The following is a 132289-nucleotide window of genomic DNA, read 5'->3' on the forward strand; positions in this document are numbered from 1 at the left end:
CTGTCTTCAGATTACGTGGAGGTTTTAGTCCGATGGGAAGCAGATTTTAAGCGACACCGAAGATAAACCAAAAATGTGGTGGAGCTGCAAACCGTGTAGTGTTGCTGGGACAGAACAGGAGCTATAACCGTTGGAAAATACATCACAGACAATGCAACAAACGTGGAGACAGAACAATCACTTCTGTGATAAATGCCCACTTATTAATAAACTTCTAACAACCATGGGAAACCTCCTCTCTACATATAAAGTGATATCCAAGCATGGGAAACAAAAGACAGCATTTACCTGTTTGCATCCAGCTAGCCAAGCCTTTCTTGTGTACCAGCTACTTGTGAAGCCTCGTGTATAAATGTTGTCTTTTTCACGAGATTGCTGCGATATATTCAAATCGGGTTGGTCCGGTGCAAGGTCTTTAAGCAACAATTTATCTGCCAAACTTCTCCTTTCGAAAGGATTGGAGATTAGCTCTTGAACAGAATTAGCCGGGGACCGAGGTCCGGAGACTCCACCTGCACACGAAGCCATCCTCATCAACTACTGCGTCAACCGGATACGAGTCACTGTCCAAACTACTCACAGACTGCACTGGGCGCTGACATTGGCGCCCGGTGACCGTCATCTTTGACGACGCTGATTGGCTGAAATTATATTTTCGCGGCATAGTTTACACGTTACAGATAGCAACAGTCAGCTGCTGGTGGCTGCTGCTGCACTGGTTGAAGGCTCCTCTCTTAGCGCCCAGACGAGAGAAGGTGCATGGGCAAGGCCAGGCAGGAAACATGTGACTTATCAGTAACTTTAGACATCGTAACACAATTTTAAACGAGATTTTATTGTAGATTATACATTTTACTGATACCAATTATATAATATTTACCTTGTTCATTAAAAATAAAAATAAAAACATATATATTTTTTTAAACATATATATTTTTTTTAATTTTAATTTTAATTATTATTTATTTTTATTTTTTTCAATATGGGAAGAGGTGGGGCGGCGCCCCTAGCGCCCCTATGGACCGGCCGTTAATCTGTATTTTATTTCATCAACATTTTACATTTGACAGATTTCACTGCCGCTCTTTTCCAGCAAGCATCGCAGTTGTGGAAGGTGTTGTGCTTGGCTCTACTAAAACAGTGATTGGCTACATCTTTACCTCTGATGAGTGAGAACCAGCGACGTGCAGTCAGTGGAGGCAGGGGAGGCAGAGCCTCACCTGTCATACTCCAATGTAACGGAAAAACAATTAAAGAAAAACTAAATAATAATAATAATAAAATGTCTCCACTGATCTTGTGTAAATGTGATTTCTGTATGATTCCAATCGCATTTTATAGTCAAAATCAGCAAATTTGCCGAGCTCCGCTACGGGAGCGATAAGAAGTGAGGCAAGCACGAGCACTGCCTCACGTAAGCCCACAGTAATTTGCTGGAGCGCGGGCACTAATTTAGCGGGGCCACTTATTTTGTGAGCGCGCTCAAGCCATTTACTGTGGGGTGACGCATTCTGAGGGGAGGCACAGATGAGCTCTGCCTCAATTCAGAATGTGTCACCCATGGATGTATAATAAGAACTGGATACAGCGTGAGAGGCGGGGCCTCATTCATTCCTATGAGAGTTGCTCATTCGCGCATGATGATAAAATGGCCCAACTTTTGAGAGAGCGAAACGTCACAGATTACCCGGCATGCCTGAGAAGTACCCGTATGTGCGCTCATAGCGCATGCGCAACTTTAACCATGCCCCCCAAAATGCTCGTTCACATCAAGCACGTCAATTTGCGTACACGTAACAGCACCGCACGTTCATGACAGCATGGTAATGTTTGTTATGATAGATTTGATATTAACGAGGCTGCAGTTAGCAGCTAGCGGTTAGCTAGTAATTATGCTAATTTACACATCAATCGTTATGTACTTTTATATTACGCTGTAACAGGATCTAGTGATATCCAAGCAACAGAGCTTCATTTAGCATGAAATAATTATTGCACTGTATATATATATATATACACACATACACACACAGTGCAATAAGCTTCTTAGTGCAATAAGAAGCTACAGGGACGTTAATCTACGTCGGTAATATTAACTTTATTTAATACAACATTTACGGTACAAGATTTAATTATACAGCCCATGTAGTATAATATTTTACAAATGATGAATTACAGCAAACATGTGCAATATATCCATTATTACAGCTCCGTGGGCTGGCAGTAAGGCGATATGGGTCCGTTCTTATTGTGCATCCATGGGTAAAGATAAACGCATGTAGTGCTGAACACGTAACATGAACGTGCCGGGCGGCGCGGTCCCGTGGGTTAGATGCGCGTTCATAATGCAGAGGGAAATAACTCTCAGAATAACGTTATTAGCACATTTTACAACTTGAGGAACGAATGTTTTTAATAAGGGCTATACAAGTGTTCATACTGGGTAGTTTATTTAGTTTAAAAAAAATTATCCAACGATTTACAGACCACTCTTTCCCCATGTAAGTCAATGGGAAAAAGTGTTTCCGGGCCTGGCAACCAAAAGGAAGTGTAGTACCGCCGTTTGGCCAGCACGAATATTTTCATCAGAGTCCGGCGCACTTCCTGGGGGCTTGGTGTCACCCCACAGAAACTGGCTGGAAAGCGGGCCCTAAGCGCATGCCTGTTCCCATCTCACTGTAGGTCACCAATGTGATGTTTGTAGATCCCTTTATTACATTTATCCTCGCCATCCATAGTCTCTAAATAACTTATTTCACGTATATATCATATTTAGGCTCGCTGGTCTTATCATACAACGGCAATGAAACAATTACATGGGGAGGCAGCCATAACCTCTGCCGCACTGAAGGGGGCGCACGTGAGCCCACAGGTTCTTGTTGCTACTGTTATTCTACCGCAAACAACAAACAAAACTTTTGAAACTACAGGAAGATACGGAGGACTTTTACAAAACAGTAATAGAGATTGTTGTCCAGAAGGATAGCATGGACTTATATTCATCTTCAAGTCAAGGTAAGACCACAACTGTAATTAAAATGGGATCTTACTTAGAAAGAACAATCCAATATTTAGATTTTGGGTATCCTTTTGTTGATCGGTCTGTTTAAAATTAATCATAGCATCAGACTAAAAAAGCTTTTGAAAATAACAGAATATTTCGATTAAGGTCAAAATAGGCTATACTATTTGTAAATCTGACTGAAAGAGTCAGTGCCTCACCAGCCATGAACCTCACCGCACGTCACTGGTGAGAACTGCACTCACTATTCAATAACTGTAAAACTACGATTTTTATACTGCTATTGCTACATACAAATATTGAACAAGAAAAATAGATGTTAATTATAAAACCTTTTTTCAGGAAGATCATAGGTCTGGTTTCGCACTTGATAAATGCTTACTGTTTCCTTCAGTTCTTTGATGGTATTGTGGTGAGTCGACCATTTTTTGTTAGTTACTGTAAGCATACATAGTATATTACCAGATTATATTTGCATTGTGCGAGCATAACCAGGCAAATATAATTTATTTTAGCTATCCCGAAAATACAATATGTCGGCCAATGGAGAGACTGCTTAATGATTTGAGATATTTTTATTTACATCCTAGTGTGTGTGCACAGGCATCTTCTTGGGAACAGGCAAACAGAAGATTCCTGCTGTGGCCAACTTCCTTGGATACTACGGCATAGCACTTCCAATCGGCGTTACTTTGACCTTTGTTGCAAAAATGGGAATAATTGGTAATTACATGAAGTGACCTTTTACTTACTAAAAAAACATTCACTTGAAACCTTCTCTTCCCATAAAAGACACATTTTTCTTTGCAGGTTTTTGGCTGGGACTACTCATTTGTGTCATTGTATTATCCACCTTCTACACCATTGTCATCTTCAAGCTCAACTGGAAGACAATTACAGAGGAGGCACGTTCAGCAGCATCTCATGATTTGGACTTACTTACAGATTTTGCATTTAAAACCTATTGTAAGATTTTGAGAAATGTAAAGTTGTTGTTTGTATTTGTTTGCAGGCTGTGGAGCGAGCACAGAAAAACACTCCCATGACTTTATTAAGCACAGATGCCCTGTCAGACACTGCGGGTGACAACACTGATTACCAGAGAGCGAGTAATGGGAATGTAAGTGGCCAAACCCAACAATTAATCTATATTTATTTTCAAAGCCTGCTTCCTCTTGTTATCAATTGACATATTTGCTATCTTTGGCTAGTTTGACACTGCTCGCCATCTATATGACTCAACCAAGTAAAATAACGGGCAATGTCTTTCTCCAAAGTCAGTGGACGGCTACATGTCTGTGAGCTCCGGTTGCCATAACGGGAACACAGAGACAGAGAGGGGACATGTGGTCCAGCAGCTGAAGGGAGGCCGTCTCTCCACTACACAGCTGATCCTCAGACGAGGCCCCGTTATGTTTGCGGCAGTTTCACTTCTGGCTGTGGGAGCAAGCGTGCACTTCCTGGTGCCTTTGCCAGAGATGCTGCATTCAGAGGCCAACTTTACTTTGGACTGGATCAATACGACATATACCCCTGATGAAACGTTCTCCACTGCACTGGTCCCAATAGAAGGATAACCATAAGATCATTAATCACTAAATCATTGTTCCCACTCAATGTCATAAAATATTATGAATTATTGGCAATGGATGAAATAATATTTTCCATTACGCAATTAATTTATTAATGGATAATTACATATTTATGTTACATCTGCACTTGTGTTTCCAAAAGTCCAAATAAAATGTTGATTCCAAGAATAACACAAAACTTTATTTATTAAATACAAATGTTTTGGCAATGTCTGTAGTTTGACTTAATTTCTTTGACAGAATGTGTTTGTGAGAGGATTCACTAATGACCGTAGCAGATGCAAAGGGTCATCTAGTAAAATAATGACTCAAGAGTTATGTATTGCTTAAGGAGATTAATTCATTACTTTCTGCCCGCCTGCACCTGTGACTGTCTTCTGCATGTCCTTCTTTGGCATCGTGCGATACAGTACAAACATCCGCATCAGACGGTGCAGCAGTGCCTTAGGGGTTACCTCGAATACTTCGAGTTGCTGAATAGAATTGACCTTGCTCACAATCATGTAACCAAGTTATTGATCAGCAGGTTAATAATGATTCCAGCAGCCAGGATGAATAGCATGACAGCCAGAACCAGGCCTCTGCGCAGAAGCAGACTTCTGAGAGACAGCTCCTCCTCCCCCGGACTCACTGCGGGCCCCCCCGCCTCGCGGTCCTCCAGCTCCACGGTGTCTGTTCCTGCACTGTCCTGTGAGTCTGAGTAGAAAAATATTTCATCTGACATTTTTGTAAAGTGTTTTACGTTCAACTCTTCCTATTTTGCGTTAACATTTGATGCACGATTCTAGTTTTTATTGATTCCTAACTTAGTTTAATACGTTACAGCAGGGGTGTCCAAACTGCGGAGCGGGGGCCAAATGCAACTTGCGGACCATTTTGAATCGGCCCTCAGCAAATTAAAAAAGTATAATGAAATATGGCCCACAAATTAAACTTGTGCTTGTCTTATATTGTACTTCTGAAATATAAATGTAAAAATAAATTACACAGTAGTATTCATGTGTTCATAAGACCACTTTTTAAATACATTCAGTCAATTAAAGTTGGAAACATGTTCTAACATATCTTAGTTGATAAGAAAAAAGCCCAGTGACTTATTTACATAACAAGCTTGAAATACACCCTTCCTATTTCTCCTTATTATAATCACTCTGAGGCTTCTGTTTTAAGGGATGAGCTGCCAATCCTCACAAGCATCATTTACCTACATTTGATTGATTTTGCTAACTTATAACTGAACTTATAAGGCAATATAGTCGAGTGAGTGGCCCAGCCCTTCGTATATTTTTCTGTTTGTGGCCCTCGTGAAAAAAGTTTGGACACCCCTGCGTTACAGTAACTTCTATTGAGATGACAGCAGCATGTTTAATAAATGAGATTCTTCTTTTCACAGCTAATTGCTGAACATTAATGATCTATATAGGGCTGACTCTATTTAACAATTGTTAAATAGTTAAAGTCATATATGAAGCATTGATAAATGACCGAAACTATATAAATACTATGTATATAGGTATATTGTTGAAGATGTCCCCTGCACCTGTCACTTTAAGCATGTTTCAACATTTTTCTCAAGCCATTTCAAGAACAGTAGACAGGCAGACTCAAGCAGTGTTTTGTGGAGTCTTACTTGTGTCTGTAGAGCTCCCAACCACTCCTGCTCTGATTTGAGCCTGCAAGAAAACAATGTATGAATGTTTATTCATAAAGACCTTTTACAATGCGAAGATTTATTAGACTCTGAATGTGAAGACTCTTAATTCCTTACCTCTGTTGTAGTTTTATTCCAGTTCATTCTTAACAAATAAGAAGATAGGAATATGACCTGCAGAAACACACCGGTAACAAGGCCTATCCATAGTCCTGAGGGAATAAAGCATTTCTCATACTTAAAAGACACCGGTTTAAAAACTTTAAAATAACCAGTTAGCATCATTGTGGCAACAAAAAGCTGAAGGCTCAAAAACATGCTGTACATCTTACCAATGATTCCCAATTTGGCTGCAAACATCAGTGGCACACCAATGGGAAAACCGACACCATAAAATCCCAAAATGTTACAAATGGCTCCAATCTTCTGTTTACCTGCTCCTCTTAAAATGCCTCCCAAGGAAGCCTAGCCACGCACACAGAATGAAGAGATGGTGAGACAGGAAAGAAAGCACCTGGTATTTTGCAAAGGCAATCTATAGGTTTATCATAAGATATTGTTTGCATGACATTTCCGTAATACTTACTGATAGTGCATCTAGGATCATGAATGGAGCATATATAGACAAAACATCAGTAACCCTTTGCCGGATTTGTCTGAAAGAAGTGAGACTCAAATGTTCAGTGTGTGGGAGGTAAAAATGACATCATGAGATTGGATTCAATCCACTGGGGAAGTTGAATATATTTTAGATACAATTTGAACCCTTATTCTAATGTAGTATTTTGCCAAATGTATAACATTTCCTTAAAATCAGTTTCCTCAAAATGTTTTTTTTCTAGAATCTGAGCCATAAATCTCTACTTCAGTAGCTGTACATACAACAAGCTTTCCAGCTTCATTTGTACTTATATTCTGAAGATTTTTAAAGAGGGGTTTCTACATATATAATGAATAGCCTGATTTAACATTTTATTCTTAAAGATGGTGAATAATGATTTTTTTAAACTGGCTTTCATAAGAGATATCCAAAAATGTTCTCTGTAAAGAGACATAGTTAATATGCAGTGGTGGAAATAGTTCTCAGTTCCTTTACTTACTGTCGTCTTAAAATACTCAAGTAAAAATCCTGAAATTAAGTATGGAAGTACAAGTATTAAAATGTACTTTGTGTTTTAAAGGTAAAAGTATTCAGTACACAGAATGGCTCTCTTTTACAGTGTTGTAGAATAATATTATTCTTATAAATGTCAAATCATATTAATAATGTAGTTTGGCAAAGTGGAGCCAATTTTAGACACCTTTTTTAAAAATTAAAAATACACATGTATCATGTGTTTTCATTTGTGCAAAGTAGCTAGGAGAGTTTAATACATCTAGTAATGTAGTGTAAAAAGTACAATATTTGCCTCTGAAATGTAGTAGATTAAAAGCATAAGGAGCATTACATGCAAATACTCAAGCAAAGTACAATTTAAAGTACGATAACATAAAAAGAACTATTTTAAACCTTTCAATTCAGTTGTGGTGTCACAGTCACAATGATAATGAGCAAAACATTTACTTCAAGTTAATATTTAAAGGAATATCTAGGCAAAGTTCACTGTAATAGTGAAAGGTCATTTAGGAGACCGATTATCTCCCTCAGACAAAAGTTTACTCTGTGTTTGTTAACACAACAGCCCCTGTGTTATTTTTTAAACAAAAGTAAAGAATATGGTTGTGGTTGCAAAGGGTTTTTTTTTTTTTACTCACTCATCATCTGAAAAGACATATGACATCTGGCCCTTCAGGCTGCCAAGGAGAATTGACCAACATATAGACATGGACCCTGTGTTAAAGAGTAACAGACCTTATTTTCCACAGGTTTCATTATTTTAAAGAAAGTTTATTTTCTGTAAATATACTGAGAATCTTGTGACAATAATTAGCTCTGCTAGCCATTTGAAAACGTTTTGGCTCAAGGCATGCTATTCCAGGTCAAAGACAACCTTGTAGTATTTCTTTAGTGAAATAACAGTTCGAAATATAAATTATTCTAGAATTATCTTGACTTAAAATACATTTGTATAAGATATTATAAACCACATTAATAGTTTTGAAGAGCATACTGACCTGCACAGAATATTGTCAGTTTAGCAGACAGCTTAGCCTGCTCTGTGTCTCCGCCTCCCAGCGCTTGTCCAACTCTTACATTGCCAGCTATACTGAAACCCAAAGGGAACTAATAACAAAAATACTACGTTAAAATGCTGTGACACTGCGTGTAGAAATTGGTCATTCATTTGACACCATAACCGTTTATGCAGATTCAGTCATTTTTAGAGGACAGATTACCATATATGCAATATTTGCCAGTTGGTACACAATTGATTGAGCCCCAAGCTCCACCTCACTTATTAGACCTGTTAATGACAAACAGCCGTTAGATTTCTTACTAACTTTAGTTCACACAAATGCTTTAAACCACAAAGTGGCCTGTAGCATTACCTGCCAAAAGGCTTCCAATCTCATACGACCACCACTCAACACACGTCATGACCATGCTGGGGATGGCCAAGTACATGTATGAGCCCCAGTCCTGCAGGCACTCTTTGGTCCAGCCTGTTTGGAAGAATAACAAATAAATAAATAATTCATTCTCTCAATCATTTCATCTTCAATCTGATCAACTACGATATAAATTATCTTAACTTCCGATAAAAAATGTAAAAGCAAATAAATAATTAGGAAAAAACAGCAATGCACAGTAAAGGGTTCCTTTGCAGTATGCATAAAGGCTGAAATATTAAATAAAACAGAGAGAAGTCTGAATGCACTTTATATTGCTTTGTAGAACAAAATATGGGGAAATTGATACTTTTCTTCATAAATTAAAGAACGTAACCACACTATCCTTCACTTTATTGACGTTCTTTTATTTTACAATATATCAATAACTGTCACAAGATGTTTCTGAAACAACATATTGCACATACAGCCTTGAATCTGTCTCTTAATATAGTAGGTCGTGTTATGTTGTCTTGGAGGACTTCTAACATAATTCGATTTTTGCTTTCCATATATTGTAACAGTCAAATAAGAAATGCAATAATCATTATTATTTCCAAACTATGTTTAATCTAAACACTTTGTTTCTTCAGAGCTACAATCCTACCGCTTTGAGATTTCTTCAACCCTGGAATGATTCATTAGCACCTGCTAATGATATGCTGGGCCTATTATATGTCCTGATCGGTTTATTTTCTGTTTTATTTTTGAGTAGTCAGTCTGTCAGTTTCCTGTTTTACTTTGAAAGGTGTTCTCCTCCTCTCTCATGTCTGTATTTGCTTCCTGTCTCTGTGTTTTCCCTCCTGTTTGATTGTCTGATTGTGTTCACCTGTTGCCTCTGATGCGGCTTTCACACCAGCGCTTTTCCCTTTCTAGCTCCTAGCGAGAGCTTTTCTGGTTCAGCTCCCGTTTCCCTTTTCAGCTCCCGCTCTGTTCACACTGCCCAGAGCTGCCGAGAGATTTTCTCCCACAACAACGGGGGGGGGGACTGCGTCGGGTCGACGATCGTGTTGCTTTTAATCATACGAAGCCAGATTAAATTAAATAACGACTTCTCCAACCGTATACTTTTCTCCAGAGTGCCGTGGTTCATTGTTTATTAATGTGTTTCAGCATTTACCGACCGCTGCAGTGCTGGCTGCTCTTCAACGGGAGTGTATTCTCCCGTTAGCTCCGGGTTAGCTCACACGGCTCTAAAGTATTCACTGTCTGACTGTCACACAAGCAGCTGATACATATCCCCAGTTCCCCTTAAGTGAATGTGTGTCAGTCTGAATTGACACTGTTTGGCATCACAACGCTGTTATGAAAGTTTCTCTGGTATAACATGGGTGATGTTAGCATAGCAACCGAAGCTAAACGGACTACTTGCTAAGCCGTTTTCTCCAGGCACTTTTTACCGGCGTATTTTTCATTATGATTCTACTTGTGATAGTCGGACATGACAACCTGTACAGCCCATGTATTAATTCCATCCGATAGCTGCTATAATAACAAACCAAACGTCTGCCTGCTCTCCACAATGATCAATAACAGCGAACGGATGGTCAAAGTAAGGTTTCCTGCACGCCTCGACGTAAGAGACGTAAGCGACGCCGCGTCATAGCTCCAAAGCTCTTGCCTCTGGACCGACAACTTTTTGGAGCTGGAAGTGAACCGCATTCCGGAGCTATGACGCGCCGCCGCTGCGGTGTGAACAGGAAAAACCGGCGCTTTTCAGGCTCTAGCTCCCAGCAGGAGCTGGAAAAGCGCCGGTGTGAAAGGGGCATTAGTTTCACTTCCCCTCTCCAGCTGTGTCTTGTCTTGTGTATTTAGTAGGGCTGTCAAGTTAACGCGTTAATAACGCGTTAACGCAAAAAAAAATTAACGCCACTAATTATTTTAACGCGATTAACGCATGTGTATTTTTTGTCCTCGCCGCCCCGTAGTTTCAGAGCGCATCGAGTTTAAAACACCATCTACAAGCTGATGCTGACAGCCCCGCTCCTGCCGCCCGCTTGTGGCAGACCACACTTCCACGCTCACCGGCAGGCCCGGACTGGCCATCGGGAGGACCGGGAGAGAGTGTGTATGTGTGGCGCGACTCGCGCGAGCGAGGCACACCTTACGTGTTGTTGTTGTTAGCATCTGGTGCTAGCTAGCTGCGCTAACGGATATAAGGAGCTGTTTCAATGACATTTCGCCGACAACTGCGCCGAGCACTTGACTTTATGCAGGTAGCCAGACAGTGGGACATTGTACGAAAAGTCAGCGCACTCAGCACGGATAGTACGCGCTATTGCAGCACACGTTCGAGCATATATGCCTTGAGCGGCACATAGCTCCAACGATCCATCACAGTGTCTCCACACACACACACACACACACACACACACACACACACACACACACACACACACACACACACACACACACACACACACACACACACACACACACACACACACACACACACACACACACACACACACACACACAGTATTATTGTATGAGAGAGGTTCTAGGTTGAATTGAGGCGAATATTTGTAATGTTCAGAGGATGTTGTGTTTAATATTCATGAGAATATTTGTCATTGTTCAAATGATAATAAACAAACATATAAAGCATATGTGTCCACTCATATGTTGATAAGAGTATTAAAAACTTGAAAAATATCCCTCTAAGGTACATTTAGAACAGATAAAAAATGTGCGATTAATTTGCGATTAATCGCGATTAACTATGGACAATCATGCGATTAATCGCGATTAAATATTTTAATCGACTGACAGCCCTAGTATTTAGTCTTGCTTTCCCTTGTGTTCCTTGTCAGTTCGTCGTCGTTTTTCGTGTGGTTTGGTTCTGATTTTCTGGATTTCCCTGGTCTGCCCTCCCGTGTCTCCTGAGTGTTCCTGTTTAGTTCTTTGTTTCTTTTCTTTTTGTTCCACCTCGCCTGCTCCTGCCATTTTTTTGTAAGTACAGCTTTCATTTTAATAAACGTAGCTTTTTGTTCCTGTCCTTACAGTATATCTGCCTCCCCTGTTTGTTCTGCATTTAGGTCCGCACTCTTGCCAAACCCTGTCAGTCTATGTGTTACTCACCTCCCCAGGTGGGCTTATGAAGACCTTTCCAAATGATATAAGCAAACAGAGTTGTAGCCATGCAGTATTGGGATATGGCGTTGGCAGCAGCAGAACCACTGTAAAGAGTATTTCATTGCAAAATATTGGTTTTGTGGGGGAAAAAAGCAATAATGGCGTTACTGAACAAGTCAATAGGCAATACTCACGCTATTCCCAGATGTAATACAAAGATGAAGATATACTGGATGACAGCATTGAGAATGTTGACTATAAGGCCTGTGATTACCGGCGGCCATATGATGCTCTGAGAGAAGAGCCACATATAATATAAATGACATATATTCTTGTTAGACATTGGCAAAGTGAGAACACAAAGATTACTACAGGAGATTGTTAAGGGTTTTCCTACACTGAGTCATCATCCCATCACAGAAGTATGATTAACAAATGATACCTTGTACCTGATAAAGAGCATTTGTAACTTTTAAATGTAAAGGGACCATTCTATAGCGTTGTTGAGTCCTTGAGATGCAGAATGTACAGGTTTTGAACTCAGTACCTGGACAGGAAAGATGTGAATTTGATTTACCAAAGTCAATAAATGCAAAACAAAACCTTGGTCCAAATCTAAATTTTATACACATTCATATGCCCTGAGCTCATTTTCATCATCATTCGGACGCTGACCTCTAATATCACATCAACTTGCAACCTGGTGCAACTCTGTATTACTGCAATAGAAGTCTGACGAATAGCATTTCAGCTAATATCCTTTTTGGATACATTTTGGCTTTATGACTTCTCTTTCATGTAATCAACCTGTCCTGTTCTTAATTCATCTCATCAGATAGTTATCTAATGGACTTACCTGGTTTTGCAGATAACTTGTTTGTAATGCATACATGAATGTAGCCTACAACAAAGAAGGAAATCTCTCAATTATATATTTGGACACACACACACACACACACACACACACACACACACACACACACACACACACACACACACGTATATGTATATGTATATATATATATATATATATATATGTATGTATGTATGTATATATGTATGTATATGTATATATATATATATATATATATGTATGTATATATATATATGTATATGTATGTATGTATATATGTATATATGTATATATATATATATATATATATATATATATATACATATGTATGTATATATATATATATGTATGTATATATATATATATATATATATATATATGTATGTATATGTTTGTATATGTATATATGTGTATATATATATATATGTATATCCCGAGAGACGCTTTTTATCTGGGAATACATATAGCTTACAGTATAAGGATTAAAATGAGAATGAAAATAAAAAATGAAAATGAATAAAATCAATCCTTGAAAACAAGTGCCATTTATTCCCAAAATGTTAGCTTATAACACATAAATATAAATATAAATATATATATATATATATATATATATATATATATATATATTAGGGCTGTCAAGTTAACGCGTTAATAACGCGTTAACGCAAAAAAAAATTAACGCCACTAATTATTTTAACGCGATTAACGCATGTGTATTTTTTGTCCTCGGCCGCCGTAGTTTCAGAGCGCATCGAGTTTAAAATACCATCGACAAGCTGATGCTGACAGCCCCGCTCCTGCCGCCCGCTTGTGGCAGACCACACTTCCACGCTCACCGGCAGGCCCGGACTGGCCATCGGGAGGACCGGGAGGGAGTGTGTATGTGTGGCGCGACTCGCGCGAGCGAGGCACACCTTACGTGTTGTTGTTGTTAGCATCTGGTGCTAGCTAGCTGCGCTAACGGATATAAGGAGCTGTTTCAATGACATTTCGCCGACAACTGCGCCGAGCACTTGACTTTATGCAGGTAGCCAGACAGTGGGACATTGTACGAAAAGTCAGCACACTCAGCACGGATAGTACGCGCAACATGATTGCAGCGTCCAGGCAGCTCCCATTCGAGCATATATGCCTTGAGCTGCACATAGCTCCAACGATCCATCACAGTGTCTCCACACACACACACACACACACACACACACACACACACACACACACACACACACACACACACACACACACACACACACACACACACACACACACACACACACACACACACACACACACACACACACACACACACACACAGTATTATTGTATGAGAGGTTCCAGGTTGAATTGAGGCGAATATTTGTAATGTTCAGAGGTTGTTGTGTTTAATATTCATGAGAATATTTGTCATTGTTCAAATGATAATAAACAAACATATAAAGCATATTTGTCCGCTCATATGTTGATAAGAGTATTAAAAACGTGAAAGATATCCCTCTAAGGTACATTTAGAACAGATAAAAAATGTGCGATTAATTTGCGATTAATCGCGATTAACTATGGACAATCATGCGATTAATCGCGATTAAATATTTTAATCGACTGACAGCCCTAATATATATATATAAATAGAAAAATGTTATTTTTGAATGCAGATAGGATAGGTTTATACCAAGAGGTTAGAAATACTCACAGGAAGAGCTGGCAAAAAGATATTCACATACAACTGGGACACCCTAGAAAAAAATCTTACTTCAATATCAACATTAAATATACTTTGAAATATACAGTGGAGGAAATAAGTATTTGATCGCTTGCTGATTTTGTAAGTTCACCCACTTACAAAGAAATGAACAGTCTATAATTGTAATGGTAGGTTTATTTTACTAATGAGAGAGAGAGAGAATATCAAAAAGAAAATCCAGAAATTGACATTATATAAAAGATGCAAATGTATTTGTATTTAACTGTGGGAAGTAAGTATTTGATCCCCTTGCAACAAACAAGAATTCTGGCTCCCACAGACCGGTTACATAAGTCCTGTTCCTTTAAAAATGTGCTAATATCAAATTGTTGTATAAAAGACACCTGTCCACAGAATCAATCAATCAGATTCCAACCTCTCCACCATGGGCAAGACTAAAGAGCTGTCTAAGGACCTCAGGGACAAGATTGACCCTGAGGTCCGCACCCTCTGATGACTGCACAAGGCTGAAATGGGCTACAAGACCTTCAGAAAGCAGCTTGGTGAGAAGGAGACAACTGTTGGTGCGATTATTCGGAAATGGAAGAAAGACAAAATGAGCATCAATCGCCCTCGGTCTGGGGCTCCACACAATATATCGCCCCATGGGGTATCAATGATCATGAGAAAGGTGAGGGATCAGCCAAGAACTACACAGGAGGAACTTGTTAATGATCTCAAAGCAGCTGGGACCACATTCACCAAGAAAACTATTGGTAACACACTACACCATAATGGATAAAATCCTGCAGCGCCTGCAAGGCGGAAGAGAGATGTGATAGTGGTGGTCTAATGGATAGTGAGGTGGGCTGAAGATCGGAAGGTTGTGAGTTCAAATCCCGCCAGGAACACCACCACTAGTGTGCCCTTGAGTAAGGCACTTAGCCCTTAGTTACTCCAGGGAGAATGTCCCTGTAATTGGTAATTGTAAGTCGCTTTGGATAAAAGTGTCAGCTAAATGAAATGTAATGTAAAAAAATGTAATGCTGACTATAACCTCCAGAAGACTACCCCCACTGTCAAGCATGGAGGTGGAAACATTATGCTTTGGGGAGGTTTCTCTGCTAAGGGGACAGGACGACTTCACTGCATCGAGGAGAGGATGTACGGGGCCGTGTACTGGGAAAATATTGGCTGATAGCCTCTTTCCGTCAGCCAGGACACTGAAAATGGGTCATGAATTGGTCTTCCAGCAGGACAATAAACCTGAACATACGGCCAAGGCTAACACAGGAGTGGCTAAAGAAGAAGCACATTTAGGTGATGGAGGGGCCTAGCCAGTCTCCGGACCTTAATCCCATAGAAAATCTGTGGAGGGAGCTGAAGCTTCGAGAGGATCTTCAGAGAGGAGTGGACCAAAATCCTTCCTGAGATGTGCACAAACCTGGAGACCAACTACAAGAAGCATCTGACCTCTGTGCTGCCCAACAAGGGTTTCTACACCAAGTACTAATGCCCCTTTCACACCGGCGCTTTTTCAGCTCCGGCTCGGAGCTGGAGCTGAAAAGTACCGTTTTTTCCTGTTCACACCGCAGCGGCGCCGCCTCATAGCTCCGGAATGCGGTTCACTTCCAGCTCCAAAAAATTGTCGGTCTAGAGGCAAGAGCTTCGGAGCTAGAGGCGGTGTCGCTTACGTCTCTCTTACGTCGAGGCATGCAGGAAACTAAACCCACCTCCCCTGAACATGGGTCGACTGAAGAGTCTCGTCATGTCTGCCTACAAGCAGTAGCGCTGAGCAAAGTGACTAGAAGGCAACCACACACTTATAAAAAAAAAAACACACTTTATAAAGTCAGGCAACACTAACCAGGCTTCGTGTGATTCTGTTTATTTGTACCTTACTTTGACCATCCGTTCGCTGTTATTGATCATTGTGGAGAGCAGGCAGACGTTTGTTTGTTATTATAGCAGCTATCGGATGGAATCAATACATGGGCTGCACAGGTTGTCATGTCCGACTATCACAAGTAGAATCATAATGAAAAATACGCCGGTAAAATGTGCCTGTAGAAAACGGCTTAGCAAGTAGTCAGTTTAGCTTCGGTTGCTAGATAGATAGATAGATAGATCGTACTTTATTGATCCCAAATTGGGAAATTGTTTTTGTTACAGCAGCATAAAAGGCATTTTACAATAAAACAAAATATACAAGAATAGAAATAAAATAAAATAAAATATAAAATAAAATATAAAATATACATGTCAAAATACAAAATAGAAAATATACATACAGATATTATATATATATATATATATATACAAATATATATATATTCAAAATATATGGAATTATGGAGTATTAAATATGAAACAGATTATGTGTGAGTAAAATGTACAAGGTGGTTTTATTTCTAGAGAAACTATGGAGCAGAGAGTTCTCTTCCAGCCAGAGGTAATTTATTGTACAGTGTTATTGCAGTGGGCAGGAATGTTTTCCAGTATCTGTCCTTGTGACAGGGGAGCTGCAGCATTCTGTTGGAGAAGGAGCTCCGTTGACTGTCCAGCTGCAGGTGGAGAGGATGGGTGGGGTTATCCATGATGGACAACAGCCTGTTCAGTGTCCTCCTCTCCACCACAGCTTCAAAGGGTTCCAGCTTGATGCCGATGACTGACCCAGCTTTCCTGATCAGTTTATTGATCCTGCTGGTGTCACCGACTCTGATGCTGCCCCCCCAGCAGACCGCAGCAAAGAAGAGTGCACTAGCCACAACAGACTGATAGAAGATCTCCAGCATCTTACTGCATACGTTGAAGGATCTCAGCTTCCTCAGAAAATAGAGTCTGCTCATCCCCTTCTTGTACACAGCGTCAGTGTTGATCCTCCAGTTCAGCCCATTGTCTAAGTGCACTCCCAGGTACTTGTAGACCTCCACAACTGCCACATCCTCTCCCAGAATGCACAGGGGCAGAGGAGGAGATGTCCTCTTCCTCCTGAAATCAATGACCATCTCTCTGGTCTTGGCCACATTCAAAAGCAGATGATTTCTTCCAGTCCACTCAACAAAATCACCCACCAGCGCTCTGTACTCCTCCTCCCGTCCATCCCTTATACACCCTACCACTGCAGAGTCATCCGAAAACTTCTGCAGGTGGCATGACTCTGAGTTGTATAGAAAGTCAGAGGTGTATAAGGTGAACAGGAAAGGAGACAGCACAGTCCCCTGTGGGGCTCCAATACTACCAACCACCACATCAGACAGCACACTGCCCAGCCGGACGTACTGTGGTCTGTCCGTGAGGTAGTTGGTAATCCAGGAGATGGTGGACGAGTTTACCCTCATAGCCTGCAGCTTGTCACTCAGTAGCCGAGGCTGGATCGTGTTGAATGCACTGGAGAAATCAAAAAAGGTGATTCTCACAGTGCAACCCGATCCATTCAGGTATGAGTGAGCACGCTGCAGCAGGTAAATAATGGCATCGTCCACCCCCAGGTGAGGCTGGTAGGCAAATTGCAGAGGGTCAAGGAATGATCTCACCTGCGGTCTGAGATGGGCCAAGACCAGTCTCTCAAGCACCTTCATCACATGAGATGTGAGTGCTACAGGGCGATAGTCATTGAGCCCAGAAGGAGTTGTCTTTTTAGGGACCGGAACAACGCATGATGTCTTCCACAGCACCGGGATGGTCTCCAAGTGCAGGCTCAGGTTGAATATATACTGGAGAACAGGAGCCAGCTGGCGTGCACAGGTCCTCAGGACCCTGGGGCTGATACCATCAGGGCCAGCAGCCTTGCCTTGGTGGAGTTTTTCCATCTGACTCTGGACCTGTCCTGTGCTCACAGTGAAGCGGGGGGGGGGGGGCTTGATGGCAGGGGGGATAGAGGGGGGGGGGTCTGAGGCAAGATGAGCAGAGGGGGGGGGGGGGGGGTCAGCGGCAATGTGAGCAGAGGGGGGGTGCAGAAGCCAGGCTGGGTGGTGGAGGAGAGGTGTGAAGTGTAGGTGGTGAGCAGAGGGGGGATGTTGACGCCAGGCTGAGAGGAGGAGGTGAGGTGAGAAGAGGAAGTGGAGGAGACAGCAGCGGGCGGAGAGCTAAACCTATTGAAGAAGGTGTTCAGCTCGTTGGCCCTCTCCAGGGTGCCCACAGTCAGTCTGTCTCTCCCTTTGAAGCCAGTGATAGCCTTCATCCCAGCCCAGACATCCCTGCTATTGTTCTGCTGGAGCTTATGCCGCGTTTCCACTACACAGCCTCGCTCGGCCCCGCTCGGCCTCCTTTGGCCGCGCCCGGCCTCGTTAGGACCAGCTCACTTTGTGGCGCGTTTCCATTACAGTTTAGGAACCGGGTCAGTATCTATAGTAACAGTGTAGGCGGAGCGACGCTGCTTAAAACTGCCGTGACGTCATCTTCAATGCGACACAACAATGGAGATGTGAAAGCGATCGTTTGCTTGTTTTTTGCTGTGTGGTTTATTATCACAAGAAATAGACAAGAGTTGTTTCGAAAGAGGCGACGTATAGCAAGACGAGGTATAGAAGAAGCTGACGCGAGAGTTCGGGCAGTCCTCCTACGCCGCAGAGACTACAGGACGACTCGAATCACTACTAACTACAATGCTACTTGGTAAGCTAACGTTCGCTAACTAGCAATGTGTTTAGGCTCACTCTCCCTATACGACCAAAGTATTTCAAGTATTTAATTAATTGTAGCTACCACTTTTACGTATTAAAATATGTATGCTTTTGTTTGTGTATTTCAGAAGTTACCGACCGAGCTACCGAGTGGTGGAATGTGATTGTTCCATCTTTCACACACTCAGTGGGTGGAGAACTTCAGGATGCCTGAGGAAAACCTACGTGTAATACCTAAATATTCATTGTATTGTATTGAACATAAATACATCTTTTCTTTTTCACATACATGTGTTTGTCAAATTATTTAAACCAAAAAAATGTTATCAGAATTGACTATTTAGTAAATATTTGAATTTCAAGCACAAGTACTGCCCCCATAATAATAATCTAATAAATTAAGCAAATATCAAAGCAAACTATAAACATAAATACAAAAGTGTAAAACACAACAGAACTATATTCATAAATGCAAGTGTAAAAAATTGTTAACATGGATGGAGGCTAAAGTATCCACAGCATAAAATAATATGATTATGATGGTTTGTCTGAAAGACACAGCCTCAAGGTTCAAGGTTTTTTATTTTGTCATACGAACATAGCTAGTGTAGTTATGACAATGAACATCTTAGGTCACAGGCTCCTCCAACAGTGCAACACAATAACCCAGATCAACAGAAATATAGTGCAAGTAAATATTAAGCGCTGTGCACCGCTCTCTTTGTATAGGTGTTTTCTTTTGTTCTCTTCTCTTTGAAATATATAAGCAATGTGTTTGAGTCTAGCACAACGAGGGTATTACAATTGAGTAATTTTTCTACATGTATTTATCATGTATTCTTAATACCATTATGTAATGTTATGTTTTAGAGGAGGACCTCAAGCTAGCAAACTCAATTTCAAACAGTATGCAGAGTTGTCCTGCTAAAGAGTTAAAATGTATTATTTAACCAAGTATTTATTCTCTTATTTGCTTTAATTGCAACAGATGATAAAGGTTTCACTGTGATAAGTATTCTCTTAAATCCATAAACCCCTGTACAGTGCTTTGTGGACGATGGTGTTTATGATATTTCTGACTGCAGAGGGACGCCTAGATGATGCCATCTTTCTGTGCGATCGCTGGTGGGTGCAATTATTTATCAACAAGCAATAAGATAAGACATGGCATTGATTCTGCTGGGCCAGTTGCCGTTCCTGCAGGGCCAGATCCTCTCCTCCTCGGTTTGTGCTGTTGATGCAGAGGACGTTGTGTCCTCCTCGCTGTTCCTCCTCGCTAGTCCCAATGTAATCATCTAGAACAGAAACATGACTTGTAAATTCCACAAACTACTGCAGCACAATACTATAAATAGCAACAACAACTATAGAAAAGACAAACTGAACGTAAACAATGGCACATATGGTGTTAGCAAACAATAGCTCTCGCTAATGCTATCTGCCTAGCTAGCCTTCGGGGCTCCATCGGGGTTGTCGAACATAAATGTAAGGATAAAATAGACTTATTTGTTAGAAGTGAGCTTTAAAACAGATAGGGACACAAAGCAGGGACACAAAGCAGGGACACAAAGCTTTCAAGCAAATAACACAGCGTTAGCAAAAACGTACCATGCAGACTCCAGTAACGCCGTTGGAGAGTCCAGTGTCTGTGTAGAGACCTCCTGAAAGACTTTGATATTGCGAGTTGTCCCGTCGAGCACCCGCTGGACCTTATCATCTGCAATATAATGGACGTCGTCACTTCCTCGACCGACCATGGTGTGCTTTTCTTTGCCATTGTTGTAGCTCCTCCGTTAACAAAAATGCTGTTTGTAAAAATGGATTATCTCGCGCGCAGATTGTGACGATTCTCTCCGACCAATCAGCAGCCGAGAGCGTTGACGTCACAAACACAGCCCGGTTGCCTCTGGCCCTGGCCCCACGATTTTATGAGGCCAGAAAAACTGAGAATTAGGACCAGCCGGCCGGTACTAGGCCAAGTGGAAACGCAACCACAAACGGGCCGCTGACGTCACAGCCCTCTTAAACCGGGCTGCGCGCTGTAGTGGAAACGCGGCATTAGTCTCCAGCTTCTTCCTGTACGAATCTCTGCCCCTCCTCAAATTGTCTCTCAGTTGATGCTGGATACTCTTCAGCATTGATTTGTCCCCAGACTTAAAAGCTTCCTTTTTCTTATTTAAAAGAGTTTTCAGGTCACTAGTAATCCAGGGTTTATTATTGGGGAAACAGTTGACAGTTTTAGCCGGTAATATTGTTTGTTCACAGAAGTTGATGTATTCTGTGATGCAGTCAGTCATATTATTGATGTCCTCTCCATGTGGCACACAAAGCACGTCCCAGTCAGTGGTCTCGAAGCAGTCCTGTAGAGCCTCATTAGCCCCTGGAGTCCATTTCCTCACAGTCCTGGTGGATACAGGCTGCCTCTGCACCAGAGGGACATATTTAGGAGCCAAAAAGACGAGGTTGTGGTCAGATCTGCCCAGGGGGGGGAGGGCAGTGGCACAATATGCATTCTTGGTATTTGCATATAGAAGATCCAGAGTATTATTTCCCCTGGTGGGGCATTTCACATACTGAGTGAATGTAGGCAGAGATTTGTCCAGTTTTGCACGGTTAAAATCCCCAGTTATTGTTATGAATGCATTTGGGTGAAGAGTTTGGAGTTTGGCCACAGAGGAGTGAATGACGTCACCAGCCACCTCCGCGTCCGCGTTCGGTGGAATATAGACAGCAACTACGATGACAGAATAAAGTTCTCTAGGTAGATAAAATGGACGTAATCCCACAGCTAGCAGTTCAATGTCCGGGCTACAGAAACGCTCCTTCACAGTAACATGTCCAGGATTACACCATCGTTCGTTCACATACAGTGCAATCCCTCCTCCTTTCTTTTTACCGCTCAGAATAACGTCCCTGTCCGCCCGAACACTCGTGAAGCCGGGGAGAGCCGTGTTATTATCCGGGATGAGCGAGTGCAACCAAGTCTCGGTAAAACACATGATGCTACACTCACGGTATTCCCACTGCGTCTTCGTCAGCACGCGGAGCTCGTCCATCTTATTCCCCAAAGACCTCACGTTCCCCATTATGATGGCCGGTACACAGGGTTTGTACCTCATCTTCTTCTTCATCCTCAGCTTGGCCCCAGCTCTGCAGCCCCGCTTGAGCCTCCGAAGCTCCTCCGGGATGTCATGCCTGGCTCCGGGCAGCAGCACGGGTCGGCACAGCGCAATCAGCTGCTCACGCGTGTAAACAATGCCATCACTCCTCTGAGCATGGCTCTCCGACACAAAAAGTGAAAAAAGTAGCAGAAGAATGACCAGAAAACGTTCGAAGTAAAACGTGGCCATAGTTCGCTGCAAAACAAAATAAATATCCAAAGAAAAAAGTACAACTAAGAGAATAAAAGTAAACAAAAAGACAAAGATCAATAAAACACCGGGAGCTGCATGCATGCTATGCTAACATCACCCATGTTATACCAGAGAAACTTTCATAACAGCGTTGTGATGCCAAACAGCGTCAATTCAGACTGACACACATTCACTTAAGGGGAACTGGGGATATGTATCAGCTGCTTGTGTGACAGTCAGACAGTGAATACTTTAGAGCCGTGTGAGCTAACCCGGAGCTAACGGGAGAATAAACTCCCGTGGAAGAGCAGCCAGCACTGCAGCGGTCGGTAAATGCCGCTGAAACACATTAATAAACAATGAACCACGGCACTCTGGAGAAAAGTATAAGGTTGGAGAAGTCGTTATTTAATTTAATCTGGCTTCGTATGATTAAAAGCAACACGATCATCGACCCGACGCAGTCCCCCCCCGTTGTTGTTGTTGTGAGCTCCGTTGGGGAGAAAATCAGCGATGTAAACGGTGACGTCATGACGCAGCAGCGGCAGCTCTGGGCGGTGTGAACAGAGCCGGAGCAGAAAAGGGAAACCGGAGCTGAACCAGAAAAGCTCTAGCTAGGAGCTAGAAAGGGAAAAGCGTTGGTGTGAAAGCCGCATAAAGGCCCTGACACACCAGGCAGTCACCAGAGAACTCGCCGACACTGACACCGACAGTTCCATCGACGAGTTCTCCTGCGTCTTGGCCATGTGTTGCACTGGAACACACCGCAAAGACTTCAGCCGAGCACGTACGAACTGCGCATGCGTGAGTGTCCGTATTTTGGCCGATTCAACATGTTGAATCGGCCGGGTGTCGACCGTGGAAGGCCAAATAAGGCGTGTCGCGGCCGAGGGTTCGGGACACACCAAATTGACTTTGGGCGACAAGGAACGCATTGTCGCCAGACAACCGAAGACGGCCGAATACGGCCTGGTGTGTTAGGGCCTTAAGACATGTTTTGCATGGGGATCAAATACTTATTTCTCACAGTTAAATGCAAATCAATTTTTATCTTTTATATAATGTAAATTTCTGGATTTTCTTTTTTATATTCTCTCTCTCATTAGTAAAATAAAACTATAAAATTATAGACTGTTAAGATCTTTGTAAGTGGGCAACCTAACAAAATCTGCAGGGGATCAAAAACGTATTTCCTCCACTGTATACTCTTTTCTTACAATACATAAATAAATAAAGCAAAACAAACTAAAGCAGTTCACAGCTTACCTGGCTACCTCTGGCTCTTGTTTGACAGCCAAAAGAATTGCCTCTGTGTTGATGAGAATTGCCCAACATGGGAAACAAGCCAGTAACAAAATGAGGATTGCCCTCTGAAGAATGACCCCAATCCTCAGAAGGTTTTGGCTCCCATAGGTCTAAAAACAGAAAGATTTTTATTTTTCAGTCGATACTTATCACACCTGATGAAAAATATTATATGTCAGGCTAAAGCTCATACCTGAGAAATCAAAGTATCACATGCTGAAGCCAAACCGCTTCCAACAGATATACCTATAACATTAATAACCTGAGGATTTAACCAAAACATTAGTGGATGATTTCTGTTTTATTTATTGGTTCACCTTTCACTGGAAGAACATTACTGTACTGTACTTACTGATGTAGCCAAAGACACCCCTGCCAGCTCCACCGTACCCAGATGGCCACAGAAAATAGCACTTACAAAACTCAATGTATAAGCCAAAAGATGGGACAAGACCTGTTGAGAAAAATAAAAATGAATCAAAAGTAACTAAGACAACAAACACATACTCAGTGTAGTAGTTTACACTGTTGGGGAGTATTTCAGCTACCTTCAACTTTGAGTAAGTTAAATTACCTATTTGCCTGCAAACTATTTTGGGCCTTTTTAAAGACATTTTTTATTACATTTTACCATCGAGCCTATTATTTAGTCCACGGGTCTTCAACAGGTGGACTGTGACTATAGGGCATCCTCAGAGTTAGCTACTGTAAAGAAGCGAACTCTTTTTAAATCTTATTCCCTGTGTTGTGGTACGTGTGAGCAGTGTTATATGTGGTGTTTGCTGGTATCCTCAAAAGATGTCAGACTTGCTGTTGAAGACATCACATTTCCATTTCGTATAGTGAAACTTTACGACTTGGGACTACTTTCAGTTTGTATGTGTGCATTTGTAATATATTGACAGATTGAATTTCCCTTTGTGGCATTAATAAAGTATTTGTTCTTCTGTCTACTTCTTAACTGTCAGTTAGTGCTGCCGGCTCAAAGTGTGCTAGGCCCTCCATCTGAAGTTGTGTCACTCGTGTGCCTTGGGCTGCATCTACACACAAGTAACATTGAAGGCTTGGTGTTACAGTTTTAGTATACATTTAATTTGTCCATCAAATAGGTAGCATTTTTTGCTGTAGTAAGGCTTTTTTGTGTTACCTTTTATTATACTTTATATAATATATGTACATTTTCAATTTGAACATTATTTAAGAAAGCAGTTTGACCTACTGTAGTTAACCACACAGTATAATAATAAGATGAGCCTATTTGTTCAATGTTAACATGGCCTGTCTCAGGGGCGGACTGGGACTAGAATTCAGCCCTGGAAACTGACCCAGTCCGGCCACATGAAATGTCAACGGGGGGGCATCAGAAAAAGAAAATACAGTACTATTAGTTATTAGAAATCAGCTGTTTATTAGGCTGCAGTTATTCATGCAGTTCAAGGGATAATTGTCACCCACTTCTTGCTCTTGCCCTGCACTTGTATGTGCCAGTTGAGCTGGTTCTTCCACCAGCTCAACTCTCTGTCCCTCATCATGAACGCAGGAGGCTGGCTGTATATCTGAACTCGCGCCCTCATCATTCTCTTCATCATCTTGCACTTGTGCTGCTGATGATAGTGCTTGTAGCAGCACTGCTGCCAAAAAGGTCTGTACATTTGCGACATTTATATGCTTCACCTGCGAGTGACTTCACCTTTTTTTCTCTTGCCTTCTCAGCCCCACCTTTTTCTTTTTTCGTTTTCTTTGATTTTTATCCATGTTTTTTCATTCTCCCTGTCTGCTGCGGCGTCGACCAACTTAGCTGGTCAAGCTGGTCAACCAGCCTGACCAACTGAGTTGACCAGACTGGCTGGTTTAGAGGGGTTTTGGACACTTTAGCTGGCCAGGATGGCTGGTTTAGCTGGTTTAGCTGGTGCACCAGCTAAACCAGCTAAACCAGCTAAACCAGCCATCCTGGCCAGCTAAAAAAAACAGCATCCATCTATCACCAGTTTATGTTTAATAAATAATAGTATTAAACAGCGACGTGCAGTCAGTGGAGGCAGGGGAGGCAGAGCCTCACCTGTCATACTCCAATGTAACGGAAAAACAACTAAAGAAAAACGAAATAGTAATAATAATAAAATGTCTCCACTGATCTGTGTTGTAAGTGTGATTTATGTATGATTCTAATCGCTTTTTATAGTCAAAATCAGCAAATTTGCCGAGCTCCGCTACGGGAGCGATGACAAGTGAGGCAGGCACGTGCTCTGCCTCTCGTAAGCCCACAGTAACTTGCTGGAGCACGGGCACTAATTTAGCGCGGGCACTTATTTTGTGAGCGCGCTCAAGCCAGTTACTGTGGGGTGAGGTGAGGCACAGATGAGATCTGCCTCACCTCAGAATGCGTCACCCCACAGAAACTGGCTGGAAAGCGGGCCCTAAGCACATGCCTGTTACCATCTCACTGTAGGTCACCAATGTAATGTATGTAGATCCCTTTATTACATTTATCCTCGCCATCCATAGTCTCTAAATAACTTATTTCACGTATATATGATATTTAGGCTCGCTGGTCTCAACGGCAATGAAAATGCACCAGGGGAGGCAGCCATAACCTCTGCCGCACTGAAGGGGGCGCACGTGAGCCCACAGGTTCTTGTTGCTACTGTAATTCTACGCAGAGACGGTAGACGTAACAACAAACTAGACTTTTGAAACTACAGGAAGATAAGGAGGACTTTTACAAAAAAGTAATAGAGATTGTTGTCCAGAAGGATAGCATGGACTTCATCTTCAAGTCAAGGTAAGACCACATTTGTAATGAAAATGGGATCTTACTAAGAAAGAACAATCCAATATTTAGATTTTGGGTATCCTTTTGTTGAACGGTCTGTTTAAAATGAATCGAAGCATCAGACTAAAAAAGCTTTTGAAAATAACAGAATATTTCGATTAAGGTCAAAATATAATATTTATAAATCTGACTCAGTGAGTCAGTGCCTCACCAGCCATGAACCTCACCGCACGTCACTGGTATTAAATATACCATGCTGGAAGCTTACCAGGATTCCAGAGCCATGTACTACGAAGCCGGATTTTCCTAACCTGGATATGTTTGAGTTAGCCGGTTGGCCCAATCCAAAACATACGCGCTCTCGCTAAACTGTACTACGACGCTGGTTATCAAGTGGATCGCTCAAGCCAGCCGTGTCCTATCTAGTTAGGTGCGCGTTCACATGAAAGGGGTGGTATTTGGAGCATTCGACCAATCTCAAACATGGACAAGCGTACTGACAGCGCAGCGTCATACTTCCTGAATGAAAAGTGAACTTTAATATTAGTCAAATATGAAGAAGTTAAACTTTAAACATCCATGACTACACTTTATGCAGGATAAAAGCCACATAGCTGCACCTGCAAGGTGAATACAGCTGGTAAAAGAAAAAGTGTTTGAATGTGTACATTAACAGGTTTATGATATCACTTCCCCGTCCAAGACACGAGTGGATCTGACTTTAATTACATTTGACTCGAGTGTTTCGTCAACTTAATGTGTTGCTTAAAATAATACTTCTGCATACAGTATGTGACACTGTGAGTGTTGCACGGCCAGATACGGCTCAAGAAGCTGACTCAAATAAGGAAATATATGATATATTATGATGTGATATGATATGAATGATAATGGGACACATCGACGTCTGCACTCACAGTGCCGCGGACTGTACTTAATGTTACTCTGATCCGGTTACTTATGGCAGATATTTAAGTAAGCTTTCTTAACGCTAATGTTATAATAGTCAGATTGCTCTGAAGATGGGAGGGGATATTCTATTAATTTTCACGTTCACACAGTCAGTTGATTTTTGCCGGCCGTCTTTCCTGCAACGGCAGTTTTTCTGTATTTCCTCTATCCTGTAATATGACTTGATAGCTTTAAACTCCGCACACGGAGCTCTGATTGGTCAGCAGGCGGTGCTTTCACTGAGTTGATCTCTTAGCATGCAACCTAACCTTCTCCCGAGGAGGTTAGCCGCTCAGCATAAGTTAACATGGAGATCTAGCCCGCTAAAAAGAGAACCAGCGTCGTAGGACCGGAAAGCCCGAGTTTTCCCTGAAGTCAGCCGGCTAAGCGAAAATCCGGCTTCGTAGTATAGGCCTCAGGTGACCAGCATACATTGTTTAAATACTGGTATGATTATTTAAACTAGAGAACATAAATATATTACAAAGATTCATTGTGTCATGTATTCTGGTATCTACAAAAATAAAGACATTGTATGTATAGTGTTCATAACATTATTTTATAAATAGCAATAAATAGCTAGTTAATATAATAAAATACACAGTAACAATACAAATAACAACCAACCTGCAAATCAACATATTATCTAAAACAGGTGGATTTGATTTAAAATAAAAGTAATAAATATAATTCAATATTTAAATGGTAACGAAAACAGTAACACTATGAGAAAAAGGCCGTCAGCGCAACTTAAATGATGACGTTAAACCATTTTTTTTAAACGGCCGGCCTTGTGGACCGGCCGTTCTGTGGTTCTCCAGATTCTACAGATGGCCAGTCCGCCCTGTCTACACAACACACATTTAATTAATAATAGTCAAATTAAACTAATGTTACTTTTGATTGTTTTATTTAGTACATTATTTAGATCCTCATGGACATTGACAGTACATCTATATACAGGCTACTCACCACTGGTCCGGCCAGCGTGCACAACTTTTTTATTTCTGTCTTGAAACCAACAGGGGCCAACATGCGGATCCGCTTTAATACAAAGCAGTCCCTCCATGAAGACAGAGGAGATATCTGAGTGTTGCTCTCCATGATTCAGTATTGCTAGCTCCGTCTATACTCAGTGTGATGCTGTCAGGGCCCCTCGGCTCAGTCAAAGAGAGTGTGTCTGTGGCCGTGTCTCAATTCAGGGGCTGCACCCTTCGGAGTACGCAGCCTACGCGGTCCACGGAGGACCCAGCCCACGTAGACCGGGTAGGCTGGACCGAGCGGCCTACGAAATGAGACTGTCTAGCCTACGGAGGGCTTCGTATTTACGTCACGTGATACGCGCTGTTCGGTTGCGTTGCTCCAGCAGCCTGCTAGCAAATTAGCTTACAAGCTAACTCAGCTGAAAAGGATCCAGAAACTTTACTTTTACATTTTTTGGAGATCACCGTCGGCGATGAATTAAAGAGGACCATGGCCAAGTAAATAAGATGAAGCTGTTCCTTTAGCCCCCAGTAATGTTACATTAGTAAGTTAACAAGTAAATTATATATAGCTGATGTAATTTAATCATATTATTTCATATTTAAAATAAGTCTTAATTGTTCTGTACTAATAAAACAATATGTTTTTTAAATGAACAAAAGCATGTTGTATAGATTGATTCTTAACAATATTAGTGTTCTAATCTTAATAGCTGTGATCATAACAGTTTATATTCTCCTTCTTCCCCTAAAGCTGCCCAGATGATGTCCCACTGACCCCAGGTCAGCACCTCCAGGTCCAGCAGCACCGTGACCCCCCGCTCTGCTGAAATACACAATTAAACATTTTCTATGACCTATTTTTTGTATTAATAAAATTAAACTGAAGACAGTTGAATGACCTAGAGATATCCTATTATTCCACTGCTTATGTACACATGTTGGAAATAATGGTTAAAACCTCAGTAAATGAAATAAACAATGTGTTTAATAATTACAATGTAATATAGTATTTTCATCTTATCACAAAGTAGAGGTAAGAATATATCCACCCTCTCTCTGCAGCTTCATGTCTTCTATTATTATAACTTTCATCATTGAGACAGGAAATCAATCATATTATTTAACATCATCAGCAGTAAAACAAATATCAGCAAAAGTGTGTTTATGGAGTTGTTTATTTGTATTATATGTGCAGCGAGTAAATAGAAGCAGCTGTTTGGGGAATCAGACAGACTCGAGCTATAATCGTTACATATCTATTAAAAGAAAGGACACATACAAAATCTAATTCTGAAACTAAGACACAAGTCTGTAGGACGGCAGTGAGCAGAGGTCTGGGTGGAGGAGGGTCCTGATCGCCGGTTTGCTTTCTCCAGCACCTCGGGGTCCAGGTGGATGGCAGCTCTGTCCTGATGATCCGCTGTGCACTTTTCAGATTAGCAGCGACGTGCAGTCAGTGGAGGCAGGGGAGGCAGAGCCTCACCTGTCATACTCCAATGTAATGGAAAAACAATTAAAGAAAAACTAAATAATAATAATAATAAAATGTCTCCACTGATCTTGTGTAAATGTGATTTCTGTATGATTCCAATCGCATTTTATAGTCAAAATCAGCAAATTTGCCGAGCTCCGCTACGGGAGCGATAAGAAGTGAGGCAAGCACGAGCACTGCCTCACGTAAGCCCACAGTAACTTGCTGGAGCGCGGGCACTAATTTAGCGGGGCCACTTATTTTGTGAGCGCGCTCAAGCCATTTACTGTGGGGTGACGCATTCTGAGGGGAGGCACAGATGAGCTCTGCCTCAATTCAGAATGTGTCACCCCACAGAAACTGGCTGGAAAGCGGGCCCTAAGCGCATGCCTGTTCCAATCTCACTGTAGGTCACCAATGTGATGTTTGTAGATCCCTTTATTACATTTATCCTCGCCATCCATAGTCTCTAAATAACTTATTTCACGTATATATCATATTTAGGCTCGCTGGTCTTATCATACAACGGCAATGAAACAATTACATGGGGAGGCAGCCATAACCTCTGCCGCACTGAAGGGGGCGCACGTGAGCCCACAGGTTCTTGTTGCTACTGTTATTCTACCGCAAACAACAAACAAAACTTTTGAAACTACAGGAAGATACGGAGGACTTTTACAAAACAGTAATAGAGATTGTTGTCCAGAAGGATAGCATGGACTTATATTCATCTTCAAGTCAAGGTAAGACCACAACTGTAATTAAAATGGGATCTTACTTAGAAAGAACAATCCAATATTTAGATTTTGGGTATCCTTTTGTTGATCGGTCTGTTTAAAATTAATCATAGCATCAGACTAAAAAAGCTTTTGAAAATAACAGAATATTTCGATTAAGGTCAAAATAGGCTATAATATTTGTAAATCTGACTGAAAGAGTCAGTGCCTCACCAGCCATGAACCTCACCGCACGTCACTGCAGATTAGGGGTCCTTCTCCAGCAGATCCATTTCTCCAGAATTGTCCTAATTACAGAGAAAAACAAGAGAAAAAGAAAAAAGTGAATTAATCATATTGAACACAGGGTTGCAGAAGTATTATTGCAAAATTTAACTCTAAGCATTTCAGACAAACAATCCCTAAAGGATCATTCAAAATGATGTACTGTTCTGGTTTTTAAAAAACTAAAGAGATGAAGACAGTCACACGTGCACGGCACAAACTAACAACAAGCAAAAGGCTGCTGTCTATTTGTGATTGTCTTATTATTATGGGATTATGATACATTAAATAAACTTTAACCTAAATAAAAGATGATCAAATCTGGTGGAAATATTTAAAATAGGCTTTTCTTTTAGCCCTACCTCAAAGCAGCATGAGCTGAACACAAAGGTTGTAATGTTGTCCCAAAGTTTAATAAACAGTAAAACATTGCAACATGTCAGAGAAATAAATAAAGCTAACAGCAGCTACACGTCAGGGAAGCATTTTATAAATCCCACCGTACTGTAGGCTATACCGGTCTAAATGTTTTCACTTTGGTCTATTTATGTAATATACATTATAACTTATCTATAACAGAGCCTCTGTATGACTTTAGTAAACTTCTGAATTGAATTAAAAATAAGTGTAAACAACAGTGCAGTACGTCCAGCTAGCTAGTTAGCGTCACATATTTATCCGTATTATTTAACGAAAATGTACGTTTTAATGCCCCTTGGGTTTGACGTGTGTGACGTTAGTTAATTTAAAGTAAGTTAAAACCCAATACTCACATTTATTAGTGATTCCTCCGCTTGCTGCTGCTTTTAAATCCACTCTGCTGGGGAGACCGGAAGCCATTTCATTTGAAAACAACTCTGTGGGTGTTTCTCAATCGCGAGTACGCTTGCTTGGTAGCACATGTCTGCCGAGCATCTTGCTTCAGAAGCGAGTCAAGAATACTTCCTGACATTCGGAAAACAAAGAGTGGAACACGCTAGCAAGTGTGCAGGTGTGCGTCATATGAGAGGCCCCGCCTTACATCTTCCGCCACAGATTTGGGGAAATTGGTCCGTGCGCAAAGCATTGTGGGGATTTTAAGACCGCGAAGTCTACTCATGTGCACACTTGATATTTCTCCAAACGGAGTACGCCGGGCTCGGTAGATTTCCAAGTATACTGGAGATTGGAACAGTACTTCGGCGGCACTCGATGACGTAGTATGCTTGAAATAGTGGCTCTGAAGCAGCTTTACTCGCGATTGAGAAACACCCACTCTTCCCTGCGCGCATTGCACCCTGGGATATGGTAGACCGCGGAGTGTACATCAGATGTATCCTTCAAATTGGGGAAAAGTAGGCTGCATTCGTGGGCCGCATTCGGAGGAGTCTCGTCTTTTTTTAAAATTGGGACAGCCTTCTTTCGGCGGAAGTGACGTATGCGGTCTACGAATGCACCCTTCGAAGGATGAAACCCCTGAATTGAGACACGGCCAGTGTGTGTTGTAAATTCCCCTTGTTTTCCTTGATCTGCGTTATATCGTTCGTGTTTTAGTCAGGCACATTTAGGGACAGCTAAAGTACTGCAGCTACGGGTCCTCGAGCTGGTTACACATGTGCGTTCATGACAGGACATTATTGCGGTCGCATCGTCACATGCATAGTTACCATCGTCACAGAGAAAATGCGTTCGTGAAGAATGTGAGCATATATGCAGATCTTTAGTGTTGGTAATGTTATACGATTGTATGCATAGTGTCCTGCTGAGTCAGTGTGTTAATGAGTCTCTTGATGTCCCGTTTTTAGTTGCTATGTTGTTCAGGAATTGAGCTAATGCTAGCTAGTTAGCTAAGTTAAGCTATTCAGTGATAGTGTGCGGATGAGATGCTAATTTAGCTTTTATTAGCCATGTGTGTGTTTGCAACGTGTCTAATGTGTTTTAGCAACAATTAGTATTGCTGTTGCTTATTATTAATAACCATAGTCTGGTTAGTTATTGTAATTTGAACCTTATTTCTATTTCTGTGTATTTTGCAGAAACCACATTCATTCATTCTCTACTCTACGTTATCATTAACATCAACCCATTCAACATCCTGTATGTGATTCCACATCAAGCATGATGTATTCTGTGTTGATGATCAGAACCAAGCTAATATAAAGTCCAACGACTGTACTTCCTGTCTCCGTGTCAACTCTCTAACCGGAGTGCTGTTTTGGATAAAGCGGCTCCAGCACAAACATCACAAAACACATAAGATTCCCCAATAGTGTGTGTACTGTATTATGAACGCTGCAATAAACAATCACGTGAAAGTCATTATGCCCCTTTCACACCGGCGCTTTTTCAGCTCCGGCTCGGAGCTGGAGCCTGAAAAGTACCGGTTTTTCCTGTTCACACCGCAGCGGCGCCGCCTCATAGCTCCGGAATGCGGTTGACTTCCAGCTCCAAAAAATTGTCGGTCTAGAGGCAAGAGCTTCGGAGCTAGAGGCGGCGTCGCTTACGTCTCTCTTACGTCGAGGCGTGCAGGAAACTAAACCCACCTCCCCTGAACATGGGTCGACTGAAGAGTCTCGTCATGCCTGCCTACAAGCAGTAGCGCTGAGCAAAGTGACTAGAAGGCAACCACACACTTATAAAAAAAAACACACTTTATAAAGTCAGGCAACACTAACCAGGCTTCATGTGATTCTGTTTATTTGTACCTTACTTTGACCATCCGTTCGCTGTTATTGATCATTGTGGAGAGCAGGCAGACGTTTTGTATGTTATTATAGCAGCTATCGGATGGAATCAATACATGGGCTGCACAGGTTGTCATGTCCAACTATCACAAGTAGAATCATAATGAAAAATACGCCGGTAAAATGTGCCTGTAGAAAACGGCTTAGCAAGTAGTCAGTTTAGCTTCGGTTGCTATGCTAACATCACTCATGTTATACCAGAGCAACTTTCATAACAGCGTTGTGATGCCAAACAGCGTCAATTCAGACTGACACACATTCACTTAAGGGGAACTGGGGATATGTATCAGCTGCTTGTGTGACAGTCAGACAGTGAATACTTTAGAGCCGTGTGAGCTAACCCGGAGCTAACGGGAGAATACACTCGTGGAAGAGCAGCCAGCACTGCAGCGGTCGGTAAATGCCGCTGAAACACATTAATAAACAATGAACCACGGCACTCTGGAGAAAAGTATAAGGTTGGAGAAGTCGCGACCCGACGCAGTCCCCCCCTGTTGTTGTTGTGAGCTCCGTTGGGGAGAAAATCAGCTATGTAAACGGTGACGTCATGACGCAGCAGCGGCAGCTCTGGGCGGTGTGAACAGAGCGGGAGCTGAAAAGGGAAACCGGAGCTGAACCAGAAAAGCTCTAGCTAGGAGCTAGAAAGGGAAAAGCGCTGGTGTGAAAGCCGCATTTCAGGTAACACAACTAATATATATTAGTTAGACATTTGATTTTATGAAACTAGATTAAATTCTTAAATCGTGATTCTTGTCTCTGATAATCAGGAATGCTGGGTGAAGACCAGCTGGCAGCCCAACATGCTGTGATAATGGTGGCTTTCATCACCTACATGGTAGCTACTAACCACAACTCAGAGCATTATATTCTTACTTTTAAACTTTCTGTAAACATATTTGATCTCAAGGAATGTTCAATTTGAGTCAGCGTACTTCCAAAGACTCTAAAGACCCGACTCTTTTTAATACTTTTTCTTTAAAAAAAAAAAATCCATAGTTCCCTCTAGGTATTCAAGCTGCAGCATGCGCCCGAGTGGGAAATGCCCTCGGTGCGGGAGACACTGCCAGGGCCCTCCTCACCAGCAAGATCTCTTTCGCTCTTGCAGGTCAGTTATAAAAATGTTGTTAATCTGTAATTTCATTTCTTCAACATTTTACATTTGACAGATTTCACTGCCGCTCTTTTCCAGCAAGCATCGCAGTTGTGGAAGGTGTTGTGCTCGGCTCTACTAAAACAGTGATTGGCTACATCTTTACCTCTGATGAGTGAGAACTGCACTCACTATTCAATAACTGTAAAACTACGATTTTTATACTGCTATTGCTACATACAAATATTGAACAAGAAAAATAGATGTTAATTATAAAACCTTTTTTCAGGAAGATCATAGGTCTGGTTTCGCACTTGATAAATGCTTACTGTTTCCTTCAGTTCTTTGATGGTATTGTGGTGAGTCGACCATTTTTTGTTAGTTACTGTAAGCATACATAGTATATTACCAGATTATATTTGCATTGTGCGAGCATAACCAGGCAAATATAATTTATTTTAGCTATCCCGAAAATACAATATATCGGCCAATGGAGAGACTGCTTAATGATTTGAGATATGTATTTACATCCTAGTGTGTGTGCACAGGCATCTTCTTGGGAACAGGCAAACAGAAGATTCCTGCTGTGGCCAACTTCCTTGGATACTACGGCATAGCACTTCCAATCGGCGTTACTTTGACCTTTGTTGCAAAAATGGGAATAATTGGTAATTACATGAAGTGACCTTTTACTTACTAAAAAAACATTCACTTGAAACCTTCTCTTCCCATAAAAGACACATTTTTCTTTGCAGGTTTTTGGCTGGGACTACTCATGTGTGTCATTGTATTATCCACCTTCTACACCATTGTCATCTTCAAGCTCAACTGGAAGACAATTACAGAGGAGGCACGTTCAGCAGCGTCTCATGATTTGGACTTATACTTACACATTTTGCATTTAAAACCTATTGTAAGATTTTGAGAAATGTAAAGTTGTTGTTTGTATTTGTTTGCAGGCTGTGGAGCGAGCACAGAAAAACACTCCCATGACTTTATTAAGCACAGATGCCCTGTCAGACACTGCGGGTGACAACACTGATTACCAGAGAGCGAGTAATGGGAATGTAAGTGGCCAAACCCAACAATTAATCTATATTTATTTTCAAAGCCTGCTTCCTCTTGTTATCAATTGACATATTTGCTATCTTTGGCTAGTTTGACACTGCTCGCCATCTATATGACTCAACCAAGTAAAATAACGGGCAATGTCTTTCTCCAAAGTCAGTGGACGGCTACATGTCTGTGAGCTCCGGTTGCCATAACGGGAACACAGAGACAGAGAGGGGACATGTGGTCCAGCAGCTGAAGGGAGGCCGTCTCTCCACTACACAGCTGATCCTCAGACGAGGCCCCGTTATGTTTGCGGCAGTTTCACTTCTGGCTGTGGGAGCAAGCGTGCACTTCCTGGTGCCTTTGCCAGAGATGCTGCATTCAGAGGCCAACTTTACTTTGGACTGGACCAATACGACATATACCCCTGATGAAACGTTCTCCACTGCACTGGTCCCAATAGAAGGATAACCATAAGATCATTAATCACTAAATCATTGTTCCCACTCAATGTCATAAAATATTATGAATTATTGGCAATGGATGAAATAATATTTTCCTTTACGCAATTAATTTATTAATGGATAATTACATATTTATGTTACATCTGCACTTGTGTTTCCAAAAGTCCAAATAAAATGTTGATTCCAAGAATACCACAACACTTTATTTATTAAATACAAATGTTTTGGCAATGTCTGTAGTTTGACTTAATTTCTTTGACAGAATGTGTTTGTGAGAGGATTCACTAATGACCGTAGCAGATGCAAAGGGTCATCTAGTAAAATAATGACTCAAGAGTTATGTATTGCTTAAGGAGATTAATTCATTACTTTCTGCCCGCCTGCACCTGTGACTGTCTTCTGCATGTCCTTCTTTGGCATCGTGCGATACAGTACAAACATCCGCATCAGACGGTGCAGCAGTGCCTTAGGGGTTACCTCGAATACTTCGAGTTCCTGAATAGAATTGACTTTGCTCACAATCATGTAACCAAGTTATTGATCAGCAGGTTAATAATGATTCCAGCAGCCAGGATGAATAGCATGACAGCCAGAACCAGGCCTCTGCGCAGAAGCAGACTTCTGAGAGACAGCTCCTCCTCCCCCGGACTCACTGCGGGCCCCCCCGCCTCGCGGTCCACCAGCTCCACGGTGTCTGTTCCTGCACTGTCCTGTGAGTCCCCTGGATCCTCTGGTTGTGGACCTGGACATACAACATATAAACATATATAAACTTTCTAACTTAGAAAAATATTTCATCTGACATTTTTGTAAATATGTGTTTTACGTTCAACTCTTCCTATTTTGCGTTAACATTTGATGCACGATTCTAGTTTTTATTGATTCCTAACTTAGTTTAATACGTTACAGCAGGGGTGTCCAAACTACGGAGCGGGGGCCAAATGCGGCCTGCGGACCATTTTGAATCGGCCCTCAGCAAATTAAAAAAGTATAATGAAATATGGCCCACAAATGAAACTTGTGCTTGTCTTATATTGTACTTCTTAAATATAAATGTAAAAATAAATTACACAGTAGTATTCATGTGTTCATAAGACCACTTTTTAAATACATTCAGTCAATTAAAGATGGAAATATTTTCTAACATCTTAGTTGATAAGAAAAAAGCCCAGTGTGTTATGTTTATGCATGGGTTTTGTTGTTGTTGTGTTATTTCCTGTTTTGCTCCTTTTACCCCTCACTACTCTGTCTCTCCTTCTCTGCAGGGCTGGTGTGTGACAGGTATTCTCCTGGCTGCAGATGAGGCACACCTGTTCCCACTCAGATAATCACCTGCTCTTTAAGAGCCTGGCCCTCACCTCACTTCTCTGCCAGAGAATTGAATGCTGTTCAACGATCCAGAGTGCCTTTCTGCAGCCTTGAGTTTTGTTTTGTTTCTTTGCAGTTTTTGAGCTACTTTTCGAGTATAGCCTGGGACGTTTCCCTCTGCTTTGTTTTTGTACCTTTCTGCAGCCAGCCAGCTCCCTGTTTTCAGTACCTGCCTTGGCCTATTATTTATTAAACACCTTGAGCTTAACTTGTGTCTGTCTCTGCTTTGGGGTCCAAGAATCCATACGTCACAGAATTCTCTGGCCAAATGGACCCCGCAGAGAATGAGAGACTCAGGGAAGTGCTTGCTGCCCAAGGTGTAATTATAGGGCATCATGACAGAGCCCTGCAGAAGGTAATGGAAGCGATTCAGGAATTAACCTCCGGTGTGACCAACCTCGGAGGCCGTATGGATCAGGTCGCAGCACATCTCTCCACGCGCCCGCTGACTGCCAATGCTCAAGCTCCAGATCCTGCTCCTCCACCTCAAGCTGATCCGGAACGACAGCCCTGCAATCCTCGTGAGCCCTTTATCCCCACTGCCGTCAGGTATTCAGGAGATTTAGGGTCTTGTAGTCAGTTCTTGCACCAATGTAGTCTTGTGCAACAACCATTCACTTATTCCACTGATAGATCTAGGGTTGCTTTTTATTATGAGCCTACTGAGTGATAAAGCAGCAGCATGGGCCCTTGCCATATCTAACAGCAACTCGCCTATCAGTCAGTCTCTGCCGTCTTTTACTGCAGAGATGCGTAAGGTTTTTGATCATCCAGTGAGGGGAAAGGAGGCTGGTAAAAGACTCCTTTCACTCCACCAGGGTTCAGGCTCTGTTGCTAATTTTGCTATAGATTTCCGCATTCTTGCAGCTGAGAGCGGTTGGGATGACATGGCCTTGCTGGGAATTTTTTGTAAGGGGCTAAATGATGATTTAAAGGATGAACTAGCTGCCAGGGATGAAACTTCCTCCTTAGAGGAGTTGATTTCTTTAGCGACACGATTAGATAACCGCCTCCGCGAGAGGCGTAGGGAGAGATCAGGAAAGCATAGCTCCACCTCCCTTACCCCTCAGTCCAAGTTTCCTAGACAGCCTGCGTTCCCTGGACCTTCTCTTCATCCTCCAGACTCCTGGCCTTCCAGTGCTTCGCCTGCTACCAAGGCCTCTCCCTTCCTCATGGAGGAGCCCATGCAGCTGGGAAGGATGACGCTTACCCAATCAGAACGTCAACGCCGTCTTCATCAGAGACTCTGCTTCTACTGTGGCCAGGCTGGTCACTTCCGCGCCGGTTGTCCTACTCAGCCAAAAGACCTGGCTCATCAGCAACAGGGGGAGTACTGATGAGCCATACCTCTATCAACTCAGCCTCCTCCAACCGCATCCCAGTCAAAGGTACTATTTCTTGGTCTCAGGCCTCTTTTCCGCTTCAGGTCTTGATAGATTCTGGTGCGGATGACAATTTCATTGACTCTGACTTTGTGATGCAGTCTAAGCTCCCCTTTGAGCCTCTTCCTGAACCTAAAGATGTGTTTGCCTTAGACGGGAGACTCCTAGCCCAAGTCACCCACCGTACTGCTCCAGTTTCCCTCAAGCTCTCTGGTAACCATCACGAGATTATCTCCCTGTACCTTATCCCCTCACCCATGTCGCCACTCGTTTTAGGTTTTCCGTGGTTAAAGCTCCATAACCCTCACATAGATTGGGCCAACTCGTCTATCGTTAACTGGAGTATATTCTGTCACTCACATTGCTTACACTCTGCTGTACCCCCCACAGTTACTAGGGCACCAGATTCCCCCAAACCCATTGATCTCACCTCTGTACCCCCTGAATATCACAACGTCAAGGAGGTTTTCAGCAAGGACCACACACTATCCTTGCCACCTCACCGGCCCTACGACTGTGCCATAGATTTGCTCCCTGGCACCCCCTTTCCATCTAGTAAACTGTACAATCTCTCCAGGCCAGAAAGGGAGGCCATGGAGAGTTACATCTCTGACTCACTCGCTGCTGGGCTCATTCGCCCCTCTTCATCTCCTATGGGCGCAGGTTTCTTTTTTGTGGACAAGAAGGATAAGACCCTACGCCCTTGCATAGACTACAGAGGTCTAAATGGGATCACAGTCAAGAACAAGTACCCCCTTCCACTCATTGACTCTGCTTTTGTCCCCCTCCATGAAGCCACAATCTTCACTAAGTTGGATCTTCGCAATGCATACCACTTGGTGAGAATAAAGGAGGGGGATGAGTGGAAGACTGCATTCAATACTCCTCTGGGACATTTTGAGTATTTGGTAATGCCTTTTGGGTTAACGAATGCACCAGGTGTTTTCCAAGCTATGATTAATGATGTCTTGCGTGACATGTTAAACAGGTTTGTTTTTGTGTACCTTGATGACATCCTGATCTTCTCTCGCACTCCTCAGGAGCATGTCCAGCATGTAAGGCTGGTACTACAGAGACTTCTTGAGAACAGACTGTATGTTAAGGTTGAGAAGTGAGAGTTTCATGCCTCTTCTGTGAGTTTCCTGGGTTTTATCGTCGACAAAGGACAATTAAGGACTGACCCCGCCAAGGTCCAAGCAGTGACCGAGTGGCCCACTCCCTCTAACAGGAAGCAGTTGCAAAGGTTTCTGGGCTTTGCCAACTTTTATAGAAGGTTTATTCGGGACTATAGTAGGGTAGCAGTACCTCTGACTAAACTAACCTCTGTCAAGTTGCCTTTTGTGTAGTCTCCTGCAGCTGAGGCAGCTTTCGTAAAACTGAAATGTATGTTTTCCACTGCTCCTGTTCTCTCTCATTCTGATCCAGGGGTCCAGTTTGTGGTGGAGGTGGATGCCTCTGATTCTGGAGTGGGGGCAGTATTATCCCAGCGTTCCCCCTCAGACCAGAAGCTCCACCCTTGTGCGTTCTTCTCTCGCCGGCTGACCCCTGCTGAGAGGAACTACGACGTTGGTAATCGGGAGTTGCTGGCAGTGGTTCTGGCCCTTCAAGAATGGAGGCACTGGCTGGAGGGAGCCACCCATCCTTTTGTAGTATGGACTGACCATAAGAATTTGTCTTACCTTCGCTCTGCACGCAGGCTCAACTCGCGCCAGGCTCGGTGGGCTCTCTTCCTGGGACGGTTCAACTTTACCTTGACCTACCGGCCTGGCTCCAGGAATGTGAAGGCCGACGCCTTGTCCCGGCAGTTCGCCCCCCCAGTGGAGGATTCATCAGATTAAACAATTTTGCCATCTTCCTGTGTCGTGGGAGCTGCTAGATGGGAGATTGAAAGGGTGGTCCAGGAGGCCCAGGAGGACCATCCAGCGGCTCAGGATTGTCCACCAGACCGGCTGTTTGTTCCCCCCGATGTTAGATCTCCAGTGCTCCTGTGGGGACACGCGTCCAAAGTAGCCTGCCATCCAGGTTTTCTTCGGACCCTGGCCCTACTTCAACAACGCTTCTGGTGGCCCACTATGTCCGCAGACACAAAGGAGTATGTCTCAGCCTGTTCCGTCTGTGCCCGCAGCAAAGCTTCACATCAGGCCCCCGCTGGTCTTCTTCGCCCCCTTCCCATTCCCCACCGGCCCTGGTCCCACATTGCGGTGGATTTTGTGACTGGTCTCCCACCATCAGACGGTAACGACACTATTCTGACCATCGTTGACCGTTTTTCTAAGGCTGTGCACTTTGTCCCCCTGCCTAAACTACCTTCTGCCCTTGAGACTGCCACTCTTCTCACCCAGCATGTTTTTAGGCTGCATGGTATCCCTCAGGATATTTTATCAGACAGGGGTCCGCAGTTTTCCTCCCAAGTATGGAGGGCTTTTTGCCAGGCATTGGGGGCGTCGTCCAGCTTGTCCTCTGGGTACCATCCCCAGACCAATGGCCAGACGGAGCGGGCAAATCAGGACCTGGGAGCGGCTCTTCGTTGTGTTGCCTCTCGAAACCCGGCCTCATGGTCTTTTCATCTACCGTGGGTTGAGTACGCCCACAACTCCTTGGTATGCTCTGCCACAGGTATGTCACCTTTTATGGCTTCTAACGGCTTCCAACCCCCCCTTTTTCCGGTTCAAGAGAGAGAGGTGGCGGTTCCTTCGGTGCAGGGGCATCTCCGGCGAGCCCGCAGAGTCTGGCGTGAAGCCCGGGCAGCTCTCACCCGCACCTCCGCCCGGAACCAGAGGCTGGCGGACCGTCACCGCCGACCAGCTCCTGATTACCAACCGGGCCAGAAGGCTTGGCTTTCCTCCCGTGACCTCCCTCTACAAACTGAGTCTCGGAAACTCACTCCCAGGTACATTGGACCTTATGAGATTGAACGTGTCATCAATCCTAGTGTGGTTAGGCTCAAGTTGCCTCTTGCCTTGAAGGTGCACCCAACTTTTCATGTGTCACTCCTCAAAAGAGTTTCCTGCAGTCCTCTTTGCCCTCCGACCGAACCCCCTCCACCCCCCCGGCTCATCGACAACCACCCGGCCTTCACTGTACGGCGGTTGCTGAACGTTCGAAGGCGGGGCCGTGGCTACCAGTACCTAGTGGATTGGGAGGGGTATGGGCCAGAGGAGCGACAATGGGTTTCTCGCTCGCTCATTTTGGACCCTGATCTCTTGAGAGACTTTTATGCCCGGTACCCGGATAAGCCTGGTAGGCCGCCAGGAGGCGTCCTTTGAGGGAGGGGTACTGTTATGTTTATGCATGGGTTTTGTTGTGTTATTTCCTGTTTTGCTCCTTTTACCCCTCACTACTCTGTCTCTCCTTCTCTGCAGGGCTGGTGTGTGACAGGGGGCGTGGCTGGTATTCTCCTGGCTGCAGATGAGGCACACCTGTTCCCACTCAGATAATCACCTGCTCTTTAAGAGCCTGGCCCTCACCTCACTTCTCTGCCAGAGAATGAAATGCTGTTCAACGATCCAGAGTGCCTTTCTGCAGCCTTGAGTTTTGTTTTGTTTCTTTGCAGTTTGAGCTACTTTTCGAGTATAGCCTGGGACGTTTCCCTCTGCTTTGTTTTTGGACCTTTCTGCAGCCAGCCAGCTCCCTGTTTTCAGTGCCTGCCTTGGCCTATTATTTATTAAACACCTTGAGCTTAACTTGTGTCTGTCTCTGCTTTGGGGTCCAAGAATCCATACGTCACACAGTGACTTATTTACATAACAAGCTTGAAATACACCCTTCCTATTTCTCCTTATTATAATCACTCTGAGGCTTCTGTTTTAAGGGATGAGCTGCCAACACTCACAAGCATCATTTACCTACATTTGATTGATTTTGCTAACTTATAACTGAACTTATAAGGCAATATAGTCTCGTGAGTGGCCCAGCCCTTCGTATATTTTTCTGTATGTGGCCCTCGGTGAAAAAAGTTTGGACACCCCTGCGTTACAGTAACTTCTATTGAGATGACAGCAGCATGTTTAATAAATGGGATTCTTCTTTTCACAGCTAATTGCTGAACATTAATGATCTATATAGGGCTGACTCTATTTAACAATTGTTAAATAATTAGTCATATATGAAGCATTGATAAATGACCTAAACTATATAAATACTATGTGTATATAGGTATATTGTTGAAGATGTCCCCTGCACCTGTCACTTTAAGCATGTTTCAACATTTTTCTCAAGCCATTTCAAGAACAGTAGACAGGGAGACTCTAGCAGTGTTTTGTGGAGTCTTACTTGTGTCTGTAGAGCTCCCAACCACTCCTGCTCTGATTTGAGCCTGCAAGAAAACAATGTATGAATGTTTATTCATAAAGACCTTTTACAATGTGAAGATTTATTAGACTCTGAATGTGAAGACTCTTAATTCCTTACCTCTGTTGTAGCTTTATTCCAGTTCATTCTTAACAAATAAGAAGATAGGAATATGACCTGCAGAAACACACCGGTAACTAGGCCTATCCATAGTCCTGAGGGAATAAAGCATTTCTCATACTTAAAAAAAGACACCGGTTTAAAAACTTTAAAATAACCAGTTAGCATCATTGTGGCAACAAAAAGCTGAAGGCTCAAAAACATGCTGTACATCTTACCAATGATTCCCAATTTGGCTGCAAACATCAGTGGCACACCAATGGGAAAACCGACACCATAAAATCCCAAAATGTTACAAATGGCTCCAATCTTCTGTTTACCTGCTCCTCTTATAATGCCTCCCAAGGAAGCCTAGCCACGCACACAGAATGAAGAGATGGTGAGACAGGAAAGAAAGCACCTGGTATTTTGCAAAGGCAATCTATAGGTTTATCATAAGATATTGTTTGCATGACATTTCCGTAATACTTACTGATAGTGCATCTAGGATCATGAATGGAGCATATATAGACAAAACATCAGTAACCCTTTGCCGGATTTGTCTGAAAGAAGTGAGACTCAAATGTTCAGTGTGTGGGAGGTAAAAATGACATGAGATTGGATTCAATCCACTGGGGAAGTTGAATATATTTTAGATACAATTTGAACCCTTATTCTAATGTAGTATTTTGCCAAATGTATGACATTTCCTTAAAATCAGTTTCCTCAAAATGTTTTTTTTCTAGAATCTGAGCCATAAATCTCTACTTCAGTAGCTGTACATACAACAAGCTTTCCAGCTTCATTTGTACTTATATTCTGAAGATTTTTAAAGAGGGGTTTCTACATATATAATGAATAGCCTGATTTAACATTTTATTCTTAAAGATGGTGAATAATGATTTTTTTAAACTGGCTTTCATAAGAAGAGATATCCAAAAATGTTCTCTGTAAAGAGACATAGTTAATATGCAGTGGTGGAAATAGTTCTCAGTTCTTTTACTTACTGTCGTCATAAAATACTCAAGTAAAAATCCTGAAATTAAGTATGGAAGTATTAGTATTAAAATGTACTTTCTGTTTTAAAGGTAAAAGTATTCAGTACACAGAATGGCTCTCTTTTACAGTGTTGTAGAATAATATTATTCTTATAAATGTCAAATCATATTAACAATGTAGTTTGGCAAAGTGGAGCCAATTTTAGACACCTTTTTAAAAAATTAAAAATACACATGTATCATGTGTTTTCATTTGTGCAAAGTAGCTAGGAGAGTTTAATACATCTAGTAATGTAGTGTAAAAAGTACAATATTTGCCTCTGAAATGTAGTAGATTAAAAGCATAAGGAGCATTACATGCAAATACTCAAGCAAAGTACAATTTAAAGTATGATAACATAAAAATAACTATTTTAAACCTTTCAATTCAGTTGTGGTGTCACAGTCACAATGATAATGAGCAAAACATTTACTTCAAGTTAATATTTAAAGGAATATCTAGGCAAAGTTCACTGTAATAGTGAAAGGTCATTTAGGAGACCGATTATCTCCCTCAGACAAAAGTTTACTTTGTGTTTGTTAACACAACAGCCCCTGTGTTATTTTTTAAACAAAAGTAAAGAATATGGTTGTGGTTGCAAAGGTTTTTTTTTTTTTACTCACTCATCATCTGAAAAGACATATGACATCTGGCCCTTCAGGCTGCCAAGGAGAATTGACCAACATATAGACATGGACCCTGTGTTAAAGAGTAACAGACCTTATTTTCCACAGGTTTCATCATTTTAAAGAAAGTTTATTTTCTGTAAATATACTGAGAATCTTGTGACAATAATTAGCTCTGCTAGCCATTTGAAAACGTTTTGGCTCAAGGCATGCTATTCCAGGTCAAAGACAACCTTGTAGTATTTCTTTAGTGAAATAACAGTTCTAAATATAAATTATTCTAGAATTATCTTGACTTAAAATACATTTGTATAAGATATTATAAACCACATTTTGAAGAGCATACTGACCTGCACAGAATATTGTCAGTTTAGCAGACAGCTTAGCCTGCTCTGTGTCTCCGCCTCCCAGCGCTTGTCCAACTCTTACATTGCCAGCTATACTGAAACCCAAAGGGAACTAATAACACAAATACTACGTTAAAATGCTGTGACACTGCGTGTAGAAATTGGTCATTCATTTGACACCATAACCGTTTATGCAGATTCAGTCATTTTTAGAGGACAGATTACCATAAATGCAATATTTGCCAGTTGGTACACAATTGATTGAGCCCCAAGCTCCACCTCACTTATTAGACCTGTTAATGACAAACAGCCGTTAGATTTCTTACTAACTTTAGTTCACACAAATGCTTTAAACCACAAAGTGGCCTGTAGCATTACCTGCCAAAAGGCTTCCAATCTCATACGACCACCACTCAACACACATCATGACCATGCTGGGGATGGCCAAGTACATGTATGAGCCCCAGTCCTGCAGGCACTCTTTGGTCCAGCCTGTTTGGAAGAATAACAAATAAATAAATAATTCATTCTCTCAATCATTTCATCTTTGAGTCGGTCTGATCAACTACGATATAAATTATCTTAACTTCCGATAAAAAATGTAAAAGCAAATAAATAATTAGGAAAAAACAGCAATGCACAGTAAAAGGTTCCTTTGCAGTATGCATAAAGGCTGAAATATTAAATAAAACAGAGAGAAGTCTGAATGCACTTTATATTGCTTTGTAGAACAAAATATGGGGAAATTGATACTTTTCTTCATAAATTAAAGAACGTAACCACACTATCCTTCACTTTATTGACGTTCTTTTATTTTTACAATATATCAATAACTGTCACAAGATGTTTCTGAAACAACATATTGCACATACAGCCTTGAATCTGTCTCTTAATATAGTAGGTCGTGTTATGTTGTCTTGGAGGACTTCTAACATAATTCGATTTTTGCTTTCCATATATTGTAAGTCAAATAAGAAATGCAATAATCATTATTATTTCCAAACTATGTTTAATCTAAACACTTTGTTTCTTCAGAGCTACAATCCTACCGCTTTGAGATTTCTTCAACCCTGGAATGATTCATTAGCACCTGCTAATGATATGCTGGGCCTATTATATGTCCTGATCGGTTTATTTTCTGTTTTATTTTTGAGTAGTCAGTCTGTCAGTTTCCTGTTTTACTTTGAAAGGTGTTCCCCTCCTCTCTCATGTCTGTATTTGCTTCCTGTCTCTGGCTGCGTTTCACTTCTCTTATTTTTCATTTCCTCGCTCCTCGGTCTCGGTCTCACCGGAAGTTGATTTGTCTGTGCCATCTTGAGTAGCGTCCCAATGGCCTTCTTTTTGCCGGAGGACCGAGGATCGAGGAGCGAGGAGCGATAATGGAGGAGCTATAATCGAGGAACCACCAGACCATCCTTCGATGAAATCCTCAGACACTCGCCCCGCCCCCTTACTGTGTATCGCTCACTGATTGGACGATGCAGTGCATGCAATGATCTGATGCTTCTTGACATGAGAGCAGAGTTTCCCAGCGGAGTGAAGAAAACACATGAACCTCACGGGACTCACTCCTCAGTTCATACTGTGTTTTGTTTCAATGAATGCATCATTCAGTTACAAATAAGTGATATATCTGAACAACAAGGTGGACAAAAATCATTTCATTCATTTATTGGAAACATTTTCGTGATCGCTTTTTTCGTTTTACATTTTCATTTATTGTCATTTCCATTCAGTCAGTCATTAAGTGCTATTTAACATGTTAATTTGCTACATATCCACACAAACAAACAAAGTGTGCAATCCAATGAATGTTAATCTAACTGGGTTTTGATAGATAACATATCTCTTTTTCTTCTCTCAATTCTTTTATTTATATTGTGCACTCTAATCAATATTAATCAAACTAATATTCGTTTATACATTTTAAGAATGGCGTTTATCTTTTTTGAGAATTAGTTCTTATTTGATTTGATTTATTTGGGTCTACAACAGATGATACAAATGTTTGTGTCAGTAAATGTGTACTAACAGAGGCGGGGGTGTTTGTGAAAATAACGGGGACAGAGCTGCTGTCAGACGATCAGCTGTGCGGCGTCATCACAAACGGACGTCGCTTCACGTGGCTCTCCGGAGGAAAGGACGTCCCATTGCTCTTAAAACTCATTTCCCTGCTTCTCGTGGTTTCCTTGCGTCTCTCCATGCTTCCCTGGTGGGAGGGACTGGTCGCAGGGAAACGACGCAAGTGAGGGACGCAAGGAATCCATTTAACCGAAGTGAAACGCAGCCTCTGTGTTTTCCCTCCTGTTTGATTGTCTGATTGTGATCACCTTTTGCCCCTGAGTTTCACTTGCCCTCTCCAGCTGTGTCTTGTCTTGTGTATTTAGTCTTGCTTTCCCTTGTGTTCCTTGTCAGTTCGTCGTCGTTTTTCGTGTGGTTTGGTTCTGATGTCATTTTCTGGATTTCCCTGGTCTGCCCTCCCGTGTCTCCTGAGTGTTCCCGTTTAGTTCTTTCTTTCTTTGTTTCTTTTCTTTTTGTTCCACCTCGCCTGCTCCTGCCATTTTTTTGTAAGTACAGCTTTCATTTTAATAAACGTAGCTTTTTGTTCCTGTCCTTACAGTATATCTGCCTCCCTTGTTTGTTCTGCATTTAGGTCCGCACTCTTGCCAAACCCTGTCAGTCTATGTGTTACTCACCTCCCCAGGTGGGCTTATGAAGACCTTTCCAAATGATATAAGCAAACAGAGTTGTAGCCATGCAGTATTGGGATATGGCGTTGGCAGCAGCAGAACCACTGTAAAGAGTATTTAATTGCAAAATATTGGTTTTGTGGGGGAAAAAAGCAATAATGGCGTTACTAAACAAGTCAATAGGCAATACTCACGCTATTCCCAGATGTAATACAAAGATGAAGATATACTGGATGACAGCATTGAGAATGTTGACTATAAGGCCTGTGATTACCGGCGGCCATATGATGCTCTGAGAGAAGAGCCACATATAATATAAATGACATATATTCTTGTTAGACATTGGCAAAGTGAGAACACAAAGATTACTACAGGAGATTGTTAAGGGTTTTCCTACACTGAGTCATCATCCCATCACAGAAGTATGATTAACAAATGATACCTTGTACCTGATAAAGAGCATTTGTAACTTTTAAATGTAAAGGGACCATTCTATAGCGTTGTTGAGTCCTTGAGATGCAGAATGTACAGGTTTTGAACTCAGCACCTGGACAGGAAAGATGTGAATTTGATTTACCAAAGTTAATAATTGCAAAACAAAACCTTGGTCCAAATCTAAATTTTATACACATTCATATGCCCTGACCTCATTTTCATCATCATTCGGACGCTGACCTCTAATATCAACTTGCAACCTGGTGCAACTCTGTATTACTGCAATAGAAGTCAGACGAATAGCATTTCAGCTAATATCCTTTTTGGATACATTTTGGCTTTATGACTTCTCTTTCATGTAATCAACCTGTCCTGTTCTTAATTCATCTCATCAGATAGTTATCTAATGGACTTACCTGGTTTTGCAGATAACTTGTTTGTAATGCATACATGAATGTAGCCTACAACAAAGAAGGAAATCTCTCAATTATATATTTGGACACACACACACACACACACATATATATATATATATATATATATATATATATATATTAGGGTGGTCATTCGTGAGAGGTACATTTTCGAATTCATTTATTTTAAGCTCCAACCACCGGAATTTGTTATCATAGTCAAGAAAACTCTCCTGGTGAATTGTATTCAAATTCCAACAGCAATTACCCTTCCCTCATCAACCTTGAAGTTTAGTAGCTGTGTGGCAGCCCAGCAGGAGCACTAAGTCGGACTATGTATTTGAGGTAGAAAGACATTTTGCTTAAGATTTTTGTTATAGTTTAATACATTTAATTGTGTAATGAGGTAACCATTTATACAACTCCATTGCACTGATTTGTCTACTCCATTGCACTGATTTGTCTACTCCATTGCACTGATTTGTCCACTCATTGCACTGATTTGTCCACTCCATTCACTGTTTTGTCTTGTCTGCACTTGTGAAAAAATTATTTACACTGTCGCACTTTTAATGCCACACTAAGTTCCTATTTGTATTCATTGCAAAGATGGCATTCAAGGGTATCTGAATCTGAATAAAGCACTGTATGTTGTTGTGTGTTATAAGCTAACATTTTGGGAATAAATGGCACTTGTTTTCAAGGATTGATTTTATTAATTTTCATTTTTTATTTTCATTCTCATTTTAATCCTTATAAGCTATATTTATTCCCAGATAAAAAGCGTCTCTCGGGGATCCTCAGGGTGAAACTTCAAGGTCGATGAGGGAGGGGTAAATGTTGTCAGATTGAGGAAGAAATTCACCAGGAGAGTTTTCTCGACTAATAGAATGAATTCTGGGGTTTGGAGCTTAGACTTTCCGACTTTCAATTTTAAGGACCACCCTTATATATTTATATATATATATATATATATATATATATATATATATATATATATATATATATATATATATATATATATATATATATATATATATATATATATATATATATATATATATATATATATATATATATATATATCTATCTATATATATATATATATATATATATATATATATAATTTTTTTATTTTTGAATGCAGATAGGATAGGTTTATACTAAGAGGTTAGAAATACTCACAGGAAGAGCTGGCAAAAAGATCTTCACATACAACTGGGACACCCTAGAAAAAAATCTTACTTCAATATCAACATTAAATATACTTTGAAATATACAGTGGAGGAAATAAGTATTTGATCGCTTGCTGATTTTGTAAGTTTACCCACTTACAAATAAATGAACAGTCTATAATTGTAATGGTAGGTTTATTTTACTAATGAGAGAGAATATCAAAAAGAAAATCCAGAAATTTACATTATATAAAAGATGCAAATGTATTAGTATTTAACTGTGGGAAGTAAGTATTTGATCCCCTTGCAACAAACAAGAATTCTGGCTCCCACAGACCGGTTACATAAGTCCTGTTCCTTTAAAAATGTGCTAATATCAAATTGTTGTATAAAAGACACCTGTCCACAGAATCAATCAATCAGATTCCAACCTCTCCACCATGGGCAAGACTAAAGAGCTGTCTAAGGACCTCAGGGACAAGATTGACCCTGAGGTCTGCACCCTCTGATGACTGCACAAGGCTGGAATGGGCTACAAGACCTTCAGAAAGCAGCTTGGTGAGAAGGAGACAACTGTTTGTGCGATTATTCGGAAATGGAAGAAAGACAACATGAGCATCAATCGCCCTCGGTCTGGGGCTCCACACAATATATCGCCCCATGGGGTATCAATGATCATGAGAAAGGTGAGGGATCAGCCAAGAACTACACAGGAGGAACTTGTTAATGATCTCAAGGCAGCTGGGACCACAGTCACCAAGAAAACTATTGGTAACACACTACACCATAATAGATAAAATCCTGCAGCGCCTGCAAGGCGGAAGAGAGATGCTGACTATAACCTCCAGAACACCACCCCCACTGTCAAGCATGGAGGTGGAAACATGCGTACAGAGAGGAGGTCGAAAACCTGACATCTTGGTGCCAGGAGAACAACCTCCATCTCAACATCAGCAAAACAAAGGAGCTGATTGTGGACTACAGGAAGCAGCAGGGAGAGGGACACGCCCCCATCGCCATCAATGGGACTACGGTGGAGAGAGTCAAAAGCTTCAGGTTCCTTGGGGTCCACATCACTGAGGACCTGACATGGTCTCTTCACACCACCACCATCACCAAGAAAGCTCGACAGCGGCTCTTCTTCCTCCGCAGGTTGAGGAGGTTCAAAATGGATTCCAGGATACTCTGCAACTTCTACAGGTGCACGATAGAGAGTATCCTCACTGGCAGCATGACGGCCTGGTACGGCAGCTGCACCGACCTCGATCGTAAGGCTTTACAGAGGGTGGTGAAAACTGCACAGCACATCACCAGGACGGAGCTGCCATCCATGGAGGACCTTTACTCCCAGCGGCTCAGGAAGAAATCACTACGGATTATCAAAGACCCCCATCACCCCAGCCACAAACTGTTCTTTCTGTTGCCGTCTGGCAGACGTTACCGCAGCATCCTGGCAAGGACAAGAAGATTCGGAGACAGTTTCTTCCCGCGGGCAGTGAGACTGTTAAAAAATTGAACTGTTGAAACAACTTCAAACATTCAACTGCTACTCAGTAGTATGTATCTAATACCTAATATATATATATATATCATTCCAATAACTTGTATATAGACTCATACTGCACTATTCCACATCATAACTTTATTTCATTTTTATAACTATTATTATTTTTGTATTGCTCATGCTCTTATTGTTATTATGTTATGTTATTATGTTGCATTGTTGGAGAAGCCTGTGACATAAGATTTTCAACTGCATAATTACTCTGTAGCTATGTCAGATTGACAATAAAGAACCTTGAACCTTGATTATGCTTTGGGGAGGTTTCTCTGATAAGGGGACAGGACGACTTCACTGCATCGAGGAGAGGATGTACGGGCCCGTGTACCGGGAAAATATTGGCTGATAGCCTCTTTCCGTCAGCCAGGACACTGAAAATGGGTCATGAATGGGTCTTCCAGTAGGACAATAAACCTGAACATACGGCCAAGGCTAACACAGGAGTGGCTAAAGAAGAAGCACATTTAGGTGATGGAGGGGCCTAGCCAGTCTCCGGACCTTAATCCCATAGAAAATCTGTGGAGGGAGCTGAAGCTTCGAGAGGATCTTCAGAGAGGAGTGGACCAAAATCCTTCCTGAGATGTGCACAAACCTGGAGACCAACTACAAGAAGCGTCTGACCTCTGTGCTGCCCAACAAGGGTTTCTACACCAAGTACTAAGACATGTTTTGCATGGGGATCAAATACTTATTTCTCACAGTTAAAGGTGGGGTAGGTAATTTTGGAGAAACCAGCTCGAGTGCGCTAGAATTTGAAAATACACAACTGGAAAAAATCTGCCACTTCCTTACAGAGCCCCTCCTCCAACACACACGAACGCGCACATGACCAATGAGGGCACGAGATAAGTTTGTGCACAGATGGAAGGCTGACAGGCAGGTAGGCCATCCAGTTATTTTAGCCGGGCCGGCTAAAATGATTGGTCGTGCTTTTTACAGTACTACGGCTTCCACAGATGACATTTTGTTATGGATTTTTTGTCAAAGCACTTAAGATATTCATTGCTATCGGGATATTAAGAGCATTCCATGGAATATAACAAAAAGTGTATCTCGAGCCGGTTTCTCAAACTTACCTACCCCAACTTTAAATGCAAATCAATTTTTATCTTTTATATAATGTCAATTTCTGGATTTTCTTTTTTATATTCTCTCTCTCATTAGTAAAATAAAACTATAAAATGATAGACTGTTAATGTCTTTGTAAGTGGGCAAACTAACAAAATCTGCAGGGGATCAAAAACGTATTTCCTCCACTGTATACTCTTTTCTTACAATACATAAATAAATAAAGAACAAGAAGAATAAAACAACAAACTAAAGCAGTTCACAGCTTACCTGGCTACCTCTGGCTCTTGTTTGACAGCCAAAAGAATTGCCTCTGTGTTGATGAGAATTGCCCAACATGGGAAACAAGCCAGTAACAAAATGAGGATTGCCCTCTGAAGAATGACCCCAATCCTCAGAAGGTTTTGGCTCCCATAGGTCTAAAAACAGAAAGATTTTTATTTTTCAGTCGATACTTATCACACCTGATGAAAAATATTATATGTCAGGCTAAAGCTCATACCTGAGAAATCAAAGTATCACATGCTGAAGCCAAACCGCTTCCAACAGATATACCTATAACATTAATAACCTGAGGATTTAACCAAAACATTAGTGGATGATTTCTGTTTTATTTATTGGTTCACCTTTCACTGGAAGAACATTACTGTGCTGTACTTACTGATGTAGCCAAAGACACCCCTGCCAGCTCCACCGTACCCAGATGGCCACAGAAAATAGCACTTACAAAACTCAATGTATAAGCCATAAGATGGGACAAGACCTGTTGAGAAAAATAAAAATGAATCAAAAGTAACTAAGACAACAAACACATACTCAGTGTAGTAGTTTACACTGTTGGGGAGTATTTCAGCTACCTTCAACTTTGAGTAAGTTAAATTACCTATTTGCCTGCAAACTATTTTGGGCCTTTTTAAAGACATTTTTTATTACATTTTACCATCGAGCCTATTATTTAGTCCACGGGTCTTCAACAGGTGGACTGTGACTATAGGGCATCCTCAGAGTTAGCTACTGTAAAGAAGCAAACTCTTTTTAAATCGTATTCCCTGTGTTGTGGTACGTGTGAGCAGTGTTATATGTGGTGTTTGCTGGTATCCTCAAAAGATGTCAGACTTGCTGTTAAAGACATCACATTTCCATTTCGTATAGTGAAACTTTACGACTTGGGACTACTTTCAGTTTGTATGTGTGCATTTGTAATATATTGACAGATTGAATTTCCCTTTGTGGCATTAATAAAGTATTTGTTCTTCTGTCTACTTCTTAACTGTCAGTTAGTGCTGCCGGCTCAAAGTGTGCTATAGGCCCTCCATCTGAAGCTGTGTCACTCGTGTGCCTTGGGCTGCATCTACACACAAGTAACATTGAAGGCTTGGTGCAGTGTTAATTTCGTCAACGAAAACTATGACGAAAAATGTTCGTCAACGACCTTTTTTACATGACTAAGACGAGACGATGACGAGCTAAAAATAGATTCTTGATAACGAAAACTATGACGAAATGTATATTTAGTTTTCGTTGACGAGACGAGACGGGACTAAGGTGTTAATGGTGGACTATCGGACATTCAAAATGCAGCATATTTTCCCCCAAGTGTCCACCTTGTCTGTCAAAATGCATCTTACGTTTCTAACTTGCAATATCATTATTTCCGCTCTCTTCACTCCAGAAGAGCGATCTCCCTCTCTCTCTGTGTGTGCGGGGGCGGGGCCTAACAGACACGCTGCAGCGGACACAGAGATCTGCCGGGGACGGAGCGTTCAGAGAGTATAGAGACACTCTACAAGACTCGATGTGGAAAAAGCTTGTTTGCCATTAGTGTTATGGCGTAAGCGCGTTGAGTAGAGTAGTCTGTCCAAACAGCCGGCCAAAAGGCGTCATATTAAATTGGAGAAATGCACAATTTTCGACTTCTTTAACTAGTAGCTCTGTTGCGCCAATTACGAGTAACGTTATCACATCAGGTGCGCAGAGGTGGGAGAAGTACTCAGATCTTGTAGTTAAGTAAAAATACCATAGTGTATGAATACTCTGTTACAGTAAAAGTCCTGCATTCAAAATGTTCCTCAAGTAAAAGTATAAAAGTAGCGACAGTAAAAGTAGTCATTGTGCAGATTGGTCCATTTCAGAATAATATATTTGATATGTTTTATAATGATTGATCATTAAAGTGTTCTCTAAGCTGGTAAAGGTGCAGCTAGTTTGAATGACTTTGTAAACTGCAGGGTAGCTTGTGAATTTACTCCAGGTGGAAATAAAGTCTGATTTAAGACTTGTTTATATTTCACATCATTCATCCACATCTGTGAAGTAACTAAAGGTATTAAATACATGTAGTGGAGTAAAATTACATAATTTACCTCTGAAATGTAGTGGAGTAGAAGTACTAAGTAGCAAAACATTTAAATGTAAAGTACAAGTACCTCAACATTTTACTCAAGTACAGTACAATATAATAACATAATTATACATATTTTATTTATTTATTTCACATGTAAATAAAGCAATGTTAATTCGGTTAACAATTTGTTTAGTTTTTCCCTTTAAAAAATAACAAAAAGTAAATACAAGAATACCGTTAAAGTACCGGATCGATAAGCAGTTTTGATAAGAGTAGCCTAGTAGTACCGTTAAAAACCTTAGCGATACCCATCCCTATATATTACACAAGTAAAGTGTTAAGAGAATGAAATGTTGCTTTACGAATTTCAACACTTGATGCTGTCACCTTGATTACAATGTCAGAAACCTGTATTTGCCTAACTGAATTAGTTTAAAGAGAGAAAAGATGTTGACTAAAATGTAATTTTTCATCGACTAAAAGTTGACTAAAAAGTTTTGAGTTTTCGTCGACTAAAACTAGACTAAAACTACGAAGGATAGGAATGACTAAAATGTGACTAAAACTAATAACCATTTTCGTCTAAAGACTAAGACTAAGACTAAATCAAAAACAGCTGCCAAAATTAACACTGGGGTGTTACAGTTTTAGTATACATTCAATTTGTCCATCAAATAGGTAGCATTTTTTGCTGTAGTAAGGCTTTTTTGTGTTACCTTTTATTATACTTTATATAATATATGTACATTGTCAATTTGAACATTATTTAAGAAAGCAGTTTGACCTACTGTAGTTAACCACACAGTATAATAATAATAAGATATGAGCCTATTTGTTCAATGTTAACATGGCCTGTCTACACAACACACATTTAATTAATAATAGTCAAATTAAACTAATGTTACTTTTGATTGTTTTATTTAGATCATCATGGATATTGACAGTACATCTATATGCAGGCTACTCACCACTGGTCCGGCCAGCGTGCACAACTTTTTTATTTCTGTCTTGAAACCAACAGGGGCCAACATGCGGATCCGCTTTAATACAAAGCAGTCCCTCCATGAAGACAGAGGGGATCTCTGAGTGTTGCTCTCCATGATTCAGTATTGCTAGCTCCGTCTATACTCAGTGTGATGCTGTCAGGGCCCCTCGGCTCAGTCAAAGAGAGTGTGTCAGTGTGTGTACTGTATTATGAACACTGCAATAAACAATCACGTGAAAGTCAGTTAGTCACTTCCTGGCGGTGAAAAGGTCACATTTCAATGGGATATGCCGCCTCACCGATATCCCCATGACAGCAAATATATTAGGTTTCAGTTCAGGGGAGGGACTTCGCCACAAGAATGAAGAAAAGCGGACCGGAAGGTAAAGAACATATTTTCAAAATAAAAGACACGAGGATTATAATGGCAATGCTGTAAAAATTCAATCTGGGAAAATGTAAATCTAACAGAGAACGGTGAAATCAAGCTACTGACTAAATACATCCATCCATGCTCAAACTTTAGAAATGCTATTGCTTTATTTATGCTTTAATAAAAAATAAAACAGTAGCCAATATCAATATTTAATTTTCAGAGCCTGAAATTCAGCTTCAGTTATTACTATAGTTTAAATACTTTGAGCAGGTTGTAGCATGACTTGACTTCGTTGGACGCAAATATAATGACACTAAATTTAAATAGCGTGTCTGCAAAACTAATTAGGAGTAATATTATTTTATTTTTCTTACATTATTTTCGAAACAGGAGACCTAAATTATATCTTACATTTTTACATTTTAACTTGAAATGATACCATAGTAGAGCTACTTGTATAACATTGCATATATCAACTCTGATAGACAATTGATCCCACAGAGCGATGGAAACTAGATTATTTGGCATTAAATATACTCAATAAACCAGAGACGTTGATGTTGGTGCTGTTATGTACCAACAGATGGAGCCATTTCCCAACAACACAGTCAATCTGACCATACCGTAGTTCTTCAAGTTCAAGTGTCTCAGTGCTTTCCAAAGTCTTTATAAACATATCACATCACAGATAAAATAAATTATTCATCACCAAACCTCTTAACTGAATAGATATAATCCTGTGCAGAAAGCCACAGTAATCCTGGACTGAAAGGCCACTCCTAATGTCTGTATTCAAGAGCTCTGTGTCATTGTCTTCTTGGCGAGACGTTGACTTATTCAATCATGTAATAGGCCTATTTCCAAATCGCCTTTTTCTTTTAAATTATTATTATTGAATTTTTTTTTTCTCTTGTCAAACTACTTAGTCCTAATACGTCATTTTAGCTCTACATGTTGTTGAAGACTTGTTAGATTCGGCGTTACAAATAACTTAACTTTTGTTAATGATTTACAGGGTAACTAATGAGTCACTGGCCTTATTAGACTCATTTAGAATAAGGTCGATTAAATAACTCCTAAATTAATACCTGAAAGTTAGTAAAATTAACAAATGTGAGTACAAAATATATATTTTTTTCTATTAAAGGATGCTACATTTTTCAGAAATCATGACAATCATACCCTTAAATTAAGATATAACGGGTTATTAGATAAGTTAATTGAGTTTGTGCCTCCCTAAATTGTTATATTAGAGGTCTGACAAAAGTTATTGTTGTGGGTGGCCTCAAAAAGTATCCAATGGATTTTATTCTCTTTGCCATTAAAACCCCAATTATCAAATTCCAGGACGGTTTGATTAATTATAAGGATAATTAAAGGCATATTAATGTCACTATAGAGTAAGCATCTTACAAAAAATGTATCTAATTCAAATATTTAAAAGAAAATGTAATGATGTGTTTTTTTTAAATGTCCTAACAGGACATGTACGAGTCAGTATGTTCATACACAATCTTAATGACCGAGTAAGGTTAAAAATACACCCTGACATCAAGTGCAGCCATGATTGTCATTTATTCTGGCTAGGAGATTGAAAACAATCTTAAAAATATATTTCACAATAAGCTTTAAGAGGAAAATGGCTCTGTTTGTTTGTTACATCAAATAATTCCAACAGCAGGTGATCCTTTACTGTGGTTCGGAATTATGGGATAAAGACACACGCTCTATGGCAGGGGTCGGCAACCTTTTTGATATGAAGTGCCATTCTAAAAAAAAAAATTATCAGCGTGCCGACGATCGTGAATTATCAAAGGGGGGGGGGTTGAAGAGCTCGACGAAAACACTCGTGAAAAGTGATGTTTAACTCAGTTAATGGGGCTCATTCACTGGCGCTTCCACAAACAACAACCAACATAATTGTTACATACAAATGAAGTACATTATTCAAGTTTACATTAACTTTGGAGAATAACACGGGAGAAATGAGCGGAAGCGCTCTCTTTTCCTCTCTCCCCCTCTCTCTCTCCTGACAGCCTGTCAGTATCTCATGCAGCTCACTGATCCAGTAATGAGTGACAGTGAAGAATAAATATATTTATAACTAGTTCCAGAGGTAGATAAAATAGCTAAGTGTGTTAGGTCTAACTCTTGTGTGTTTTGCTCCGCTCACCGGTCCGTCACAGCGGGTGGAGCTGCAGGATTTCTGCTTCACACACACATTGCATACCGCTATTTTACTGTCATTTTCGGACACCTTAAAATACTGCCAGACTGGTGAAGCGATTTTGGCGAGCTTGTTTTGCCGCACACAGAGAAAAGTGTCATGTATGTTACGTCTCGCGATCGGCCTTTTTAGAGAGCACCGATCGATCGGCAGAGTGAGTATCGGCCGATATCGATCGCCACGCAAAAACTGCGGCATTTTTACAGCTCCTTATGGGTAATGCAATTTGTGAAGTGCTTTCCTCTGTGGTGAAACGATCAGCCCTGCACCACGGAGGAAAGCGGCAGAAAGTCGCCTGGAGTTAAAGAGAGCGCGGCTGCGTTGCGTGCATGGCTTCCTTCTGCAGGTAACGGGGAGACGCGCTCTGGCGGCGGTCTCGTTCAGGATCCGAAAATAAAATAAATATTTTCTACACTTATTCCACTTATTCCTAGTGTGCCACTGGTTACGCTGCCGCGTGCCATTGGTGGCACGCGTGCCAGGGGTTGCCGACCCCTGCTCTATGGTCACCAAAATGTGCTTTTTTGACATACAAGAGAAAAACAGGCAAGCATCTTTGAATCAGCTGACTGTTAAAGTCAATTTGAGGCTTAATTAAGCAGGCATTCACATGAAAACAGTCTATTGACAACTTCAAAGAGGAACACAATAGCAGGGTTGCATTTCTGTAGCCTCTTATTACGTATCAAAATGTCCTTTTTAGGGAGTGAATGGTTGTGAAGAACACATGATCTGTGGTCAAACAGCTCGACGAGTCATCCCTCACCCTGTTTTTGAGCGTGTGTAACATGCAAAACATGTGTCCGAAAGGAGAATGTGCTCTATAAGGTGAAGTTTTATGAGTGCATATCCTGGCATGAATACCATGGAGAAAACAGTAAACATGAAATGACTCTGACAGAAAATGTATTGGGTGCAGTCTTTAGATGACAGTGATACCTGACTGCTCACTGAATCAGGAATGTTTGGATATGCTTGACCTGGATTAACCTGCTAAAAGAGTCATGGAAAATGATATGTTGAAGGTGTTGTAAAGTATTTGGCTAAAAATAAATTGTTTTGGATTATGCATTGTTTAAACACAATATAACCCGAAATAATGAAAACTCCACTAAAGGCCACTATTTAGCGTGGTCAGTATGAATGTGCCTTGACCTGAAGAGTGTAAAGAAAGGCCCTCTGTCCTCTTCTTTTGGCCTGGCTCTTGTCCGCAGTTTAATTGGATACATTGCTAACTGAAACCATACCTACACACAAGACTTTAAGTACAAGGAAGAACTGATTGTATCAAACAGGCTGCGTATTGTCCTTGTGTGTAACTGATACAGAAAAGGTGGAAGGGCTTCAAAAAGCCTTTCCGTCCACAAAATGCTCTCAAAAGGTAGAGGAGTCACAACAGAGTTAAAACATACCTTATAAAGTTAATAAAACATTGTTGTGTTTTTGCTTTTTCGAGGGGATGGGTTACCAGAGGTGTTCTGTGCATGAAACCCCAGCCAAGAGAACAACGTGCAGGTTCACTTTCCCTACTGCAGCCTTACATGTATATATAGCCAATAATGGAGGCTATGATGCGTGAGGATGTGTTTTAATTGGATAATGAGTGGGTGGCTGAGAGGAGTATAACGGAGAGGAAAGCACTGTAATTACATAAGCATTTTTCCAAGAGTGGGACTCAAGATCATAGTGATCTGTACTCTTCTATGCACCCAACCACTTGTTAACCACTTTCAAACCGCTGAACATTTAAATTGTCTAACAGAACTGAGTCCACAACATTGATGGGATCATTTCATTTATTTCTCACCTTTGCTGCTGTGAAACATGTCTTCGTATCATATCTACGGTGGCTGAGAGGTGCAATCGACAATTACAAAGTGTGAAACACTTTAACAAAGCTTGAAACAAATTTACATTTTATAAAACAAAATTACATTAGCAAAACACTTTTACCACAGAAAGAACGATTTAACATTAACAAAAACAAACACTTTTACCAAGCTAGGGACACATTTACAAGTGTTGAAACACTTTAACATTTCCCGAAACACTTTAACATTTCCCGAAACACTTTAACATTTCCCGAAACACTTTAACATTTTTCGAAACACTTTAACATTTGCCGAAACACTTTAACAAACTAGAGAATCAAACCGGAAAGAGAATGCCCATCATACCAGAAGTGACGTGCAAGTGATTGACACAAACTTAAGTTTGTTTTGGCGGATAGACCGCCGGTACCTATGGACGGTACGAGTGTGTTTATGGTCGTTAAACATGTTTTGTCCGTTCTGTGGAAACCACCTGGGCCAAGTGACATGGTTTTGCTCATCACGATATACTTTCTCGTGCGCAAGAGATACATTCTCGTGCTCACAAGAAAGTTACAGGTTCGCCAAGTAGGAAGTGGAGCTGTGCCTTTTACACACAGCCTACGCTGTGTTTACCTTCATTAGACAGCTAAAGAGCGACTGCAGGCTGCTTCGTTATAGCCACACACACCTCTACACACACACACACACACACCTCTACACACATCGAACTGCCCGATTATTCCCCCTATTACTCGTTTTATGAAGGAGATGTCCGGTCCACAAGGCGCATGACGTGTGTGTTTGTGCTGTGCTCAGTTCCGCTCTGTGTGTGTGTTCGGTGTGTTTGTGTATGTCCGACACCGGCATTTGTTTTCAAATGACCATGAACAGTAATTTACAAACATCTAGCCAACTCCATATGTGTGTGTTCCCAAATGAAATAAATGTGTTTAATCTTAATCTCGATGTAGTGCTCAGTGCTGTCGGAGTGCAGTGGAACACTGCAGTCAACTCAGCCGTCTCTCGCGTTTGCTTGGTCAAATCAGCAGCTCTTCATTTGTGAGTGCGCAATTAATGGCGCCTTTTCATTTCATTTCATTTCATTTCATTTCAAACCTTTATTTAACCAGATTGGTCCCTTGAGATCATAGATCTCTTTTTCAAGGGAGACCTGTACTTTTTGAGTAATACTTGGTTAAACTCCTGTCCTGAGTACAATAATTCATAGTTCATATACAATACAGGAATTATTGTACTCAGGACGGGAGTTAGACCGAGTATTAATCAAAAAGTACACAGTAAAAGTAGTTGATTGTACTTGTGCTAGTAGTCCAAGTAGTACTTAGTACTGACTGAGTCCAACAGTATCAATTTCATGGAGAACCTTTTGCAAAAAATCATTTTATCCCTCAGCAGAATACATGAATTATTGTACTCAGCACGGGAGTTTGACAGAGTATTACTCAAAAAGTACACAGTAAAAGTACCTCATTGTATTTGTGGTAGTAGTCTAACTAGGTCAAACAGTGTCAGTTTTATTAAGAACTTATGGTACAAATTATTTGTATCGCAAATAAAGCAGAAAAAACATGCATTATTTTACTCTTGTAGCCTACTACTAGCGTCAGTGCCGCTTACCGTAAAGGCCCGATTAATTGCGCACTCAAAAATGAAGAGCTGCTGATTTGACCAAGTAAACGCGAGAGACGGCTGAGTTGACCGCAGTACCGGTGTTGTGTCAAATGATGCACCCCCATCATGAAATGCCCCCCTTGTCACGGGAACGCGCATTTCTAAATGACACGTTTACACCTTAAAACGATGTTTAAAACGAAAAGTAAACGTTCAGGGTTTTTATTAATGGTAATTTTCAGACTGTGAGTTGTTTAGTGGTAGCTCATATAGTCTTGATTCTTGTGGTTAAACTTTTCGCTCCGTATTTGATGGTAGTGGTGTCGAAATTCATTCGTCACTTCCTTTTCAGTTTTTGTTTTTTTACGGACGACAGTATCTTAAAGGTAGGGTAGGTAAGTTTGAGAAACCGGCTCGAGATACACTTTTTGTTATATTCCATGGAATGCTCTTAACATCCCGATAGCAATGAATATCTTAAGTGCTTTGACAAAAAATCCATAAAAAAATGTCATCTGTGGAAGCCGTAGTACTGTAAAAAGTACGACCAATCATTTTAGCCGGCCCGGCTAAAATGATTGGATGGTCTACCTGCCTGTCAGCCTTCCATCTGTACACAAACTTATCTCGTGCCCTCATTGGTCATGTGCGCATTCGTGTGTGTTGGAGGAGGGGCTCTGTAAGGAAGTGGCAGATTTTCTCCGGTTGTGTATTTTCAAATTCTAGTGATCTCGAGCCGGTTTCTCAAACTTACCTACCCTACCTTTAATATCTTCTGAAAACAAATGCCAGTGTCACACACACACACCCTGGTGACCGGACATTACCTTCATAAATAGAATAATAAGGCGTAATAATCGGGCAGTTTGATGTGTGTAGAGGTGTGTGTGTGTGTAGAGGTGTGTGTGTGTGTGTGTGTGTGTGTGTGTGTGTGTGTGTGTGTGTGTGTGTAGAGGTGTGTGTGTGTCGAGGTGTGTGTGGCTATAACGATGCAGCCTGCAGTCCCTCTTTATCTGTCTAATGAAGGTAAACACAGCGTAGGCTGTGTGTAAAAGGCACAGCTCCACTTCCTACTTGACGAACCTGTAACTTTCTTGTGAGCACGAGAACGTATCTCTTGCGCAAGAGAAAGTATATCGTGATGAGCAAAACCATGTCACTTGGCCCAGGTGGTTTCCACAGAACGGACAAAACATGTTTATCCGCCAAAACAAACTTAAGTTTGTGTCAATCACTTGCACGTCCCTTCTGGTATGATGGGCATTCCCTTTCCGGTTTGATTGTCTAGTTTGTTTTCGGCAAATGTTAAAGTGTTTCGGGAAATGTTAAAGTGTTTCGGGAAATGTTAAAGTGTTTCGGCAAATGTTAAAGTGTTTCGGGAAATGTTAAAGTGTTTCGGCAAATGTTAAAGTGTTTCGACACTTGTAAATTTGTCTCTAGCTTTGTTAAAGTGTTTCACACTTTGTAATTGTCGATTGCACCTCTCAGCCACCGTACATATCACATTATAACACCAACATAAGTTTGTCCTGCCATATATGTACAGTCAAATGATTGTTAACTTTTTGTCTTGCTGTAAAACATAATTTTCCTCATGGTGATATATACCCATTGGGATGGGGTTGTATTAGATTACTCTAAGAAATGGAGACATGTGAAATGTCTTCTTTGAGTTCATCATTTTGATGACGCAAAATGCTGGACAATATGACTACCTTGACCCTTGGCTCATGCAACGTCTCGCCAAGAAGACAATGACACAGAGCTCTTGAATACAGACATTAGGAGTGGCCTTTCAGTCCAGGATTACTGTGGCTTTCTGCACTGTGTTCACAGGATTATATCTGCTTTATGCACGAGACAAGAGGTTACTAAGCAAAGTGGCAAAGAAACACGTATGCACTAAAACACAGGTTAAACTCATGTGAAGTTGAGAAATATCGCACTGGTGTTGAAAGTGGGATCATATTGTTTTGGATGACACTGACTGATGACAATGCTGTTTTTTAACGGCTAAGACTGGGTTTTATTTCCATCTGCTTTATTTAAGCCTCTTACTTGTTGAAAGCTTATACCTGGGCTTTTGTGGAAAATATAAAGATCTTGCTGTGAAATCAGGAGCTTAGATTTAAAGGTGTTTTTGGAAAATTGTTGTGTTCATGACTCTAACAACAGACTGCGTAATGCTTTGTTTGTTTGAATGATACTGTAAATGGAAAATACTAATGGAAATAGTTACGAAATATTTTTTTCTACCAGTGTTATGTATGAAGGCAATGATACAACATCATTCAAACTCACAATATATTAACTCCTGTCTTTTATTTTGTCACAGAACAATGATATACATGTGTCTATTTCAGCCCATTGGCGTTTTAGGCATAAAAGGTACTCAAATCGTCATCTGTCAGGTACAAAAGAAATAGAACTTGAAATAGAACTGAAAAATACATTGGTTCTTTATTGGCAATTCAGTCAGAATTCATTATTGCAGGCAGACTTTCTCAAATGTATTGATCAAAAGATAGAACATCTGTTTAAAGTACAATAAGGCAGTGTGACTGTAAAAGGCAAATATTGGTTTCTTGCATTCGATGACACATTTCAAAGTTCAACAGATGCTGGAACAAGCCTTTAACAAACAAACATACATCTGTCATATACAGAAGATCAATACAGGGACATGTTAACTTAGTGTCATGTTTCAGCCTATTACCTGTAAATAACAAAAGGGCAAACCTCAGAAACAACAGTTTGTTACTCTAAATATATTTGATGAGATGTGTTTTTAATGAGATTTAAAAATTCAGTGCTTGAAAGCAGTGCGGGAGGAATCCATTAAGGGTTCTTACTAAGTAAACTAGTACTAATAGATGCTGCAATATAAAACAATGTAAAAATAGTCAATCACGAGTCTGGTCCATATTTGGCAGCAGAGACCGGTGAGCTATTTGGGCAGACATTTACAGTTTCAACACGTTAAGAGGAATTTCAATGATGTGTCTTGTTTAGATTGTGCTTTATGTATATTAATCTATGATAATAGTTTATATTTTCTTAATATGAAAAGTTACTAGTTACTACAGCTGTCGGATACATTTAATAAAAAAAAAAAAGAAAGTCCCTTTGAAATACAAGGTGAAAGCAAAAGCGCCATCAAATGTTAATCTTTATATCTCAAAAATGTATGTGTAAGTGCAGTACTTGAGTTAATGTGCAAAGTAACGATCTTATATTATGATGAATGGCTTTTTTAGATGTGGTTACCTTTCTATGTAAAACATTTCAATTAACTTTGACCTTATTAACAGCCCATTTGTTGGCTGTTAAATTTTGAATACACAGACCCTATATGTTTTATTTTTATACTGGTACATGAATGTAATGCATTTTTCTTTTAAGTGTAAATTCATTATAATAAAATATAAAACATTGTTTTAAATGTCAGTCATTCCCAACCATTTTCATAGCCACTTTCTTTTACAAGCAAGACTCAGGTGTCAATGAGAACAAGCCTCGAGGGCGTTGTACTCTAACAGCGATTGGACGCTTGCGGTCCACCATGTGCTCCTGTGCTATGGCTCTGACCAGAGGTCTTGGTCTGGCGCCGGTGTAGGGAGAGCAGGCTGTGCATGGATCTTCTTCTCTGGCAGAACCAAGCTCACACCCTGGTGACGTTGGCCCAGGCGGGGAAGGTGTCCAGGTCAAACATGGCCTTGGCCCAGGTGTTAATGGCCAGTGTTATACAAAGGATGCCAATTATGTTCATGACTATTCCTGTCTTAGCCTGATTGACAAGAAGAGAACATTGAAATGTTAAAGCAATATCTAGGCATTTTGGGAAATTATAATCTTTCTTGCTCTTCTTGAGAGTTAGTTCAGCTGATTGATACTCTCATATATCATGTAAGAAGCTCTGTAAGATTAGCTTAGTATACAGACTAAAAGCAGGGGAAACAGCAAGACTTGCTAAAGGTAGAAGGATTCGGTTACCTCCATATCTAAACCTCAATACTTACTTTGTCATAAATCTGTATACACATATTAAAAACAGAAACTTCAAGTTGCAGTCTTTTATGAGGACATTTTCTTATTCTCGCAAAGACATTTAAAGTAAGTTAATCGCACCTGTTGCAACTTCATATTAACCTTAAAAGCATAAGTGTGATTTTACAGAAAGTGAAGAGGTTGAATGCAATGTAAACAGAAGTGCCTAATTAAACATCACAATATGTTAAAACGTGTTTGTGCAATTTAAATATTCGAAGTTGGAACAAATCTGAGCTCATAAAATTGCTTTTGAATCTGCGTCACATAATGTGCAGAGATGAGAAGAAAAATGAGGGAGGCAAAGATAGCTTAGTAAGTAACATGTTAAATACTTGAACATTTGCTGTTTGGGATACAGTCATGAAGACTATGCAAATAAGTGCATTTCCCTAGATGTTGAGATATTCCTTTAATTGTTTTGAGGTTACATCTGCCAGTGAACGTATGAGTGCAGCTGTCCTTGCTGTGTAACAATGGCACTAGAGTACAAACTTTGCATGTTCAATATATAATTGAATGTACAAACACAAGAAGCCGCTGCCATACTTACCATGTCAGAAACCTTGAGGTATCCATAAGAGAAGACTATAGCGTTTGGAGGCGTGGCAACAGGCAGCATGAAAGCAAAAGAGGCACTCAGCGTACAAGGCACCATGACGTACAGTGGATTGATTCCAATGGACTGAGACTGCAATAATCACACAGAAATGATCACAGTCAGCGACAGGGATGAACCAAGCCTACATCACAAATACCTCCATCTGACTATTTTTCTGTAACTGTAATCACTGACTCATAACTCAACAGTAAAATGTGTGCAATTCAGTGCGTATGGAGAACTCTTATTAGGTAGGTGTAATTAAGATGTAATTCCTGTAAGCTAGCTGAGTCATGATATCTAAAATAGAAGCGCCCCACAGATGTAGCGATAATGGCAGACTACAAAAATGCAGAAAACATTACTCTGTGGAATTTGCTACAGAATTACATATGCCGCAGCACAGTAACTTACAAGTGCACAGTAATTTCTGGTACTCAAAATAAACAAAGGGAAAGTTTATAGTTAGTCTTCTTTAAACTATGGGCTGTATATCAGGTCACCACGATGACAACGTTTTGTCTTGTCTGATCAAATAATAAAGATTCACTTGACAGGATGACACATGAAGTGACATACCACAAGCCATGACTGCCACAAAGTGTCACCTCCTCTCTTGTAACTGATCAGATCATTTTTTTCTCTGTCTTTTCTCTATATCTCTATTTTCACATGAGGGTTCGACACCCTTGTGCACTCAAATAAATACATATCTATGTGAATGACCCAGCTTGGCACAGCCTGCGGCATCTCTCAAGTGCTCGACTGGCGGGCACAGTAACGTCATTCTTCAGCAGAGGGGGTGGGGGGGGGGCTAGGCAGCATAACAAGGGACTGGGCTGAATTGGTGTGTTTGGCAGGATATTAATGGAAGGAGGGGCCCGGGGAAGGGGACCAAACACATTCAGCCTGAATGACCAACTACATGGGTAACCAAACAAGTGAAAATAGGCCGGCTACCACTGGGAGTAGTCTCAATGCTGCACTCCAATTGGGGAAACCAGTTCAAGAAATTACGCTAAGTGGCACTTCACCTTACTAACACTGCTAACTAACACGATCATCTACCTGCTGCTTCTTTAGTTTCTGCCTCTGTTTTTTTAACTTTCACTCTAAGAACTTACCATTGAGGCTAAGACAGGTAGGAAGAGCGTCGCAGTGGCAACATTACTGGTGCACTCTGTGAAGGTAGCAATCAGCAGGCATAAGATGATAGCTATTGCCCAGGGAGGGATGTGTTGCAGGGGAGTCATTTGATCTCCCATCCACTTTGAGAGTCCAGATACCTTTATATATAAACATATACAGAGTCAGATTCTTTTCAGGAATAAAAAACAGTATTTAACTATACAACCAACATTTGTTTTGTGTATTTATACTCTCATTCAGATGTGTGATCATATAAAGGATCCTTTAAAGCAACATGTTCAGGGAACATTTGAGAAAGCAACAGTAGAAAATGTTCGGTTGGCATAGATTAAAATAGCTCTGATAAGTTATTGGGAGAGTTCATAATTAGGCTGATTTATATTAAACAGTTTCAGTGTATTACATGCTGATCCATCATATCCTATGAATCCATTGTGCAAAGCCGTTTGATTTGAGTGGGGGATTGGCCTCCATAAATATAAAAACTATACAGAAAGGTAATTACAGATTGTAAATACATTTCTATTCTAAGACTCCCCTTCCAGTTAGTCTTGCCATATTGTGTGTAAGACTTTTGCCCAATTCCCCATGAACAGTTTGACTGTCAATGCCACTTACTTCACTGCCCTTGGCAAGAGCAAAACCTCCACCAAGAAGAAGCACAATGCCCCACGGTAACTTTTTTTGAACAACTTTCCAGGTGAGCAGAGGAGGAGTCGGCCCGGTATTTTGATGGGGTGCTACAGATCCAATACATTAAATGTCAGTATTGTATCATTGTACAGTCTTTCAGCTCTTTTCATGCATATAACTGAATGACTGATACTGTACATTTTCCAAAACCATGGCTTACCTGTGTCAAAACGTTTAGTCCTCCACGAACAGAAACTTGGGGGTTTTGAGGGTAAAACAAAAAGAAGGATGGCAATGAAGATTGACACTGTGGCATCTGTCACATACCTGAGAAGTGAAGTGAGAATAGAATTAACAAACTGAGATAAATCAACCTCCTTTACTAGATTAACCCTCCTGTTGTGTTCGGGTCAAATCTGACCGATTTACTTCTTTCATCATAACTTTTTAGTTTTACATTTGATTACATTAAGGCTTTATGATATCCTTCACAGTAGACATTTGAACATATAAAATTGCTGATCACCACTTTCATTGTATTTTGGATGATTTAGTCAACTTTGTAACCCATGGTGTTCCCGGTCAAACACCCACCCACACACACACACACACACACACACACACCCACCCACACCCACACACACACATACACATACACATACACATACACATACACATACACATACACATACACATACACACACACACACACACACACATACACATACACATACACACACACACACACACATACACACTAGATGTGTTTTCCCCCCATGTGAATCTCACCTGGCACACACACACACACACACACACACACACACACACATACACACACACACACACACACACACACACACACACACACAGAACAATTTGACACATGTCCCACTCTTATGTGCCCATCCCCCCACATGGATCACACCTGGCACACGCAATACATGTTCAGTGTCTATTCTTTGTATATTTACTGCAGTTTTTCATGTATACCAGTAGTCTGATACAATATTTACAGTTTGAAATGGTGTTAAATTACATTTGGTGATGATTAATGGTTTGTGTGTTAATGTAATAGCAGTTAAAACAGGATCGGTCAAATTTGATCGCGAACACCAAAGTAAGGGGGGGAAACGAACACAATAGGAGGGTTAATGTGTTAGTGAAAATGTGCTGTATTTTTGTTTACACACTCTGCTTTGGAGTTGAAGATATTTGTCGCCCAGCCGTTGACAAAGCCTGGCTCTCTTGTGAACCACAGCACCACCAGCAGTGTGAAGAGACCCAGGACACTTATCTCTCCAAAGGACATGGGCCCCAGCCGACGGTGCTCCTCACGGATCACATTATAAGCAGCGATGTCCTTTTCTGTCTTCACAGCCCCACAACCCCACGTCTTCTTAAAGCTGGAGTGATCACATGGGGAAAAACCTTTGTGTCACTTTTACACTAAATCACACATCTGATGCGGTAAAAGTTTTTTGATGTTGAGTCAAGTCTCTGTCACTGTAATTAGGCTTTAACCATCATCAAACTCACTTAAATCCCATAAAGACAAACTGCAGCCAAAGCCAGGCCAGCGTGAGCATGATGATCATGTTAGGGAAGGCAAAGCCAAACCAGGAGGCAAAGTTAATCACATCTCCATTTTCAGGGAAGAGTCTAGGGAAAACAAAAAGAAGTGAGTGTATAATTTAATTGAAAAAAACATTAAAAGTAATGGAGCATGACTAAACACAGCTTTGAGTAAACACTCACTGGTTCATCTGGCCTTTGAGCACCAGATTGGGACCGGTTCCTGTCAGCGTGGCAGTGCCTCCAATGCTGGCAGCGTAACAAACACACAAGGTCATCCCTTTACACATTTTCATCTTTTCCTCTGCATCCTTACGCATGGCATCCTCTACTGCGGCATCCAATAAAGTCACCACCACGGGTCCTTCAAGGAGAGAGCAGCGAAAGAAAAGACTGCTAGAAACATAGTTGTATACGCATAAGAAGCTTGTGAGACTATACATTTTCCTCTTCCAAACAAAAAAAGGTAACAAATGGCTCACCTTGTCCCTCACTCTGCTTTTCTGCCTGTGGAGCCTGTTTGCTGTCAGTCTCTGATGTCTGCTCCGGCTCTTCTGAGCTGAGGATCTGAGGTATCTCGTCCTCACTGTTGTTGAGCTGCTGCAGCACTGCTTGCACAATAGGCACCATCATGGCTGTGGTAGCTGTGTTACTGATCCACATGGACAAGAAGGCTGTGACACCCATGAAGCCCAACATCAAACTGCCAGAAAGATAACCAAAAAATCATGTAAGTGGCCTTGGATTGGACAGAAAGGCCCTGTGTGTTTTACAAGACATAAAGAGGGACAAAGAGAGACTTTTATGGTGGCAATAAACAACTTGAAACATGTTACCGTAACTATATCAGCTGTTTGAAAAGATCGTTGGATAAACTATGGATTTGTAGATGTTAAATATAAAAAGCCAAACAGAATCTCCTGTGTAAGCTACTCACAGCGCTGGACGCACACCAACAAAGAGCAGCACCCTCAGGGCGATGCGCTTGTGCAGATTCCAGTGCTCCACGGCAACAGCAACCATCAGCCCCCCCACAAACAACAGGTTTGTGTCCTTCAGGTACTGCATACACACCTGGATCACACAGAGTCAGGTGTGTGTGAACATAAATGCATCCTTCCTGGGTAAATTCCACACACTTTTGCAGTTATCTTACTTACATCTTTGGATTGCATGATGCCAAACAAAGGGAAAAGGATGGCTGGGAGAAGAGCAGTGACTGCCAGTGGTAGGACCTCTGTGCACCAGTAAACTGCCATCATGATTATCACAAAGGCACATTCTGCTTCCTGCAAAAGAAACACATAAAAACATACTGGTTAATGAGCAAGCACGTTACAGTATAAGGTGTAAAGGCAGCTTATGGGATCAATTACTATTACATCATTTTTTCTGGGACATTATGGTGGTTCAAAGGGTAGAGATAAGCATGCGCGTTGTTCTATTGTTTTTTCTGGTCACCTTGTACATTTGCCAAGATCAAACTTCTGAGCTCTGTGGGATATTCATTTGTTATGTTTTATTGCGCTGCAGCAGAAAAATAAATATATACTGTATATATAAAGATTTTTTTTTAAAGGAGAGTACATTGGTTGCTTTTGTTGACTCTTATAAAACATAATTTGTCTTCAGCATTTTAAAGCAAGCAAAGATTCCCAAACTGTGTCTTTTATCGCTTAGAGACCTCATACTCTGTACCTTCCTTCACACTATGCCATTGTTCATGACTGCTTATTGAAGTCTATCACAACATGCTTACAGTCTTTGTGCATGCCTCTATGTGACATGAAGCAGTAGCAATGGGGACTGAGCCCTTTGACTCTGTGTTCCCACGCTGGACATGACCCTTCATGTTAACAACAACGAGTTAAAATAACAAAACTTCAGAGCAATGCAGCCTCAGGCAACACTGGACAGCTCTCATGCAATCTACTCCAAGTGCGCATGTTGTGCGCATCAAACAGGTGCAAGAGGGCACCATGCACATCAGATTCATTTTTTTTAAAGGGCATTTTTTAGGGAAAGCTACTTCTATGACGCGCTGAATTTAGTTCATTCATGTTTTAAAAATGAATGTAAAAATTTCCCAAATTCAACTTTTAAATCATGCATAATTAAATAAATGATGTGCTATATTTAGCAAAATAGCAACAATGTGATCCAACATTTCAATATATTGAAATGTAATCTTAAAATTGCTCCACTTTTATCAGTGTCAAAGTTAAATTGTAATTTATCGATCGTTTAAAAAAAGCCTTTACATACCGATGTCCCGATCACTAAAGGCAGTGGAAGAAGAAGTAATGGAGTTGAGAAAAGGATAATCTCATTCTTAACAGAGCGAAGATATTTGAAGAATGCCATCCTGAAGAAAAACGGAGAAAAGGAGGCTTTCGTATCATAGATCGAGCTTTTGAGGAGCTGAGTAGAGGAGGGGGAGTCTCACCGTATATAAAAGAGAGAGAGAGAGGGAGAGGCGAATCACAATGAAGAGACCGAGAGAGAGGGAGAGAGAGAGAGAGGGAGAGAGAGAGAGGGGGAGAGGGGGAGAGGGAGAGAGAGAAACAACCGAGTTCACTGACAACCAATGTTCTAAATTATAAGCAAACGTCACAAATTGCAACAAGTGGCTACTTCTGCAAACAAGAGTACACTTGATAACATGTTTTTTGTGGTAAAAGATGTTACTTCAGCTACACTAATCATATGGACAGGTTCAAAGGGAAATCAGAGGAATCCTTGTGGCCCTGTCGTCCGAACTGTGTCTCACTCACAATATTAACAATAATAATTAATCATACTCTACAGTGGATGTCATTTGAATCACTTTTTTACTTGGATGGACCAGCAATGGGGTTGTGAATTTAAGTAATATAATGTCTAATTACATTTCATTTGCAGATTTTACATTAATTTACAGTTGTAAATCGTTTTCAAAAAGGCTTGTGAAATGTTATTATTGTTTTAAAAAATATTTAAAAAATAGAAATGCTGCTGGGAGATAAGCTAACAATGTGTCTTCTTTGAGCAGCAGCATGTCGTTGCCTGAGAGACAAGAGCACCCACATTACAAATGTGTTGCAACTAAGTAGCTGCCATTTCAAAATGCTTGTATTTCTGTGTACTAAATGAAGTCATTACACTTCCTTCTGTGCGTTTCTGCTGACCTGAATACTTCAGCCTATCTACCTTTCACTAAAACAAACAACACCTCTCAGTATGTGTCTCCCAGAACACTGTGAATGTGTTAGTTTCAGATTTAAGATGGTCATTAAACTGCAAAAGTGAGTGTCCCAATAATAATAAATGGGACATTGGGGGAACTGTTTTGGTCTGCATAATAACCAACACTTCCCTAAATGATCAGTGTTTTAGCAGACTAGATTACATTAATTTATCATCTAATGTATGTAGTAATTTGTTTGCATTATGGTTTTAGAAAGATTTAAGTAACCCATAATGTGCAAGTATGCCCATTCTATAACAAATGAACAAACAATGACGTGAGAGTTGTGTGTTTGTTTGGTAACAGTTTGTTAACGACCATTGTATTTCCTCTCATGCCAGCGAAAAGCCTGGCTCCCTCAAATGTATTACAGTAATTTCTTTATAAAAACATTTAAATATATATATTTTTGTGGATTTCTGCATTGTGTTACTGACACAACTAACCCTTCTTAAAATGAAACTATAGTGTTTGTGTTGCTTTGTTTTCCTTTCATGACAAACGTTATACTTTTCTCTTTGATTCAAATGACTGTATGCATTATAATTACAGTAATAGACTTTGAATCCTTGAATTCATAGTGGCTTATGGGTGAGATGATTCACAACTTAAAAAAAGAATAGGGGGGACAGGAAATCCGTGTTGTAGTAAACTGATGGCTGGAAGTCATACTATTAAAAATAGAAAAAAACATTCTTGCAACTTGTGCCATCTTAGTTTTCCTTTTCGTTTATAAAACAAACTCTCAACCAATGAGATTTTGCTGGCAATAACTTGGCAACTATTTACAGGAAAAATTGTTTAGGGTTATCTTAAAGGTCCCATGTCATGGCCATTTCTACTGATCATAATTCCATTGTTGAGGTATACTAGAATCGATTTATATTGTGCAATTTTCCAAACTCACATTGGTTTCTCATACAGCATCTCTGTATGTGTATTCACTCTCTGTCGTAAACGGCCTGTTGGAGCTCCTGCACCCCCCCCCCCCCCCCCCCCCCTCCCTGTGAACCCACTGTGCTCTGATTGGTCAGCTCGCCCACTCTGTTCTGATGAGTCTACCACTATGGTCTACCACCGTTACAGCGGAACCAACCAGAAAATGACACCAGTAAAGACAAACAGATGAGAATGCTGCGTGGGGTCTGGGTGCCGTGTTGGCGGGACGTTGCGAGGCTAGCTGCTGCGAGGAGCGGACAGTGTGAGCTGGGTTCATTTCCTGCTTGCTGCGTGGGGTCTGCGAGACAGCGAGACATCGCGAATGGACGCGGGAAGGGGGGGATGCTGAGGGGGCTGCAGCACCCCCATCTGCGAGCTTCATAAAACCTTCATAACACACAAGGGGACGGGTAATAACCGGAAAAGCATGACATGGGACCTTTAAAGTGGTTAATAAAATTACCATGAGGAAGGAGGAAAAGCTAGTTGTGTTATGACGAGGGATAGCATGGTGTGCTGAAAATGGCTGCCTGATACCTGATTGCACTCTTCAAACCAAAAAGTAACTGAATCTGCTTTTGTAGACATCCAACAAATTAATAAGTCCAATTGACTGTATAGAAAATGCAACCTTGTTGGCAGAAGAAACACCATTTTAACACTTTAATTTAAATGTGATGAGTTGGGGGTAGGCCTATACAGTAAGTGACAAATATTTTCATTAAAAAAAAACACAAATATCTGTCATTTATAAGTTATAACTTGAGCTCCACATATGTTTGAGTTTTAAAGGTCATCAAAGGTCACTTCAGGTCATTTTCTCAGCCTACGGAGAATCATGTTTTCCTTCTTGTGAATTTATAAGATGGCAGTCAAATTATTTTGAATAATGTGTACAATACAATGGTACGTGTGAAATGTATTGCAGGGGTAATGAAATGCACTGACATATTTTGAAATACAATGCGGAGTACGATTAATTGTGTCCACTTTCTGTGCATGTAAGTCTATGCCATTTAAGGGAATTCTTCAAACCAAAACCAAAGCTGTGCTTGGGACGTTAAACTTGGCTGGCAGTACTATACAACTACTGAATGCAGACCTCAGAGAATAACTAAAATGCTGAGCAAAGGAATGTCATGTTCTTTGGCTGTATCTTTTCTGTAAAAGTGCTGACAGTAATTATGCTACATTGGCAGTATGCTCAGATAAGTGAAGCTTTTAATTTGTGTCCCTGTAATTGAGAGTTTAGTTTGGGTTTTCAACATTCATGCCTCGACACAAGTGTTACCCATTGTGAAGACATCCAAAATGTGTTATCCAGAAAGTCCATGTTGGCCTTTCACTATAGTAGATCATTGCAAACTGAGAGGCATACGTAGGTTGACATTCTTATGTTCATATTCATTAAGTTAACTGCAACATTAAACATAATATAATTAATATCTTAAAATCTAGAGGAAAAATACCAATAATAAATTGTATGAATAGAATGTATTTGCATTATACTGTGTAATACATATCATACTCTTTTCTGAAGAAAAAGAAACACAGAAACAAATCCATTTTATTCATTATCTGTCAAACACAGTTGGCCAACTGCCATAACTTATGTCATGTTGTGTCAAAAGATAACAGTAGGGGCAGTGGTTTTTAGGGAAATTGAAAAAGATTGAGTCAAATTTGAGGGATTCAAACAAAAGAAAGAAGATGAGATGAAAGAAAATGAACATAGGATATATTTCTGAACAAGACTGCTGAGCTTTTTGTCTGTGAAATGACAGACATAACGCCATCTTGTGGAGATGACTTCCACTACATCCCAGTTAAGCATACATTACATTACATTGCATTTAGCTGACGCTTTTATCCAAAGCGACTTACAATAAGTGCATTCGACCAAGAAGATACAAACTTGAAGAAAACAGAATCATATAAATACATCAGGTTTCATAGAGCCAAAACATTTCAAGTGCTACTCAACTGGCTTTAGATAAGCCAGTCCTTTATTAGTATATAAGTACTTTGTTAGTAATTCTATCGCTCGAAGTGGAGTCGAAAGAGATGAGTTTTCAGTCCGCGCCGGAAGATGTGTAGGCTTTCTGCTGTCCTGATTTCAATGGGGATTTCAATGGGGAGCTCATTCCACCATTTTAGATAGATAGATAGATCGTACTTTATTGATCCCAAATTGGGAAATTGTTTTTGTTACAGCAGCATAAAAGGCATTTTTTACAATAAAACAAAATATACAAGAATAGAAATAAAATAAAATAAAATATAAAATATAAAATATACATGTCGAAATAGAAAATATACATGCAGATATTATATATATATATACAAATATATATATATATATATTCAAAATATATGGAATATGGAGTATTAAATATGAAACAGATTATGTATGAGTAAAATGTACAACGTGGTTTTATTTCTAGAGAAACTATGGAGCAGAGAGTTCTCTTCCAGCCAGAGGTGATTTGTTGTACAGTGTTATTGCAGTGGGCAGGAATGTTTTCCAGTATCTGTCCTTGTGACTGGGGAGCTGCAGCAGTCTGTTGGAGAAGGAGCTCCGTTGACTGTCCAGCTGCAGGTGGAGAGGATGGGTGGGGTTATCCATGATGGACAACAGCCTGTTCAGTGTCCTCCTCTCCACCACAGCTTCAAAGGGTTCCAGCTTGATGCCGATGACTGACCCAGCTTTCCTGATCAGTTTATTGATCCTGCTGGTGTCACCGGCTCTTATGCTGCCCCCCCAGCAGACCGCAGCAAAGAAGAGTGCACTAGCCACCACAGACTGATAGAAGATCTCCAGCATCTTGCTGCATACGTTGAAGGATCTCAGCTTCCTCAGAAAATAGAGTCTGCTCATCCCCTTCTTGTACACAGCGTCAGTGTTGATCCTCCAGTTCAGCCCATTGTCTAAGTGCACTCCCAGGTACTTGTAGACCTCCACAACTGCCACATCCTCTCCTAGAATGCACAGGGGCAGAGGAGGAGATGTCCTCTTCCTCCTGAAATCAATGACCATCTCTCTGGTCTTGGCCACATTCAGAAGCAGATGATTTCTTCCAGTCCACTCAACAAAATCACCCACCAGCGCTCTGTACTCCTCCTCCCGTCCATCCCTTATACACCCTACCACTGCAGAGTCATCCGAAAACTTCTGCAGGTGGCATGACTCTGAGTTGTATAGAAAGTCAGAGGTGTATAAGGTGAACAGGAAAGGAGACAGCACAGTCCCCTGAGGGGCTCCAATACTACCAACCACCGCATTAGACAGCACACTGTCCAGCCGGACGTACTGTGGTCTGTCCGTGAGGTAGTTGGTAATTCAGGAGATGGTGGACGAGTTTACCCTCATAGCCTGCAGCTTGTCACTCAGTAGCCGAGGCTGGATCGTGTTGAATGCACTGGAGAAATCAAAAAAGGTGATTCTCACAGTGCAACCCGATCCATTCAGGTATGAGTGAGCACGCTGCAGCAGGTAAATAATGGCATCGTCCACCCCCAGGTGAGGCTGGTAGGCAAATTGCAGAGGGTCAAGGAATGATCTCACCTGCGGTCTGAGATGGGCCAAGACCAGTCTCTCAAGCACCTTCATCACATGAGATGTGAGTGCTACAGGGCGATAGTCATTGAGCCCAGAAGGAGTTGTCTTTTTAGGGACCGGAACAACGCAGGATGTCTTCCACAGCACCGGGATGGTCTCCAGGTGCAGGCTCAGGTTGAAGAGATATTGGAGAACAGGAGCCAGCTGGCGTGCACAGGTCCTCAGGACCCTGGGGCTGATACCATCAGGGCCAGCAGCCTTGCCTTGGTGGAGTTTTTCCATCTGACTCTGGACCTGTCCTGAGCTCACAGTGAAGCGGGGGGGGGGGGGGGGCTTGATGGCAGGGGGGATAGAGGGGGGGGGTCTGAGGCAAGATGAGCAGAGGGGGGGGGGGGGGGGGGGGGTCAGCGGCAATGTGAGCAGAGGGGGGGGTGCAGAAGCCAGGCTGGGTGGTGGAGGAGAGGTGTGAAGTGTAGGTGGTGAGCAGAGGGGGGATGCTGACGCCAGGCTGAGAGGAGGAGGTAAGGTGAGAAGTGGAGGTGGAGGAGACAGCAGCGGGCGGAGAGCTAAACCTATTGAAGAAGGTGTTCAGCTCGTTGGCCCTCTCCAGGGTGCCCACAGTCAGTCTGTCTCTCCCTTTGAAGCCAGTGATAGCCTTCATCCCAGCCCAGACATACAATGCTACTGTATGATGTCCTAATGCTACTGTATGATGTCCTTTTGTTGTTCTGTTTATGTTTTTAATGTTTCATGTGGAACCTACTTGAGCAGGTCTCCCTTGAAAAAGAGGTCAATGATCTCAATGGGATACAACCTGAATAAATAAAGGTTTGAAATGAAATGAAATGAACATCCCTGCTATTGTTCTGCTGGAGCTTCCAGCTTCTTCCTGTAAGAATCTCTGCCCCTCCTCAAATTGTCTCTCAGCTCATGCTGGATACTCTTCAGCATTGATTTGTCCCCAGACTTAAAAGCTTCCTTTTTCTTATTTAAAAGAGTTTTCAGGTCACTAGTAATCCAGGGTTTATTGTTGGGGAAACAGTTGACAGTTTTAGCCGGTAATATTGTTTGTTTACAGAAGTTGATGTATTCTGTGATGCAGTCAGTCATATTATTGATGTCCTCTCCATGTGGCACACAAAGCACGTCCCAGTCAGTGGTCTCGAAGCAGTCCTGTAGAGCCTCATTAGCCCCTGGAGTCCATTTCCTCACAGTCCTGGTGGATACAGGCTGCCTCTGCACCAGAGGGACATATTTGGAGCATAAGCAAAATATATTATACATTTGAGACTTGGTCAAATGTGGATAGCCTATAGTCTAGTGGTCTATGTTACTATTATTATATAACAAAAGGAAAGGAAATCACCCAAAAATATCTGACTTTTTCCACTGTTGGCTGGTTGTCAACAACCAACATCAGGCTTAGCATAGGTACATTATCTACTCTGCTTTATCAAGTAAACCCAAAGAATATGTCTGGTGTTTATCAAATGTTTATTCTGGTCATTGAACTAGAGGGGAGATAAGGGGTGGACGTTTAATTCATTCAATTAAAGTGGGTATTGACAGAAACATGAGAGGAAATAAAGGCTATACTGTAATGACAATCTTCACATTATGCAGAAGATTCCAACCCGTCCTTGTGCATTGACAGGTTATAGTACCAACACAGTATAAAACAGGTGCTACTTAGTAGGAAACAAATATCAGATAGAATGAAATGAAATGATTGGGAGCAGAATATGTTTTGCCAGGAGAACAGGGTTGATGGAAAACATCAGATAAATCCAACACTACAGGAGTCAACTCACTCCAGGAGATGGCAGTAATGCACCATAGAGCCAGGATCCAAGCTGCCTTTCTACCCAAAGGAAGAAGAAACTTCAGCAACAGTGATCACATGAGATGGGGCTGGTGTTGTGTCACGTGAGGTGTCTCTTCTTAAACATGGCTCCAACTAGCACTGAACAAAAACATAATCGGCTGACTGACTGTCGTCTTTCCGCTGTCACGCTTCAGTAGACATCAGAACAATGAAGGAACTAAATGACGCCCTGCTGTATGTCCTCGTTTTATAAAGTTACTGTTGCACAAACTCAACATGCATGAAACTGGAGGTGCACCGTTAGCTTAACGCTAGCTAGCTGTCAACTGATCCAAGTGGTGAGAGGTGAGCTAAATATTAAACAGTGAGTGTCGTTCTTCCGAAATGACCGTGTAGTAACATTTAACTATTATAGCTGCTCTTGTTTAGCTTTGTGTCAATTATGTTTCTAACTATTTAAGAGTTGTTTTGCTTGTTTGAATGAGGTATTGTTCGTTAGCCCCTTCCTTAAGCTAACTGTTAGCGCTACGTTGACGTAAGTTCCTCAATAGTGTTTCTAAAACGTATTAAAGCTGCAATCTCTCTCATATAATAAACAACGCGACCGAGGCTGTCATTAGCTTAAAATATAACCGTGTGTGGTTTGAGGCTTACAATATTTAGAGTTTCGCTTTAAATTGGGCAATATCTATTGTTGATGTTATCTCTGTCAGACAGCTAGCAGCGTAGCTACATTAACGTTATACTACATCCATTCAAACTTCTGGTAACCTATTACCGTTTTGGACATTTTTTGTAGGTAAAAGGACATTTAGCAACATTCAATAAGCCCACGGGTAATAGTTTATTTGTGGTAAATGTACAATTTAAATCATATTAGACTTGTGATGATTTGGCGGTAGCAGGAAGTAGTCATGTGAGCAGTGCTGAGCTGAAACTTCAGGAACTTTGAAAAGGACAAGTTATTCATATGCATTCACTCAAACATATCTCCTTCATTGCGCCACCCTTATTTTCTCCTCTGTCGAAAACAACATTTCTCATCACAAGCTTGCAGTGCAATAAAACTGTTAAAGTACTTCAAAAAATAAGCTTTATAACCTTATCTAGTTTTCCATTTGTGGTTTTTAATCATTTCTGCAGGTGGAAGAGTAGATTAAGTCTGCCCTTGGTGATTTTGATTTCTTCCTCCATGAATGTCTGAAGTGGTCCTTGTGGGAGACAGCTAAGCATACGCAGCAGGATATTCCGTGACTCTTAACAAGCACTCACCATGGATTGGCTGATGCGTGCAGTTGAAAAGGACCTGGGGATTGACCGGAGGCAGCAAGGCCCTGGTCCCCGTCCCAGGGAGCTCATAGCCCTTGTGCCTACGCGCTGGGTGATGGGCCTGAGGGAGAGGAGGATCATGCGATGTGCTCGCTTTGACTGCATCAGTGAGCCTGAAATTTGCACTTATCTTCAGTGTTCCCAAGCGAAGTTGCCAACTGGCTGGACCCGAGTGTGCATTCAGGGTCTGAGGAAAAGCAAGCTTAGCTACAGATTGGCCAGAGACCCGTGCCATCAACAAATGGAATTCATGTCACAGGATTCCTATGTCAAAACCATGCAGTGTGTGTCACAGCAAAATGTCAGGTTGGTGATGCAAACTCTGATATTCTGTTATTCTATCCTTTAAAATGTAAATGTAAATCTGCAAAAAAAAAAAAAAACAGGTTACTTGGTAAACTAATGTATCTAGCAAAATGCTGCTTGATGCTTTTGTCCATAAACCATTCATTTAAAAGCTATCAGTTTACACTCTGTTTTACTGTATTATATACATTTAGTTTTAACGTATTATATACATTTAGTTTTAACAAGTGTGAAAACATAAAGGTGTGAAAAATAATACAGATAAAGAACCTTGAACCTTGATAACAATGATTTTCCTTTTGTCTTTTTCCCTTTCACAGGAATCTGTGGCGTGATGCTCATTACAAACGTGTGCAAGCATATGCCGGAGCCAGTGAACAGATGCATGTTGCAGCTGTAGATTCAGTGCGTCATGCTCTGCAAAGGCTCTTCAATTCCACATTCATCTCATCTGACAGAGTGTCCCCATCACTTTCTCCAGCCAGAGAGAAAGAGAAAGAAAACTGTCTGCCATCCAGTTCATCTTGCTTCTCCAAGTCCCAGACAGACCATATGTGTCCTAATGTTCTGCCTGCTGAGTGTCTGCTCGAGACGGCTGAGATGCTCTATGTAATCCTACCTTATACTCAGTATTCACTCCATGACATTGTCTCCTTCAGCCCAGCCAAGCTCGCTAACAGCCATGCCAAAGTGTTGTTCATTCTCTATCAGTTACTGACAGCCCTGCAGGGATGTCATGCAGCAGGTCTCTCTTGTGGAGAACTCTCCCTGCAGGACATTGCTGTAGATGAGCAGCTCTGCAGTCGTCTCAAACTCAACTTGGCCCATTATGAGGAACTGGGGACTGAATGGGATGCAAACAGCGCAACTGGCAGACAAATGCCAAAAAGTGCCCTGCCAAGGAACAATGTATGTGTGAGCCAAGAGAATAAAACAATTTGCGAAGACTGCTTTGATGAGCTTAAGAAGTTGGTTTTGGACTGGGTCCATGGTCGAGTCAGTAACTTCCGCTACTTGATGGATCTCAGCAGGTTAGCAGGAAGACGAGAAGGAGACCCCAACTATCACCCAGTGCTGCCTTGGGTGGTTGATTTCACTGTGCCATTTGGAAAATTCCGAGACCTCAGGAGGTCAAAGTTCAGGCTCAACAAAGGAGATAAGCAGCTGGACTTCACGTATGAGATGACCAAAGAGGCTTTGGCTGCTGCATCGGGTGGTGGGATTGGTGGAAGCGGAGTTGGCGGAGACCTTGGTGGCTCTATAGGTGCTGGGGGTGCTGGACCGTCTGACCATCTCCATGTACCTCATCACATATCTGATGTGCTCTCAGACATTACGTACTATGTCTACAAAGCCAGACAGACACCCAAGTCAGTGTTGTGCAGCCATGTTAGATCGCAGTGGGAGCCCAATGAATACCCAGCCAGTATGGAGCGCATGCAGAGCTGGACCCCAGATGAGTGCATTCCAGAGTTCTACACAGATCCCTCCATTTTCCGCTCAATCCACCCCGACATGCCAGATTTGGATGTGCCTTCCTGGTGCAAGTCATGCGAGGAGTTTATAGAGATCCATCGGCGCCTTCTGGAGAGCAAAGAGGTGTCCCAGTATTTGCATCACTGGATAGATCTCACATTTGGCTATAAGCTGTCTGGTAAAGAAGCTGTCAAAGCCAAGAATGTGTGCCTGCACCTGGTTGACCACCACACCAATCTGACTACCTATGGTGTGGTTCAGCTGTTTGACCAGCCCCACCCGCCGCGCTTATCTCCCTCCCTGTACGCCTCAGCAGAACCTCCTCTCCTTGGCCTTGCTGCTCTTAACGTGCCTTCTCTACACATCCCTCAAGTCAAGACAGCGGCTGATACTGTGAATGGAATGGTGCCAGAGTCCACAGGGTGTGAGTCCAGTAGCTGGACCATGGTAGACAGAGATGAGGAGCTCGAACAAGGTATGGAAGCTCTGGACTCATTAGCGTCTGCCGGCTCATCCAGCTCTGTGTCCAGCGCTGTGCCAATGCCAAGCGTCAGTACGGCAGGAGGAAAGATGGTTGGAGAGCACGCAGCACTTATTGTTTCTCAGTCCCCAAGTTCATTCCCTGGTGATTTCACAGGGGGCTTAGGCCCTGGTTTACGAAGTGCCATGTTACAAAGAGCTGGGTCAACAAACAAAAAACATGGAGAGGGGAGTTTGACTGCCACCAATGTAGAGGAAATCAAGATTGTCCTCCCTGAAGGCTTTAACCCATTGCAGCCTTTGGAAGAGCTGGAGAAGCTGAACAATTTCCTGGTGAAGAGTCTGCATGCTGAAGTATGGCATCCTGCAGGATCTACTGACTGCATGAGAGACGGTGTCATACTTGAATCTCTACTCTCTCACACACAGCTCTACCAAAGAGACATGCAGGCCCTTGGTGTTCTCATCGCGGAGATATTCTACGCCTCTAAACTCAGAGGACTGAATGCAGGCACTCCCCTGAGACAGCGTTTCCAAGCTGTTATGAAGCTCTGCTCTGCCAGCCTCCGTGAAGTGCCACTGTCTTTGCACCACGCTCTTGAGACGCTGCTTCTAATAGAGAAGCACTCTGGTATGGCAAATAGAAATGTACCAGATTGCCCAAGTCCACTCCTTTTCAAATATGAACCCATCTGCGATGGTCTCCCTCCCCCAAGCCCCTGCCAGTTTCTGAACCCAATCATCACCCCCTTTCCTTTCCCTTCCTATTTTGAAGCACTTCATGGCTTTATCTTTTCCTACCACTCCAAGATGGAGACTACTTGTAGTCTTCAAGGAAGAGATCTTGTCTTTCACCTGTGGCAGCAGCTTGAAACACTGTTGCGGGGAAACATCACAGGGGAGGGTCTTGAGATTCTCTTGCCCTTCATTCTGGCCCTCATGCTTGAGGAGTCCACTGCTGTCTATGCAGCTTGGTACCTCTTCGAGCCCATCTCTGGAGTACTGGGTCCAAGAAATGCAAACAAGTACTTACTGAAGCCACTGATCAACGTTTATGAAAACCCTCACTGCCTCAGAGGGCGTTTCTATCTCTACACTGACTGTTTTATTCTACAGCTGATAGTGAGGCTCGGTCTGCAGGCCTTTCTGTCCGGCCTTCTTCCCCATGTGCTGCAGGTCATCACTGGCTTTGAAAGCTCCATCTCAGGCTCTGGCGAGGAATCTTGCAAAGGGTTGAGGGGTGTTCAATGTAATCTAGGAGAGGAAGAAGAAGAGGACTTTCAGTGTGGAGAAGTGCGGCCACCATCTGGGACTGTTAGCGGCAATATGGGAGGTGGCAGTGGTGCCAGTGGAGGAGTAGGGGTGGGGGGAGAGACGGGGATGGTTGATTACTCCTCTGGCATTAGTCTGAATGACCAAGTGTTTCTCTCAGAGGCAGAGGACTTTCAGAATGGGTTCTATGTAAACAGTGGAGCAGCTGCCGGGAAACAGCAGAGCCAGAACTCTGCAGCCAAGGATCAAGACCAGGAGTCTCTAAGTGTGGGGAAGCTAAGTGACAAAAGCAGCACAAGTGAGCTCTCCCTGGGTGATGGAGACTCAATGCGGGATAGAGCCAGTCTCAAATCAGCTGACAGCAGCCAGGACTTGAAACAAGCTAGCGAGGGAGAGGAGGGTGGCGAGCTGGAGGAGGAGGAGGTGACTCAGACAAATGAGGGTAGAGAGGGGACAGAAGACTCTAATGGTGCCAACATGGAGCTCACCCTTTCTGGTTTCACCGAGGCTTCGGGAGCTACAGTTGCCACTCTGGAGGCTGAGTTTGTGAATGGAATGGAGCTGGATGACACTGAGCAAGGCATTGTGGGAGACCAAGAGGAGGATGACCATGATCAATCAGATGAGTCTGGGGAGAAAGAGCAAAAGATTCTTCTTGGTGAGTGAATAGTTTTTAGTTTATGTAAGGGATTTGTTTATGAATAGATGATGTATAATGGTTTTATTCATGTCTTCACACACAGATACTGTCTGCAAAACGGTCCGGTGGCTGTCGGCAAAGCTTGGACCCACAGTGACGTCGCGATATGTAGCCAGAAATTTGCTGCGGTTGCTCACAAATTGTTACATTGGTACTTAAAAGCATAATATAAAGTTGATTTGCCTTATTGCATAATTGATACGTCCACGTCTTGTACAGTATATATCATATTCTATTTACGTGTATATAGACTTCTTGCACAATTTTTTATTTGTATTTTTGTGTTTTATTATATATGTTGCATCGTTGGAGGAGCTCGGGTCATACGATTTTCATTGCCATTTCTACACTGTAGCTTATGTGCATATGACATTAAAACCTTTGAATCTTAAATCATGCTGTTTTGAATTTTTACCTAGTATCATGTGCTGCTGCTTCACCATGTTGTTCTCATGTGCCCTGCCTGTAGGGATTGAAAAACATCAGTTTGTGGCGGTTGCATCTGAGGAGAGCAGTGTGGAGGGTGTAGGAATGGGCAGTGTTTATGAGAAGAAACCTGTTGTTGGTGACCAGACAGCAGTGCCGGTGTTGGACTGCCTCATCTACATAGCTCAACTCTATGGAGAGCCTGTACTCACTTACCAGTACCTGCCTTATATAGGATATCTGGTAAGGCGTGACAAAAAAGCATACAAAATAAGAATGTCAATCACAGCTAAATAAGATTATTGTGGGAAAATGACTAACAATTTTTCCAAAAACATTAACAACATTTTCTTTGATTTCACAAATGTTTCCAGGTTTCTCCACCTTCTTCGCAGCGTCTTAACACGCGTAAGGAGGCAAGTCTGCTTGGAGCTGTTGCACTTACACAGAAGATCATCGTCTTTCTCTCTGATACAACTCTAATGGACATGCTTATGAAGATCAACGTGGATGTGCTCCTGCCCCTACTGGACTTGCTCACCACCCCCCGCATGGGGTAAGTAACACACATACAACCACGCACATACTTTAGATCTAAGTTATGATAGTGATTAATTATGCAAACACAGCATGACAAATAGTATAATCTTTCTGGAATGTTGATTATATTTTAATTGAACAAATATTTTTGAACTCAATGTCATTTTCATGTTTATGTTTCTATGGAGTATAATCAAAAAAACAATACAAAGAAATATACAATACATCTGTCATCCATCCTCTGCTTGGTTTGATCCATTCTGCTGTACCCAGGTTCCCCAGCGGGGTGCAGACACGCACTGCTGTCTGTCTCAAGACACTCAGCCTGATGGCTCTCATCTGTCTCCGCATCGGGAGGGAGATGGTGCAGCAGCATATGGCTGACACCCTGCGACGTTTTTTTGCCGTTTTCTCTCTGCTGCATTATCTGCAGCCCCAGGTATACACACACACACACACACACACACACACACACACACACACACACACACACACACACACACACACACACACACACACACACACACACACACACAGGCTGAGAAATGATGTCAAGTTTATTTCTAGAATGCTTTCAAATCAAGCAGATTTGTCACAAAGAGCTTTACAAAACCATAAGACAGAAGATAATATGGATCAAAATAAACAAGACAGAAATTTGGAATACAAACAGTCAGACAGAGGGAGAGAAAAGCGTTTATGTATTTTTAAACACGGCAGGATTCATTAGTCTTTTTGCAATAGATAATTTAGTAGATTCTTCATGTTGTTTTACCCATGCCTTTTGAAAATTGAATTGTAAAACAGAGATGTGTTAATGTAGCTGGACAGCGCCCCTCGCAGAGTTGTGGGAGAAGTCGTGGTTGTTGACGTCTGCACACCAGAAGAGTCGAATGTGACATATGAGTTGGGGGTGTTGGAGGAGCTACAGTCTGTGTTCAACCCTGAGATGGCCCACGCCTCTTACATCCCTTTCTACTGCCTCATAGGTAGGAGGAACGCAGTACATTTTTACTGAAATCTATAAAATGTTCACAATTCAGTGGTATACATCAGTGATGCATTGTTATTTCTGTAGGTGACATGGCAATTCGGAGACTGGTTCCCAACCACGAGCTGGTCTGGCAGTTGGCCCAGTCCTACCTTCAAAGTTTGCGTCAGGGGAGTGCAGAGACGTACCCAACAGCAGGGTCGAGGTCAGAGCTGCCTTCCTCCTCCATGGGTGTCTCCTCTGGTCTTGGCGGACGTGTGGGCGGCAGCCCGTTCCCTGCCCCTTCTAACAGCTCCACCTTAATGGGAGACTCCCTCCCTGAGTCAGGCACTTTCGGGAGTCACCTGGTAGGGAACCGGATCCAAGTGTCCCGGGAAAGTAGTTATGATGCTACTTCGAGCCTGGGTTTAGCCAACTCTTGGGGACGCTCCAGCCATACCACCCCCATCACCGCCGCATCCACATTTACCACGTCATCTGTCGGCACAGCGTCCTTCTCCTCTTCCTGGGTGACTGGACCCACCCCAGAGGACAGTGCCCTGAAGCAGGAGCTCCCTCGCAGCGGCCGCTCTCTGCAGGGCAACTGGCTGGCCTACTGGCAGTACGAGATCGGCCTCAACCAGCAGGATCCACATTTTCACTTTCACCAGATCCGACTGCAAAGCTTCCTGGGTCACTCCGGCCCCATAAAGTGTTTGGCACCGCTGGCAGGGGAGGACTACTTCCTCTCTGGTAGCAAAGACAAGACTGTGAAGCTTTGGCCTCTCTATAACCACGGTGATGGAACACAGGAGGTGGAACCCAGGCACACATATAACGACCATCGAAAGTCAATCTTTTATGTTGGACAGCTAGAGGCTTCACAGGAGATCGTCAGCTGCGACGGGACCGTGCACCTGTGGGATCAGTACACAGGTAAGAGAGATATGGCGTTAGTTATAGGAGATGAGACTAAAATGGGGGAATTAAATATCTGTGCTGTTCTTTGTAAATAGACTCCCTCTGTTTTCCTTAGGCAAGCAGATTCGCTCGTATGAAGCCATGGATGGGAAGAATCCCATTACAGCTGTCACCACCATGCCAGCACCACACTGCAGTGTTGTGTTTGGCAGCGCAGATTCGATTCTCCGCTTCATCGATCCTCGCAAACCTGGATTTCAGGTATCCATTTCAGTTTGCAAGCTCATTCTGCCATACAACATAAACCAATTAGCATGCCATTAATCTTTTTTACAATTCTGCACTATAGAGTTATTTCAGAGTTGACCGTGACAAATCTTCCCCTGTGTCCCCAGCATGAATTTCGTCTGGCGTACAACAATGTGGGCGCTGGGCTCATCCGCTACCTGGCAGTGAGCCCCTCAGGGCGCACTGTGGCTGCAGGTTTCTCATCTGGATTCATTGTTCTGCTGGATGCACGCACTGGACTTATTCTGAAGGGCTGGCCAGCTCATGAGGGAGATATCCTCCAAATGAAGGTATACTTAAATCATGTGTGTGTTTCTGTGTGTGTGTGTGTTTGTTTTCTTTACCTTACTTCTGGATAACTGAGTAGGGCTTTGTTTTTGATTTAAATAGCAGACAGTAGAGTCAACAATAATTAGTCAAAGAGAGGAGAGATGACAAGTAACCAAAGGTACCTGGTAACACTTGGACTGGAAGCGATGCAACCACAGGGACTAACCTGTAGGGAGCAGGGCTCAAGTGTATTCCAAGATTAAACCTTTTATTTAAGGATAAAGGATTCATTTGGTTATTTCAAATATTGTTGGTAACATAAGGTACATAGAGTCATAAGGTAAAAACACTTCAATGACCAGCATTCGACAGAGGAAGAAATATGTCCGTCTATTTGGGTTTGATGAACTTTATATAGTAAATATAAGGAAGATCATATAATTGTGATAATGTGTTGTTTATTTCAGAGAAAAACACCTATAGCAACCACAATTTAAATCAGAACTCAAGGGTGTTTATATTGTCTCCATTTAGCAGATTTCTAGGTTTTGGTGCAACCACCAGAACCTGAGAGTAGTATTTCCCAATCAGGCTTCTGGATGGCAACCACTGTGAACATCACAGCCCACGCAGTGCACGTAGTCCAGTTTATCACCTGTCACTTGTTTTGACCCTTTTTCTTTGAGTTACCCACATCCAATGTCTGTCCTCGACCTGCTAGTGGGGTAAAGATTTTAGGATCATTTTGAGTTGAGAGCTTGGTGTAAGAAGTGTATTACTGATGGTTTGCAGAGCCCCACATTGCCTTACCCTTAAACAAATGAAGTACAAATATTTTATCAAATGCAATTGGTTCGCAATTTTCAGAAAAAGGACTCTGTACATTCAGCCTGTATTGAAATAGGTGCAATAGAATGTGTCATAATTTAGTACCATATAGTCTGTAAAAACCTGAGCTGATGCCTGATATCAGTACTGCCCCAAAAGATTGCCAGAAAATAGGTGTCAGATTCTGTTCCCGTATTTGACCACATGACATTCTCAAGCCCAAAGGTGGGGCTCTACTGTTGGATGATAAATATTCAAGAAGGTCAGCGAAGTGACTTCTATTTTGACATTACCCAAAAGTAGTGGTGTAGCGATATTAAGTGGTGCAGGGATGGTGAAAGTTGTACCCGGCAGGTCTGCTGTCAACAGTGAGCAGGTTTGAACAAACTTTATTTAACCCCACATTAGGTCAAGGATTGTATCTCTAGTTTTAAAAGCACAAGTTTAGGCAAATATGGACACAGGTTACTCATTAGAAAGACCACAGTGGTTCTCATTGGCGCATTTATATTACTCAGACTTCCCTCTCACTTCGTATCATCTCAGTGGCTATCTTTCTGGGAAATTATTAACAAATAGACTTTGTTGTATTGATTTAATTTGAAGTCTAAAATCATTTGCATAGTAGTGTTCCTGTACCCTAAACCTTAGCATGTGATTGATAATCTTTAAATGTAAGCTTTAGAGTGGCAGTCAGTCGAAGAAGTTGATATATGTATGCTGTCGTCTGCCACAAGTTTCTGTTTCAAGCTTTTTCAATTGAAAAGGTATCCTATTTTGTTCATATATCTTTTAATTTAATGAAAACATATTTTTTAAAAGGGATGCTGGAAAACTGCCAATGTTTCCTGTGATATGGCATGGACAGTTGGTTACTTCCTGTCTTGTGTTTTACTTTTCAGGCTTCAGATGGAAACTTGGTCATCAGCTCCTCCACCGACCACACACTCGCTGTGTGGAAAGATCTGGAGCACAAGCCTCTTCGCCAGTACAAATCTCAGTCTGACCCCATCCACGCCTTTGACCTGTACGGTTCAGAGATTGTGACCGGAACAGTGGCTAACAAGATTGGGGTGTACTCCATGGCAGATATCTCCTTGAGCCCTGTTAGCAGCACAAAGCTGAGCACAGAGAACTTCCGCGGCACTCTGACCAGCCTGGCCGTCCTGCCCACCAAGAGGCTCCTGCTGCTGGGCTCTGAGAACGGGGCCATACGGCTGCTAGCTTAGGGGAAATCAATCCCAGTTAAACTAAAAACTCTTACCGCTGACTTTAAAAGTGTCTTATTCCCCTAGGCACCAGGTGTCTTGGCTTCCTCTGTCCCCTCTCCTGTTCTTAAGGTCAATTGAATCCAGTAGGGTATTTTCTCTAAATTGCTTTTTAAGATGGAGCAGCACAAGTAAAGAAATTGTATGAGCTTCATGTCTCCGAATCCTGCCTGTGTGGCTGATGGCACAGAATTTGAGGAGCAAGAAATGTGTGCTACGCATTTAACATTCTTCATGTACAGTTAATCCCATGGTATTAAAAAAGAAAAAAAAAAAAAAAAAAAAAAGCGCTAGATAAGATATAATGGGTTATTCTTATCTTAATAAGGTCATTTATTCTTTTGATACAGTCAGTTATTCTGATCAAAAGAATGAATAAAAAGATGTGCTCAGGAAGGTGGAACCAAACATGGTTCTTACGTAGTGTTTACACTTTCCAAATAGATGCATAACAACACCAAAAAAACATTGACCTCAACTTTCATTTCCCTCGATGTTAGAAAACGTGTGTCCAAATGCACTGATTAAACTATGCAGTATTTGTAGATCAAATCTTTGTTTGTGTTAGCATTGCTCAGTGTTTCTTAAGAGTTGTTCCAGAGTAATTTGTGTATACATCATGAACAATAAAAGTCCACACTCTGTTTTATATGAAAGTTTAGGTGCGGGGTGACACTTCAATTGACGTCACATACTAAAGTCATTTACTGATGCACAGCCTTTCTTCTACTGCACAAGTATGGCCTGAATTGTAACATTTAGATTCACACTCAGATTTTAAAGAATGAATGTTTTTATCCACTAATAAATTACTTGAAGTTGCTTTGGGATTTTTTTAAACCTTGTTTAGGGATTTTTTATCTAGCAGTCTGAAACTGTAGCAACATTACACCGGGGGTGTATCAGAGCAGGGGCCACTGGAATGTGCTGTTGGACTCACCGCTTTCTAATTTCTAAATACAAATGCTAACATAGGAACAGTCAATGCCAAGATAAACAGTTTTGTATTATAACGTTTATATAACTGCATATGACTATATATGAAAAAAGAGTTAGAAATCAATAAAAACATGTGGTTTCTCTGGCTCCTTATCGTGTGCAAATTAATACAAAGTAGATTTTTGTTTCTGATATTTTCCCAATTTCCACAAAACACGGAACAGAACATTTCAACGCACATTAGGATTCAACCATCACAGCACTCTTCTTATATCACTGTCATGGTATAATACAACTTTGCCTACTTTTCTAATTATTTGCCAAGTACAAATGTACTACACACCATTTGAGATTTTTGGCGGCCTTTTTGTAAACCTGGAGTCAAAGCTCAACATTCACAAAACGATAAACTTTGTTTTGAAAAGAAAAGAAAATGTGTAGTTGCACATTGATAATTGGTTACAATTGTTCCACAACCACTTTGAACATTTTAAGAAAAGTCCTTGAAAACGCTTATTTATTAACTGGATTAATAAAAAATTGCTTCCATGTTTATTTTGGTGTTCCAGTTCTGTGTGATTCACCTGGATTCATCATGACTCTCAGCCTTGCTTACCGATCCTGGCTGTGTCACTTTAGAGCTCAGATTGGACAAAGTCCCCTCTTGTGTTTGCAGATGGCTGTCATGTGATCTAAAAGATATCACTTCACGAAATTCTCAGAAATATATGTTTCATTTTATGTTGCTTTAATCAAATCCTTCCCTATCAAGTTATTGTCAGTCACAACATATAGCCCCAGTCTTCCCTAGTAAAATGCAATCACATCTTTTCTACGAATTTGTTCAAATAACAAAGTGTGCCTGGGTCATCACATGAGTAACTCTTGTGACAGCAAGCTGTATTTGTTTGCCCACACAGTGTTAGATTGTCCATACTTTCGCAATTAATCTGTCATGTTTTCCGTCAAAGATTTAGTTGTGTCATGACATTATATCCTGCCCATTGACATGCAAAATAGCTGCATGTAAGCATCTTCAGTCTTCCTTATTCAACCCTGGATGAGTCTCAGTAGCTACATTTACAAACAAGTAGTGGCTTAAATGAGGCCCCAATCAATGTAAGTTGATGTTTAACTGTTGCTGAGCAAGCGCCAATCTTTTTCTCTCAGGAATTCTGCCATTCGCACTCACTTAGTCGCTCCTTTTTTGGACAAGGCTGGAAGTTTTATTTCTAATTTAAGGTAAGACCGCATTTATTTAAACAAACATACTGGGATTCTATTGTACATTTCAAAACTTAGTGGAACATTATTATTTGTCAGACATTCATGGGTTTTTCATGTTTGTGTAAGGTCTGCAAAGGGGGGCTGTTGTGCTACACCAGTTAATTATTATGATTTTTTAAATGTTATTAGGAGATATATTGACAGATGTACATTGAGAATTATAGTTAAAGGAAGAAACAATGTAATTCAAGTACTGTGCGTCTCTGGATAAAAAGAGGAACAAGCAATACTTTCTGAATATAAAGCTGTTAACGTAATATTTTAAGTTTAAATCTACAAAAAAGGTAGAGTATAATCCACTGAAATAAATTGTGACTGGATACGAAGAGCATTAAAACAATAGTTTTGACTTTTAAATTATTTTTATTTAAAAAAAATGTAGAAATGTAATTTATTTTAAATAACGATTATAGGCACCACAATGCAAATACACTCAGAGGTATATCTTGCCTGACAAGTGGAATTTCTGTCCCTCAAAGTACAACAAAATGTTTTCATATAATGGTTCGAAAAGCCTTGATAACTGCTGAAAACTGTGTTCCTATACAAGAAAGAGCAACTAAGTAGAGTGAAATGTTTGAGACCTACAAACAATACAGCTAAGAACCAATGACCAAAAAGTGAAGAATTTTGAAGAATTTTGAACACAAGCGGTATGGTTGTTAACATAATGTCTCTCTTTCACAGTTACATAGTAAGGACATGGACCTTCATCTGACACTCCTGTTGATCTGTCTCTGCAGCCAAGGAGTCACTGTAAAGCACTGACATAACTCATAAATCAATATCAAGATAATGCTGCATGATTAAAATGAATGCTGATTATACAAAGCATGTATACACTGTTCTCTTATAGTATCTTGTTTTTTTTTATCAGAAAGCCGAGGTAGCAGAAAATGACTCAATCCCTCTGGTGCCTCTCATTCCTTTGATGCCTAGCCACCCCATAGAGGTAAGATGTTAATCAGTTAAGATGTTTTTATTTCTCCCATTGTGCTTGTCGTGTCATACCATTTAAACTTTCCTTGAACTTAACATGTTCTTCTACTGCTGCTTTTAGACGGTAGAAAATGAAACTACAGCCCAACCAGAAACAGCAAATAGCACAGAAGAGAATGTAACTGCAACAACCATACCTAGTATTTCCAATGGAAGCTCATCAGAGGAAGAAGAAGAAAATTGCCTGTCTATTGGCCGAAGCCCAGAGTCCAAGGAGGCCATTGCCGCAGCCATGCAGAAACTGGGTGTGCAGCTGCTGCAGAACCTGGAGACAACACCAGAGCAGCCAAATGTCATCATAAGTCCTTTGAGCATATCATTAGCGCTCTCCCAACTGGCTTTAGGTAGGCATGTCCTGCTGCAGCTTTTACATGACACATTGTACCCAAACAGCTTCTTCCCTACATATAACCAATTACAATATTTTATGAATTGTGTCAGCAACTTGCCCAGGTTTATATCCCACTGGGGATTATTTTATCATCCAATTATTGCACCTCTTCTGCAGGCGCAGTAAATGAGACAGAGGAGCTGCTGATGCACCATCTCCATGAACACACTCTCCCCTGCTACCACCAGTCTCTTTATAATGTCTTGGCATATCTCAGAGACAGTGACCTGCGAATTGCCACACGTATCTTCCTGCGCCAAGGTAACTTTCTAGAAATACCATATTAAAAGCTCAGACTAAACTTGCAGAATGTTCCTTTTCTTAATATTTCTATTGTAACCTATTGGTGCTGACCCTTATGAGACGACTGAAGAGAAATACAGCCTGAGAGAGTATGTGTTATGTGTTTTAGGGTTTGAGCCAAAGCAGGAATTTGTCCATGAATCCCAGCGGTTATATGCCTCAGAGCCAGCAGTGTTGGAGAGCCTGGACCAGATAAACGGCTGGGTAGAGAATGCAACGAACGGAAAGATGACTGACTTCCTGCCTGCTTTGCCACCCAACGTGCTCCTCATGCTAATAAATGCTGTCCATTTCAAAGGTAAAATGTCATTGTCAACAAAATGAGCCTCTTTCTAAAAATCATGGATGCTGATTTGCAGCTGATAAATGCAGCTACTTTAGTTTGTTTTATATTGCTGAATAAATGTAAGACCCATGTTCCTCACAGGAGAGTGGATGGCTCGATTTGACCCACGCTTTACCTCCAGAGGTGTGTTCTACCTTGACGATAAGAACATGGTTGATGTTGAAGTGATGGAAGACGCCAAACATCCCTTGAGTTTATTTATTGATAATGAATTGGAGGCCCAGGTAAATTACAGTTTAATCAATAACACTTGCCTCAGTCTTATGTGGAAATAATGATGAATCTATGACAGAAACCAAGTTTTCTACAACACAATTCTATCTTTCTGTGCAGGTGGCGAGTTTCCCATTCCGGAAGTCAATGAGTTTGCTGGTGGTTATGCCCATGTCCGGGCAGTTGAATGTGTCTTCACTAATCGCAAAGCTGAATATCTCTGACCTGTATAGTCGCCTGCCCAAGGCAAGGGCTGTTCTAGTTAAAGTCCCCAAATTCAAACTGGAGTATGCTCAAGACCTAAAAGATGTGTTTACCAAATTGGGTAAGACTTCACTATATCCCATGGACAATGTTTAAAGGTGGGGTAGGTAAGTTTGAGAAACCGGCTTGAGATACACTTTTTGTTATATTCCATGGAATGCTCTTAACATCCCGATAGCAATGAATATCTTAAGTGCTTTGACAAAAAATCCATAAAAAAACGTCATCTGTGGAAGCCGTAATACTGTAAAAAGCACGACCCGGCCCGGCTTTTTTCCGGCTGTCTATTTTCAAATTCTAGCAATCTCGAGCTGGTTTCTCCAAAATTAGCTACCCCACCTTTAAGTGATGATATTAAGCACACAAAAACAAACTGTTATGTATCAAACACATTTTTTAATTGACCATGTTTTCTCTGATCTGTGTTAGGCCTTGGAGACATGTTTTCCAGTCCCAATTTGGCCGGAATTGCAGACGGCCCCCTGCTGGTTTCCAGTGTGATGCATAAGTCCAGCTTTGAGATAAATGAGGAGGGTGCAGAGGCAGCCGCGGCCACAACGGTGGTGATCTCACGAGCATCAAACCCTGTTTTCCACCTCAGCCAACCTTTCTTCTTTGCACTTATAGATAATCTGACAGAAGTGCCAATTTTCATGGGTGTCATTAACAACCCAAATCCTGGAGCTCCTATCTTTCAGAGAGGAGAATCAGCAAGCAAAGATAAAGTGGGATTCCCAATTGATAAGAATCAGGTTGCCTCATTCGGAGGCCCACCTAAGTAGGGACTAATACCTGCACTGCTGTACCAGAGAAAACCCAGAACAAGATCTCTATAATTGTACAGAGTAAATACACAATATCACTTATCTGGATTGAAATGTGTGTGGAAACATATTGTTTATGTGTGTCTTTGTTTCTTGTACAATAAACACACTAAGAAGCCCAGTATCTCATGTAAAACCAAATGTTTCTTTACAAAAATGACATTCTTGCTACATTAGATTACATGTCCTGGTCAAGCAACACTTACAATTATAATTAGATAAAATAAATGGTTAAACACCACAGTAAAATATCTCCTCAGCTTGTTTTAATTGCTTGAGTAAACATGTAGATCCAAATGCAATGCCAATGTGACAGCATTACTGCATCATTGTGTATGTAATTGCATTTTTAAAGATGTCATCTAATGGGCTGAGAAATATAATTTATTTTAATCACATCATTCTTAAAAGTTATTTTTAATCTGAAGTTAAACTAATATATTGACAAAACTGGGAAATGATGAAACAGAAGCGTGTTTATGAAGGCCTGATGTTATTTTACCATTCTTGTTGATTCCATGATGCGTTATGGATTGACTGCAATAAAAAGGTGGGAGTTGCAATCACTCATTATTTTTGTAAAATACCTTTTTACACACCCAATAATGTTTACGTTGAATCCTAAGAAAAATTAAAAAGGTTTTGTATACAATATTAAAAACGATAAATCATATTTAGGATGTCAACTTTACATCCTCTCTAAAATATGAGTTATGGTCGAGTCTGAAGTGTCCCATTTTGCTCTGGCAGTGAACGCATCCTATAAAGCACCTGACGTCACGTTATGTTTGGCGCTAACTTTCACACAGCTGGTCTCCGGTCAGTTTTACAGTGTTTTCATGCCGATGGATTGACGCTGCTGACAGAATGCAAACTGACGTCAGATCTGTGAACGGAAGCGGAAACTGCTGCAGCTTCGCGCGTTTGTCCAAGCTGTTGGCGCCACCATCACAATTCACCAAGTTGTCAGCGGTGGAAGCATAGAGTTGGAGCAAACATTTAAGTACATTTTCTCTTCGTATCCATATTATCTACTCACAGACATGACGAAGCTCTCAGAGGGTGCCATAGAGGTAAGGTTTATCTAATTTTCAAAACGGAACAATGCTGAAAAATGTTAAAGATGATTTTGTGCAGTTATAATTGTAGTCTTTGTTCAGTTGTTTCCATTACTAGCTAATGTTGTAATTTAACCAACGTCAGTTAGCTTAATGCAACATTAGAAATGTTGTTATCCTTCAAACTCGACAACAGATGGCTAAGCTGACGCAGTTTGTGTTAATTCACTTTTTGTTTGTTTTCAGGCTCTGTCCAATAGCAAAGGTAGCAACGATGCTGTGCTTCAGTTGGTGGTGAGTAACACAATATGTTATTATTGAATGTTTTCTCAACGTTACAGTCTACACACTGCATAAGACTGCAGAATTAATTTGTTGCGGCATTTGGTAACTAATAATCAATAAGATTTACACCACTCGCACTAACCCCCATTATCTCCTCCTCCATTTCATAAATGGTGGTGCCTTTTTGAATCTGATTGAGGAAGACTTCTGAAAACCAAAATGTATCGTCAGTGTGTTATCATTTTTGAAAAAAATACATTTTTAGACCATGACGACTCCTAATTGAACATAGTACAATATAGGGGGGGTCAGCTCACAACAACAAATGAAACTTCAGGGGTGTGTGTGTGTGTGTGTGTGTGTGTGTGTGTGTGTGTGTGTGTGTGTGTGTGTGTGTGTGTGTGTGTGTGTGTGTGTGTGTGTGTGTGTGTGTGTGTGTGTGTGTGTGTGTGTGTGTGTGTGTGTGTGTGTGTCTGTGTGTGGTGTGTGTGTGTGTGTGTGTGTGTGTGTGTGTGTGTGTGTGTGTGTGTGTGTGTGTGTGTGTGTGTGTGTGTGTGTGTGTGTGTGTGTGTGTGTGTGTGTGTGTGTGTGTGTGTGTGTGTGTGTGTGTGTGTGTGTGTGTGTGTGTGTGTGTGTGTGTGTGTGTGTGTGTGTGTGTGTGTGTGTGTGTGTGTGTGTGTGTGTGTGTGTGTGTGTGTGTGTGTGTGTGTGTGTGTGTGTGAGATTGAAAATTACAGGATGCTCAGGATTTCTGGCTGTTAAATTGACTCTGCCTAACATGATGTCCCATTTAAGGTTATTGCTATGTGTTTACCAAAGAACTTAGAGGAGTGTGTTATTTTAATTGGTTGGCTGTAGTTAAGGATAGATGCTTTTATATATTGTTTTGTTCTGAACTCGATGATTATTTCTGTAATCCTTGTTCTGTTCAGGACAAGATGATTTTCTCTGCTCCAGATGAATGAATTCTCTTAATTTCTCTTTTGAGAGTCCTCCACATTGAATAGATTTTCATATTTTGGTTTGCCTTCCCCCAAAAATATTTTTCGTCCTATTGTGCCATTCTGTATTTCATATTGAATGGTTTTACTTGTATATCCCTTTCAGAACATTCGCAAGATTGATGGAGGAAGTGGTCCAGCTCGCTATCGGGTGATGATGAGTGATGGCGTGCACACACTATCCTGTAAGTTAGGTTTTTGTTTTCCTGTTTTTTGTGTGCATGTTAGAGTACATATTTCCTATCACATTAATACAAATAAGCAGATTTAGATCCTTAACGGACATTGTGAATCTTTTAGTTTTTTGTTGTGACTGAATAATGGATAGATGGATGGATGGATACTTTATTGATCCCAAATTGGGAAATGATAGTGTTACAGCAGCAATGTGATCACGCATTCAAATATTTAAAAGGTGGAATAAAGTATAGAAATAAAAAAATAAAAATTGTTTTTCTCTAATAATTGTTTAGGAAAATATGGTAGTGTGGTTGCCAATATTCAGATATATAACCATCTTTTAAGATTTACGATCTCCTTAATAAATGTTTTCTGTTTAAAATGTGAGTGTGGTTGCCAATGAAATGCTTCATTACATTTTGTATGTCAGATGGGGTTAAAGACTGCCTGTTTTAAGGAGCAGTTATTTCCCTTAGTTGAATGATCCTTGTCTGGCAGTCTGATTTTCTTTCCTCACTTTTCTTCTCCTTTGCAGCCTTCATGCTCTCAACGCAGCTGAACTTCATGGTCGAGGACGACTTACTGGCCCCGAACTGCGTCTGCATTCTAAAGAGACATGTGACCAACATACTGAAGGATAAACGGTATGCAGTTTTTCAACATGTCTTGTTTTCATATTAAGAATTTGCTCACTGACTGTATAATTGTGTTGACTATATTTTAGACATATTTAGTATTTACCTTCCAGAGGTAAATGGAAACATTGCTATTTTCTGCAGCTTACAATGTTTTCTTGTTACAGACGGGTCGTGATCATTTTGGAAATCGAAGTCGTCCAGCCTGCTGAAGAGGTTGCAGGAAGAATTGGCGACCCGACTCCTTACAATGATGGTAAGCCTTCAAAACAGGTTTCATAATGATATCTGCTATTTACTGAATAGTTAATGTTTGTCTTGGAGCAGTGGTAAGTGAGTTTAATTTACTGTCATGCACAATTGGTCATAGTTTTATTGCTGGTTTATACTAATGTCAAATCTTCCATGCAGGTCAGATCAAAGGACCACAGTCAGCACCAAGCTCTGAAATCCGAGCACCGCTACTGCAGCAAAATAAAAAAGAAGGTGAGCAGCAGAAGTCTTGATATTAATTCTTGGAACATGAATTAAAATGGGCATTTGCATTTTGTTCTGAACATACTTCATAAAAGTAAACACCAGGTGGCAGCATTTCTCTGCTGCTTTCTGTAATGTGGGTGACCCACAGGTTTACTGGACAAAAGTCGTTTTGACAGCCTGTTTTTTCATTTGTTTGCATTCTTGAGTTTTTTCACTGTTTTATTGAAACTCACAAGTCTCCAGAGCTCTTGCTATCATTCACTTTGACAACTATGAGTCTGTGTCTATGCTTAGCCGTTTCTACCTTTGCCTGTCAATTGCTTTTTTTGAATGCACAGTAGAATACACAAAACAAATGCAAAGCAACACACCTGGAGAGTTTATTTTAGCAAACAGGTTTATTTTTCAAGTTTGTTCATGTCAAAGATACGCACTGGATCACAGCATCGCACATAACTTTGAGCAGGAGGGATGTGCAATCCAGCTGTCGGAGGGGGTTTGCTGTATTTCTAGTGTGTGCCATAGCAGGTATTCATCCCTCTAATCTCCCGTGTGGGAATTGAGGTTATGGCAAGCATCCTCTTCATCAGCAAAGTTATTGTTAATTTCTCTGTGTGTTGGTTGATCTGGGGGCTTAATTACCAGAAGTGCAGTGGTTGGCAAAGTGGGAAGACTTAAGTGGACACTTTGAACTCTAATCCTCCGCGTGAGACGCACACAAATCAAATGTGCAGCGCTTGTTCAAACGGAAAATCTCAGCCAGGCGGCACTGCTCTACTGAGGAAAAGCAGCTACAGTTTGTTATTGCATTTCACACTCTGCCCTGATTCTGTGAAATGTGAATCATCCTTCACACCAAAATGCAGGATCGCACATCTCCGACAACTCCACTTGACAAGATTTTTGTTTCCTGTTGGAGTCTCTCCTCTGGCTGGGGTGGCACATTTACTTGAAGTCATTAGGCTTTTCTTTGAAACTTCCCTTGTGAAGTGAGATAATTACATTGATCGAGCAGTTGCAATCCAAAGAAATTGGATTTTAGTAATTTGTCTCTGATGAATAATGCATGTGCCTCTCTTTTGACTTCTCTCCATCACTACTGTTCATGGATCATTTATTTCATTCTTGATTCCTCCAACAGTGCCAAGAGTTTTCAATAAGGACTTTGAGAAAAATAACCCATCCAATATGCCCAGTACTCCAGGGGGCAGCTCCAAAGTTGTGCCCATCGCCAGCCTCAACCCTTATCAGTCCAAGTGAGTATGTTTCTAATTCAGTAGAAAATGCCAAAAGGGTGCTTTTTGCTTTGTTTCAGACAGTATCAAAAACATTACTGCAAATAGTTATGAGATAAACAACACAAATACAATCAGTGTCTACATCATCTTTCAACTAGTGAGCACTACAACTTTTAAAATATCTTGTAAAATGTTAATGTCCTCCGCACAGCTCACAATTGTATATCAGATTTTTTTATTGTTCCTATATGAATTTTGGTATTGGCCTCAACATCCGTAATGGTCAGGATCCAGGAAGTATTTATTGCATTCTTGGTCAATGTGGCACTTACATTTACCCAAAAATACTCAAACAATGAACCTTTTCCCTGTCCGCTAGGTGGACCGTCCGCGCCCGCATTACCAACAAGAGCGGCATCCGTACGTGGAGCAATTCTCGTGGGGACGGCAAACTCTTCTCCATGGAGATGGTGGATGAGAGTGTGAGTGTTATTGTGGTCCCACTGTCCTTGTTTATCTTATCTAACCTGGCAACACGATGTCATTAGTTTGTAATCCTACTTTAATATTCTAATCACATTTTATATTTGATTTCAGGGAGAGATTCGAGTGACTGGTTTCAACCAAGAGGTGGACAAGTTCTTCAGCCTTATTGAAGTTGGCAAGGTGAGACGTTACTTCAGATAATTATTCATTGTGTCCTTATTACGGATGGGCAACGTCAGGATTCGATCAAAGTACTCATTGGTGCTTTTTCATTAGTGAATAATTGTCTTTCAAATATATATATATAAGCTTTTGTTTTAGCTTGTTTGTAACAATAAACTATTAGCTGAGCTTAGCATTCCGTGCCTATACAAAACATAGCAGCGTTGGATGAGAAACTGCAAACAGAGCTGATTGAAATATCACTTTTCTATGGTAATTCTTGTTCAACATGTTGTATTGACTAGGTATTGGCATTTATACTTGCTGAGGATTTATTGCACTTAACAAGCGTAGCTGGAGAAGCTCAGCCCCAACACGGAGAGCAGAGGAGATGCTGCAGCATGATAATAAATGACATCAAAAGTACCAACAAAAGAACCAGTAATGTTGGACCGGGAACAACACAATCTCTAAAAATGTAGCCCCATGGGATGTGTAATAAGGGGTTTTTGATATCCATCCCCAGTCCTAATTATCTTTAAAAACTGTCTTTCACTGTGATGTTTAAGACGGATTTGGCCGCACACGGTTCTATCAACAGCTGCCAGTACTGAGTTAAAACCACAGAGACTATGAATGAGTCATCTGGCTTCACTGTGCCCATACAATAAGCAGCTTATGATCCTCTGCCAGCCTATGTTGATCCCCCCGACTGTCTGAATTTGTATCTTGTTTGCACCATTCAGTCAGGTGAAATGCTCCCCAGATCTCTGATTAACACGTGGTTCATCCATCTGTACGGCCCAGGTCTACTACATCTCCAAGGGCTCCCTGAAGATTGCCAACAAGCAGTACACATCGGTGAAGAATGATTATGAGATGACTCTCAACGGAGACTCCAGCATCATCCCCTGTGAAGACGCAGGTGATGTTCCCGTGCTGCAGTGTGACTTTGTATCCATCGGTGACCTGGAGGTCAGGGAAAAAGATGCCATTATTGGTAAGTAGCACAAGTGATAACGACATTTCTCAACCCCTCCATCAGTTTTTCCATCAGTCTGTATTATAAGACAAATACAGCCTGCAGCCCTAACTGCATATGCAAAGACATGACAAACTATTATAAATAAAGCAAAGAGCCCATCAGCACAAACCTGATGTTTAAAAAAAGTTTGGTTTAGAAATCTAAGCACATTTTTTGGCTGTTAGTAATTATTATAGGTGCTTCTAGATATGTTTAGAGGGAGAAAGTGGATGGAATAAATGAGGGAAACTTTCTTAAAACCCCAGAGTACTGTAACAAAGAGAACAGCTGAATAAAACATTTAAAAGAAGCCCATGTAAGATGTTAAATAAAACCAGCCTACAGTCCTAACAGGATACAAATATATGGTGGAGGAATAACTACATTGGATCTGTTCATCCCTTTTTGGTTTGTTGTCTTTGTAGCTGGTTCAAAGATTTGTTTAACAGGCTTGAATAAGGATTTGTCCTTGTTGGATCCACTTTTATTCCTCTTAGCTGGCCACACCTCCTAAACAAAGTCTTCTCTTACTGTTTAAAATATTTTTTACCAGCAGCTAGATGGACCACAACGGTATATGGACTTTTGCGTTTGAGAAACCTTTCAGGCTCTACTGCACACTGTCCAAGGTTTATGACTCAGACCTTGTAAACCCTTTCAGGGCAGAGCTTGAGGACCAGTTTGTTCGTATGTTGCATTGTTGTAGTAGTGTGGGGTTTTCTGTTTTTAAATGTGTGCTTCATTTGGCCCATTTTTTGATGTGTTATGTATTAAGTACCCTGAACTAATGAAATAACACGGTGCGTAGGGGAGCATTGAACACTTGCCCATTAGTGAATGTACAGGGCAACACACTACAGGTAGCTAGTTTGTGTCTCCTGTTTCTATGTGTGTAAATGCACATTATTTCCCTTTTACAAAGGGCTTGGACTATGGGAGGCAATCAAATCAAAAATCTAATACTCTAAAGCAGGGGTACTCAAACTTTTTTATTAAAGGTCCACTTGTGAACTTTATACAAGGTCACTGGTCCGGATCAATGCCAGTAAAGTCACCCCCCCACCCCCCCGAAACGAAATTGAAATTAAGAAGCAGTTTCTTATGGCGCTCTATGCATGGGGCTCCATTGAGGGGTTTTCCCGACATGTCATTGCAGTAAATGAAAGGGTGTTCCATGTTGTCGTTGCTGTGGACCTTCTTAATCTACCTTCTTTGGGGGCCCCCTTCTGGTCCAAGCACTTGCCTGCCTTGCCTGTCGGCAAACGGCGCCGCTTTATACACTCACACATTCAATACATACATACAGTATGGTGGCTTGGCTGTTTGTCTGTAGCCAATGCCTTGAACCTCGGCAAAAAAGGCATTAGAAGCATTAGAAAGTCAAGGTAAACTTGCGGTTAACTTGCGGTCTTCAATGAGTGTCACGCTCGCGCACACAAGTAAATATATATATGCACGTTCATTCTCACTATGCGTCAGACACAAGACGCGCGTACATAACACGCGTGATGTACATTAATTTATCAGAATCAGATTTTTTTTTTTTTTTTTTTTTAATAATTTTTTTTTTTTATATAATGGGACACAGGGTTCGGTCCGGATTGATTTGCAGTTCGGTCCGGATCCGGACCTTGGTCCGGAGTTTGAGAAGCCCTGCTCTAAAGCACTGGTTAAATGTTAAAAGCTCAACTAAACTGAGCACATAATAATAAGCTATAATAAGCAGAAGGATAGAGTTTGTAGCAGAACGTAGAGCCGGATATTCTGTGAGGTTGAGATAATTACAGCGTACGAGCAGAGGGATAAAAGTGGTATTAATAATACTGATGACAGTAATAGCCTGTAGTGCAGATTGACTTTGGGCCCTATGGCGGAGCCGATGAGAAAATGAGAACCTGCTGTGCACAGGTAAAATGAAGTAATATTAGGGAGACGGCGTGTAATTCTTTTAATGAAGACTGCGGCTTGCACTGCTGTTGGAGTAATTCTCTACCGCTTACCACCCGACATCAAACTTTAAGGTTTGTTCATCATGGTTCATTCATTTAAAATCCTTTTAATCAGTAGGAGCGGGGTTTATAGAAGATGAGTAACGTTGGCGATGCCACTCTACTCAATACCTTTCACAGACATATCTCTGCAGATATCATGTTTGAGTGCATTTTTCAATACATTATGCTTGATAATATTCCTTGGAAACAATTATAGCCTATTTTTATAGATTCTCTTTTACATTATGGATGTTAGTGCATGGCACACAGGCCAGTGACCTCACACCTAATTTGAAATTAATGAATCGCTTATTTCCCATGAGCCAATTTGTGCCAGAAGCCATGGGACCTAGAGTGACCTGTGGGCGTAAACACCACAATCAATATTTATGATATGTATATCTGTGAACAATTGGGATAAGTGGTCGGAAAACTGAATCAATACCATCATTTCAATTAGTCATGTCACAAAAGAAAACCCTCCTGCTGCCAGTGCATTGATTCTCATTCTTCCATTACAGATGTGATTGGCGTGTGCAAGAGTGTGGATGATGTGACCCGCATCATCACAAAGAACAACAAAGAAGTGTCCAAGAGGACGCTCAACCTGATGGACATGTCTGGGAAGGTGGTGACTCTCACGCTGTGGGGAGAAGAGGTGAGATATTACACAGGGAGAAAAATGTTAATCATCATCTGAGAACAACTATTTATTATAAATGCCTGAAGCTTAAATGTAGGCTGGATCACACATTATCATATTAATGTACAATACAAAAAGCCTGCACCTTTATAAATCTCCATAATGTTCAACTTTTTGGTGTTAAGTTAGAATGGTTGTTCAATGCATTATCAAGCAGTTAGACAAACAAAGACACTTAACAATGTGTGTTAAATGTGGATGGAATTTGTTGACTGAAGTGGCTGTCATGGGGAGATAAAGGAACTGCGTTTGCAGCTGATCTTTACCTGTGGCTCACAGGGACTGTAGAGTTGGCCAACATCCCTCTCCTCCCGACAACAAGCACAGTGTTCCCTGTTTGGTTTTTCGACACATACCCCTTTTCCACAGGGACCTGCTGAGGTATACAAGATGTATAGTATATAAACAAAAAAGCAAGTGTTGGAAATATTTCCCCCCGCCTCTGAAGGCTGTACTGTTGCACCCTCTTTTCTCTATAGTTTTTTTCTCAGTGTATGTCCTCAGGTTATTACAGTCAATAGCGCTGAAGACCTAAGAAACAAGTAAAGACATTTTTTATAACAACTATTCAAAAACCTTTGACCTGAACTGACATGTGTTCATAGTTCATAGCTTTGATGCTCTCAGGATGGCAAGCGAGTTGCTTTTTTGCTATCTCAGTCCGTCCGACCCCTTTTGACCGAAATACATTAATAACTATTGGATAGATTAATATTCATAGTACGCAGATGATTAATCTCTAAAATTACTGCTTTCCCTAGACCTTTTCAACTAGACAAGTGAAATATCTTACTTTCCAATGGATTGCATCGGAATTTAAGATAAGATAAAATTGACCTTTATGGATCCCGGTGGGGAAATTCAGGAGTTTAAGCAGCAACAGGGAAAGAGCGAAAGTACAGCACAGATTCACACAAGATTAATACAATTTGTCACAGATGTCATGTTTCAGACTGGATACATTGTAGAGACTTTGGTGATTCCTTAATTCTTCGTTCACTGTCACCATCAGGTCAACATTTCCCATTGTCAAATTGTGTGGTTATGACCAAAAACCTGTAAAACTAAATATCAAACCATATCATGCTAAACTAAGATGGTGAACATTGTTAGCATTATACCCGCTAATCATCAGCATGTTAGCATGAGCTACCTCACAGAACAGCCTCACAGCACCACAGGATTCTCAACCTCATACACGGAACCAAAACGTTGATGTGAAACGGAAGAAATGAAATCCAGTTAAATCCAAGTATTAAAAAAGTTTTGACAAATGTTTGTCCTTTGTCCATATTTCTTTGTTTCCTGTAGGCAGAGACGTTTGAAGGCTCTGGTCAGCCCATCATAGTCGTTAAGGGGGCAAAGCTTTCAGACTTCGGAGGCCGCTCCCTCTCTGCATCCTTTAACAGCACCATGATGATCAACCCAGACATCCCCGAGGCACACAAGCTGAGAGGCTGGTAAGTGGGCCTAAAGTTCATTTATAAAGCAGCGCAGAAGATTGTTCGCGTGTTCCATTAATGATCTACCCATGACGAAGGCTTTCATAGCAGATTCAAAACAAGGTATGACTTTAAAGCCAGAAGGTTTTTACTAGTGTATCGCTCCCTGCTCAAAGAGAATGTGTTGCATGCAAGTATTACAGTTCGAAATGAAGAACTCAAAGGATTTAAATGGGTGCAAAAATGCATGCCCTGATTCTCATTATCAAGATTAGTTTCCCCCCATTAGCCACAATGTGGGAGGGGTTTCTTCAATGAAGTATTATGTATAACTGGAGATCATACTTAATCTGTGGAAATGCATTTATTCACTCTAATCACCTTTCCAGATGAAATCCAGACTAATTTCTGTGTGATTATGTTGATTATAGCATTTATTTTTTGCATTGATCTGTGTGTGGTTGTGTAGCGTGTGCACGTCTTCCATGTTTGTTTTGACTTTAACTCATTGGATTTTGTGGAAATTGGCCAAGATACTGAATCTTTGTCTTTAAAATCAGAAGTATCTGTACATGCAGTCTTGGATATTGCACCATATTTGATTTGATTAGAAGTACCCGGTCATGTCGGGTACTACAGACAAACACAGAGTTGTAAGATAGTTAACTAACACAATGAATGCATAAGACTGTTCCTTGAAGATATTCTGTTGGTATTTCTAGCAATGCAATGGAGGAGCATTTAAGACTCAAGCTTTCATCTTCTATTGGACTCACATGCCAGTTCCTCGATTCATTACTTTCTAAATGATTGCCTCTCCCTGGTGAAAAACAATAAAATGGTAATCGTGCACTGTATTTTTGCCAGAGGTAAAATACACTTTTTGTTGTTTTTTGTAATCTGTTTTTAAACAAAGACATCACCTCCTCAGTATGTGGTGTTGAGCTCTATAGGGGAACGTTGTGAGGTTGGTTGTAAGGTAAAGACAGTTTCTTCCCGCGGGCAGTGAGACTGTTAAAAAATTGAACTGTTGAAACAACATCAAACATTCATCTGCTACTCAGTAGTATGTATCTAATACCTAATATATATATATCATTCCAATAACTTGTATATAGACTCGTACTGCACTATTCCACATCATAACTTTATTTCATTTTTATAACTATTATTATTTTTGTATTGCTCATGCTCTTATTGTTATTATGTTATGTTATTATGTTGCATTGTTGGAGAAGCCTGTGACATAAGATTTTCAACTGCATAATTACTCTGTAGCTATGTCAGATTGACAATAAAGAACCTTGAACCTTGAACCTTGAAAGGTCGGCCCATGACTGAGTGCCCTCATGGTCCACGGTGAGGATTGATACTTAACATCGCCCAGCGCGGTGAAGCACTGATTGATCTGTCCTTATAGATCCCACTTAAACAGACAGGGTCTATCTCTCCTCTGACATGAAAGCACATGGTAAATGTCTGTATTTGTGACTGGCGATTTAATCGATACCATCCAAAGAGTTTCATTTATTCACCTCCCAACACCAGGGCCTACTCTGCACTGAGGAATAAAAGACTGTATAAAGCTCAAATGTATTTTGCGCAGTCTCTTTTTCTGCCTTCACAAATAAGGCTGAGTATTTGTAAATCAAGAGTACCTGATCTGCATAACTAGACCAGTGAAATCTGACTCTACTTTTTAGGTGAGAATGAGGCAAATTGTAAAATATGCTCAAATGTGCCTCTTTAACCAGATGCCTTGGCTCATAGTAATTTCTCTGTGATTGTTTTAGCACCAGCCTCTGGCATCTTAGAATATATTTTTATTATTTTATTTCTCAGAATGCCAACTACTGCCGTTATGTGAGGGGATCATTTAACATTTCCATGGTGATAGAAAATGCTCTGTTATCAGGACCACTCTACTTCTTCAGCTTTGTTTTAGCTCAATGATATACAACCTTAAATCACTTCCTATGCGCTTTTGTTTAATGACTGATGTTAGTTCATTTAGTCAAACTTGGACAGCCAGCCATAATGATCATAAAACAAATGCTGTTGCTTTACTCTCTGCATTAGAAGAGTTGGACCATGTGGGTCCTCTTTGGACTTTGGGTTCCTGCCGCTCTTAAGGCATGAACAGTTTAAAAGTGGCCAGACTTTACTCAGTATACCCTCCATCCGTGTTAGGAACATGGTGAACACAAGATCATTATGCAGCGTGTCTGGGAGCTGTGTCTCAGCCGGTCTCATGCTGTGAACAGGATGGAGAGAATAGACTAATTTGCCTTAAGTTAAAGCTGTGTTACAGAGATGATATCTTAGATGCAGCCTTACAATCACCAGATAATCTAGTGATGATAAATGCTTTGTTTTCACTGGAAGACTGCCAGCTGTTGAATCCATAATGTGTGTTTGGATGTACTGGTGATCAGTCTGGGTCTCTGGATAGAAGCTGTCCACAAAGTGTGCCCCCTTAAGGAATATTCTTTCTGTAATCCAAGAGGAAAGTTATGGAAAACAAAATGAGGGAGCAAGTCAATTAAACTCAGAATGAATCTTTTGAAGATTTATTATCAACCATTCCGTTTATTAGTGGTGCCATTCAGCAATTTCCCACCTGCTTACTCTATAAATAAGAATGCGGTGCTCTAACCATCTTGATCTTAGGTTCATCTGGGGTTTTAATGCATCGTTAGCTTTGTGCCCCTGCTCTGTTTTTGTAAAAATCTGACTTTACATTCACACTTTCATCCATCCAACTGTGAATATGCAGTTGTCCAGTAGGGGGCAACAGTACATTAAGAGATGCTCATGCTGCCTTTTCCCATGCAGTGACTTTTCTGTTAACCACACTTTGTCATGTTTATTCTCAATGCTTGATGCTGTCAACCTCAGACATTCACCAGAGACTCATTTAGTCACATAAGTCCAAGCTGACATTGTGTCTCTCCTAATCAGTTCTACATGTACAGGCTGTAGCATATAGTTATGGCAGTAATTATGTCAGCCCAGAAACAAACAAGCTTCAACACCGTTATCTAGTGAACATGATGCCTCAGTATTACATTGACTGCTACTTTTACCCACATATCCCTGTGTTGTATTGATTAACAACAGCTGGCAGAACTACTGTGAATTGCTGGGGTTGAGTTATTGGCTAAATTAAAGTAGTAACTGATTTATTGTATGTTTTGAAACATGTTACATAGTCAGGAATTCTTCTCTTGATCGCTTTCTCGCATATTTTCATTCACCACTGTCAAAGAAGCCTTAAAATGATGGCTCTCATCACCAGATGCTCTAGTAGGTTCACTCGTTGGCCTCACTCAATAGAAAATAAACCAGCAACCATTTTACTAACCGATCAATCGTTTCTGTTTTCCTTAACATATAGATACATTGCTTTTCGAGCAGGGTATTTATTTTGCTCGAACTGCATTAAATCCAGTTTTACTAGAAAAATAATGTAGCATTGACTTGTTTTCGGTTTTTCCATGATGTATTTATTATGCAGTGCTATGTGACAGGGTGTTGATTCTACTGATGCATGCAGAACGCTCCTACGGTGTAGGTGGGAATGACTTGTAGAAACGTTAGATTGTGTATTCTTGCTCTGTGATTACACAGTGTTCATACACAAATAATATTACAATTGCATTCTTTGTCATGTCCATTATGAGGAGAAAGAAACACTTTCTGGTGTCAGTGAAATGAAAATAAAACATATCCACATCTGCATTGAATTAAACTACTTCTGTGGTTTTATTTGAATGACTGGGGGGGGTGTGACGTGACAAGGTGAGGTGGTGACGTGACAAGGTGAGGTGGTGAGGTGACAAGGTGAGGTGGTGAGGTGACAAGGTGAGGTGACGTGCAACAACAACATTAACCAACTGTTGATGCCGGTTAATGTTGGTCGCTTAACCGATGGTGGTCGCTTGTGAGCATACCCTTCACGCGATGGCAGAGCGAACAGGTACAGCCAGGGCCGGACCGAGACAATAAAAAAAAAAAAAGTCAAGCCGGAAATGATACACCCAGCCAGGCAACTACCAGTTTTTTTTGTGCCATTTTGCTGGATTTATTTGTCAATATTTACAGCGTTGCTGCCCATAGTGATAGCCCTATAGTTTAAATCTACTACCCACAAATAAATATATGGACAGGGGTTACTATTTAAATACAATTGTAAATGTATTTAGGAACCTGTCCATGTGATTTTAAGTGGGGGTGGACCTCAAATCCTCTAGGGGGGTCCGAAGGCATGCTCCCCCGGTACGATTTATTTTTAAATTTTGGAGTTAAATGCATCAATCTGGTGCACTTTGAGGGGGAAATAAAGAGACTAGATCTATGGGGACAGAACACCCATATGAAACAGAACTGTATACATTTCAATAATCATAAAATCATGCCCATAACCAATAACATACCATATCCAATATGAAAAAACATACGCTAACGGATATAAGGAGCTTTTTCAACAACAAGCTGGAGGAGAGTCCTCTGCTGTCAGACTGAGAGGCTCAGTGAGCTAAAGGACTCTCTGAGTGTTTAGATGGTTAACTTTAGTCTAAGTTATCTCAGTGGGTCTCAAACGGTTTGGTCACGATTTAATGTAAACAATTATTTCCGAGGCACACGTTTATAATATGATCATTATAGTTATAAAAAAATAAGAGAATAAATGAAAAACAGGTATGAAATACTATATGACAGTAAAACAAGAATACAGTTTAAAAGGGGAGTGATTAGTAAAATATCCATAAAGAAAAAGTAAATCTGTTTACAGTTCTGTTTCATATGGGTGTTGAGAGATGTATCCATAGATCTCTTCATGTTGCTCTCAAAGTGCACCAGATTGATGCTTTTAACTTCAACATTTAAAAAAATAAATCTTCCCGGGGGAGCATGCCCCCGGACCCCCCTATGTGAGGTCCACACACCACTTATATAAAAATAGCACTTTACCCCTGCTTACACCTATATGCCGTGAGCTGATTATCGAGCCTTCATTGTAACTGTCGCGGGTACACTGTGTATTTGCGTGGGGATTGTTGCAGTACAAAATTCCACTGTAGCGCCTGGTACATTAATGGGAAACCCTAAATGTTTGAGCACCCTCTATGAAACGTCAAGCTACCCCACAGCATCCCCAAAAGAAATCTCTGGCGCCGCCACTGAGCCTGCAACCCCGTTTTGAAGAAATGTGCAGTGCAAAACAGGCTCATTGCAGCTACTACTAATGCTGTGATAAGACACACTTTTTGGCCAAATATCAGCATTTTCTTTCTTTTCATTTTTTTGCACAGATGGCAAAGTATTATAAGTTATTGTTCTAGCAAAGGGATTGTATTATGTATTTATTTTTTGGAGCACACAGACTTATGGAGCATTGTTTTATTATCACTGTTCTAGCAAAGTGATTTTTTTTTTTTTTTTCAAAGGAATGCTCACGTTCATATTGATGTATTTTAATAAATGTTAACTTGGCCCATTACGTGACTATTTGTGTTGGGGGGGGGGGCCCGCCTTTTTTTTTTCTCCAAAGGGGGGGCTTGACAGTTAACTTAGTCCAGTGGTTCTCAAACTTTTTCTATCTAAACACTCAGAGAGTCCTTAACCTCACCTGAGCTGTAGTTATCCCGAGCTTGAATTACACACAGAGACCAATCAAGGGCTTTGATTTATGATCTGTATGACAGTGGCCATGTCGGCAGGCCACATCATGTCGACAGCCAGTCACCCTGTGTGAGGCAGACCCACATTTGCGCAGCGTTGCGTTCACAATACATAAAATAAAAAACGTAACAAAAAAACGAAATGGGTCGCGAAATATACTTGGGCGGCCGTTAATATACCTGGGCGGCCCGCCCAAGTAAAGTCTATGTGGGAAACCCTGACACAACATGGGATAATCATGTTTGTAGGTTGTTTGCCATTTGCAGCCCAGGCATTAGAGTTTAGGCCCGGAGCTGAGAACACTGCTCACTGAAACCTTCCCATCGTTCCCATATGACTCTTCCTCTGACGCCTCTCCACTCCTATCTTTCCTTGTTCATTGACACTGACATTTGACATGTCTATGCCAAACACGTGCACGTCTGCCAACCTCCTGTCATCTATCTTGGTGTTCTCGCAGATAGTTGGTCTTTCTGAAGTCCCGCTCCTCTAAGCTGAGATCTGCCTGCTTTCACTTGACTGTTGCACATTTTGCTGCCAGGTCTAATTTGTCCCTTTTTTGTTTCTTGCATTATGATCGCTGTCTACTCTGACATTTCTGTTTCCTTTGCTCAACGCTGTCTGCATGATCCAGGCTACAGTTTTAGAACTCCATGCTGCCTTTTGGGCGGCCATAAAATGCTTACTTGAAAGTCTAAATTCCTTCCTTTTAAAAGTGTGATACATTTTTAATAATTTCTCCTCTGTGGAACATCTGGGAAAGTTGTTGAGCCATGAAGGGAAATGGTGTCTCCACATTGTTTGATTGGTCAGAATATCCAGAATAAAAGTTCCCAACCTGGTGCATTTGCAATTAAAGCAAATCAGTGCAGGTACACTAGTGAGGAATCTGGTGCTATCATAAATAATTGCTCACATTTATCAAAAGGTGTGGGAAATTGGAAGCATGTGCGTTGCTCTGGCGACAGTCTGAAACGTTAATGGGGATATTTTTCAATTAGTCATGCCTCCAGGAGCAAGGCATGCTCTTGCCATATTTACAAGCTGACCTCCCCATTGTGCGGAGCCTTGCCTTGTGGCCAGCAGATTAGTAAGCTCTATTGATCTCGGAGACCATTTTAAACTGTTGTGTTGTTCTGCCCCCCCACAACTGCAGTTAGCTTGAACCCATCTTTCTTCTCCTTCTACCCTGCCTTCACTCTTCTTCTTCTTCCTATTGTCTTCCCTGAATTTCCGGGAACATTGGGGGAAAATGTGTTTTTGATATCACTGGAGCAGCACTGACCCTCGCCAGCTCATCCATCCCTCTGCTGTTGATTCATTTCTCAGCCTCCTTTGCTCTCAGCTGAGCCCTCCTGGATTTGACAAACACAAACGGATGCTCTGCCTGAAACATGTTTTCAAGCTAACTGTTAGTTGAACAGTATTTTGTCCCTCTTAGGTTTGGATACATGGAAATGAATAAAGCTGCAGTCTAGGGCAGGCCTCGACATACCAGCATTTTGAAGTGGAAAACCAGCTTTCTGTAATTAGTGTTTTTGGAGGTTAATGTGGTGATGCACTGCACAATTCAATGACTATAGTAACCCCAACCCTAGTGTAGGGCTGGGCGATACAGATTGTATCAAATATCAAAATACTTTTTATAAAATACCTCCATTAATATTGTATGGTTGACTATTGGTGCTTTCATAAGTATTTCCTCAATGAGATGATAAAGAACTATCCTTAATGTGGACAACAACTATAATGCAGCCGTTACAACCAAGAATATAGAACAAATACCATTTTACGATATGACGACATCCAAAATCGTACATGTTATCACGTGTCATATCGGTAATCTAGTGTCATATTATAAATATAAATTGATATTTTGCTCAGCATTAATCCAGAGCTGAAACCATAACTTCATGTATTATTTATTCGAAGTGAAATGAATCTGCAACTGTTAAGATAGTTTAAAATGTTTCAAGCGAAAAGGCATAACATTCTGCTTCTCCATGATAGTACCAAAGTCTTGGTTTTGGTCAGTCAGATAATTGAAACACAAACATGCTTGCTTGGTGAAATTGTGATGTGATTGTGTCCCGTTATGTTTTTGTTGCTTTAATCTTATTTTTAACATTTAATGGACCCAACAATGAATTAATCTACAAATAATGTATAAAGATTGTAATCAGTAGTTGGAGTTCTACAACTTAACTTGGTTGACTGTGACTGCGGACAAACCTGCAGTGACCTGTATCTGTTGTCTTTCACGTAGGTATGACAAGGAGGGTCACGCCATGGATGGTCAGTCCATGACGGAGGTGAAAGGCGGCGGGGGAGGAAACACCAACTGGAAGACTCTGTCTGACGTTAAGACGGAGCACCTGGGTCATGGAGAAAAGGTATACACATGCTCTGCTTTGCCGCTCTCAAACATTCAAGATATGGTAACCCTAGACATATTGTTATTCAGGATGATTCTTTGAAGATATTCAAGGACAAACTGAAAGGCTGGTGTTGAATCCCAAACAACTAATATGAAAGTGCTCACAGTCAAGCTGCATTTGTTATTAAAAACCCAGGGTACACATTGCTTGTCTATATAGTACTGCTAAGGTGCAACCTTCACACGTCACTCATAGCTCTGCCATGCAAAGGTCCTTTGAGCTGAGAGTCAGCGGGATGAATCTTTGTAATAATCATTCACTCGTAAAATGACTCCACCACCAGGTATGTGTGCTTAAAAATCGCATCCCCATCTACTCCTCATTAATCCCCCTGTGTTGTGGGTTTCTTCTCCCAGTCTCGGTATGTTTTCATGGTACAAGTCACATTTATCTCTGGTATTGATTACTGAGATTACATAGGCTCTGTTCTTTGAGCTCTGTAATGGAATAACTGCCCTCGGATAAGTAAAGTAATACGTGTTCTTTCATTTCCCCTGTTAATTCATTTCCACTGTTGAGCGAAATGGTGCTCACAGAAGTGTATAATTTGTAATGTGACCTGTGCTGAGATCTTAATTTGTGTAATTGAACATGCTTTTCACTTTAGTAATCATCAACGTCTGAGGAACATATCCCATTTAAGACGATAAGCAATTATGATCGGGCACCAAAAGACACAAATTGAACAATTTTCCTACATTGTCTTCTTAAAAAGCTTGAAGACTTGAGGGCCAATACGTCCTTAGAAAAAGAAATGAATGCATGGATTAAACTGGAGCAGCAGTTATCCGTAAGTCTTAATTAACTGAAATTCTGTTACATGGCCCTGACTGCAGGATTCCCCATCACAGATAGCAATTGGCTCATTGATCGTCAGTATGCCTCTTTTAGTAGAGCTACTTCAGCTATTCTATCATCTATAGACCTATAATACAGCTAAAGGTGCCCTATATAATTTTCTCTCTTCAATTCCATACTCTAAATCCTGAGTGTAACCATTAGCCCCCTGTCAGGTGAGGTGCTTCTCGTAGCATTAGCTTCCTGTTGAGGAGGAAAGGTTTGACCCTGGGCTATAGGGGCTCTTGCTCCTCCTCAGCATGGCGTGTGATAAGACCCAGTACTGACAAAGGAGCCGAGCCAGGGCTGTCCTCAGCCCCTCTGAGACATCCCATACACAGGCGCATGGGGGTCAGGCCTCTCAAGACCCCCCTAGCCAAAGTCTGTTGCAATTAATTGTGCATGTCACAAACCCTTTGTGTCACAGTCTCAAGTTTTGAAATGGCTCCTGTGCCCCCTCTGACAGTTAGTGGTCACCCTCCTCTTGTTGGCTTGACATCGCATTTGTAAAGGACTGAAAACACGTTCTCCTGTCATCTTCAGCCCCGGTTAGTCACACACTAATTGAGGAGGTGTTTACTTGATTAATTGCACCTCTTTCGGAAATAAGCTGAGCTTTATGTCTGGGTTGCTTTTGGTCAGTCAAATCGGTGAATTAAAAAATGGTCAGTACTTTGAGAAAATAAAAGATTTTCTGTGTATGTTGGGGATATGTTCTATTTTTGTATGCACTGTTTTCATGTTTTATTTCATTTGCAAATGATAAAAAAGTTACTAAGAGTTTTTTTAATAGCTTAATTTACTACTCAGCCAGGGTTTCTGAACAAGCCGATACACGGTGAAAAAGCTGTTCTGTACCAGGTCCCAAACATGTTTAATGGAGCTTTCTGATTTTTTAAAACACACCAGTTTTTGCCTTTTCAGTCCTTTTGTAGAAACTGTAATTACAGAGGAATGTAACCTTAAGCGTTTTTTTACAGTTATCATAATTGCAATTACACATTAGCATAAACGGTTGTTTGATGTACTTGGATGTTATGGCACCAAGCTGGCAGGCCTTTTCCTCTGCTCCCTGACCCTGAACAGACAACTTTAGCCTTCATCAAAGCGAGCGGGGGACTGCTCTCCTCTCTGTTGTCACAGCCAATGCAGACGTTAGTAAGTCTCTGTCCAAAACAATTAGCTGTTAGGGTGCAACTACTATCTGTCAGGTGCATAAGGCCCGCCCATCCTGAGAAAGTCTTCCAGAGGAGAGGTAATGCGACTCATCTGTTGACATGTTGAAACCTTTTCCCCTTTCAACACAGCACAGATCTGTAGAGCTGCTTATTGTTTTAATCTATTTATATCCAATGTGAGAATGGTGTCTCCTGGTTGGGTGTTTTCCATGCAGACTAGGAATGTTTCCTGAAGGCAGTTTTTTTCCGCCTGCTTTCAAAAGTTTGCCTGTTCCCCACAAACACGGCAGCTACATAAATAGTTTGCATTTGTTTCTGAGCCATTTGTATTCTGGTAGAGTGTCTCTGCTACACTTATGTTGCTTTCAGACTGTATCATTGAGTACATCATTATTTATATGAATATATGTTAATTCATGCCATTTTAGCAGTCATCTTATTTACCATTCAAAACAAAAAGGTTGTGTGAGAGAGAAATAGAGTAAGAGCATATTCCAGTGACATTATTTGGCACTAAACTTGAATTTCTGTTTGTTTATATTCCCTTTCAGGCGGACTACTACACATGCATTGCTACCATTGTGTACCTGCGTAAGGAGAACTGCCTCTACCAGGCCTGTCCTAGCCAAGACTGCAACAAAAAAGTGGTAGACCAGCACAACGGCATGTTCCGCTGCGAGAAGTGCGACAAAGAGTTCCCCAACTTCAAGTACCGCCTCATCCTTTCTGTAAGTCTAAAACCTTTGCAGCTGTGGCACACATGCGCTCACAAAAGCATAAATGCTAATGCACATATCTTTAATGCCTGTTCTTTCTGCCAAGTCTTGAGCACATGCATTTGCTTTATTCTGGACTCAAGCCCCTCTTTCCTTCTGCTTCAACACTTAGCCAATATGCTCTGTGCATTTGTATAAAAAGCAAAACAAAATAGTTTCTGTGACTAGCGTAATGAGAACCAATTTCAGATTGTACACTTGTGTTTAAATCAAAGCAATGTTGGGTTAATTGCTGCAGCGTTTCAAACTGTGCTGTTAGTCCTTTTACAGAAAATGCAGGGAGCTTTTTCTTCCCAGCTTGATCACAAACTACTTGGAACATTATATGCAAAAACACTTAGTCAGCCCCCTAAGCAATTGCAGCCAGGCATCTAAAATAAGCGTATTTTATTCTGGTACCACTCACAAGTCGGCATATTGGTCCTCTTCACAAGCTGTAGCATAAGCTGTGATTTCTCTTCCACAGTATGTATAACAAGAGCACAGTGAAAACTTGTGATTATGTTGCCGGGCTTTCCCGCAGGAGTTGGCTAATTAGAGCATTCTTAAGATGTGTTAAGTCAACATACAATATTCAATCATTAACCAGTTAAGCCCCATGCCCCCGGTACCGGATTCCTAAAGCTTTTAGTCTACTATCCCATCATTCAAGGGTGGTTTTCACTATAAGTAATGGTTTATTTTTGGACGGACACAATAATTTACATTTTTTTACTATGTTCAATCTGAATTTACTTTAAAATAAGAAAATTCTATATTGATTCTGACTTTTCTACATCCAACTCACAGGTTTATCATTGCTTTGAGAAAAAAGATTATTAATTTACCCCTTTTTAGAAGTGAAGATATAGTCAATTGTTCTGGGAATGTCATTTTCGAGCCTGAGGCCTGAAAAACAGGCTCGGGGCTCAACTGGTTAAGCAAAATGTTACAAAATGTAAACAATAGTTCATTCATCTAATTCTGTTTATGCATGCAACTTCTGTTCCTACTTACTCTCACTTTTTTGTTTTTGATATAATCCGACAGGCCAACATTGCAGATTACGCGGACAACCAGTGGGTGACGTGCTTCCAGGAGACTGCAGAGTCCATCCTGGGCCAGAACGCAGCTTACCTGGGGCAGCTCAAGGACTCGGTGAGACTCTAGATCTCAACTCTAATACTGGCCTCAGAAAATGGCAAAGGCACAAGCTAAACCTCGGGCTTTATTACTGCCAAGCATGCACACTCACACACACTCACACACACTCCTGCAATGGCACATTTGTGTTAAAGACCCCCTCTGTGCTTTTCTTCTTACTGAGAAACTCACAGATGTTTTTCACTGTTCAGTTATCAGAAACTTACTTTGCACTTTAAACTGTGTCGAAGCTAATGATTGATAAAATGTGTACTTTCTTGAAATTAAGCTAATCAAAATGTTCTCAATTTTCAGAACGAAGCCGCCTTTGACGAAATCTTCCAACAAGCCAACTTCAACACTTTTGTCTTCCGCAGCAGAGTGAAGCTAGAAACATATAACGTAAGTAAAGCCGGAATTGTAATAAAACGGATAAAATGCCATCATAGCATGCTTTGTAGTTGAATCGTATTGCTTATACAAAATAGAAAATATGGTCGGTTATAAGACTGGTGGGGACAAAGAAGACGCACAGATATGTCGTTGTCACTGTTTCCTGTTGGCAACACAGATAAAGGCTTGTTTTGAGGAATGCACATAAAAGAATTGATTGGGCTGAGACTCTGAGCAGGAAGTCTGGAGTCTGGCCAGAGGCGGCATCCGCCATCAACCCACAGAAGAGCCCACTGTGCCTGTCACATTCAGCTCAGCATCCTAACTGCCAATGGCACTGCTACAAGCATGGACTGGCTGCTGCCTCCAGACACCTTCAGCAGAGACACCTGCAACCCCTCTCTCACTTTATTTTCTCCTCCTCAATGCTACAAGCCAGCCATTGTGCCGTGCTCTCACAATGCTTGATGTTGGACATAGCGAGTTAATGACACCCTTCCACCCTGCTGCATCACAGGGAGAGAATCGGACCTGCTGCCCTTTGCTGCATCAAACAAACTCTGTAACAAGGTTTCTCTAAAGCCATGGAAGACTTTTTTTTGTATGCTTTTGGCCTTTCTTGGATAGTCTGGGCAGTTGCGCTTAGTCAATATTTGTGTGAGATGTGTACCAAGTTAAGCTTATACTCTAACAATGCGTAGGGGTTGCAACTAGGTTTTGGAATGTGTATTGCTGAGAAGTAAAGTTTGGAGTTGACGCTCTCAAGGAAAAGCAATCACAAACAGGCACGTTTTGAACACTCTTCACTGATTTTTGTTGACCTTAATATCAACATCAAATGATAGCATTGTATTGCTCAATTACTTTCAGCCAGACATCACACTGAAGAAAACATCTGAATTGGGTCTCACTGAGAACTAAAAGCTGTGCCACTTAATTTAACTGTGTTGCTATTCAATCTCAACACTCTTAATCACAGTGTATTTAACAAAACAAGTGGGGTGTGGTTCACGTGGGTGTGGCGCATAACGTCATTTCCACACTTCTCAATATTGGAGGTAGAGTGTTGATGTTTAGAATATTTATTATTTTGATAATGTGTAAGTTTTAACACTCAGATTTCAGTGGATGGATGACTCTATTACTATAACTGTGTCGTTGCCGTGAACAACCAATCGTTTAAATATAACCACTCAGCATTTAATTATTTGACAGTCTTCTTTCCTTAACCTGACATCAGGAATGGCTGCTCTCAGCTCTGAGCTGCTGTGCAGTTCTTAAGGTCTACCTGTCCCTGTAGGCAGTGTCTAGACGTTATAACCGTTTGAAGTACCTCAAAAGGATGACGATGATTAGAAAGCTGATATTCAACATTCTAGGCGCTTCACTGCAGCACCAACACAGTTCTGACCACTGACACAATATTTTGGCTTTTTTTTTACTTTCTAATCTGTTGATTTGAATATTAAAACAGATAATACAATTAGACATCATTACAAATAAAGATATGATCCTAATTGTATTAATGAACTGCAACAAAAGCAATCCCTATTCTACAGGAAATAAATAAACAGTTTGGCAACAACATTGGTTGCGAAAAGGCTGTAATGATAACGTTTTCTAAAGATGATATTGTTAATATTTTAATAACATTGTTGGTAATTGATAAGGTTTTTAATATATAAACCATCCAAAATGTTGTTACACAGTTGTATTATGAATCCATCTGCTTTTTAGTAGCAAAAATCGTTTAGCAACCAGGTAATGGAGAGCTGGCCCGGTGCAGAGCCTTCCAACTCCACTGGGAGCCAACAGCAACACAGCCCCCCCCCCCCCAGCCAGCATGGTTTCCGATTGGCTCCCAGCAGAGCAGCAAGGAGAGGAGCTGGAGCAAGGAGCTGCTCATGGCCTAAACATGGGACACATCCAATGCTTGAAACGTAGTAGTTAATACCGATAGCAATGTTCCCATTTTTTACATCGCAGCCAAAAACATAACAGTGAATCGCATGAATCTGAAGTCATCCGTTATTTTGTATTTTTGTTTATCATGCGTACATAGCTCTCTTGCATCATGCAAAACAAGCAGAGAGATTTATAACAGGCTATTCTAAAGGAATGCGGGCACCAGTCCAAAGGAAGTTGATTTACATTTCACCCACTTGAGCTGCCGAGGATTAAGGGAGAAGAAATGAGTGTAACCTCTGTTAAACGCAGAGAATAATGGCTCTGATGGAAGTGATCTTCCCCTGTCTAGACAGCTGTGGAGGTGGTTATGGCTTTAATGCTGCTTCTTTTCTTGTAAAACATTCATTTAAATGCCAACCAACTTTCAGATACCAGTCCAAATCAGTCTCATCAAAACACTTTGTCAAGGGGAAATAGAAGATGCCTATATAGTATGTTTCTAATACATGTGTGGCTAGATTGTGGTTAGAGAGATCAACCAAGGGGCAATGTCTTTGTCTAAAAAGGCTTTTAACCTTCATTCTTTCAAAGTCTTGGCTACCTTAGGGTGCCACAGCATGTTTTAGATAATTGTAACAATTTGGTCATCTAAAAATTCGTTTTTTTCACTGTTGGTTGTACGTTGCTCCACCCTCTCATCCAAATATGGTCTCTACTGGTTATCACCAAATATACATTTTGTTGAAATTGAACTCCATTAACATCAATTGCAAACAGGCATCTACGTGATTGTGTGTACCGTTTTGAACTACTTGAGCTTTGATTTAAACCAAGTGGGACGCACCAAAAGCAGCATTTGCAGGCCTATAATGTGTTCCATATGAATGAGTTTTGTACTTTTGTGTCTGACAGGATGAGTCCAGGATCAAGGCCACAGCGGTGGAAGTGAAACCCGTTGACCATTTGGATTACAGCAAGAGGTTGATCATGAACATAAGGAAACTGGCTGCTCAGTAGGAACATTTATACCAAGTATTCTGAGTCTGCTCCAGTTTCCTTGTTTCTGTGGAGTCAACAAAAGGCTCTACATGTACAACAAAGCTTAGCTTACAAAGCTCTTGTCTTTAGTTTCTTCCTTTTCTTCCCCTCAGAGAATTTACCTTGACTGTTTACCTTTCTTCGTGAAATAATGGTTTGTGTCCCGATTCAACTTATTTGGTCAATTTAACGTTGGTTATTTCTGCTCCTTTTGTTAAATGGGGAAGCAGAGTTGGTCAGTAAGACACACAATACATCATCACTGTGTCTGTCTTAGGTCAGCCAGTTGTTCCTGTACTGTGGCCATGTGTGGGTGGTGGCTGCTTCAAGAGGAAGACCAGTACAGAAGTAGCACTCTTCACTGTGGTGCACTGAAAACCGCTGGACCTGCACATCCCTGATAAGACAGCTTACTCTCCCACTCTTTTTGTTGTGTACTGCGGTACTGCGGTCTATTTAAGCTGAAAGATATTGTCCTTATGTCTCATGCATGTAACTTGGTGTGTGTTCAGTTTATTGGGATAATTGTGGGAATAAATATTTTTGTGTTCAAATTATTGTCTGTTTTTCAATGGATACGTCGCACTCGGTCAGCAGCCTTTTTGTAACGATTGAAGTCAACAGTAATGTGTATATCTGTGGAGTGTGCACACGTTTCCCTTGCAGCACCCTGTCCTTACCTGTGCTTAATGTAAGCAAACAAACACAGACTACATTTTGGAGTTGCACTATGTGTAGTAGATTTATTCCAGCGCTAGCACACAATGCAATCTACCTGCGGTTTTGCTCAGACATGCAACATATTCCCTTGTAAACCCGACTTTACGTTGTATTAAAGCAGAACATCAGTGAAGCTACACCTTCCCATTTTCCTTGAGATAACATCTCTTTTCTATTCGGCGCTGCATCTGTTGCCTGTGGTGTGCTGAGATGGATTCAACCTGTCTTTAAAGGGTAAGGAAAGGTAAGTTTTACTTATTTTTATTTTCCCCAGACACTCGCTTTCTGTGATCGCCTCCCTATCGTACTACTGGCACTTAATGGTATTTTTAAACTATTGATGTGCTTTTGCCACATTTTCAGAGCCGTTGCAGCCAAGGCTCACAGTCAGTTACTGTGTTAGTGTCAAAGGATATCTCCACATATTTCTGCCTCAAACCTCCAGTCAATTCTACAGCAATAACAGAAAGGGTCTGATGAGACCCGGTTGCTCTTTAGCCGTCTAAACTAAACATATTTTATTAAGTGACAGAGCACCGCTAAATCAAAAGCTTTCACTTTAGCCAGGGTCATTTAACCAGTTTAAACAAGGAGTTGGGTCTAGTGAGGTATTTTCTCCCCTTATTTGCATCCATACGCTTCTTTTTGAAACAGAAAAGCTGACTATTGATTCACTCGAGCAATGACACTTGATAATTAAATCCTCACATTTGTTTTGTTGTTGTGATCGAGCTGATTACAGATCAGCTAGTTAAGTAAAAACAATTGATTTTAATTATGTATGGCTAAATGAAATTGTAACACAACATGAAAAATGTGAAATGTGATTATAAAATATGAGACAGTTCTGCTGGGATCATGGCTTCTTCAGCATCTTTGACATACTGAAAATGTAAACTAGTGTTTATCAGTGTTGTAATGTGAGCTGCCGGTGATAAAACATCACAATTGGATCGAGGGTTTTCTTGGAAGAAATTGGGCATTTTATTTTACACATTGAACCAGAAACATAATTTTACAGAAATAATCATTTGCCTTCTCACAACAGTCCTTGTGCTGCTCTTTAGTCAGCAAAAGGAAAATTCCATTCTCCTCGCCACATTTATAGCAACCGCCTTCACAATTTAATCTGGCCAATCAGGTCGTGACTCTGGAATGAGTGTGAGCAGGCTAAACAGGGAAATATATATATTTTCAGAATCATCAAGGCCCAAATTGATTCAATATTTAATTTACTAAAATATTCTACCTCCGAAACAAACAATACCTGCACAAAACCGTTAGTATATAAGATATATACTTTATTGATCCAAAATTGGGAAATGTTTTGTTGCAGCAGCATATAAAACAGGGCATTGCACATAATTATAATTTCTGCAGGTCTCCCTTGAAAAAGAGATCTATGATCTCAAGGGACCAATCTGGTTAAATAAAGGTTTGAAATGAAATTAGAAATTAAAAATAGTATAAAATAAAATGTTGACCGTGAAGATAAACTCTGACAAATAAAATGCTATTGAAGGCCCAAATTACAGCTAACACAATATAAAAGTAGGATATTAAGTGAGCATGTCTCTTTTCTTTTGTTTGGTTTCTGGAAGTTGTTAAACTTGCTTTTGTCCTTTGTACCTATGGTAACATGTATTGTGTTGCTGCTCAGTGTGAAACACTTACGTAGTAAACCTTTTGATCTTTTTTTTTTTCCTGATGTGTGACGAGTATTATTTTGACATATTTCGTTTTCCTTGCCATAAATCACTCCATGCCAACCCTGTGAGGGATGATTCAGCTGTCAACAATTACATATGGATGTCAATGTCATGCTGAGTCCTTGTAAAGGCTGTTTCTTTAGGGTATGCATTTGTAGTCTTGTATACTCTAATTATCCAAGGTTTTTACAGTTTCAAAACTCTTCTCAGTATAGTTAGTTATGCAGGTCTCCCTTGAAATATAACATAGTTATATGTTGGGATCAATCCTTGGAGCTTTGTTGTCAGGGGCAACTGCACCTTAACAGGGTGTACCGAGGAACATTTATCCAAGGTGAGGAGTCGGACAAAGAGCGACTCAAGGACTTAAACAGATCCATGAAAAAGGTATGATCTTGCATACTAGTACCACTGCAACTAAAAGCTGAATTGCCAACCACCACCAACCTGGTCATTTGTGGTTAACATCAGATAAAAACAACTGAAGCAGGTTTTATACCATTACTCAATCTTATGACCCCGTCTGCTGTGTCAAATTGTGTTTAATTGTTTTTATATATAATAAGCTCATGGTCCATATGACCTTAAAGACCACTTCATGCTGAATGTCAAATTCATACTTGTATTTTGGGTTTAAACTAGAACATGCTTACATGTGAAAACACATTTTCTCTCGTACTGGCTCACGCCTTCTGTCTGAAACACTCTTTTGTAGTGCCTGTCTCACAAAGCCCCCCTCCATATAAAAGCTATCCGCTTATTTCAGAAAGATGACGCATTTTCTGTTTGTTTTCTGCAGATCTGTGCGGGTAAAGATCAGTTCAGGCGTTATTATAATAATGTTAAAGGAAATTAAGGCTTAACCTTGACTCCATATGCTATGTCAAACTGTTTAAATAATCTCTTTAACATATGCCCGATTGGGTTTCAGTGTTGAAGGGATGCATGCCTGTTGCCCTATACGTTACACTAAACATGGTAAACCACATATTTTGCTGCCGTGGTAACGGATGCCACACTATTGAGCCTTTATTTGCAATGTTCGTGTGCTCATATGTTTTACCGAGGAGTTAATGGCTTTGACATTTTCTATCTCAGCGTGTGAAATATCACTTGTCCCGTTACACATACGCCTTTTATGAATGATATGAATTTTAATGTGAAATTAAATTGCCCATAAGATTAAGCACAAACGGCACAGCAGTTTTAGACTTTCCATCACTTTTTTAGATGTGTTGATCTAGAGCATTGGCAGCTGCTTCCATTGTTTCAATGTTCAATTCGTTCCTTGTCATTCTAATAAATTTCCCTTCATGTTGGCACCCAACACTTCACATAAGAGGTATGGTTTATTTTAACCCATCATTAGGTGGCAATTAAGGCAGCTAAAGTACAATAAATGAGGGTGTACCACGGACTATAGTTCAATAACATAATCGAGGTCAACGTGCCAATACTATCTCCCATGTTACATTTCATAAGCTAATTTGGGTACACGTAATATTGTCCTGGACTGGATGGTTGTCTTTACCCTTTTTTTTGGAAATAAAGTGATTAATCCTATGCAAACACGATTAACTATATTGATGGGAACTTATTAATGATGCCATAAAATAATTTGAATGAGCTCATATCACAGTTACCTGAATATGGACCAGGTACAATAATGGGTCCAGTTGAATTAATTAGGAGTCTAGCCTTTAATATGATTGAGTGCCTGGGTACTGATGTACTCACATTCTGTAATATATTTCATAAGGAGCACATTTGCAAATCATTATGAATGATTGTACTCTTAGTCAGCCAGCAGTCATTTAGCTGTTGCCTTGCACAGACCTCTAGATGTTTCATCTTTTTACTGGAGCTTTACCTTTGGACCTGTTGAGACTCTACGCTGTGCTGAACATAGGAAAGCCTTTGGCCCTTACACGGTGGAGACAAACGGACAGAAGGAGGACCCCTGAGGTATTGCTGTAATGAATCGGAGTAAGCTGTGTGTATTTGTCAAGATTCATGAGTCTTGTTTCTCTCCCAATGGCCAGGGGTATTTGCTTATGTCTACAAGAAGGGACAGGTGGAAGATGTTTTGTGTGTGTTTGCAGTCAGGAGCCTAGTCTAGGGACTGGTTTGCCAAACACTGGTCACGTGGAGCAGCATATTTCCTTTTCTTCTGACTGGCCTCGCCAAGAGCTGTGCTGATGAGAGAAAGAATAAGTGCTTACGGCGCAGGAGCTGTCTACAGATGTAGTGTGGACAATTGCACAGACCGTCAAAATGTCTGGAAGGTGGAAAGCTGATTGTTCCAATAATTGTTGCAATCAAACAAAGTAATAATCCAGTGTTGCTTTTGAAGAGCAGTGCAGATTGAATGTGTAGAAACAAATGGGTTGCGGGCCCTATCCCTTTACCACTTTAATTGGATTTGGGTATACATAAAATTCTGTTTGTCTTCCTGATCTCTAGATTATAAAGTCATGTAGTGAGTTTGTATTGTTATTTCCTCTGCAGTGCAAAGTGCTTGTCATTGTCAGGGCTAGAGATCCTGAAACACAGACTTACTTTGATTCAATTTCAATGAAGTTTCTTCAGTTCATGTGTTTTGTTTCTACCTTGAGACTATTCTCAGGGAAATGTCAGTCTTGTGAGACGGTTGCTTTTTACAATTCTCATGGTAAGCGTGGTAGCGATCTTCAAAGATATATCCTTTTAGACTAACTGTTGCAATTTTGTCTTTTACATTAAACATTTCAGGCAGCAGGATGAAAGTGGACAAGGTGTAACGGTTTGATATTTAAGGCCCGGGAATAACATGATTTGATCTCTCGGTTAAGCAAGTGTTATATCAGTGGATTGTAAAACCGTACTGACTTTTGTCTGACTTTATGCCATCAAACCTCTACTGAAGTTAGCACAAGGTTCTCTTTATTTATTCACTTTTATCAATTCTGTCCTTTTTGTCATTTAAAATTCGCTAACCTTTATCTTGACTGTGTGTACCCAGGTGATATGAATCTGGGTCATAGTTTACCTCAAACAGTGCTTTACAGGGTTAGATGAAGCTAACGTAGCAGCAGTGTTAGCTATACCACATTATACAAAAGTTCTTATGTTGAACTGAGTACAACGAGCTTTTTCTTCTTGTTTTATTCCTATGACAAGGGTTTTAAAGTCGAGCAGATGGTGTGCCTTTATTCAATCATCATTATAAGTATTTTATCACCAACTATTTGAATATGAACTGAAATGTTGGCGGCAATTCAGATGTCTGGATTCAGGTAACACACCTCTGAGGATGGGACCAATTTCTTTTATTACATTTGAAAAACAAATGTACCTGCTAGGTTAAGAGGATATCTTACACATCGGCATCCTGGTAGAAATTGTGAACACACTTGAAAGAAAAATGCTTTACAACAGATTTTACATACACTTTCATGCCATATGTATCAGGAAATACAATGGTGGTGGCTTGTCCTGTAGCTGTCAGCTTTTCTTAAAGAAACAGAATCAGCTCCACAAGGGCGTTTCAACAGTGCCGGTGGAATAATTTCCAGATTCTCATTACATTGAAGGAGGAAAAAAACATCAAAGGTTCAGCACGCCACTGAAATTACTATTCCTAGTACGGTTTCCGGTATCAAAATAACTTTGAAGTTTCATGTTTCTCTTTTGTAAACCTCACAAAGGAACTGACACCCCGTGCTTTGAGATCCACGGGTCTTCATTCTGTATGTACAGGTGTGGGTGACCTTGTCTAGGTTGTCTTTAATTGGATGACCTATTGCTTTGAATAAGGGCTGCTCATCAGTGAATGCTGAGGAGTGGTATCATCTTAGAGTTCATTGAAGTGTCAAGATAACAAGTGATTAGACGGGTGCGAGGAGACATGGTGCGAGTCTGTCAGAGACCATTGCCGTCCTGAAAATATCAAATGTATGTGTCCATTTTTACCCCTCTGGCAACACTTCGGTCTCCCTCGATGAACTGCGAGAGCATTAAAAATAGTCTTTTATTGTGATGCTGGTACTGTATAGTTCTTGTGCATTATTTCTCCATCCATCCTCTCTATCCAGTTCATTTCCTCCCTGCCTCTCCACTTTAACACCACTCTGCTTTGCTCTCCTTCCCAGCCTCTACGCAGAGTCATTTTTAATAGTCCCTGTGGTGTGGGATTTGGACAGGCGCTTTAGTTATGTAACTACTTGTGCTGCTTCTGTGCCTCTTTTTTTCTTTCCTTCTCTTTTTTCCCCACGTTTCCATGCATTGGGGCTTTAATTGTCTAACAAAATGCTGGTGGAGTCCCCTTGAGGTACAAGTGTGTGACCTGTGCTACGTGTGTTTGTGTCCTTGTGCTTCCAGGACACCCCTGATGCAGAAAGACAGTGGGTTCAGACTCCCATCATCCTCCCTGCTTCTCTCTCCCTCTGTCTCTGTACACTCCAGGAGGGTTTCTACATTTATAATATTCCTCAGTGTGGAGATTCACTTTTAGCATTTCCCTTTTACATTGTTAACCTATGTAACCTCGATATCCATCTGAAATATGCGCCATTGCGCCTGCACATTATCTCCTCTGTGCAATGGGCGTCCATGTGGAACTCATGCATTCAAACATGTTTGTTTGAATTTATGCCAATGTCTTGTCGGGAAACAACATTTGTGTGCTCCTTTTTTACTCCCCTGGATAAAGATTATATCTCCATGTAAAGTAGGCAAGGCCAAGAGAAGAGTTGCCCCTGGAGGGAGGGGCGGGGGTGTAGCCTCAGGCCCTCTTACAATACATCTTCATTTTTCGCTTGAATCTGATTTTCATATACACTTTTGAGTTGCTCCCCTCCTACTAAGGTGAAAAGCAAGTGGCTTATTATTTACTTACTGAAAAAGGGGAAGTCTGGGAGTGCTGTCTCAGGAGCTGACAGAGTGCCTGCACAGGCAGCTTTACACACTTCCTGCTGGAGATGATATGACATATTTTTACAGACCCCTTGAAGACGAGGCAGAATCTGGAGAAACCCTTTAGTGAGTCTTGTGAATGTAATGGGAAAGGAAAAGCTGCTGATGATTGAAGGCTGAAGTTAAATGAAAAAGAAAATCCTTTTGGAACTATTTTACAGTTTTTCGAAAAGTTCTTCAAATACGTTGCTCTGCTCATATCATCACAAGTCTTTTCCACAGAAGTGTTGCCAGCATATTGAGCTTATTACTGAGATGATGTGTGTTATCAGTTACTGAGGTAAGACTCTTGATCTTATAGTCTAAAATATAACAATTACAGCTGTAAAATAATCAAGTTGAAAAACACAGAACTAAATATTTCTGTTTCACATGTGCCATTAGCTCTTCGGCTAAAGTCTTTAAATTAATTTGAGAGATCGTAAAAACAGCACAACAACCAGAGACGGTAGTAGGGATTTCTTGGCCACACCAGTGACTCCTGGTTAGTTTGTTTTTAAGAGCTATGATAATCAGTGGCATTTTCTCCCGGAGGCCAAGGGAAGCCAGGCTTCCCCTGTTTTTTCGGATTGTAGTTATAATTTAAATAAAAACACTTTGTTTTGTTTCGATAATTCTCCTTTGCTGTGTGTTGCTGCCGGCCCGTCTCTCCCCCACTCTCAATAGCCGCGTTCACACCAAGTACTTTCCTGTACTTAGTTCCGGCACTAAGAGCCCCGGCGCTTTTAACCCCAGGGCACTTAGTACAGATCGCGTTCACACCGGAGTACTTCACGGCGAGTACAGTAGGTGTCGGTAAACACCTTAAAGTTGTTTGCAATCCTCTACAAAACAAGAGAAGAAGAAGAAGAAAAACTTCCCGCGTATACTGTCTGTTGTTTACCTTCCGACCTCAGACATGATGGAGATGGAGTCGACTGAAGTTGTGCTGTTTGTGCTCATGTTATACAGCTTTGTAACTTCGTTAATGCGGCCTGAGCCTATTAGGCGTCCGACACAAATCCGGAGCCGCCACACGTCGAATGCTATAATGGCAAAGTTTCTTCAGCATCAAAGGCAGTTTAAAAGCCTTAGGAAAAGGATTGGCCGACGGAAAGCACACATGACTGCCATGTTTCACCGTAGGATGGCTGATGACGATGAGCGTTTTCACGCCCTAAGAACAGCAATGGTAAGTTCAGTAAATTATTAATACTATCTAATGTAGGATTTGTGGAGTTATGTAGAGCTAATTTGCGCCTTTGTATGTGTTCCAGATATGCAAATACTACGGGACGCGTCGTGTCCCGCGCTCTCTCTGGGTGAACAATAGAACCTCGGCCTGGTGGGAGAACGTGGTGCCGACGTACACCGATGTGCAGTGGATCCAAGATTTCAGAATGTCCAAGCACTCTTTCCAATACCTCTGTAGTCGCCTGGAAGCAACGTTGGGGAGAAGCGACACCAACTTCCGGGAGTGTGTCCCTGTGGCTAAAAAAATCGCCATAGCACTGTGGAAACTTGCGACCAACTCTGAGTACAGGACCATCTCTCATTTGTTTGGAGTCGGCAGATCTACAGTGTGTTACTGTGTGCACGAGTTCTGCTCCTCTGTTGTGAGCATACTCCTTTGTGAGTTCATGCCATGGCCGAACGCTGAGAAGTTAGAGGAGATGGCGTTATTTTTTGAGCGCAGATGGGGTGTGCCACAGTGTGTAGGTGCAGTAGATGGATCACACATCCCCATTCTGAGCCCAGAGGAATACCACAACGAGTATTTCAACCGCAAAGGCTGGCACTCGCTCGTCCTGCAGGGTGTTGTGGATGGTAGAGGCCTCTTTTGGAATGTTTTTGTTGGCTTACCAGGTAGCATGCATGATAGCAGAGTGTTTGGCATGTCATCACTGTGTAGTTTTGCGGATAAGGGTGGTCTACTTCCTCATGTAACAAAGAATATTGGTGGACATGATGTGGGTTACTATATCCTTGGTGACTCAGCCTACACCCTGCAAAGATGGCTGATGAAACCTTTCCAAGGAAGGCTCACACCCGAGCAACTTGTGTACAATCACAAAACAAGCCGAGCACGAGTGGTGGTGGAGAACGCTTTTGGCAGACTGAAGGGCAGGTGGCGGTGCTTGATGAAAAGAAACGACTGCAAGATGGACAAGATCAAAATCCAGGTGGCAGCATGTTGCGTGTTACATAACCTTTGTGAAAGTAATGATGATGAGTACAGGGACGAATGGACTGCCTTACCGGCGACCCAGCTTGATGGGCCAGCGCCAGCCATTGCCGAGGCTGGGGGGCAAGACACACGCACAGCCCTTATGAGGCATCTGAACAGCGTGTAAATTGTACATTCTAAACAATAAATGTAAACATTGACAATAAAGCTGATCATTTCTACAGTGCTTTTGTTTCTCTCTTTCATTTTGCAGTCAAGACAGGCAACATTACAATAGTGTAATAATAGCCAAAACTAACATACATGTTAGTAACTAAAGTGTCAGTTGTACATGTCACTAAACATTGTCAATATAAAATAAAGTGTCAGTTGTACTATATAATAACAGTAATAACAATAT

The 132289-nt window shown here is 41.1% G+C and overlaps 7 protein-coding genes and 1 long non-coding RNA gene across 11 annotated transcripts; 5 read left to right on the forward strand and 3 right to left on the reverse strand.

The window, feature by feature from the left end:
- Nucleotides 1-3364: 3364 nt before the first annotated feature.
- LOC117468757 lies at nucleotides 3365-3845 on the forward strand. The gene is made up of 3 exons (XR_004554513.1): nucleotides 3365-3434; nucleotides 3613-3745; nucleotides 3833-3845. It is a non-coding gene; the product is annotated as an uncharacterized LOC117468757 (long non-coding RNA).
- Nucleotides 3846-4782: 937 nt separating this feature from the next.
- Nucleotides 4783-26805, reverse strand: LOC117468877 (multidrug and toxin extrusion protein 1-like; the record flags this gene model as incomplete). The annotated part of the gene is made up of 17 exons (XM_034113235.1): nucleotides 4783-5310; nucleotides 6245-6287; nucleotides 6383-6477; nucleotides 6598-6730; nucleotides 6852-6921; nucleotides 8021-8096; nucleotides 8381-8489; nucleotides 8603-8670; nucleotides 8756-8869; nucleotides 11897-11994; nucleotides 12085-12182; nucleotides 12747-12791; nucleotides 14434-14476; nucleotides 23669-23817; nucleotides 23901-23969; nucleotides 24060-24161; nucleotides 26749-26805. Coding segments are annotated over 17 exons (1566 nt in total), but the record flags the coding sequence as incomplete, so codon positions are not given.
- A 7576-nt stretch (nucleotides 26806-34381) lies between these two features.
- On the forward strand, nucleotides 34382-35627 carry LOC117469024 (multidrug and toxin extrusion protein 1-like). The gene is made up of 6 exons (XM_034113418.1): nucleotides 34382-34447; nucleotides 34609-34717; nucleotides 34802-34877; nucleotides 34992-35061; nucleotides 35238-35370; nucleotides 35458-35627. Exons 1-6 carry the CDS (start codon nucleotides 34382-34384, stop codon nucleotides 35625-35627), a joined length of 624 nt encoding a protein of 207 aa, XP_033969309.1.
- Nucleotides 35628-36344: 717 nt separating this feature from the next.
- LOC117469009 (multidrug and toxin extrusion protein 1-like) lies at nucleotides 36345-56224 on the reverse strand. 2 transcript variants are annotated; one of them, XM_034113403.1, is made up of 17 exons: nucleotides 56024-56224; nucleotides 53373-53474; nucleotides 53214-53282; nucleotides 52982-53130; nucleotides 50093-50135; nucleotides 48911-48955; nucleotides 48254-48351; nucleotides 48066-48163; nucleotides 45748-45861; nucleotides 45595-45662; nucleotides 45373-45481; nucleotides 45020-45095; nucleotides 43852-43921; nucleotides 43598-43730; nucleotides 43380-43474; nucleotides 43242-43284; nucleotides 36345-36961 (listed from the first exon to the last, which is right to left on the reverse strand). In XM_034113403.1, the coding sequence occupies exons 1-17, from the start codon at nucleotides 56153-56155 to the stop codon at nucleotides 36741-36743; spliced, it is 1665 nt and encodes a 554-aa protein (XP_033969294.1). In that variant the 5' UTR covers nucleotides 56156-56224; the 3' UTR covers nucleotides 36345-36740. The 2 variants fall into 2 exon arrangements, with proteins under 2 accessions (XP_033969294.1, XP_033969295.1); XM_034113404.1 differs by lacking the exon at nucleotides 56024-56224 and adding an exon at nucleotides 48509-48606 and having other exon boundaries at nucleotides 53373-53429.
- Nucleotides 56225-65246: 9022 nt separating this feature from the next.
- Nucleotides 65247-72493, reverse strand: slc13a5b (solute carrier family 13 member 5b). The gene is given in 13 exon segments (XM_034113167.1): nucleotides 65247-65876; nucleotides 66690-66827; nucleotides 67862-68023; nucleotides 68505-68626; nucleotides 68740-68846; nucleotides 69710-69922; nucleotides 70056-70178; nucleotides 70275-70455; nucleotides 70574-70794; nucleotides 71029-71165; nucleotides 71252-71380; nucleotides 72357-72463; nucleotides 72466-72493. Coding segments are annotated over 13 exon segments (1794 nt in total). The 3' UTR covers nucleotides 65247-65750.
- A 7237-nt stretch (nucleotides 72494-79730) lies between these two features.
- Nucleotides 79731-91536, forward strand: wdr81 (WD repeat domain 81). Of its 3 annotated transcripts, none has more exons than XM_034113356.1 (12): nucleotides 79731-79985; nucleotides 80784-81275; nucleotides 81596-85161; nucleotides 85247-85354; nucleotides 85673-85872; nucleotides 86004-86185; nucleotides 86443-86608; nucleotides 86993-87158; nucleotides 87248-88075; nucleotides 88176-88321; nucleotides 88456-88638; nucleotides 90349-91536. In XM_034113356.1, exons 2-12 carry the CDS (start codon nucleotides 80914-80916, stop codon nucleotides 90673-90675), a joined length of 6234 nt encoding a protein of 2077 aa, XP_033969247.1. In that variant the 5' UTR covers nucleotides 79731-79985; nucleotides 80784-80913; the 3' UTR covers nucleotides 90676-91536. The 3 variants fall into 3 exon arrangements, with proteins under 3 accessions (XP_033969247.1, XP_033969248.1, XP_033969249.1); XM_034113357.1 differs by having other exon boundaries at nucleotides 80847-81275; XM_034113358.1 differs by having other exon boundaries at nucleotides 79731-79874.
- Nucleotides 91537-92671: 1135 nt separating this feature from the next.
- serpinf2b (serpin peptidase inhibitor, clade F (alpha-2 antiplasmin, pigment epithelium derived factor), member 2b) lies at nucleotides 92672-96839 on the forward strand. Its single transcript, XM_034113359.1, has 9 exons — nucleotides 92672-92895; nucleotides 93628-93696; nucleotides 93818-93892; nucleotides 94001-94283; nucleotides 94448-94591; nucleotides 94743-94931; nucleotides 95061-95203; nucleotides 95313-95517; nucleotides 95886-96839. Exons 2-9 carry the CDS (start codon nucleotides 93643-93645, stop codon nucleotides 96236-96238), a joined length of 1446 nt encoding a protein of 481 aa, XP_033969250.1. The 5' UTR covers nucleotides 92672-92895; nucleotides 93628-93642; the 3' UTR covers nucleotides 96239-96839.
- Nucleotides 96840-97162: 323 nt separating this feature from the next.
- On the forward strand, nucleotides 97163-122897 carry rpa1 (replication protein A1). Its single transcript, XM_034113360.1, has 17 exons — nucleotides 97163-97353; nucleotides 97585-97632; nucleotides 98731-98809; nucleotides 99340-99448; nucleotides 99607-99695; nucleotides 99851-99925; nucleotides 101061-101175; nucleotides 101537-101639; nucleotides 101755-101823; nucleotides 102613-102805; nucleotides 105342-105478; nucleotides 106835-106983; nucleotides 114917-115043; nucleotides 117655-117831; nucleotides 118909-119016; nucleotides 119317-119403; nucleotides 122215-122897. Exons 1-17 carry the CDS (start codon nucleotides 97324-97326, stop codon nucleotides 122317-122319), a joined length of 1800 nt encoding a protein of 599 aa, XP_033969251.1. The 5' UTR covers nucleotides 97163-97323; the 3' UTR covers nucleotides 122320-122897.
- Nucleotides 122898-132289: the final 9392 nt, after the last annotated feature.

Source organism: Trematomus bernacchii, unplaced genomic scaffold (assembly GCF_902827165.1).
Source record: "Trematomus bernacchii unplaced genomic scaffold, fTreBer1.1, whole genome shotgun sequence".
Classification (NCBI taxonomy): domain Eukaryota; kingdom Metazoa; phylum Chordata; class Actinopteri; order Perciformes; family Nototheniidae; genus Trematomus; species Trematomus bernacchii.

Excerpts from the sequence above, each read along its gene's own strand:
- LOC117469024 (XM_034113418.1), top strand. The coding sequence starts at position 34,382 with ATGCTGGGTGAAGACCAGCTGGCAGCCCAACATGCTGTGATAATGGTG. Across the intron at positions 34,878-34,991 it reads TACATCTTTACCTCTGATGA|GAAGATCATAGGTCTGGTTT; the intron begins GTGAGAACTGCA and ends ACCTTTTTTCAG. Across the intron at positions 35,062-35,237 it reads AGTTCTTTGATGGTATTGTG|TGTGTGTGCACAGGCATCTT; the intron begins GTGAGTCGACCA and ends TTTACATCCTAG.
- LOC117469009 (XM_034113403.1), bottom strand. The coding sequence starts at position 56,155 with ATGGAGAGCAACACTCAGAGATCCCCTCTGTCTTCATGGAGGGACTGC. Across the intron at positions 53,283-53,372 it reads GGGTGTCTTTGGCTACATCA|GTTATTAATGTTATAGGTAT; the intron begins GTAAGTACAGCA and ends TTAAATCCTCAG. Across the intron at positions 45,482-45,594 it reads TGGCAAATATTGCATTTATG|TTCCCTTTGGGTTTCAGTAT; the intron begins GTAATCTGTCCT and ends TTGTGTTATTAG.
- wdr81 (XM_034113356.1), top strand. The coding sequence starts at position 80,914 with ATGGATTGGCTGATGCGTGCAGTTGAAAAGGACCTGGGGATTGACCGG. Across the intron at positions 87,159-87,247 it reads CCCTTTCTACTGCCTCATAG|GTGACATGGCAATTCGGAGA; the intron begins GTAGGAGGAACG and ends TTATTTCTGTAG. Across the intron at positions 88,639-90,348 it reads GAGATATCCTCCAAATGAAG|GCTTCAGATGGAAACTTGGT; the intron begins GTATACTTAAAT and ends TTTACTTTTCAG.
- serpinf2b (XM_034113359.1), top strand. The coding sequence starts at position 93,643 with ATGGACCTTCATCTGACACTCCTGTTGATCTGTCTCTGCAGCCAAGGA. Across the intron at positions 93,893-94,000 it reads TGCCTAGCCACCCCATAGAG|ACGGTAGAAAATGAAACTAC; the intron begins GTAAGATGTTAA and ends TGCTGCTTTTAG. Across the intron at positions 94,592-94,742 it reads ACGTATCTTCCTGCGCCAAG|GGTTTGAGCCAAAGCAGGAA; the intron begins GTAACTTTCTAG and ends TATGTGTTTTAG.
- rpa1 (XM_034113360.1), top strand. The coding sequence starts at position 97,324 with ATGACGAAGCTCTCAGAGGGTGCCATAGAG. Across the intron at positions 99,926-101,060 it reads GCAGCAAAATAAAAAAGAAG|TGCCAAGAGTTTTCAATAAG; the intron begins GTGAGCAGCAGA and ends TTCCTCCAACAG. Across the intron at positions 105,479-106,834 it reads TCACGCTGTGGGGAGAAGAG|GCAGAGACGTTTGAAGGCTC; the intron begins GTGAGATATTAC and ends TGTTTCCTGTAG.